Below are 144,179 nucleotides of genomic sequence, written 5' to 3'. Positions count from 1 at the left end.
GTCTATAGGATTTGCTAGCAGACTGGACTTGGAGTCCTACAGTAAAGGGAAAACCAAGGATGTCTCCCAGCCTTGGGGCCTGAACACCTGGCTGGGGTGGTGATGTTATTTTCAAAGAGGAGAAAACCTGGGGGAGGAAGAAGTTTAGCAGAGAAAATCCAGAGTCCATTTTGGCCTTGATGAGCTTGCCTGTCCTACAAGACAAGTAAGCAGACACCAAGTTGGAAATTAACATATATATTCACAATTGCACAGAGAAAAATTCGGGAGGTTATCCACCTAAGTGATAAAGGGATTCTCTTCAGGAAGTGGAATTGGGGGTGGAGGGTGGGAGAAGCGAAGCGGGAAGAGTCACTTCTACATTTGACTGTATGTACATTAACAAGGTTGGAAATTGTTACAATGAATATGTATTACCTTTGAAATTTAAATAAATGAATACAAATAAAAGAAGACTGATTTTCAAATCTTTCCACAGAGAGTTTTCTTCAAACAAAATCTTATCTAAAATGTTCATCCCACTGTCATCATTCAGGCCTTAGCTCAAATAGCACCTCCTCAGAGAGGCCATCCTTAACCATGGGACCTCGAGGGGCCCCATCCATCCTCACCCAAGTAGCTTTTTCCCACAGTCTGTTTTACTGATACCACTTACACGCCAAAATTAAATTGTCATTTATTAGTTTACCTGTCCTCCCTACTAGAATATAACAGTCAAGACAGCATAGTTGTTATATGTGTTGTCCTCCAAATATTAGGTTGGTGCAAAAGTAATGACGGTTTTGCATTGTTGAACTTTGCTGTTTGACTTTGGAATACATTCTTAAATGTGGTTATGTTATAAATCATTTGAATGCATATTTCTTGCTTTATTTTTTTTGCTAATGACATTACTTGCTGTTTATTTTATATGTATTTTAGAATACAGAAATAATGTTAGACAAAAAGCAAATTCTAGTGATTTTACTTGTGTTCAAAATGGGTTGTAAAGCAGCAGAGACAACTCACAACACCAACAACACATTTGGCCCAAGAACTTCTCATGAATGTACAGTGCAGTGGTGGTTCAAGAAGTTTTGCAAAGGAGATGAGAGCCTTGAAGATGAGGAGTGTAGTGTCCAGCCACAGAAGCTGACAACGACCAACTGAGAGCATCATTGAAACTGATCCTCCTACAGCTACACAAGAAGTTGCCAAAGAACTCACTGTCAACCATTCTATGGTCATTTGACATTTAAAGCAAATTGAAAAGGTGAAAAAGCTTAATAAGTGGGTGCCTCATAAGCTGACCGCATATCAAAAACATCATCGTTTTGAAACGGGTCATCTTCTCTTACTCTGCGCAACAACAATGAACCGTTTCTCAACTGGATTGTGACGTGCAGTGAAAAGTGGATTTTATAAGACAATCGGTGAGCCAAGCTTGTAACCAAATGAGGGTCCTGGTCACTGTTTAGTGGTCTGCTGCCAATCTGATCCACTACAGCTTTCTGAATCCCAGCAAAACCATTACATCTGAGAAGTATGCTCAGCAAATCAATGAGATGCATAAAAAAACTGCAACGCCTGCAGCTGGCATTGGTCAAGAGAAAGGACCCAATTCTTCTCCATGACAACGCCCAACCGCACGTCGCACAACCAATACTTCAAAAGTTGAACACAGTGGGCTACAGAGTTTTGCCTCATCTGCCATATTCACCTGATCTCTCACCAACTGACTACCACTTCTTCAAGCATCTGGACAACTTTTTGCAGTGAAAATGCGTTCACAACCAGCAGGAGCCAGAAAATATTTTCCAAGAGTTCACTGAATTCCAAAGCATGGATTTTTATGCTATAGGCATTAACAAACTTGTTTCTCATTGGCAAAAACGTGTTGATTGTAATGGTTCCTATTTTGATTAATAAAGATGTGTTTCAGGCTAGTTAAAATAATGTGAAATTCACCGTCCAAAACTGCAATTACTTTTTCATCAATCTAATATCTCTAGAATGTACAACAGTGAGATGCATACAGTAGGCACTCCATAAATACTCCCTTGATTAAAAATGAATTCCAATTTGTACTCAAGATTAAAAAAAATAAAAATAAACTGAGCAGCTTCAACTGAATTGAAGCCAGGGGTCCAGAGCCTTGCCAGTATCTCCCTCTCCATTTCCTTCTCACCACCACTGGGCTGCCTTAAGGTAAATCCAGGTGACCACCAGGGCCTGGCAAAAAACTGTATAAAACCCACAGGATCACCTGATGACTCCACTCTTTTCCAGTTCAGTCTGCAAGGGTCTGACCTGAGCCCTCCTTCTCAGGAAGCCCACCTCCTCCAGGTTCTAGCCAGCACAACCAGAACAGGTCTGGTCCAGACTCAGCATTGAGTTCCACCTGTGTCTCCCCATGATGCCTCCATCACCCCAACTGCTACACCCAGGTAGCATCCACTTCCACACCATGCTCCTGCTCATGAAGGCACCCACGAGTGCCAGCCTCAGCTCAGCCCTGCACTGGGCACGGCGGGTCCAGAGACAAGCAGCCCAGGGCCCTGTACTGCAGAATCAGCACCTGGGGAGATACGCCAGGCCCGAGTCAACACCAGCAGTGACCCTGGCATTCTGGTGGCTCTCGCAGGCACGTATCAAGCCCAGTGGGTCCCTAGTTCTTTGTGGAGTCTTCCTGATTGACAATTCCTGCAGTCGCACAGTCAGGCCTGGCTGTTTTTGTGGCACTCATGCTGCCTTTAAGATGATGTTACAGCCCCACCTTCAAGAAAGGGAGCCATCATCTGTTTATCTTGCCACTTCAATGCCACTTCAAGCAGGGGTTAGCAGGCATCTCTGAGCATTATCTTCTGTCCCTTCTGTGGTCCACAGGGAAGGGGCCCTTGTCCTCAGACTGCACCCCTCCCAGGCCTCGGTCCAGGCCAGGGAGTTTCGCCTATGAGCCTGTTGCCTGCCAAGGTCCAGGCCTAGCATCTCTCAGCAAGAGCCCAACAAGGAACCAAGAGGGTGGCACGTCTTCAGCAACCTACGGAAAGGTCAGTCCCCACCATTCTAGGGAACCTGCTCCAGGTCAGAGTCATCCTCCAACGCCCAATGTCTCCCTTGGCTATGGATATACCTCTGCTTCCGTGTGGGCTGAGGGCAGGAGAGAGGGCTAAAGCCAGGAGGCACTAGAACAGAGAGGAAGGACCCTGCTGTCCTCATCATGATTCAAGAAGGCAAGAGAGACGCCGCCGGCTCCCTTCCCAGGAGCCCTGCACGTGGTGCTCAGGGGCCCCCTGCTGGCCGTTGGGCGCATGTGTGACTCTGGGGGGGGCGGGGCTGTTCAGGCCCAGGGCTGCTGCTGGGACCCACAGAGACACCCCAGTCCATGACGTGCACCCACACAGAAACACACATTCCACACCTCCAAGCAAGCATGTGCACACAGACAGAGCCATGTATGCCTGGACGTGCAGATCTGCGCTCCAGCGTTCAAGCAGAGAGGGAACACAATACACGTGCTCCTTAGCACGCGCCTGCGCATCTCCACCAACAAACAGGTTCACTCACGCAGGTGCGCAAGGCCATGAGCATGGCCCCTTACGAAGCCCCGCCCTCCCAGCCACCACCTAGGGGAAGAGGGCCCCGTGGCTCCTGCCCCTCCGCACTCTTGCTCTGAGGGGGCAGGCAGAGCTCACTCTGTAATTTAGGTTCCCCCCGGGCCTCCGGCAGGACCTCAGCCCCACCTGGGCACGGGATTCCCCCGCCTGCACACGGCCTCCCCTCACCCGTGGCCTGGGGGTCTGGACTGCAAGCCCATGGTGGCAGCCGTGTGCCTCAGCAGCATGAGGACAAAGGCTGCGGGCCTTGGCTGACAGTGATCTCCCTACTGGGGCCCATCACGAAGTAAGCAACAGCAGCCAGGGGACGGGGTCAAAAAAGCTGGGAGCTGATGCTCTTGAATTCTCCGAGAAGTTGAGGCTGTAGGCAGACATCCGGAGGCTGGGACAGGGGTTGGGGGCTCCAAGGCTGACAGAACCTCAGAAACCCAGAATGGAGAAGGAGCAAGGAAACCCAGTACACTGAATGCCTGCCGTGGGCAGCTATGGTTCCCACCTCGTCTGGTTGCAGCCTTACTCCCCCAGGAGGGGAGGAGTATTACTAGTCTTCCCAGCCTCCATAACAAGCCGTCACAAGGCCCATTTTCTCCTTAAATAGCCCTCAGATTTTCCCACTGATGCACCAAGTCTAGGCTCCCCTTAGCTCTTAGTTGGGCCCTTTCCCCAGCTGTCTCATCCAACCCACCTCCATCATTCAGGATGACCAGTTTTAACAACACAAAGTTTTTTAATTCTCTTAGTGGCTTCCATGACTTCCTGTTCTAAAGACTGAGAAAACAAAATCTTCAGCTCTGCTTTGTAACCTCACCTACCTGTCCAGTCTCATTGATCCCCTCTCAACCCTGATTTCCTCCATTCCACACAGTTGTTGTCAATTTCTCCAGCGCCCTGCACTTTCTCCCATCTCAGGGAAGCAGGCTTCGCACCTGCTCTGCCTTCTCCCCCCACCCCCATTCCCTTGCCCGATAAACTCCTCCTTCACGCATCATGTCCCCCTGGAGGCCTTCCGTGCCCAGATCCTCTCTCCCTGTTAAACACTCATAACTCCCTGCAGTGTCCTACCATGACACACAGCAGTGCTTGTTATCAATAATTACCTATCTGTGCTGTTATGTGGCTTCCTTCTGTCTGCTCCATTCCCTAGGCGCCCAGCTATGTGACGATAGAGACCTGGTCGCTTGCTCACTCTCTGATGCCCAAGTTCATAGAAATCGTACATGCTAGAGACGATGACATCCAGACCGGGTGCCTCTGCCTGTAAACAACGACCCCTAATTCAGCAAGCTGCTCTGTGTTCCAGAGGGCAACGCCAGGAAGGAGGACTAGACATTTCTGGATCCCGAGACGCAAGCTTTTATGTTAGTCCCTGCTTTGAATGATCCAATCCAGCCCATCCTTTCAATAGCCCCAGCACTCAGCAGGGCAGAATGTGTAAAAGTTTCTACCTGGGCAAGCCGGAATTATTATCTTTCTTGGGCAAAATGATAGCTGTCCGATTGGCAAAAGGCAGTGCTTACCTGCAATCTCAGGTTGGCAGATAAATAAAAATAAACCCAGTAATTAAAGAAAAAGACCAGCAGATACATCATCTTGGGAAGGCAGGGAGAAGCTTTCTCACCATGAAGGCAAAAAGCATACATAATGAAGAAAAGTGATCAAGTAAGAATGTTCAACTCCTGTACATCTTTTTAGTCACCATCCAAAGGACAAATCAGGCTTTTGGAGCTCCTGAGAGCTTGTGGTCGGACAACTCTAAAGTAAACAAGCCTCCTTGGGGCCGATTCATGATTCCCAGGGGCCCTTATTCTAAAATTATTAACAGTTTCAAGACAGAGACAGCAGAGAATTAAGCCAATATAAGGGCCTAACTGGGCAACTACAGAGGTCACACACCCACAGAGCTGGCCCTGCTCTTTCACACATACAGTTCAATTCTGGAAACACTGATTCACTAAGCATCTCACCTGAGCCCAGTTCTCCCCCTCATGAAGCCCAGAGCCCAGTGGTGGAAGATCAGCCATCACACAGCTGAGAAGATAACCCGATGTGTCTCCACTCCCCTGGAGGCAAGCGAGGTGGATGGCCTCCGTTCCAGACCCCAGAATCCCAGGAACACACAGTGAGTTGTCAAGGTGCATGTGTCTCGGGGATGCTCTCACACACAGTGCCCTGTGGATTACTTTACTCACACTCTCTGCATGGGCCTGGCTGCCGTTTGGAGGAAGGAGTCAGGGAAAATCTGAACAGAGCTAGTCCTGGTACTTCAAGGAGGTTTGGGTCTTTGGAGAGACAGGGCTCCCTGCTTGAGGTCTTCTGCGGTCCAACATCAGCAAACTACACTCTAACAGGATTTATGATTGATAGCACCCAAGCCGGCTCTGCCTCTCTGTGCCAACTAGTGTGGGAAGTCTGAGGACTTCCTTTCCTGGAATCCTGAAGCTGCAGTGTTTTTGCTAAAGAAGGTCCAGAGGAGGGATCAAGGCAACCTTCACCTCCCCATGTATCATAAAAACAGTCACCGTTTGTTGGTGAACCACTGTGCTGAACCAAGCACTGCACTGGGAGCTTTTACATTTAACCTTCACATGAGTTTCCTAAAGTGTGTCTTATTCCTGTCTTGAAACTCGACTTGAAGCTTGCTGGGTTTTGCCTGTGATTTAATTTAGCACTAACAGTGTCAGACTTTATATTTTGGGGCTCCAAAATCACTGCAGATGGTGATTGCAGCCATGAAATTAAAAAACGCTTACTCCTTGGAAGGAAAGTTATGACCAACCTACAGAGCATATTCAAAAGCAGAGACATTACTTTGCCAACAAAGGTCCATCTAGTCAAGGCTACAGTTTTCCAGTGGTCATGTATGGATGTGAGAGTTGGACTGTGAAGAAAGCTGAGTGCCAAAGAATTGATGCTTTTGAACTGTGGTGTTGGAGGAGACTCTTGAGAGTCCCTTGGACTGCAAGGAGATCCAACCCGTCCATTCTAAGGGAGATCAGTCCTGGGTGTCCTTTGGAAGGAATGATGGTAAAGCTGAAACTCCAATACTTTGGCCACCTAATGCGAAGAGCTGACTCATTAGAAAAGACCCTGATGCTGGGAGGGATTGGAGGCAGGAGGAGAAGGGACGACAGGATGAGATGGCTGATGGCATCACTGACTCAATGGACACGAGTCTGAGTGAACTCCGGGAGTTGGTGATGGACAGGGAGGCCTGGCGTGCTGCGATTCATGGGGTCGCAAAGAGTCAGACACGACTGAGCAACTGAACTGAACTGAACAAACCAGGCATTGTTCTAAAACATTTACAAATAATGACTCATTAAATCCATGTAGCCACCCTATAAAATGGATACTATGACTATTACTCCTGTGTTACCTACAGGGAAGCAGACCAGAGGGTGAAGTTACTCACTCAATCTCATGTAGAAAGTAACTGGCAGAGCAAGGATGCAAACCCAGACAGACTAACTCCAGATCCCATGACCTTAATGGTTATGTTGTGCTGCTTCTCCAGACTCAAAAAGCAAACAGTATAGACTGCAAGCTGAATTCAAGGCCTGGACTGGTATTTGCATCTGGGGTTTTCTTCCATATGTATTTGCAAATATCAAGTACATCATTCTTTCTAGAAAGCAGCTAACATGGATTAAAACTTTGTGCTGGAGATTGAGACAGTTCAGTTCAATTCAGTCACTCAGTCATGTCCAACTCTTTGCAACCCCATGAATTGCAGCACGCCAGGCCTCCCTGTCCATCACCAATTCCTGGAGTTTAAACAAACTCACGTCCATTGAGTCGGTGATGCCAACCAACCTCCTCTGTCGTCCCCTTCTCCTCCTGCCTTCAATCTTTCCCAGTATCAGGGTCTTTTCTAATGAGTCAGCTCTACGCATCAGGTGGCCAAAGTATTAGAGTTTCAGCTTCAGCATCAGTCCTTCCAATGAACACTCAGGATTGATCTCCTGTAGGATGGACTGGTTGGATCTCCTTGCAGTCCATGGGACTCTCAAGAGTCTTCTCCAACACCATAGTTCAATGGCATCAATTCTTTGGTGCTCACCCTTCTTTATAGTCCAACTCTCACATCCATACATATCCCCTGGAAAAACCATAGCCTTGACTAGATGGACCTTTGTTGGCAAAGTAATGTCTCTGCTTTTTAATATGCTGTCTAGATTGGTCATAACTTTCCTTCCAATGAGTAGCGTCTTTTAATTTCATGGCTGCAGTCACCATCTGCAGTGACTTTGGAGCCCCAAAAAATAAAGTCAGCCACTGTTTGCCATGAAGTGATGGGACCAGATACCATGATCTTAGTTTTCTGAATGTTGAGCTTTAAACTGACTTTTTTACTCTCCTCTTTCACTTTCATCAAGAGGCTCTTTAGTTCTTCTTCCCTTTCTGCCATAAAGGTGGTGTCATCTGCATATCTGAGGTTATTGATATTTCTCCTGGCAATCTTGATTCCAGCTTGTGCTGCTTCCAGCCCAGCATTTCTCATGATGTACTCTGCATAAAAGTTAAATAAGCAGGGTGACAACAGACAGCCTTGACGTACTCCTTTTCCTATTTGGAACCAGTCTGTTGTTCCATGTCCAGTTCTAACTGTTGCTTCCTGACCTGCACATAGGGTTCTCAAGAGGCAGGTCAGGTGGTCTGGTATTCCCATCTCTTTCAGAATTTTCCACAGTTTCTTGTGATCCACACAGTCAAAGGCTTTGGCATAGTCAATAAAGCAGAAATAGACGTTTTTCTGGAACTCTCTTGCTTTTTTGATGATCCAACGAATGTTGGCAATTTGATCTCTGGTTCCTCTGCCTTTTCTAAAACCAGCTGGAACATCTGGAAGGTCATGGTTCACGTATTGTTGAAGCCTGGCTTGGAGAATTTTGAGCATTATTTTGCTAGTGTGTGAGATGAGTGCAATTGTGCAGTAGTTTGAGCATCCTTTGGCATTGCCTTTCTTTGGGATTGGAATGAAAACTGACCTTTCCAGTCCTGTGGACACTGCTGAGTTTTCCAAATTTGCTGGCATAATGAGTGCAGCACTTTCACAGCATCATCTTTCAGGATTTGGAACAGCTCAACTGGAATTCCATCACCTCCACTAGCTTTGTTCGCAGTGATGCTTCCTAAGGCCCACTTGACTTCACATTCCAGGATGTCTGGCTCTAGGTGAGTGATCACACCATTGTGATTATCTGGGTCATGAAGATCTTTTTTGTATAGTTCTGTGTATTCTTGCCACCTCTTCTTAATAGCTTCGGCTTCTGTTAGGTCCATAGCATTTCTGTCCTTAAATGTGCCCATCTTTGCATGAAATGTTCCCTTGGTATCTCTAATTTTCTTGAAGAAATCTCTAGTCTTTTCCACTCTATTGTTTTCCTCTATTTCTTTGCACTGATCACTGAGGAAGGCTTTCTTATATCTCCTTGCTATTCTTTGGAACTCTGCATTCAAATGGGTATATCTTTCCTTTTCTCCTTTGCTTTTCACTTCTTTTCACAGCTATTTGTAAAGCCTCCTCAGACAGCCATTTTGCTTTTTTGCATTTCTTTTTCTTGGGGATGGTCTTGATCCCTGTCTCCTGTTCAATGTCATGAACCTCCATCCATAGTTCATCTGGCACTCTGTCTATCAGATCTAGTCCTTTAAATCTATTTCTCACTTCCACTGTATAATCATAAGGGATTTAATTTAGGTCAGACCTAAATGGTCTAGTGGTATTCCTTACTTTCTTCAATTTAAGTCTGAATTTGGCAATAAGGAGTTCATGATCTGAGCCACAGTCAGCTCCCAGTCTTGTTTTTGCTGATTGTATAGAGCTTCTCCATCTTTGGCTGCAAAGAATATAATCAATCTGATTTCAGTGTTGGCCATCTGGTGATGTCCATGGGTAGAGTCTTGAGACAGACCTGGATTCAAATCCCAGCTCTGCCATTTGCCAAGCTGGGAGGCTTGGACAACTAACTTCAGATCTCTGTGCTTCAGTTTCTTTGATGTAAAATGGACATACTAAAACCAACTACCTTTTAGAGTGTGGTGAACAGGAAATGGGTTGATGCAAATAAAATTCTTTGCAAAGGGCCAGGCCCAGAGTACTAAACACAGACAGGTTCGTCGTTACTCTTTTAACACTATCATCTTCATTTCATCCATACAGAGTGAGATCCTAAGGGGCAGAGTGAGAAGAACATGGAATCTGGAGAAAGGAAATCCTGGATAAAACATAGCCACCTAATGTGTTCCCTGTATAGCCATAAGCAAGTCACTTCTAACAGCCTTTCCTCCTCTTAACTAGAGATTGTGACAAGAGCTACTCTCTCAACATTTGTCAGGATCTCATAAGCTCATATGTGTCAAAAGGGTTTCCTGCTTATCTACCAAGAAACACAAAAATTTTGTTCATCATTTATATAAAATAACCCATCAATAGCGGACTGAGGTGACCCAAAAAATATGTCTCAACCCACAGATGAGGAGAAAATATTTGTGAATGAAGCAACTGTCAGTGCATTAATCTCTGAAATATACAAATAGCTCATGCAGCTCACTATCAAAACAATAAACCCAATTAAAAAATGGGCAGATCTAAATAAACATTTCTCCAAAGAAGACACACAGATAGCCAAAAAGCACATGAAAAGATGCTCGACATTACTGAATACCAGTGAAATGCAAATCGAAACTACAGAGAGGTATCACCTCACACCTGTCAGAATGGCCATCATGAAAAAAAATATATATATATGCACACAAACAATAAACACTAGAGGGACACAGAGAAAAGGGAAACCCTCATACTTAGCGGAAATGTAAATTGGTGCAGCCACTATGGAGCACAGCATGGAGGTTCCTTTAAAACCTAAAAATAGAACTGACCCAGCAATTCCACTCCTGGCCATATATCCAGAGAAAATCATAATTTGAAAAGATACATGCACCCCAATGTTCAGTGCAGCACTATAATATTTATAACAGCCAGGACATGGAAGCACATATTTTGCACAAACGGAACTAGAGATTATCATATGATATCACTTACATGTGGAATCTAAAAACAAACCCCAAAAATGATACAAATGGACTTATTTACAATATTGAAACAGACTCACAGGCTTCAGAAAAAAACTTCTGGTTACCAAAGGGGATGGATGGCCAGGGGGATAAATTAGAAGTTCGGGATTAACATATACACTACTATACATAAAATAATCGATAAGGATCTACTGGAAAGTATATGGAACTCTGCCTAATATTCTTTTATAGCCTATATGGGAAAATAATCTGAAAAAGAGTGGATATATGTATATGTATAACTTAACCACTTTGCTGATACAGTGGAAACACAATATTGTAAATCAACTATACTACAATATAAAATAAAAATTAAATTTAAAAAACAACCAAAAAAAACACCTCATTCCTAACCCCCAAAACCTGTGAGCATGTCCTTTAATGCAAAAAGAGTCTTTGGAGATATAATTAAGTTATGGGTCTCAAAATGAGATTATCCTGGCTTATCTGAAAGTGAAAGTTGCTCAGTCATACTCAACTCTTTGCGATCCCATGGACTGTAGCCTGCCAGGCTCCTCCGTCCATGGAATTCTCCAAACAAGAATACTGGAATGGGTAGTCATTCTCTTCTCCAGGGGATCTTCCCGACCCAGGGATGGAACTCAGGTCTCCTGCATTGCAGGCAGATTCTTTATCGTCTGAGCCACCAGGGAAGCCCAGATTATCTGGGCGGACCCTGAGTCCAATGACAAGTGGCAGGAGAAGATTCAGAGAGAAGGAGAAGAGATCTGAATTCTGCTGGCACAGCCAAGGAAGGAAGCCCTAGAGCCAGCAGAAGCAGGAAGCAGCAAGGAGGATTTCACACCAGAGACTTTCAAGGGAGTGTGACCCTGCCAGCACCTTGATTGCAGACTTCTAATTCTTGCAACTCTATAAGAGAATGAATTTCCGCTGCTTTAAACCACCAAGGGTATGGTAGTCTGTTTTGGCAGCCCTAGGAAACTAAGACAATGTCCCCAAGGAGAAAGAAGAAAGAAAACCCATGAGAAGGCTGCCTCAGTTTCCTTGAGCCACCGTAACAAAGTACGCAGACTGAGAGGTACAAAAAACATTTATATCTCACAGTTTCGGAGTCTGGGAGTCCACAATCAAGGTGCCGGCAAACCTGCTTTCTGGTGAGGACTCTCTTCTTGGCCAGCAGACATCCCCTTGCCATTGAGTCCTCGCATGGCCTCTCCTCTGTGCTCACACAGGAAGAATGCTTCCTCTTGTTATAAGGACACCAGTTCCATCAGATGCCAGCCTCCCTTTCTGGCTTCATCATCTAAAGTGAAAGTGAAAGTTGCTCAATCGTGTCCACCTCTTTGCAACCCCATGCACTGTAGCCTGCCAGGCTCCTCTGTCCATGGAGTTCTCCAGGCCAGAATACTGGAGTTGGTAACTGTTCCCTTCTTCAGGAGATCTTCCCAACCCAGGGATCGAACCCATTGCAGGCAGATTCTTTAGCATCTGAGCTACCAGGGAAGCATCTAAAGGCCCTCTCTCAAAATACAGTCCCAGCAGGGGCTGGGGCTTCAACATACAAATTAGGGGAAACACAATTCGGTCCATGACAGAGGCCATGTGAACAATATGTGAAAATCCAGAGCATGCAGAAGTGGCTCCACCACGGCAAGTGGAGGCAGGCATTCTGGAACACAAGCTAACTTCCAGGAACTGGGCCCAGGACCTTCCTCAGTGATGGCCCAAGAACAGGCAGCAGCAAAGGGAGGGCCTAGAGGAAAATCTCCTACCCTCGGCCACCTCCGCAAGTCGGCCTCACGTGTAGCTTATGCCCTGCCCTATTATTGCCCTTTATTTTTATTTTTTAATTGAACCTGCAGTACATGTAGGTGTCTTTTCTTTTTTTTTTTTTTTTTTCGGCCATGCTGCTCGGTACATGGGATTTTAGTTCCCAAACCAGGGATCAAACCCAGGCCCTCTGCAGTGGATGCAAGGAGTCTTCACCACTGGGCCACCAGGGAAGTCCCTGCCCTTTCTTAGTCAATTGGCTGGTCTCCCCACAGGGAACAATCACAAAATTTCCCCACAGGGACTTAGGTAAACCTGTGGCTGATTCATGCTGATGTGTGGTAGAAAACCAACCCAATTCTGTAAAGCAGTTATCCTTCAATTAAAAATAAGTAAAATTTAAAAAAAATTTCCCCACAGGGAACAACCACAAAGTTTCATTTTCAAAAAGTGAATTCTTAGAGTGGAAGTATCTCCAAAGAGTATCTGAATCCCTTCACACCACATGAGATGGTGTGTTTATAAATAAATATCTGCGTGCATTTGGGTTTCAAACAGCAAAGATGGCTGGAGTCATTTTATCAAAGAATTATTAAAAAGGCGGTTTATCCCCAAGTGGATGGGAATACACACCAAATCCAAATGGCAGAATTGTGAACAGGATTTAGGATTATACAGCAAAAGCATCCAAGGTAACTGCTCTGAAATCTGAAGGGTTGCAGCATGTTAAATTAAGTCCTCTGGCACCTCTTAAAATCTAAGGAGATCAGTCTTAGGTTTCTCTAACAGGTTAGGTTTTGGTGAGAAACAATGCAAGCATTTTATATCATCCTGGCTTTGAAAACAAATAACTGATCACCATCCATTCCCGCAACATCCTTTACCTTGGTGTTGCTGTTTAATTGCTAAGTTGTGTCCAACTCTTTTGTGACCCCACAGGCTGCAGCCCAGCAGGCTCCTCTGTCCATGGGATTTCCCAGGCAAGAATACTGAAATAGGTTGCCATTTCCTTCTCCAGGGGATCTTCATGACTCAGGGATCAAATCCGCATCTGTTGCATTACAGGCAGATATTTTTTTTTACCACTGAAACACCTGGGGAGCCTTATTCTTTCCCTTAAATGTTTACAATTTATTTAAAAAATATGTATTCAGCTCCTACTATGTGCCAGGCATAAGGCTGGATCCTGGAGTATTAATCATAAAAAATGGACAATGCGCAACAAAAGGTGGGCCCACCATTGGCACTGCAGGTCAGGCTAAGAGGACTGGAGTTGGGAAACAGGAAGGCAGCCTTAAAGAAGGGAGTCCCCCTCCACCACACAGGGACTCAGCAGGAGAACTAGAACACAGTAGGGAATCCATCAAGATTTAGAGGAACTCAGGAGTAGTAAAATCACCACCGGAAGTGGGTGTCCTGATACAAGGGGAGGCAGGGCGAAGGGGCACATTGCAGGCAACAGCCGGGGTCACAGGGACCCATGCTGGGTGCCCCATCCCTACTCTAACAAAGAGGCTGATGCACCGCCAAGTCCACCCTCCCCGGCCGTTCCTGCCAGGAAAGCCCTCGTCTTGTTTCAGCCTGGATGGGTTGGGGGCAGAGAGGAGACAGCACGTGTTGAGGGCATCAGTGCACCCTGTGAGGCAGGAGTGGATTCAAACCCACCTGGGGAAACCCGGGTGGCCAGAGCCTCCCACACACTAGGATTTTAAAGGCCACAATCCAAATGCACGCCACAGGGTCCAAGCACACAGTGAGTCTGGCCCGCCAGCCCCTGACTTCCTGGACCTGTCACTCTCTCACTGAGGAGCCCCTCCGGTCTCTGATCACTGTCCAGGGAGTCTCCCCGCCCTGGCGCGGGGAGGGGAGGAGGAGGAAGCTGCAGGGGAGGGGAGCTGGCTGCGCACCGCTCACCACATACCCTCACAGCCCAATCCTGTTCTTCTTGCATTTGTTTCTACTTGGTCTTATCTTTTCTGGGAAGCTGCAACAGTCTCCAAATTTACACAGTGTCCCCAAATACCAAAAAAGTGAGGGGCAAAAGGACTTATTTACCTGCTCTATATTAAAGAGATCATGAAATCTGATTTTGGAAAAGCCATGGCCTCTCTAAGCTTCATTTTTCACCTCTGAAGAATACACAGAGGTTTACTCGGGTGTGATCTGAGGGATCACCACCCATGGAAGGAAGGGGAGGGAACGGGGCAGAACTGAGGAGAGAGAAGCTGGGCTGTGATGGAGCCTCAACGGAGGCCTCCTCTCTGAAGCCCTTCATAGCTGCCAGGGTTGCAGGGAGCCGGCAAGGCCTTTATTTCCCTGCTCTATCATGGAGGCGGCCAAAGAACGGGCCAGGACTTCGGCGAGGCAGCTGTCTACAGTGGAGGCGACGCTGGAGAGGGGTCTGAAGGTATCACTCCTGGCGGCTGGAGGACTGCAGCCTGCATTTCTGAGAGGGATCTGAATGGTCATCCCAGCGTCCAGCACAGCAGCATCAGTGAGAGTGCATGTGACCACAGGGGCTGGGCTGGGCTGGGCTCCCTGCGAGGGGACTGGAAACCAATACAGAGACCCAGGCAGACAGAGCCAGGCGGTGGGGGTTTTGTGGGCATGACGAACCAGAGCCCTCCTCAGGCTCTGGGGGCAGCAGGCTGAAGGCAGCAGGACTTCTTGCAGACCCTATGGAGTGTTTGAAGCCCCATTGACCACCGTTCGCAGACTGGGATGACTCAGTCCAGGCCAGGTCCCTGGCAGCCACTGTTGGCCTGTGGGCATGGGAGGGATTGCACCCAGTTGCTCTTAATCCACGATCACCTGGGAACACCTGCCTGTCCCACAGCAGGCCACAGATGAGTCAGTGTGCTTCCCCTCATAGACCTGTCTTACAGCCTTTAAAATAATTCCAGTCACTTTCAAATGACAGGAAAAATCGGATTCATTGGGCAGAGAAAAGCACATGAAATATCCACCTTTTATCGGTGTAACTATAAAAACGAGCTCTGCATATGGACAGGCGTTGGCAGCAAACCCAGCAAATGAAACCACTGATTTTTATGACTGAGGGAGCATGGATGGTTTTTAACTCCTGTTATCATGGTGTGTAATAAATACTTCTTTTCCAGCCTTGACCGTCTCCCACCAGAGGAAGCTGAGGACACATCCATGCTGGCGGGCAGCCGGCAGACGCTCTTTTGCATTTCACACGCACAGTGACAGCTGTGTGCAACCCACACTCAGGCAGACCTCCAAGCCCGCGAGGAGACTGCTCATGGGCAGCCACCAGCAAAGCCTCTGAGCAAGATGGGTTCAAAAGCTGGTGACGGGAAAATATTTTTTTGGAGGGAAGAAAAGAGGATTTTGTTCTTCCCATACCCAGCAGCTAGCAAGGGGGATGTTAAAGGAGGCAGAGTTTCGATCAATATTTAAGGAAAGTATTTGTAATAACAACTGATGGCCTATCTCCACAGCATTAAGGCCACTAGCTTCAAACGGATGCTGAAAGATCACTGGTCAAGAATGACACAGAAGCAGTTCAGTCCAGTGGCTCAGTCATGTCCGATTCTTTGCGACCCTATGGATTGCAGCACGCCAGGCTTCCCTGTCCATCACCAACTCTGGAGCTTACTCAAACTCATGCATCGAGTCAGTGATACCATCCAACCATCTCATCCTCTGTCGTCCCCTTCTCTTCCTGCCTTCAGTCTTTCCAGCATCATGATCTTTTCCAATGAGTCAGTTCTTTGCATCAGGTGGCCAATGTATTGGAGTTCCTACTTCAGCATCAGTCCTTCCAATGAATATTCAGAACTGATTTCCTTTAGGATTGGCTGGTTGGATCTCCTTGCAGTCCAAGAGACTCTCGAGAGTCTTCTCCAACACCACAGTTCAAAAGCATCAATACTTCAGCACTCAGCTTTCTTTATGGCTTAGGGAGGGTCAAAGACCTGGCTTAATTTGTTTAATCATAAGATTTTATGGATGATCATTAAAATAATTCAAAACTTAACTCAGGGAAGGTGGGATAGGGAACAGCTGGGTCAGATCTCCATGGGTTCCTGAAGGGAGAGTGGTCCCCAGTAGCCCATGGAGAAGGGGATGGCACACTCTCGCAGCCAGCGCCCTCTGGTGGTTACCGGCTCAACCTCATCTGGGCTGTACAATAGCCCAGACCTTTCAAGGCCAACTCACTGAAGAAGCCAGAAACTCCCATTTCTTCCTCACGCTCAAAAGCATTTGTAGAAGCATGGTGAAAAAAGCCCCACACTTAACCAAGTGGTCTTATTTGCATCATTTTTTCCCCTAAAAGTACTTTTTATTTTTACACTGAATTTAACACCATGGCCAAAGGCATTTGAATGCAGGCTCACAACAAATTTTTATGACAAATTGTCAAGGAGCCATAAACACCATTTACCCATCAAGCAGGCTTGGATTCTGTCCATAATTCCCAAAGAAAATACTCTATACCTTTCCTGTAGATGCTCAGCAAACGTTTCATCAACTCCTCAGGTGCCAGGAACTATGTCAGGTGCTAAGGACACAGAGATGAACTAAGCAACAACTGAGAGATGGAAACACAGACAGACAGAGAGGGAGAAAGGCACTTAAAGTAAAATTACGTATCAAATGTGAGAAGAGCCGAGAAGGGAGCACAGAGCGAAATCCGTGGGATTCCACGACCCTTCAGAAAGAGGTGATATCTCACCTGGAAAAGGAAAGTTAGTAGAATCACTCCGGATGGAGAAGATGGCACAGGATATAACAGGGGCTAATATTTGTTGGGAAAGATGAAAAAGGTGAGTTTCCTAATGTGACAGAAAGTTAAGGTGCAAAAAGAGAAGTTGCCTGGAGAGGTAAGGAGAGTTCTGATTGGGAAAGGCTGTGAGTGCCAAGCCTGAGAGTTCGGGCTCTATCCTGAGAGTCACGAGAGCCGGAGGGGTTTTCAAGCAAGGATCCAGTGGAGTTTGTACTTTTTATTTTAATCTTTCTGGCACAGTGAGAGGATGGGCCAGAGGCGAGAAGTGACGGAAAGTATAACCATCTGTTATCATTTCACCTGTCTCATTTAATCCTGATAGCCATCACCATGATTACCCGTCCCTCACCTGACAGGCAACCCACCGTGATACAGAACTGATTCTGCACTGGAAAATCTCCCTGGTGTAGTTTAAAGAGTACAAGAACCCCCAAATTAGAATTATGGCTCCTCTACTGACCAGCTGTGTAACCTTGAAAAAGCCATTTAACAACACTGATTTCTAGCTCACTTAACTATAAAGTAGGAACGCCTGCCTCCCAGGGATGTTGTGACGATTCTGAGACACTAAGTGAAAACTCTCAGGAAATCACAGAACTCTGTGAAAACGCTAATGCCACTGTCCTCTTGCTACGCTGGGATAAAGAGGTCATCATTCCCCTTGGCATTAACTTTGCAATGGGGATCTGCCCAGATCTGGATTCCTTCTTTACACTGTATTAAGAAAGTCTCAATAATGTGTCTTTTGACAAGACTGTACTACATGAAAGAAAGTGTCTGTCTCTCTATATTTACCTGTGTCCCCAAGAAGGTGAGCTTGTGCCAAACCACACTCTGCCACTAGAGGGAGCTCATTCTTTAGCATCAAAGAAGTCATTCAGTTCAAACTACAAATAAGAGATCATCTGTTAGGAGAGACAAAAACCTAGAAAGTGCTGGTTGGCGTGATGGTAGTGGTGATGGGTGTGTGTGTGTCTGTGTGGGTGGGTGTGCCTCTCTTGGTGGTGGTGATGATAGGGTGTGAGTGTGGGTGGGTGGGTGTGTTAGGGTATTCTAATTGTTATTCATCATTAGCCAAACAGTAAAATCTCTGCAGAGAGAGACTAGAGGCCTACGCCAGTGCCACCATCTCCTAGTGTATGGACTTGGAAAAGTGACTTAATTTCTCAGAGCCTAAGTTTCTTCATCATGCCTACCCGATGGGAATGATTAGACAATGAGATGTTAGACACAGTGTCCAGCGAGTACCTAGCACAGAATAGGAATTCCATAAATTTTAGCATCCTCTCCTTTTTACGTTCTGTTACAAACACCAATAATTGAGAACTATATTTAAGTGACACTGAAAGGCAAACAGGAGAAAACAAGAGTGGAGAGAGGCGTGAAGGTGCATGAGAAAGCGCCTGGTGTTGGATGAGGGTCTCCCTCATCCTCCCAGCTGCTGAGTGAAGGCATCCATGGATGTGGATACCGTTTTATAAGCCCCCTGGCTAGACCAGGCAGCCACGAACAGATGGGCCGCTAGGAGTGACTGCAAAATGAAGCAGGCATATGGGCCGCAACTATGGTTCCCTCTCCCTTCTGTTGGAGCCGTTCCCCTCAATCCTGGAGTCATTACCCTGAGGTGGGAGGGGCAAACATGATTTAATCGATTTCATGTCACCCTGTTTTACGTTTCCAAAGTCACCATATCAATCCTGCCTTGTAGTTCCACATTCTTTTGGTATTCTAGCAAGTGGCTCTGACAAAGGCTATGCTGAGACCATGCCAACACAGCTGGTGGGAAAAGAAGATTCGAGTCAGACAACCAGTTCCCTTGACTGAATTCCAAATATCAGAGGGGGTGACTTTTCCTGTCTGAATTCACGCCCCACCCCCCGTTTGTTGTGTTTTGTTTTTTAAACTAAACCAACAGAATCAAATCGATCTTTCGGTTCTTCTTAGACAGATGGGGAAAGTCACCTTTGTTAAGCACCTTTCGTGTGCCAGGCTCTGTGCTGGGCACATCACACACGCTGTCATGTAATATTCACAATCTTGTGACAAAGTCATGTTTGTTTCTGCTTTCCCAAGGTGGCACCTGAGGTTCAGAGAGGTTGAGTAACTTGCCTGAGGTCACACAGCTCAGGTGGGAGAGCCAGGTTTGGAGCTCTTAGGTGCTAGACACCAAAGTCTGTTTTTCCAACCAGTGTAAGAAAAGCTATGACCAACCTAGACAGCATATTGAAAAGCAGAGACATGACTTTGCCAACTAAGGTCTGTCTAGTCAAAGTGTATGCCTAGTAGTCATGTATGGATGTGAGAGTTGGACCATAAAGAAGGCTGAGCGCCAAAGAATTGATACTTTCTAACTGTGGTGTTGGAGAAGACTTTTGAGAGTCCCTTGGACAGCTAAGAGTCAAACTAGTCAGTTCTAAAGGAAATCAACCCTGAATATTTATTGGAAGGACTGAAGCTGAAGCCAAAGTTCCATTACTTTGCTCACCTGATGCAAAGAGCCAACTTATTAAAAGACACCCTGATGCTGGGAAAGACAGAGGGCAAGAGGAAAAGGGAACAACAGAGGATGAGATAATGGATGCCATCACTGAGTCAATGGACATAAGTTTGAGCAAACTCCAGGAGATGGTGAAGGACAGGGAAGCCTGGCATGCTGTAGTCCACGGGACCACAGAGAGTCAGACACAACTGAGCTACTGAACAACAAGAACATACCAACAAATACGATAAAAGCCTCTCTGAAAGCTTCCACTTTCAAATGTCCCTGTGTGATATGCTCCCTCTTAGATCTCAGCCTTCTCAATTCTTTCTTGAGTCTTCTCATTATAAAATTTTTCCATTTAACTCACCCTCAAAGGTGATCATGGGCTTCCCAGGTAGTGCTAGTGGTAAAGAACCTGCCTGCTAATGCAGGAGACTGAAGAGACGTGCGTTCGATCCCTGGGTCAGGAAGGGAGAAGGAAATGACAACCCACTCCAGTATTCCTGCCTGGGAAATCTCAGGGGCAGAGAAGCCTGGCCAGCTAGAGTCCACAGGGTCGCAGAGTCGGACATGACTGAATTAACTTTGCATGCAAAGGATCGCCCCCTCTTTATTCACTGTAGCAATTACCCCACAAAAGCTAAGAATAGCCTGTCTCGCAAGCAAAGAAACTGTGTGACTTGGCTGTCTCGGACCACTCAGTTGGCATGCCTGGAATCACAGAAAAGCAACTTTCTCTCGTGTAAGAAACTGCCTCTAGGCTGAGCTGAAACTGCTCCCCAGTGTCCCAGATCTCTGAATACAAAACCCAGAAGTCTAGCTCTGAAACTCAAATGTCACCCTCAATGCTCTCCTGAACTCTCATCTCAATGCCGATTAAACATCCCTTGAATTCATCTCTGTCCCCACTGTCAGTGCCCCCGTCTCTCAGCTGGATCCTTGCACAAGTCAGCCACCTGCTGACCTGACTCCAGTCCTCCCTGGTCAACTCAACTCTTCGATGTCAACAGAGGACTCTTTTTTTTTTTTTTCCTGTGTATAGTTGCTTTACAATGTTGTGCTAGTTTCTGCTGTACAGCAAAGTGAATCAGCTATATGTATACATACAGCCCGGATAAGGCAATGGCAGTCCTCTCCAGTGTTCTTGCCTGGAGAACCCCAGGGACAGCGGAGCCTGGTGGGCTGCTGTCTATGGGGTCACACAGAGTCGGACACGACTGAAGCGACTTGGCAGCAGCAGCAGCATACATATAGTCCCCTGTTTTTTGGATTTCCTTCCCATTTAGGTCACCACAAGGCATTCAGTAGAGATCTCTGTGCTAAACAGACAGTTCTCCTTAGTTATCTATCTTATACATAGTAGTGTATACAATGTCAATTCCAGTCTCCCAATCCATAAACAGAGCTGCTGCTGCTGCTGCTGAGTCGCTTCAGTCATGTCCGACTGTGTGCGACCCCATAGACGGCAGCCCACCAGGCTCCTCTGTCCCTGGGATTCCCCAGGCAAGAACACTGGAGTGGGTTGCCATTTCCTTCTCCAATGCATGAAAGTGAAAAGTGAAAGTGAAGTCTCTCAGTCGTGTCCGACTCTTAGCAACCCCATGGACTGCAGCCTACCAGGCTCCTCCGTCCACGGGATTTTCCAGGCATGAGTACTGGAGTGGGGTGCCATTGCCTTCAGAGCACTCCTTTTAAAAAATTTAACTCCATCAGGTCACAGGTCTGTTGAAAACAGTGACCCTCCCACACCATCATCTCCAGGTGAAAGTCGCTCAGTTGTGTCTGACTCTTTGCAACCCCATGGACTGTAGCCTGCAAGGCTCCTCTGGCCATGGAATTCTCCAGGCCAGAATACTGGAGTGGGTAGCCGTTCTCTTCTCCAGGAGATCTTCAAACCCAGGAATAGAACCCAGGTCTCCCGCATAGAAGGCAGATTCCTACCAGCTAAGCTACCAGGGAAGCCCTTATTTAATAGAAGTGTTTCTTCATTTATGCTGTACTTAGTCGCTCAGTTGTTTCCAACTCTGTGACCCTATGGACTGCAGCCCACCAGACTCCTCTGTCCATGGGGATTCTCCAGGCAAGAATACTGGAGTGGGTTGCCCAGCAAAGAGAGCCATAATGCCTTAACCTGCCTAACAGCTTCCTGCATATTCTCACCCAGGTTGCCTCTTTTAACCTCACCACAATCCACCTAACACCCTCATTCCCTCCCCCTCAATGAAGCAGTATAGTACAGTGTCTTTGTTATTGCTGTTTAGTTGATCGGTCGTGCTGACTCTTTTCCAACCCCACTGCAGCTTGCCAGGCTCCTCTCTCCATGGGATTTCCCAGGCAAGAATACTAGAGTGGGTTGCCATGCCCTTCTAAAGGGGATCTTCCTGACCCAAGAATGGAACCCATGTCTCCTGCATTGCCAAGCAGATTTTTTACCACTGAGCCACCGGGGAAGCCCACCTCATGCTAATCCATCTCCACTCTTTCCTTTTAGAGAGGGAACTCTGGAGTTCTCACTGAGCACAAGGACTCCCTTGCAGATAGCTATGGCTGTGTGACGAGACTGTGACCCCCGGGATATAAGGGAACGTGGTGTGCACTACTCCTGGGTTATGCCACTCAAAAGAACCTTCTGTACTAATATTTAGTCCTCACTCCCTCTCCCACCCCCTCACCTCCTCACCCTTGGCCTCTGGCATCTACCAATGCACTTTCTGATTCTATGAATTTGACCATTCTAGGGAGCACATATAAGTGAAATCAAACAGTGTGTGTCTGCACCTACTGCATTTTTAAAGTTAACAATGCATGTCCCGCAGACTGCACCTTTTCCCCCCTGTGCTATAAAGTAGGTTCTCACTAGTCATCTATCTTATACACAGTACTGTGTATGTATCAATCCTAACCTCTCAATCCATTCCCCCATCCCTTCTAATAGAGAGTTTCAGCTTAGGAAAGTGAAGATTCGAGAGATGGATGGTCGTGACAGTTGAACAACCGTGTGAATGTACTTAGTGCCCCTGAAATGTACAGTTAAATATGGTTAAAATATTATGTTCTATGTGACTTTTATCACGATAAAACATTTTTTAAAAAGAAACTTCTTGGTCTTCACTTTCTATTTGTTCTCAGGAATGAGAAAATGGACGTATTAGTAATACACCAGCTTTGATCATGTAGATGAAGATAACACCTGGTGGGGGTGGGCGGGGTGATGCAGCAACTAGACAGAAGGAACTTGGGTCCCTGAGGCTCTGCAAGGGTTTGGGCTGCCCTGTCGCAGAGTTGGACACGACTGAGCGACTGAAGTGAACTGAACTGAACTATAAGATTCCACTGCACTGATTTCAGAGGCGATTCCAGGAATCACCACTAGGGGGTGGGGAAGTGAAACAGAGAAGGGAAAGAAATCAACGAGGTGTACATTACCTACTGATTGCATATGGGCAGCTGGACCTCAGTCACAATGGGGAATACTAGGAGAGAGAAGAATGTGACTCAGATGTCCTGCCCAAGGAGCGAGGGAGCTGGGGTAGTTACGTACCAACAGCTTGCGGAAACTCACTGAGGGATACTAGAGAAGGGGGCACTCTGACTCCAGGCAGAGTGCTCTGGGGTCAGAGAGAGCCCCAGGCAGGTAAAGGTGTTAGAATGTCAATAATCTGGCTGGACAGATGTGATAAGTCTTGAGGGGTCTTGGCTATCTCATCATACATATGTGTCTGCTACACTCACCCACCTCTCCATCCCTTTGTCCTAGCTTGGAATTTTAGGAAAGAGAAATAAACCTATTTTAAGTCACACTTTTTCCTTAAGTCACTTAAAACTTATTTTTAAGTCACCATTACTTAGTATCTGTTAATGCATACATTTCTGTTAAGGATCAACCTACTTTATACACTAGCATGAGACTCCCTGCATTCAAAGCCCATCTCCACCACTTATTAGAGGCAAGGGACAGAACTTTCCTGGCCCTCAGTTTCTCCTCCTGAGAAATGGGCCTATTTATATTTCTTCATGGGGCTGGTGTTTAGCGGTACCTAGGAGAATACATGCAAAGCACACTGCCTGGCCCAGAGTGAGCCAGCTGCTGCTCCTGTTTCACACATAGGAGCCCTTTTTGAAAGCTGCTCTTGAATTTGTTTTGACAGTCCACATGGTCCCTCCAAAGACAGCACACAATGGATCATCCCAGGGCAGCGCCAGAGAACGTAACAGCACAGGCTCAGTCTGCTTAGATGCTGCTGCCCCGGAGTCAAAGAGAAACTGCGACCAGAAGCCAGAGCCAAAGAGGAAAGCCAGGAAATGACAGCCAACCTGGGAAGAAAACGACAGGAAATGAGACCAGGCCACAGGGAAGCCACGAGAGGAGGGAGGAGACTCCAGAGGTTCCCCAGGCTGCTGAGCTTCTCTGGCCCAAGCTTCCAGCCAGGCAGCAGGAAGCCAGTGCCCCATAAGGGTCTGTGAATGAGCAGGCAGGTGGCCCTGGCGGTAGCCTGGCTGATTCCCAGCTCTGCTCAATTAGCACCTCCCTCATCATGCACCCTGGACATCTCCAGATGACTGGCCCTCACCCCTTCCTGTACCCCTTCTCATTCCCCCAGCACCCACGGGAGCAGAGTACATGCCCCAAGACTGGAAGCCGCAATTCCAGCCTTGCAAAGACCAGTCAATGGGGACCAGGAATCATTAACAACTGCAGCACTGCCCAGGGTAAATGCCTCCTGATGGAGTCAAGAGAGAAATGAGTGCAAGCAAGTGCTGTGTCATTAAGATTAGTTGATACTGAACCTAGGGGGTTATTGTTTTAGCTGTTTCTCTCCACGGGTGCCATCACAGATGCAGAACTGGTCGTTAATACTAATTATTCAGTCCACTTCTATGGAGTACTTTCCTGAGCCAGGTTCTATATCAGCCCAGGGACTCAGAGACTAGGAGACAGGCTCCATGACTTTGATTAAATCATGTCCAAGTGGGGAGCAGCCAAGCAACCAACTATATGATGGGCCAGTGATTTTTTAAACACTGATTGATAGCAAGTTCGTGTGTGTGCTATGTCGCTTCAGTCGTGTCCGACTCTGTGCAGCCCACCAGCTCCTCTGTCCATGGGTTTCTCCAGGCAAGAATACCAGAGTGAATTGCCATGCTCTCCTCCAGGGGATCCTCCCAAAGCAGAGATGGAACCCACGGTTTCCTATTTCTCCTGCATTTGCAGGCAGGCTCTTTACTAGGGCTTCCCTGAAAGCTCAGTTGGTAAAGAACCCTCCTGCAATGCAGAAGTGAAGTGAAGTCTCTCAGTCATGTCCGACTCCTTGCGACCCTGTGGACTGTAGCCCACCAGGCTCCTCCATTCGTGGGATTTTCCAGGCAAGAATACTGGAGTGGATGGCCAATGCAGGAGACTCCGGTTCAATTCCTGGGTCGGGAAGATCCACCGGAGAAGGAATACACTACCCACTCCAATATTCTTGGGTTTCCCTTGTGGCTCAGCTGGTAACGCGGGAGACCTGGTTTCAATCCTGGGTTGGGGAGATCTCCTGGAGAAAAGAAAAGCTACCCACTCCAGTATTCTGGCCTGGAGAATTCCATGGACTACAGTCCACAGGGTCGCAAAGAGTGGGTCACGACTGAGCGACTTTCGCTTTCACTTTTTCTTTACTACTAGCGCCACCCGGGAAGCCTCTCGACCTGGAAATCCACAGCTTCCTGGGCCCCACCCCCAGTGACTTCATCCAGGATCTGCATTTTTTTTTTAATAGACTTTATTTTTTGGAACAGTTTTAAATTCACAGAAAAATTAGGAAGAGAGTATACAGGGAATTCCTAAACACCCTCTCACCCTTACATTCCCATAATACACGTATTAAAATTTATGAACCAACGTAGATATTTTTATTGAAGGCCATCGTTTATTCAGATTCCCTCAGTTTTCACCTAGCATGTCCTTCTGTTCCAGAATCCCATCAGGATACCATACCACGTTTAGCTATCGGGTCTCCCTAGGCCCCTCTTGGCTGTGACAATTTCCCAGATCCTCCTTGTTTTTGATGCGCTTGACCACTGTGAGGAGAGCTGCTCAGGTATTTTACGGGTCCCCTTCTACTGAAGTGTATCTGATGTTGTCCTGATGATCAGTCTGTGGCTACGGATTTGGGGAGGGAAAGAGTGAGGTAAAGCAACCCTCTCATCGCATCGTATTTCCTGGGTGCAAACAGTCAGTGAGACATTACTGTTGATACTGCCTCTAATCACTTGACGGAGGTAGTGTTTGTCAGTTTTCTCTGCTGTAATGCTATTTTCTCTCTCTTTTTTTTTTCTTTTTAGTCACTTCTCTACTTTACTCTTTGAAAGGAAATTATGTGCAGCCCACACTTTAAAAATCCGGAGTTGTTGGCCACACCACCCAAATCAATCTACAGATTTAAAGCAATCTCTGTCAAATTACCCATGACATTTCTCACAAAACTATTACCAAAAAATCCTAAAATTTACATGGAACCATAAAAGATCCAGAACTGCCAAAGCAATCCTGAGGAAAAAGAACAAAGCAGGAAGTATAACCCTCCCAGACTTTAGACAATACTACAAAGCTACAGTAATCAAAATCGTGTGGTATTGGCACAAAAACAGACATGTAGATCAATGGAACAGAACAGACAGCCATAAATAAACCAACATACCTATAGTCAATTAATCTTTTTTTCTGCCTAGCATTAGAAAGCTAAATTAATCAATATTTGTGAACATTAGTAACAGGCTAATGTCTATGAAGGATGAAGGCCTCTCAGAGAAGGTAAGTTTTGAGTGAAATCTGAAATAAAATAAGTCATGCAGAAATCTGGAAAAGAATGTTCCAACCTGAGAGAATAGTCAGTGCAAAGGTCCAAAGCTGGCTATGCTTGGCATGTTCAGAGCTATCTTAGTGGCAGAATGTTGGGACATTCAGAACCCTCAGACAGGATATCTGACCGAGGTCTTACAGGATGAATTTTTGTTGTTGTTTAGTCACTAAGTCGTGTCTGCCTCTTTTGTGACCCCAGGGACTGTAGCCCCACCAGGCTCCTCTGTCCATGGGATTTCCCAGGCAAGAATACTGGAGTGGGTTGCCATTCCTTCTCCAGGGGATCTTCCTGATCCAGGGATCAAACCAGCACATCCTGCATTGGCAGGCAGATTCTTTCCCACTGGGCCACCTGGGAACCTGAATAGGAGTCTGCCAGACCTAAAGGGGGCAGTGTGTTCCAAACAGAAGGCACAGCAAGGGCAATGCCAGTGTGGGGACAAGATTAAACTGCACAGTGCTTTACAAAGTATAAAGGGCTCCAGTCACACCAGTTGCATACAAGAAGGCATACAGTCTATGTCTGACGCAGGATACAGCATGCTTGGGGCTGGTGCATGGGGATGACCCACAGAGATGTTATGGGGAGGGAGGTGGGAGGGGGGTTCATGTTTGGGAACACATGTAAGAATTAAAGATTTTAAAAATTAAAAATAAATAAATTAATTAATTAAATAAATCTTAAAAAAAAAAAAAAGAAGGCATACAGAAGAGGGAGCAGTGGTACTAGAGCAAATGGTAAAGAAAGCTGAAGACTCCGGGATACAACCTTGTCAGGGAAAATCAACTCATGAGATTAAAAGAGATCAGTGACAAACACTGGCATTAGTGATACAGATGCAGCCTTCATCTGACAAGTCCTCTTGGTGCTCTAGAAGCACTGGAGAAAGTTGCAGAAACTGTGCATACTTGATCAAAATCACTCTTGCTGGTTCTGCTGCCACTGCTCCTACTGCTACTTAGAAAAGTTACAGGAAAACTCAGGGGAAATCATAATAGGAGATGAAGCATCACATTAGAAATTAGCCTGATTAGATGTGTGTTAGTCCAGGCTCTCCAGAGACACAGAACCAACAGGAGAGAGAAAGAAACGGAGAGACAGATAATGAGGAATTAGCTCTTGTGATTATGGAGGCTGAGAAGCCCCATGACCTGCCACCTGCAAGCTAAAGACCAACCTAGGAAAGCCAATGGTGTAAGTTTCAATCCAATTCCTAAGGTCTGAAAACCAAAAGCACTGATGGCACAAGTCCCAGCCTGTGGGAAAACCACTGATGTCCCAGCTCAAGTAGCCAGGCAGAGAGAGAGAAATCCCCCCCTTGCTCTGCCTCTTTGTTCTGTTCAGGTCCTCAATGGATTTGGATGATGTCCATCCAAATTTGGGAGGGCAATCTGCTTGATTGAGTCCCCTGATGCAAATGCTCACCAGATCCAAAAATGCTCTCAGATACACTCAGAAATTAATGTCTGAGTATCCCATGGTCTAGTTCAACTGACACATGAGATTAGTCATCACAAGATGCCAGTTCCCAAAGAAAGACATGAACAAGTCAACCCATTCTTCAGAACCAAAATTGACAGTCCTGGGCTCAAGAAAACCAGAGGACTGGTGTTGACCGCCCCCCTCCCCTCCGCATGGACCTATCTCTCCAGACTAGGAAAAATTCATAAGTGATTATCTTTCTGGAAGCAACAGAACATGGTAGTTAAGAATATAAGGCGGGGAACCTCCCTGGTGGTCCAGTGGGTAGGACACCACACTCCCAGTACAGGGGATCTGGGCTCAATCCCTGGTCAGGGAACTAGGTCCCACATGCTGCAGTGAAGACCCGTCACAGCCCAATAAATAAATACAAATATTGTTTAAAAAAATATATAAGGTGGATCTAGTCTCATCTCATATCTGCCATCACTACGTGTGTGTCCTTGGACAATCACTTCCCTCTCTTAGCCTGCTTCCTCATCTGTAAATTGAAAATGATAATTATAATACTATCTTTCTCAAAAAGCTGTGGTGAGAATTCAAAGATAACACACATAAAACACTCCATAAATGTTAGTTATTATGGACACATTTAAATATTATTCTTAAGAATCCTATTACAGTTAGAAAAGTGTTGGTAGAAAGCTTGAGAAGAAAATGCATAATGAGGGTTAAACTGCAGATATTCAAATTGTGACCAGAAGGAGGAAGGAAGAAAGAATTCAACTTTATTAAGCACTAACTGTGTGACAGACACTCTTAGACCCTTTAAATCGGAGTCTCATTCACTTCTCACAACCATCTCTGAAGAGTGAATTAGCCACTTACTGTCTTCATTTTTCACAGACCAAATTTCAGGAAAGTTCAGTAACTTGTTCAAGGTCATAAAACTCCTAAATGCCATTTTTTTCTGACTGTTCAAATCTGTTCTCTTTCTATTACAGCTAATACGTTTCTGCATGTTACCAACATCCATGCTGTTATTCTAACTTCTAAGGTTAATCATTAATCTCTCAAAAAAGCACATCCAAATTCAACTCTTCTGGCTCAAGAGCAATTCATTTCAAGATAACTGTGATTTTTGATGATGAGGTTTTCAAGAAAGTCACAGCTCTTACTAGCAGTATAACTTGGGGGTGAATTTGCTAAATTCTCAGAGCCTTTATTTGCTCACCTGAAAAATGGTGATCATATATTTGCAAAGTTGCTATGTAAATTAAATGAGATTATATATGAGAAAGCACTCAGCACAGTGCCCATGTCTTTAATCTGAGTCTTCAAATTAGTCCTACTGAAATAGTTGGAAAATCCTTTTCAGTCAGAAACCACTAAAATGATCACCTCACTGCTAACAGCCTTGATTACTTTTGTAGCTATAAAAAATTATTTCCTTGAACAAATTCTTTTGGGGAATTAAAGCAAGGGATACAGTCTATTATGCAGAGTGAAGTAAGTCAGAAAAAGAAAAACAAATATCATATATTAATGCATACATATGATCTAGAAAGATAGTACTGATGAACCTATTTGCAGGGCAGCAATGGAGACATAGAGATAGAAAAAAAACTTATGGATATGGGTGGCAGGGAGGAGGAAAGAGAGGGTGGGCCGAATGGAGAAAGTAGCATGGAAACATATATTACCATATGTAAAATAGACAGCCATTAGGAACTTGCTATAGGACTCAAGGAACTCAAATTGGAGCTCTGTAACAACCTACAGGGGCTGAGGGGAGAGGTGGGAGGAAGGTTCAAGAGGGAGGGGACGTAGGTATACCTGTGGCTGAATCATGTTAATGTATGGAAGAGACCAACAGAATATTGTAAAGCAATTATCCTTCAATTAAAATTAAATAATTTTTTTTAAATAACAACAACAACAAAAGCAAGGGAGTTCACCTTTCCATTCCCAAGTTAGATTCTTTACCACTAGTGCCACCTGGGAAGCCCAAAACAGAAAGACAATAGAAACTAAACTAACTTCATAACTCAATATTATAAATCTTTTATTTTTATAAACCGGGGAGTCTGTTTCACTTTTGCTGTATATGAGTATGTAGGGGATATGCAAAAAAAAAAAAAAAATACACACACTGGATTTGTTAAAATAATATATATGTTGAGTTTGTTAGCTTTTAAAACTAAGATTTAGGAATAAGGCAGGAATACTAAGACAAGTATAAAAAATATCTCCCAGATGTACAAAATCAGTGCTTTCCAGAGTTGCCTGATGCTAAGAATTAGCTGATTCATGCCCTCAAGGTGGGGGCGGGGGCAGGAAATGTGTGCTTTCGAGAGCACCCCAGGTTATTCCTGAAACCCAGCCAATTGGGAAAATACTATTCAAACCCAACTTGCAAATTTCAAGATGTTTCACCTCCCCATGAGTCCACTAATTTTGGCCTCAAGTATTTTTGGCAATGCAACTACCAAATCATTAAATAATTCCCTAATGTGACTGACAATTAACTTTTAATAAAGAAAAGTACTGCTATAATTAATTTCAGAAAAGAAAGTACAATATGAAAACTGTCTGTCTCCCTGAGCGGTAAAGAAAGTCTTCTGACCACGCTGGAAGGAAGAAGCCCACTTCCAGCAGAGAAAGTGATCCAGTGCGTCTCTCTGACCAGGTGATTTCAATCAGGTCCTACCCGCCACCCCAGGCAGGTGGTTGACATGTTAGTAACGCCTGTCATCCAGCCAGAAAGAAGGTATCACCAGAACAAGGCAGAAGAAGATGACTGAATGGGAAGAAATTATGAACAACTGAACTAAACAAAGTTAACCAACATTTACATAATGTCCTAGGATTTACAGAACCTTTTTATACAAACATCTTTTCATGTAACCTTTAGAACAATTCTGCAAGGTAAATGATCCTGACTCTACAGTCAAGGAGATCAAGGCTCAAGCTAATTATCAAATGGTCCCTGGGCACAGGTTTTTCAGATTCTAGATTCCAGGTTTTTCTACACTTGGAGCTGCTTTGACGGACAATACTGGGTTAGAGGGAAAGGGTTTCTTCGAAGCAATGCAATAAAGAGGGAAACTGTCATGACTCAAGCAGAATAAAATATAAAGAGAAGAAAAGCATAAGGACTCTTAAGCAGCAAACGAGAGAAGGCATTAGAGAATTCAGAACAGGGAAGTGACCAGTGACTGCAATCAACCTCATAAATCTTGAAAGCTGTGCGAGGGGTAAAGCTTGTCAAGGCAGACCCAACACTGAAAGGTCCTTACCACGATGGAGAATAGTCCATTATTCCTCACCAGGTGCCAGCCCCAAGAGCACAGGAGTGCAGCAGACTTACAGGGTCAGCAGAGGTTCACCACACTGAACGTGGTGCCCTGGGCCTGAAGACCATAAATCAGAAACAGACGTGCAGGGCTGTCGGGCTGGAGGGTGGGTGTGAGGTCGGATGTCCCCTCCAGGGTCTCCCCTCCAGCCCTCTAGCCTCTGTCCTGATCCAGACCTCCTCATCTCTGCCCTGATCTCTTATGCAGTCACCCTGCCTCCAGCCTCACGAACTGTCTGCAAAGCACCATTTCAAATTGCAGCCTGCGGACCCAACCTGATTCCTCTAGTAAAAGATATCCAGTAACTCACACGATGCCTGAGATATGGCTCAGGGTCACATTAATAACTCCAGCACTAGGGACTTCCCTGGTGGTCCACTGGCTAAGGTACTGTGCTGCAGGTGGGCCCAGGTTCAACCCCTGGTCAGGAAAATAGATTCCACATGTTGTAACTCGAGTTCGCATGCCGCAACTAAAAGATTCCACGTACACAACTAAGACCTGGTGCAGCCAAATAAATAAATAAAATATTAACGATAATAACTCCAGCACTGCAGTCAGGCTGCCTAGGTTCAAATCTCAGGTCCACTCCCACTGGCTGCAGATCCTTAAGGGTTTACTTATCCTCTCTGAGCTTCCTCTGTGAAAAGGGGGTAATGGTGATGCCAGTAGTACCTGCCTCCCAGCCGGCAACGAAGCACTCTGCACAATGCCTGGCCAGTGGCATCTGCTCAGGTAGTGGTGGCTGTGATTACTGCCGGTGAAAATAGCACTCCCGGGAAGGTACAACTGGATCGTTTGTCCAGCGCATCCTTTGCTAGGAACTGTCCCAGTTTAGGATGAACTCCTGGCCATCACAAAATGATTCTGGGCCTCCATCTACTAGTAGCTCATTCATTCAGCAGTCTTTAAGGGTCTACTAGGAACCTGAAACTATTGTAAGTGCTGGTAAACCTATTTTTTACATTTTATCATTCTATGCAAATTGTATATATTTAAAGTCTGCAACATGATGTTTTGATATACACGTTATGAAATGACTAGTACTACAGTCAAGCTAATTAACACATATATTACTTCACAGTTACCTTTTTTTAACGTAGTAAGAACATCTAAGATCTATAACATTAATATCTTAATACAGTGTTATAACCATAATCCCACCATGCTGTACCTTAGACCTCTGTAACTTACTCATCCTGCAAAACTGAGATTCTGTACCCTTTGACTAGCATTTCCTCTTCCCCTCACGCTTCCCCTGCTCTGGTTCTACGAGTTTGACCGTTTTGGATTCCACATATAAGTGAGACCATGTGGCATTTCTCTTTGAGTGCTTATTTCATTTAGCATAATGTCTTGTAGGCTCATCAGTGTTGCTGGAAATAGCAAGATTCCTTCCTTTTTAAGGTTGACTAGTATTCCATTCTGTGTGTGGGTTGTATTTATCACAATTTCATTCTCCATTCATCTATCAGCAGACAATTATGTTGCTTCCACAGCTTGACTGCTGTGAATGACGCTGCAGAAAAGTCGAGATGGTGGTTATCCCCTCAAGATTCTGATTTTTTCTTCATGCTCTCGGTGCCCTGGCCTTTCTCCCACAGGAGCAGCTGCTGAAGAACATGGCTGTTAATCTTCAGGATGAGAGCGACAGGAAGAAGAGCAGCCTGGTTCCTCAGTGCAAAGACTCGGATTCACAACCAGGACAAACACCAATAACTATAATGCCCAACGCTTAAAAAACAAGGCTTCACTTCTAATAAAATGGCAACCCACTCCACTATTCTTGCCTGGAGAATCCCATAGACAGAGCAGCCTGGTAGGCTACAGTCCACGGGGTCGCAAAGAGTTGGACACAACTGAGCGACTTCACTTCTAATAAATTATTGGCTGCATCTCTTATCACATACCCTCAACCTACATGTCTCACTCTGACCTCCTCTACTGGATTCCCAGCACCTGAGTTTTTTATAACATCACAGAGCCCGATTTCCCGAACCAGACTGCTGCCCGAATTATCTGGAATGCTTGCTAAAAGCAAGATCACCAGGCCTGTCCCCTGGAAATTCTAATTCTAGGAAGCAGCCTAGCAATCTGTATTTCTAAGCAGAGTTTCAGGTACTCTTACTTTGAGAAACACTGAAGAACTCTGATATAACACGTAAGGCCATGACAAGTAATTTCGGAAATTTTCTTAGCTAGAAAACAATCCTATGCAATTAACACCATTGCCTTAGGGCAGCGGTCCCCAACCTTTTTGCGCCAGGGACCGGTTTCGCTGAAGACAAGTTTTCCCCAGACAGGACTGGAAAATGACTCAAAGGGTAATGCGATGGATGGGGAAAGATGGGGAGTGGCAGAGGAAGCTTCTCGCTCACCCCTGCTGGCATCCTGCCCTACAGCCTGGTCCCTAACAGGCCTCGGGGCCGGGACCAGCCCACGACCCGGTTGGGGATCCCTGCCTTGTAGTTTTTGTTGTTAAACGGCTGATATTTGTGCATTACGCAGCAGATACTTCGATGGACTCTTAAACAATCACTAGGGGGGTGAAGTGGAAATTGGAAACAAAGAAGGTAAGTGACTTACTTGTCCAGGAGAAAATGATGAAGTTAGGCTTTCAGACGCCAGAGTCAGCCACACTCTTGCTGCTGCTGCTAAGTCGCTTCAGTCGTGTCCGACTCTGGGTGACCCCATAGACGGCAGCCCACCAGGCTCCCCTGTCCCTGCCTGTTCTTTATTCTGCACTCCTTCGTTCAGTGGTGTGCTGGTGGAGACTATGACTACAGAGGCCGCGAGGGTTCTCCTCTCCGCCGACACACAGTCCACCTGGGCGGGAGGAGGGGGCGGCCGGAGGCGAAGATGCGGCTCGGAAGGCAAGTCGGTTCACTCACTGTAACGGACTGTAACACTGCGGGCTAAGCTGGAGGGGGTCCAACTACACTGGGTGGCTTGGAAATTATTAAAGGTCAAAGAACGCAAGCAACCAGCCAGCCAAGGTGCTGGTGACCTCTGACCCGACCCTTGGCCTCTGTCCAGTCTACTCTCCTGCTGGGTGGGGGTCTGTGTCCTTCCTGCTGCTGCTCCCACCTCCTGAAGGCCCCCTTCCCCAGTCACCGCATCCCTGACTGTTAACACCCCCCCGGCTGGATACCTGCACCTCCAGGAAGCCCTTACTTGCATTTCCCTTGGAGTCTCTTACTTTGAACCCGTCATACTAATCCTCTCCTCCACTTGTACGAGGAGTCGCATGAGGGTGGCCAGGAGGCCAGGATACAACCCTGTAGCTCAGGCCTGCGGGGTCACGGAACCGGCAGCACGTGCTCCGCTACACCCTGGGCGAGGCGGCCAGAGCTGTGGCTTTCTTGCTCCAGGTTGCATGCTCCTTCTCTCGCTCACTCTCACTTGCCATCCCTTTTCCTACCTCCTCCTCTCTCCTCACCCTGTCCCCTCCCCTCCTGACTCAAAATTTCTTCCAGTGGGCTTTCGCTTAAGCGCACTAAATCTCAACATGCACTCTCTCCATCTCTCCTCTTCCCTCCCCAAGCTCACCACCATCACGGGCTTAGGCAGGCGCTGAGGCCAGTCCTCCGATGTCTGGTCTTCGGGAGGCACACGCGCAGCCAGTCCAGGGCCGGTTTCCTCTTTATTGCATGTTTGTGGCCCACAGCAGGTAGCAGGCATCACTTTAATCCACTTCACAATTCAATTCCGGCTCGCCAACTGGGTTCTCTCCAGATCCTGTGCCTCAAAATGTGCCGACAGAATCTCAGGATGGCGGCAGGAAGTCCCCAAGACAGCAACAGCCGCAGTTCCAGAAGTCTCCTGCGGAGTGAGGGGGCTCTCAGTTCATGAATCCAATCGGTTCAAGATCGGGTTCCTCCAGGCCTGGCCTGTTCCTGTCTGGTACATTTTCTCAAATTAAACAGTCCACACCATATCTCTTGTGAGATGGGAATATCGCTAGTATCTCAGAATTTTCTTTGAAGCCTGAAGGTCACAAGTGGCCACAAATGGGTCACGGGGCCCTCCGTTCATCACCCACCTTCAGCCTAGACATGCTTAGGAGAGTCAGAGGAAGGGTTTTGTGGACAAGTGTTGCCCATCCGGCAGGAAGTATATGACATCCCCGTCCCCTCTCCATGAAGAAAGGAAATGACAAGGGTTCCGGTGTTCAGCCCACCTCAAGCCCCAGGGAACTGCCTGTGACTGCAGAGTGGAGATAGAACCCCCTACCCAGAAGGTGAAGCATGGGGGTAGGTTTACCACAGGTTAGGTGGACTCCACTGAGAGTACTGGGCTGGAGCCAGGCAGGAGGATGGCCCGCAGGCTGACGACACGCAAGCAGGAAGAGTCCGGATCGGTTCCCTCTGAGTCAGAACTGAGGGGAGGCTGTTAGCCCGCCAGAGGCTGCATCATCCATGCCAGAAATATGCCGCCTCCCCCCCCCGACCCCGCGCCCGGGGGGACGGGGCTTCAGGGACTCACAGAATCTCTCCTTGAGCATTTGGGCATCGGCCACACTGAGAACATCAAGACCCAATTATGCCAGCAAGTGTCAAACAAGAATTACTACTTCCCTCTAATTCCTTCTCCCCAGAAGCAGGTGAATGGAGAGGAGAGGGCAGGAGTTGAAAGGCAGGGTAAAAAAACAGACCTCCCTTCCAAGGCAGGAGGCTGAGTCTGTCTGCCCTGAGCTGGGGACTGGAGGACAAAGAGAACTGGGTAAGAGAGTAAAATTTTAATTTAAATCAAACAGAACTTGTTAGTACTCTAAAAATGAGTCTGTTCTGATACAAGAAATTGCCAGAAAAGCTCATATATCTGAGATTTTAACCCACAAATAGGAAGTGGGTATTGATTTAAAGAGTCTTGGTTGGGAAAAAAAATTATTTTCAGATTTCACTCTACAACATTCAGCCCTTTCAACATATATATATAAATTATACTTGCAGTTCAGTTGTGCTCAGATGTAAGGTATGCTGGAACCTTGCAGGAGACAGGGGTTAAATGTGGACTCTGAGCTGGGAGGAGAATCCAGAATATGAGACCAAAGAGAAGGGGTCTGGGGGAGCTAACCTGGCTCAGGACAGGCTGGTGTGGACCAGTATGTGACCACCCCACCCAGCTCCTAAAGTCTGGTTCTCCACATTCCTGTCTGGTCCAGTCTGACTACACATGAAGATGCTGTAGCGATGGGAGTCCAAGGCTCAGGTATCAGAGGGGAACGGGGTACCGGTGGGAACTAGGTATGGAACTTGGGCTCTAGTCAAATTCACTTCTAGTCAAGATCTTCCAACCAAAGGTGGGACTGGAGAATTAGAAAGAGCAACCAGTAAAGTATGAGGCAGAGAACTAAGGCAGAAACAAGTCCCATGGACAGAGGCTGTGTGCATGGACAGAGGCTAAGTGCTGGCTGTGTGCAAACCCAGTTCCGTGAATTTGCTTCCAACAAAACATCTGCACAATTGCCCTTTCTGTGCTCTCTGTTCAGCCCTTGACTGGGTTGAGAATCTCTTCTTCATAGCATTCTGGGCTTCACTCTAACTTAGCCTTTATATTACTATTGTGTAATTGTCCCCTTGCATTTCTGTCTCCTTCGCAAGGCCTGGGGGAAAGTCTGTTTAAGAGCAGGGATCCAGCAAATCTTTCTTGAGTGGTTGAGTGGATGAATGAATGAAGGAAGAAAGGAAGAACTGCATGGGTACCTTGAACCAGCTCCTGGTGGTTCATAGGTCCAAAATTTGGTTACCACCAAACAGACTTTAGTAAATGGTTTAGGGGATGGGTCAAAGAAGAAACCAAGAGTGGTGGCTAGCTGCTGGAGCCTGGATCTAGGGTACAGGTGAATTCCTTGTGAGGACCATAGTGTTAGGGGAAAGGAGTACAGGAGCTTTCTTAACCATGATGAGCTCAGGACTTGAGGAAGGGAAATCCTATAGGTGGACGATGTCAGGGAACCCAGTGGGAAATTGTTGAGGAAGGCAGAGTTCAGGGAAGCAAGATGGCAGCTATAATACTGCGATCTTTCTAGTGTTTCACAAATGACCCTGAATTGTTTACAGCATAGGGGCCGTAACAACATTGTTGTTTAGTCGCTCAGTCATGTCTGACTTTTGCGACCCTATGAACCACAGCACGCCAGGCTTCCTTGTCCTTCGCCATCTCCCGGAGTTTGCTCAAACTCATGTCCATTGAGTCGGTGATGCCATCCAACTATCTCATCCTCTGTCATTCCCTTCTCCTCCTGCTCTCAATCTTTCCCATCATCAGGGTCTTTTCCAATGAGTCAGCCCTTCACATCAGGTGGCCAAAGTATTGGAGTACATCTTCTGTATTAAATATTAGTAACACAAGGACAAGCATTCATCTGTGATGCCTAACACTGTGGCACTACGTCTTATAAGTGGAGGAATCACATCCAAGGGGCAATGATCCAGCTCCTACTGAATCTAGTTCCCACTGAATTACAGCTACAGAAGAATAATGTCATTTGGGAACATATGCTAAGAACACCTTCCCAATAAAATGCTTTAAATTAAAAGGCAGTGTTTAAATCAGAGTGAGCATATCAATATCAATGAGAGGCAACTGGTTCCAACTGCCAGAGGGACACATCAAAATCCACATCACCATGCATATCCATTTCACCACGGAAAGGAAAGCCGGACAGACAAGGAGAGGATGGTCAGACATCACACCCAACATAATTTCAGATCTCTGAGCCCCATGCCAAGATTCTGCCAAACCTTATGGCATTCAAGAGAAGGGAGTTAGATAGAAAAGGCATATGGCTAGGGTGGGAGGGGGCTGGGGATAAACCGCACAAGGGACAGACTTGCTTTTCCAGAGGAGGTCTGCTTCAGCATCAGACTGTTGAGACGAAAATATGCTGTTTGAAACCCCCTCCCAAATGTCCTCGGCATTGTTTTTTAACACCAGGAATTGTGTCCTGGGGTGAGGGAGCTGCATCCAGCCCACACCTTACATACGCACAAAGTGCAGACATGTGGACGGGAACACACGGGAATGCAATTCCCAGAAATCTAGACCTTCTTGGGTGCTGTCAGAGGCATCTGGCAGAAGTAACTTGATTACTTGATTCAAGACCCACACTGTATGTTTTGCAAGTATAATTTTTTTTTATTATTTCTTAAGGGGGTAAAAAAAAAAGTACACACATAAAATTAAGGTTTGGCATATTTTTAGTGTTTTTGCCAACTGTTACATGGGGGAGGGGTGTTAGCTTCAGTTCTTTAAATTATGTATAAAAAAAAAAAAAAAACCCAAGTGGTCATAAGTAATTTGAAAAGAAACAAAAGAAAAGTAAGCTATCACAGAAAGCCAAAAGGCTACTGAGTGAGGAAAAGCTGCCATTGGAATTTCAGAAATGGATGAAAATGGTGCTCAGAGAGAACCGGGTCAAGCATAGAACACCCAAGCAACAGCCAGTCCTTCTGTATTTAACATGAGTCCAGGCCATAAATCTAACAATACTTAGACACGGTGCCCAAGGGCATTCCTTAGTTCAGTCAGATATGTGACACTGAGCAAGTCACCCTCTTTCAAAATTAATTACGAGTTTGGAGGACCTACAACATGTCTGCTACTATGCTAAATTTCATCATCATGCACTTTTTAAAATCCTCATTACAACTGGAATGTACAATTGTTATTCCCAGCTTCCAAGTGAGGACACTGAAGGAAACAAAGGTTTCATAACATTCCCAATGTCACACAGCGCCCTAACACATCCGGACTGGCTAGGGGTTGGAATGTCAGAGTTAGCCGGCAGTACCAAACCAGGAAACCAGCCAAGTGAGGAGAGGAACCAGGGCAGAACAGTAGCAAGGACACTTGATGTCCTGCCCAATCTGACCCCATTTTCTCTCATCCACCAAAGCTTCTGACCCTCAGAAAACCTGAAGGAGGACTCAGAAAACCTGAAGGAGGACTCAGAAAACCTGAAGGAGGATTCAAACACAAGTCGTGATGTTGATGATGAAGACTGATGAGGATGGGGATAATGGTAAAGATCCATGGTGAACAGTACAACAGTGATGATAAATAAAGCGGTACCATGTATCAAGCCCTTTCTATGTGCTAGGCGTTGTTAGGGATGTTAAGTCCTTTATCTCCTCTTATTGTCCCTTACTATCACCTTGTTAAGGGAGAAATGGTCATTATCCTCCATGTTACAGATGAAGAGACTGAGGCTCAGAGGGAGATGAATTCCCTAAGGCATCACAGCTAGTAGGTAGTAAAGCTGAAACCTAGACACTCCAAAGGCCATGCTCTTAACCAGCACACTTACTTGACGGCCTTCCCATAGCTCATGTTAGTCAGAAATCCACTATGGGTCTGCTAGCCTACACTGCACCCAGAGAGGAAGATGACCAAAGAATTGAGTTGGCCAGAAAGTTCGTTTGGGTTTTTCCACAACATAGTACAAAAAACCCGAATGAAGTTGTTGGCCAACCCAATAATTCCTAAGGTTCCATGTAGATATTAAATACTAGGATCATGACTTGGTCATTATCATTACCATTCAAAGTAGGTTTACCTTTTAAATTTGGTTATTTTTGTTGATGGACAGAAGTTTTTATTTTATAGACTCAAACTTGAAACTCTTTAAATGATTATTTTTCTGTGACCTCAGTACTTGGTAAGGTATTCTGCTGCAGAGGAAAAGATAACAACTCTATTTCACTTTTGTTCATTTTCTTACTATACATTCTTTAAACTCTTGAATCCATCTGGAATTCATTTTCAATATGGTAGGAATCAAATCTGAGATCCACTTGTCTAGCTAACCAGTGTTTCTGATAAAAGCCTTCTTGTTGCCTCTTCCCACAATTACTATCACAAGATAAGGCATTCTTCTCTCAAAGCTGAAATTTTCCAAGTGCTTTTCCAATTATGTGAATTCCTACCAATACATCTGTGACTCTCAATCTTCCTAAATTATGTCGAGGTAATTCAATATCAAACCTTTTAACAGATTAAAAAAAAAGGGACTGGAAGATAGAGCTGATATCTGATATCTGATATCTTACAGCAGACATTTGATATCCCCACTCACAAATTTCAGTGTAAATGGCAAACAAACTTTAGTTAACACTCCATTAGCTGTTTATAGACTGATCCCAGGGAAGACAACTAAGACTGGCATTACCCCAGGGCATGTACAACATTTAGGAAACAGCTAATTAGTGTTCATTGTGGAAGGCCAGGCAGTGCTGTCTTGGAGATGGGATGCCTCATGTGGAGAAACAGTAAAGTCACATCTACAAAATAAATAATACTGAAGGTCAGAGGGAGAGAATATCTTTTTTTAAAAGTCCTCTTATGAAAGAGATTTACTCCAAGTAGCAGGAGAAATTTTTGAAGTATTTATGTCATACTCCCAGCAAGATTCAAGGATACATTGCATCTATGAAACTAAAACAAAGAGGCATGAAGAAGTAATGATCTGACACCAAGATAGACGGGATAGAGATAAAAATGAAACTGGAATTAAAGCTGTAATGGAAGCAAATAGATACTGCAGAAAATCAGATTACTGAAGTAGAAGAGCAAAGTAGAAAAATAAACATTTTTTAAATGTAAGAAGACATACAGGATATACTGAAATTCAAACTGCGATTGACCCTAATGTCTGCAGTATTCTAAACTTCATAACAGCTTTGTGCACAATCGTCAGATTCTTTCTGACCCCATGGACAATAGCCTGCCAGGCTCCTCTGTCCATGGAATTCTCCAGGCAAGAATCCTAGAGTAGGTAGCCATTCTCTTCTCCAGGGGATCTTCCCGATCCAGGGACCAAACCCAGGTCTGCTGTCCATTGCAGAGAGATTCTTTACTGTCTGAGCCACTAAGGAAGCCCCTTTATTGAGATATAATATACATACCATATAATTTACCAGATAAAGTGCACAACTCAATGCTTTTTAGTATATGTACAGAGATATGCAACCATTATCACAAAATATTTTAAAATATTTTCACCAACCCCAAAAAAACCCATACCCCTTCAGCTGAGTTCAGTTCAGTTGCTCAATCATGTCTGACACTTTGCTACCCCATGAATCACAGCACGCCAGGCCTCTCTGTCCATCACCAACTCCTGGAGTTCACTCAGACTCGCATCCATCAAGTCAGTGATGCCATCCACCCATCTCATCCTCGGTCGTCCCCTTCTTCTCCTGCCCCCAATCCCTCCCAGCATCAAAGTCTTTTCCAATGAGTCAACTCTTCGCATGAGGGGGCCAAAGTACTGGAGCTTCAGCTTTAGCATCATTCCTTCGAAAGAAATCCCAGGGTTGATCTCCTTCAGAATGGACTGGTTGGATCTCCTTGCAGTCCAAGGGACTCTCAAGAGTCTTCTCCAACACCACAGTTCAAAAGCATCAATTCTTCTGCGCTCAGCTTTCTTCACAGTCCAACTCTCACATCCATACATGACCACAGGAAAAACCATAGCCTTGACTAAGCGGACCTTTGTCGGCAAAGTAATGTCTCTGCTTTTGAATATGCTATCTAGGTTGCTCATAACTTTTCTTCCAAGGAGTAAGCGTCTTTTAATTTCATGGTTGCAGTCACCATCTGCAGTGATTTTGGAGCCCAAAAAAATAAAGTCTGACACTGTTTCTACTGTTTCCCCATCTATTTCCCATGAAGTGATGGGACCAGATGCCATGATCTTCATTTTCTGAATGTTGAGCTTTAAGCCAACTTTTTCACTCTCCTCTTTCACTTTCATCAAGAGGCTTTTGAGCTCCTCTTCACTTTCTGCCATAAGGGTGGTGTCATCTGCATATCTGAGGTTATTGATATTTCTCCTGGCAATCTTGATTCCAGCTTGATCCAACCCAGCATTTCTCATGATGTTCTCTGCATACAAGTTAAATAAGCAGGGTGACAATATACAGCCTTGACGTACTCCTTTTCCTATTTGGAACCAGTCTACATTTTCAGGAACAGACTGGCTTTCCAAGGCAACTGCACTATTTTACATAACTACTAGCAGTATATGAGTGTTCTAATTTCTTCACACCCTTGCTAACACTTGTTATTATCTGTCTTTTGAATTATAGCCATCCTGGTAGGAATATAGCAGTGTCTCATTGTGATTTTGATTTGCATTTTCTTTAATCAGCTAATAATGTTGAGCATCTTTTCCTATGCTTATTGGCCATTGGTATGTTCTTTGGAGAAATATCTATTCAGCTCCTTTGCCCATTTTTAATTGTGTTGTCTTTTTATTATTGAACTGTAAAAATTCTTTGTTCTAGATCTAAGTCCTTTAGCAGATTTATGTTTGACAAAAATTTTCTTCCACTCTGTGGATTATTTTTCACTTTACTGATGATGTCCTTTGAAAACTTTTGAAGCAAAGGTTTTTAACTTTGATGAAGTTCAATTTGCTATTTTTTCTTTGAGGCTTATGCTTCTGTTGCCATATATAGGAAACAATTTCTACACTGAGATCATGCAGATTTGGGCCTTTTTTTTTTTTTAAAGAATCTTATAGTAGTAGTGCTTACATTAAGGTTATTAATCCAGTTTGAGTTAATTTCCCTATATTGAATGCAATAGGGGTTTGGCTTCATTATTGTGCATTTGGATATCACATTGTCCCAGCACCACTTCTAGTCTTTTAAGTCACTCTGTTAATAGCCAGGAGAAACAGCTCAAAACCTCAACCCACACAGCTGTAGGAAGTTCAGTGCCATCACCGCTATTTGTAAGGATTCCTCCATAGAGAAATGTGTCACACTTCATCATCACTCCTAAACCTCTCTCTTCTGGGCTTTTTTCTATCACAGATGCTAAATGGCTCAGAAAGTATATGCCCATGAACTGCACACATTGCAAAAGAAGTCCACAGTTTGCCTTCCAATTCACTTTCCTCCTGAGAAAAGGGATCCCAAGCAGGTCTCCCCCACAAGCATGGCCTGGCTGAAGTATATATGTCACATAAACAACCTTGCCACTCCCGCCATAGCTGATGGTACCAGGGAGCAGCTGCAAAGGTATGAAGAAAGCCAGATCTTCCTGACTCAGGGATCAAACCTGGTCTTCTGTATTGCAGGCAGATTTTTTACCATCTGACCACAAGAGAAGCCACATGAACTCTTAAGATGGCTTGATATAGACACTGCTTTAGAGGTACACACCATATGTGTGACAGCAAACTGAACCCATCAAATCCTCTATTTTGGGAAGTGTAAGTACTCCCACTAAAGTTGTGAGATTAATGGGAGCTCTTGATCACAACAACCGATTATACCAAAGATGATTTTGGCTTAGACATCTTTTTTCAGGGATCCCACTGCGACACTATGGATATGATGTTTTATTGGAATAAAGTCCTGAAAGTAATCCTTTCCTGCATGGAAAAAGCCCTATTTGGTTTTGTTATGTCATTCTCCATTCACTTTTTTTTGTAAGACTTCAGATTCTTAAGAATGATCTCCAGGTTTCCTTTTAATCCATCTCAGTTGAGAATATCTAGATTATGCTACTTTGTGATTGGCTTTAAACTCATCAGGTTCCATATTCTAAAACAGTACAAGTAGTGAAGTGAAGTGAAGTCGCTCTGTCGTGTCTGACTCTTTGCGACCCCATGGACAGTAGCCTGCACCAGGCTCCATGCGATTTTCTAGGCAAGAGTACTAAAGTGGGTTGCCATTTCCTTCTCCAGGGAATCTTCCCGACCCAGGGATCAAACCCACAAATGATATGAAAATCTCCAATTCTTATCAACTGGGGAAGAATTATCCATAATTACCTCTAGCCTAGAGTATGTTTTCTTTTTTTTTTTGAGATTTAATAATTTTATTTCTACTTTTTTCCTTGATTATCATGCCATTCAGGCTTTCTATTTCTTAGAATCAATTTTGATCATTTCCTCCCTCCCCAGGAAACCATCCATTGCTAAGTTACTCTGCTCCAGCTGTTCACATGATTGATTTTTAATTTGTTAATATTCTGTATATCTATTATTATATTACTATTCTGAGCTACATTTTTATTTACATAATTTCTCCACGTCTGTTGTGATTAAAATTTCCAGAAGTTTGTCTCTTTAAAGAACCAGTTCTGACAAATCTACAAATTCCAGTTTTCTACTTTTAAGTATATTTTTTATAACTGTCTTATTTATACTTTCTTTAAAGTTTTCATTGCTTTTCTAGCTTCTTGGTATAAAAAATTAATATATTTTTCCAAAAACTTTAATTATATATTTTTCTACCTCAATCTTTATAAATGGATTATTTATAAAGGTCTATAAAGGTACATTAATTTGTGGTTAAATCAAATACTCCATGCATCCTTGAAAGGATGTTATTTTTTATGATATTAATATAATAATATAATATGTATTACATAATAATGTTAATGTTTAGATAATTTCATCCCTTTAAAAATTACTTCTGTTTAAGAATAACGATGTGTTGAAATGTGTTATTTTCTTTCTTAATATTTCAGTGCTTTTGTTATGTATATTTTGATGTTTCCTTAGCACATGCACTTTCATTACTATTGAATCTTCACTCCCAGTTAGTGTTTCTCAGTGACTGACAGCATCAGCCTCACCTGGGAATTTCTTAGAAATGCAAATCCTCATGACCCAGCCCAGACTTAATAAATCAGAAACTCTGGGTGGGGCCCAGGGATCTGCTTATTAACAGACCCTCCAGGTGATTCCAAAGCAGCTTAACTCAAAGAACCACAGATCTATATCAGCTGTTCTAGCAGTATAAGATAATTCTAATGACTTGGTTAACAGTTACTATAAGCACTCTACTTTCTTTCTTGTTTCTGCTTTCCTGACATATTTTTACATTTTATTTTATTATTGAATATAGCAAACCACTGAATTTTATTTTGTGATCAAATTTCAGAAATTTTAACTTCTTTAAACAGTAAAGTTTAAGCTTTTTCCATTTACTCTCATACTTATTATATTTGGTCTAAAGCCATTGGAGTTTCCTTGGTGGCTCAGTGGAATCTGCCTGCCAATACTGGAGACAAGGGCTCGATCCCTGGGTTGGGAGGATCCCCTGGAGAAGGGAATGATAATCTGCTCCAGTATTCTTGCCTGGGAAATTCCATGGACAGAGGAACCTGGCAGACCCACAGGGTCGCAAAAGAGTCAGACACGATTTAGTGACTCAACAACAACAACAATGCCATTTTATGCTTTCTGGTTTTTGTTTCTTTGATATTTCCTTTCTGTTCTAGTATTCTGTAGGTTAAACTTTATTTTACTCTTCTAAAACTTTTGAAAATCTAGTAGTGAGTTGCATGTAAAACTTTCAAAAGCACTCTCAAATCTATCTTTATCTACCAAATACAAAGACTGTCATTTTTACTGTACTCTGTTAAAGACAAAACCATCAGCAGCTGTATTTTTCCCTTGCCCTCCGTTCTTTCATTTTGAATTCAAATAATATTGTTTTCTCCTTTAGATATATAAAATATGTATAATTTCTTAATATATAGTCCTGTGCCTTCTGTGCAAATACATTTATCACTAAATTAATATATTCAATGCTTACCGCAGTGTAAAATATGTCTTAATGATCTGGAACACCTTGTCACTACTTTGTTAAGCAATATTATGTGGGTGTTATGTCTCTCCAGGTACCAAACATACCTGATGGTGTATTCCTATACCCTTCATACGAGAGCCACAGCACTCTCCAGTAAGTTCTACACACACTACGACATTGTTTTGTAACATTTACTGTTGCCAAGAATTCTAAAATCAATCTACTTTTTGCTCATTTGCCAGAACTGGGTTTTTTCTTTCTTATCAGGATGCTTGTACGATCACTTCTTTTTCTTTGAAATTCAATTTTCTTAATTTTTAAAGGCTTTTAATCCACAAATCCTTTTTTCATATTTTCCTCTATGTCCTCTACTCCACTTGTTCTGGATTCTTTTCCTAGACTGCCTATTAATTATGAAGTTAATTTCTTCTTTCTGTTGCCTATAGAGGTTTCCCTGGTGGCTCAGTGGTAAAGAATCCACCTGCCAATGCAGGAGATGCAGGTTCAATCCCTGGGTGGGGAAGAGCCCCTGGAGGAGGAAATGGCAAACCAGTCTATTCTTGCCTAGGAAATCCCATGGAAAGAGGAGCCTCGCGGGCTACAGTCCGTGGGGTCGCAAAGAGTCGAACATGACAGAAGCGACTAAAAGGCAACTCCTTTCTCTTGCTTATAGACGTCATTTTGTTTGATATTGCTTTTAATATCTTTGCCCCTTTCTTCTGCATTCAAAGAACATCTAAAATTTGTCTTCCACCTCATTTAATTCCTTCTTTTAATAGTATATGGTCTCCACTTTCTTGGTTCCTATATGAACTTTATTTTAGTTACTTTGTTCCTCTGAATGCATCCTTTTGTTTTCTTATCCTTTCCCTTCCATAACAGCTTGGTCAGTTAAATAGAAGCAAGTACCTTGTCTATCTTGTTAGGAATTATATTTTTTAATGTTTTTTTGGTTTCTCATAAGAAATTTATCTCAGAATAAAGTGAATTTGCTTAGTCACAGTACATTACCATGCTTCTCTTGTGCTGAGAATTTTTCCATAAACCTTATATTGATTTTTTTCTGTTCTCATCTTTATGAAAGAGATAACATACTTATCCAGGACTGAAGCATTACCAAGAAAGAGCTGCTTAGAGACTAGTCAGTATTTGGGTGATGAGTAGTAAAAGAGGGTGTCCCCTCAACTCCTTCATATCCTATATTCCAATCCACAGGAGAAAAAAGTAGCAATGGGTTATAAATGCAGAGATTCAGCAACCTGGAGATTAAACAGGGCCACTTGTGAAATCAATATCTATAACATCAAAGAGAGGAAAATACCTCATGCTATGCCCTCATGGGGTACATTCCTGGCCTTATAGTTTTCAGAGCCAGAAGGAAATTAAGGCCCAGAGAAGTCAAGCCATCTCCCCAGCTGTAACACAGTCTAAACCTGAATCCAGGTGTCTGACCTCCAAACTCAACTTTTCTTCTTTTCCCTGAATTATCCCTGTCTTCTCTGAGATCAATTCTGTTATTGCATTATGATTTTTTGCTTCTTTTCTTCATGCGTCTGGTGATCAGTGGTTGTATTCATATTGCTGAATAAAGGACTAGGTTGATTAATGGTTAATGATGAGTGTGTGTTTGCTCTACCATTACCAGCGTTCCCCTCCCTACCCCTTAGAGAGAGGCATGAACGTGGGCTCTTCCTCTGCAGGTGGAGTGTGTTCACTGGGAAGCATCTCTTTAAGGTGTGAGGGTGGGGAACAGGCAGCAACATCTCCAGCGCCCACTGGCCCCAATGTCTAGATAAAGAAAACCGATAAGATCTGTGGGGCCTGGCCGCTTGCATGCAGATTTCCTGATTTCTTCAGAAAATATGCTTCTCTCTTCAGCCTTAGATGGAAAGGACACCCACTCTGCAGGTAGATTTAATGGGGGAAAAGAGGGAAGTTTAAAAAGTTAAACGAGCCAGCCATCCTACAGACTAGTTTTTTTTTTTTTTAATCTCTGTTGTGGCCACTCCTCCAACTCCCAGGCTGTGTTCCTCCATACTGTTGACTTTGGCAAGTGGGCAGGCTCCCCTTCCCAAAGAAACCTTCCTCCCCTCTGTTCCGCTGCTGTCTTTAGGGCAAGACTGAGCCCTGGCCCTCTCCATTCTGGCTAGCCCATGAATTTAAACTCAATCTGCTTTCTATTTTCTAGAAACCCTTCAAAATATTTGATGTTCTAACATGCCACACTACTTTCTCATTTTAGTGAATCATGTTGATGTTTTAAGGGTGAAAGGGGTTGAACGCCCGTGCTCAGTCTGCCTTCAGGAACTGAAACCTAGGCAGAGAATTTCCAACAATTAACCTAATAGAGAGCTGCAGAGAAGATTAAGAACACTATTTTGCTGTAAATTGGTGCAGCCACTATGGAAAACAGTATGGAAGGTCCTCAAAAAACCAAACATGGATTTGTCATATAATCCAGCAATCCCACTCCTGGGCATATATCCAGAGAAAACCACAATTAAGAAAGATGGATGCACCTCTATGTTCATTGCAGCACTATTTACAATAGCCAAGACACGAAAGCAACCCACATGTCCACTGACAGATGAATGGATAAAGATGTGGCGTATAAAACAATGGAATACTACTCAGCCATAAAAAAGAATGGAATAATGCCATCTGCTGCAACATGGATGGACGTAGAGATTCTTATACTAAGTGAAATAAGGCAGAAAGAAAGGCAAATGCCGTATGATATCAATTATGTGGAGTCTAAAATGACACAAATGAACTCATCTACAAAACAGACAGACTCACACAGAGATGAGACATGGTTGCCAAAGCGGTAGAGAGGTGGGGAAGGGACTGATCGAAAGTTTGGGACTAGCAGGTGCAAGCCATTACATGTAGAATGAATAAACAACAAGGTATGACTGTATGGCACAGAGAAGCATATTCAATATCCTGTAGTGAACCATAATGGAAAAGAATATGAGAAAGAATGTATGCCGCTAAGTCGCTTCAGTCATGTCTGACTCTGTGCAACCCCATAGACAGCAGCCCACCAGGCTCTGCTGTCCCTGGGATTCTCCAGGCAAGAACTCTGGAATGGGTTGCCATTTCCTTTTCCAATGCATGAAAGTGGAAAGTGAAAGTGAAGTCACTCAGTCGATACATATATATATATATATACACACATATGATTGAATCACTTTGCTGTACAGCTGAAATTAACATATTGTAAATCAACTATGCTTTGCTAAAAAATTTCTTAAAAGAATATTATTTAAGACACTTTAAGTGCCTTAAAATAATATATTTTTATTCTAAAATTTAAAATTTTATAATTATGTGTCATAATCCTGGATAGTCTATAAAATTTCTGTTCTATGAATTCTATAAATTTTATAATTTATATTTATATATGTTATATATTGATAATTTATATTTTATATAAACTATTTAAAATTCTGTATTTTTTAAACTACCCTATATTTTTCATAATGATAAAAGAATGTTTTAAGAGTGTGTTGAGAAAATACCAGAATAGTGGCTTAAAACTCTGTCCCAAAATTCTATAACTATGTCGGCGACATGTTCATTATTTATTGTAGTGATCATTTCACAATATACACAAATACTGGATCATTATGTTGTATACTTAAACTACTATAATGTATGTCAATTACACCTCAATGAAAAAATAAATCTAAGTCAGAAGAAGACAAATACTATATATCACTTACATGTAGAATCTAAAATAATACAACAAACTACCAAATACAACAAAAAAGAAGCAGACTCAAAGATGTGGAGAACAAACGAGTGCTCACCAGTGGGGAGAGGGAAGGGGGAAGGGGCAATAAAGGGGTGGGGGGACAGGGATGTTCAGTTCAGTTGCTCAGTCGTGTCCGACTCTTTGCGACCCCATGAATCACAGCACGCCAGGCCTCCCTGTCCATCACCAACTCTCGGAGTTCACTCAAACTCACGTCCATCGAGTCAGTGATGCCATCCAGCCATCTCATCCTGGGTCGTCCCCTTCTCCTCCTGCCCCGAATCCCTCCCAGCATCAGAGTCTTTTCCAATGAGTCAACTCTTCGCATGAGGTGGCCAAAGTACTGGAGTTTCAGCTTTAGCATCATTCCTTCCAAAGAACACCCAGGGCTGATCTCCTTTAGAATGGACGGGTTGGATCTTCTTGCAGTCCCAGGGACTCTCAAGAGTCTTCTCCAACACCACAGTTCAAAAGCATCAATTCTTTGGCGCTCAGCCTTCTTCACAGTCCAACTCTCACATCCATACATGACTACTGGAAACACCATAGCCTTGACTAAATGGACCTTTGTTGGCAAAGTAATGTCTCTGCTTTTCAATATGCTATCTAGGTTGCTCATAACTTTTCTTCCAAGGAGTAAGCGTCTTTTAATTTCATGGCTGCAGTCACCATCTGCCATGATTTTGGAGCCCCCAAAAATAAAGTCTGACACTGTTTCCACTGTTTCCCTATCCATTTGCCATGAAGTGATGGGACCGGATGCCATGATCTTCGTTTTCTGAATGCTGAGCTTTAAGCCAACTTTTTCACTCTCCTCTTTCACTTTCATCAAGAGGCTTTTTAGCTCCTCTTCACTTTCTGCCATAAGGGTGGTGTCATCTGCATATCTGAGGTTATTGATATTTCTCCCAGCCATCTTGATTCCAGCTTGTGCTTCTTCCAGCCCAGCGTTTCTCATGATGTACTCTGCATATAAGTTAAATAAGCAGGGTGACAATAGACAGCCTTGACGTACTTCTCTCCCTCTTTGGAACCAGTCTGTTGTTCCATGTCCAGTTCTAACTGTTGCTTCCTGACCTGCACATAGGGTTCTCAAGAGGAAGGTCAGGTGATCTGGTATTCCCATCTCTTTCAGAATTTTCCACAGTTTATTGTGATCCACACAGTCAAAGGCTATGGCATAGTCAATAAAGCAGAAATAGATGTTTTTTTGGAACTCTCTTGCTTTTTCCATGATCCAGCAGATGTTGGTAATTTGATCTCTGGTTCCTCTGCCTTTTCTAAAACCAGCTTCAACATCAGGAAGTTCACAGTTCACGTATTGCTGAAGCCTGGATTGGAGAATTTTGAGCATTACTTTACTAGCATGTGAGATGAGTACAATTGTGTGGTAGTTTGAACATTCTTTGGCATTGCCTTTCTTTGGGATTGGAATGAAAACTGACCTTTTCCAGTCCTGTGGCCACTGATGAGTTTTCCAAATTTGCTGGCATATTGAGTGCAGCACTTTCACAGCATCATCTTTCAGGATTTGAAATAGCTCAACTGGAATTCCATCACCTCCACTAGTTTTGTTCATAGTGCTGCTTTCTAAGGCCCATTGACTTCACATTCCAGGATGTCTGGCTCTAGGTGAGTGATCATACCATGATGATCATCTGGGTCATGAAGATCTTTTTTGTACAGTTCTTCTGTGTATTCTTGCCACCTCTTCCTAATATCTTCTATGAAGACCTACAAGACCTTTTAGAACTAACGCCCAAAAAGGATGTCCTGTTCATTATAGGGGACTGGAATGCGAAAGTAGGAAGTCAAGAAACACCTGGAGTAACATGCAAATTTGGCCTTGGAGTACAGAATGAAGCAGGGCAAAGGCTAAGAGAGTTTTGCCAAGAGAACACACGGTCATAGCAAACACCCTCTTCCAATAACACAAGAGAAGACTCTACACATGGACATCACCAGATGGTCAACACCGAAATAAGATTGATTGTATTCTTTACAACCAAAGATGGAGAAGCTCTATAAAGTCAACAAAAACAAGACCAGGAGCTGACTGTGGCTCAGATCATGAACTTCTTATTGCCAAATTCAGACTTAAATCGAAGCAAGTACAGAAAACCACTAGACCATTCAGGTATGACCTAAATCAAACCCGTATGATTATATAGTGGAAGTGAGAAATAGATTTAAGGGCCTAGCTCTGATAGATAGAGTGCCTGATGAACTTTGGACAGAGGTTCTTGACCTTGTACAGGAGACAGGGATCAAGACCATCCATATGGAAAAGAAATGCAAAAAAGCAACATGGCTGTCTGGGGAGGCCTTACAAATAGCTGTGAAAAGAAGAGAAGTGAAAAGCAAAGGAGAAAAGGAAAGATATAAGCATCTGAATGCAGAGTTTCAAAGAATAGCAAGAAGAGATAAGAAAGCCTTCCTCAGAGATCAATGCAAAGAAATGCAAAGAAATAGAGAAAAACAACAGAATGGGAAAGATCTCTTCAAGAAAATTAGAGATACCAAGGGAATATTTCATGCAAAGGGTCATTAGAGAATACATTTAATAGATATAACCTATAATTTATGCAATAGCCTAAGATATTGACAGATCAAGTTAGAAATGAAGCTGTTTTCTCATAAAGAACCATTTGGTAAAAGTAAAATAAAAATAAAAATTTAATAATAATAATTTAAAAATGAAACTCTGTCCCATGAAGCCCTGACGTTCAGCAAAGGTGGCTCAAGGATGAAAGAGGAGGATGAGATAACAGACCCCCAGTGTCCCTGCTCTACTTCAGAAACAGTACCACTCTTCCTGCCACTTTCATCTATTTCATCTGTATGAGATTTTGCATATGATTTTATCTGAAAAATGGTCACCATCGCCTAAAAAACTGTTTGAAACACATTGTACTAGAAGCTTTATATTTGGTTTATTTGGGGACACTGTGATTTGTAAATAGGCTTTTTTGTTTATTTAATAATCACTAAATTGGCTTCTTTTAACAAGCACAATTTATCTAATTCTAGCTTTTGGAATGTGTGTTCTCCTTGATTGCATCACAGGTTTCTCCTGCCACCTGGTGGCAACAGATGTCTATTGCAGGGGCAATGTCTAAATTTAGCGGGTATCTGCTGAAGTTGCAAATACAGCCCACAAAGCTATTCTTAGAGATTTTTTAAAACATCCAATTACAAGTTACAAGACAATTCTACATCCATTGTATCATTTTTTCCTCCCACCAGATTTCACAGTGGGTATTCGTATTCTTTCCTATTTTCAGCAGAGAAAGAAGCAGCTCAAGGGCTAAGGAACTGACCTTAGATGGTAGCCAGACAATAATGGGATTAGAACTCAGCCCCAAACTTGCAACAGCCATGAGAGTGATAGCTTCCTGACAATCTTTAAGGTCTTAAATCTAGGAAGATATTTGGGCTGGAGGTACAATATTGGTGGCCATCAGAATAGAAGAAATATTTGAAGGTTGATCAAAACTTGAAACCAAGAAAAATGACACAATGGGGTTCCAATAAACAAACCAAGATGGCCTGGCTTAGGGACAGCAGGTTAAAGAAAAGGAAGCTCATACTGCTGGCAGTCTGAAGTCACAGTCTGAAGAATGGACATCTTTGTCTATTATGTCAAAATGCATAGTAAGAAGGAGGAGGAGGAAGAAAGAGAGGAAGGGGCACAGGAGACTTAACAGCTCTACTCTCCACTCTACTCTCCACGGTCTGCTGCTGCTAAGTCGCTTCAGTCGTGTCTGACTCTGTGTGACCCCATAGACGGCAGCCCACCAGGCTCCCCCGTCCCTGGGATTCTCCAGGCAAGAACACTGGAGTGGGTTGCCATTTCCTTCTCCAATGCATGAAAATGAAAAGTGATAATGAAGCTGCTTAGTTGTGCCAACTCTTAGCGACCCCATGGACTGCAGCCCACCAAGCTCCTCCATCCATGGGATTTTCCAGGCAAGAGCACTGGAGTGGGATGCCATCGCCTTCTCCGACTCTCCACGGTCTAGGTCAAATTAAAAACTCTAGCCCGTATTTGTTATGAGAAACGCAGATGTGACAAAAAGTAACAGTGAAGTATGACTGTTCACAGCCTCTTTCCCTCCTTACCTCTCTTTCCCTAAACAATTATTTCTTGCCAATTATTCAATCAGTGCCTGGACATTTTTATAAAGAGTGGGATAATCAACAAGAGAGGGAATATAAGAGGGAGAGGATACCTCTTAAAAGGAAAAGGAGAATTAAAAGCAGAAAAGGAAATGAAGAACAAATGGAAAGAATGTATCCAGACATGGGAGACCTTACAAGCTGGGTTTAGAGTTTGGGGTGGGAGAGAAGTGAAGCTTTGATAGTGTGTGTTGTATGGGAGATTAGTAAAGAGAGAATCTAGCTGGGCATACCCTTAGACGGGTCACCAGGTAGGAGCAGTCACACAAGCAAGACAGCAAGTCACGAATCCAGGCAGATGGCCAGAGGTGCACAAAGGGCCACAGGTCAAAATTCCTGAGGAAGAGCCCAAGGCCAGTTGTGACTTTGAGGCGAAGTCTACGACAGAAACCAGCTCATCAGCAGAGATGGATCCTGAGCAATAGATGCCAAAGAGAAAGGGTCATATTCCACTGAACAAAGGAGAGAAGGAGATTGAAGAAACCTTCTGACATATTCAAGTGCAACAGGAGAGAACTCTGTCCAGGCTTAAGAGCACAGCTCTGCCGTTTTCTAACTGGTGAACTTGGAGACTTCCTCCCCTCTCTGAGCTTCCACGCATCCTCTGGATAGTGAGATGTGGCTGGTGACCTCTGAGGGCTCTTCCGGCCCTGACCCTCAGCCTCAGCACCCCACTGGGCTGCAGGCACTCTAGCTGTCTCCTTCCCCAGGGACAGGTGAGACTGAGAGAAGCTGGTCCCCTTTGACTGCTGTTGCCAAGGGGAGGCCCACCACCAACCCCAGCCTAGCAGCTTTCTCATCACCACAGCCTTCTCCGTTGTCTCCCACCTGCCTTTGGTGCATGACCACCACAAGGCTCCAACACTGCATCCCTCAGCATTCCCCGTGCTCTGGGCCTCTGCCTTTGCTCTGTCCTCGCTCTACCCAAAACAGGAATGTCACCTGCCAAACACTGTTTTATGCCTCTAAATATTGTCTATGACAGGAAGGAGCATTGCTCTCTTCTCTGATTCCGAGACTCCTAGAACTCTGGAGTTGAATGAGTTTATGATCATTATTTGTCTTCCAGTTCAGATGTAATCTGTCGGTATTCAATAAATATTTACTGATTCATTTATCAAGTGATGTATTAATAAACAAGTGGATGTGCAATGCTAACAAATGCACACACTTTTCACTATATTCACTGCCAACATCTCTATCATCTGAATTTTTCTAGTAATTCTTAACTGTTCTGCTTATATCTGCCTCCTTGTCCATCTTTCCTCCTTTTAAAACTTTAGACATAATATTTATCAGAGCTCTCTGCTCTACTCAGAGCTCTCCTGAGAGAGTTAAAGGCATTTGCAAACTCCTGTATGATCAAGGAAATCCCTTGTACCACGCTTTGCCTCCATCACTCCACTCCAGCCACACTGACTTCCTTGGTGTCCTGCAAACATGCCCTAACTCTAACTCTTCTGGGACTCTGCCCCCAAATACCTGCCTGGCTCACCCCCTCACAGCCTTCAACTCTTTGTTCTCATGACATTTTCTCATGGAGGGCTTCCCTGTCTACCATATAATTTTCAACATGGAATTCCCTACAGCTTCTCCAGCTGTACAATAGATGACATAATTTACATACTGTATTTACTGTCTATCTCTTCCAGTAAGTTCCATGAGGAGGGGCTTGGGGTCTGTTTCATCCACTGCTATATCCACAGTAGCTTGGCACTCAACATTTGAAATCCCTGGTTCTCAAGTTGTTCGACTACAGCATGGTATCTCATTAAAGTAAGCTAATCCAGCAGCCAAAATAGTTTGAACCTTTTGTTGTGGTCTTTAAAAACTCTGGAGAAGATGGCAATCGTAATCCAAGTAAGATGTCTTAAAATTTTCCCTTCTACCCTAATTCTTAGATTCCAGAGCTGCTTCCTCCAACATCTTCACGTCTCTCTCTCAACCCTCCCCAGGTACCCTGTCCATGTGAGGTCTTTATTCTCCTTCCTCGTGGAACCATTCCACCTACATCCCCAGCAGGACTTCTGCTCCTCCCGCCTCAGAGCCACACTAGGATGGCTCCCTACTGAGGGAAGGGTTGAGTCCTCTAAGGAGCAAGGTTCTCTCTGTGAGCTCTTCCCAAGGTAACTGTAATAAAGAAATTTGGGGGTAATAAATTTGTCCATTTCTTAAAAATGCAACCTCAGAGAGCAAACAGGCCAGGGACTCCAAAATGTTCCCAAGGAGTCACTATATGTGTTATTGAGACACTTGTCATTAACTTACCTATGAGCAGTGGGGTAGAAGTTAGAGACTTCCCTCCCCTCTAGACTGTTTTTTTCTGTAGAGTTTGGAGCCTGGGGGACTGGAGCAACTAGCTAGAAGAGAAACTGAGTCAAGCCCTGGCAGTCCTGTCCCCATACTCAGGTGCTCAGCTCTCTGTTTGGGAAGTCTGGCTACCTAGAGAAGCATTTTCCAGGAAACAGCCAGGCCACAAAGTTCTCAGTTCCAGAGACCTGGTTATCTCAGTTGGTGGACAAGACTCTTGAGTTAAGAGAATAGGCACTTATTCAGAGAAAAACCCAAGAGTGATAGGACACCAGAGCTTCTGTCCTTGAATCAGAGGAACTAAAGAACAGGGACCAGAATTACCACCTGAGCCATCACCAGAAGGGAGAGGGAAGAGCTGGGACCAAAGGCGAGCCAATCACTCAGGAATTCCCTTGAGAGCAAATGTCGTGCAGGAAAGGAGACCAGGAGAGTTGTGATGGGATCACTTGGTCCCAATCAGGCCTGAAGGCCTTCACTCTAAGCATGTGAGCAAAGCTGCCCTTGGTCAAAATGGACACAAGGTCTGAAGCAAATGAAGCTACAGGTGGAGCTGTCAGAGGACATAGGGTGGTCAGAAAATTCATCTATTTATTCATCCCACAAATATTTATTGAGTGCCTACTATTGCCAGGTACTCTAGGGGCTGACATCCTAGTCAAGTGACAAATCTCTATTTGGGGGACTTCCCTGGGAGATACGGGTCCGATCCCTGGTCCAGGAAGATCCCAAGTGCCAAGGGTCAACTAAGTTCATGCGTCACAACTACTGAAGCCCAGGCACCTAGAGGCCATGCTCCACAACACAAGAAGCTACCGCAGTGAGCAGCCTGCATGCCACAACTAGAGACCAGGGCCCACTCACCGCAGCTAGAGGAAGCCTGCACAGAGCAACAAAGACCCAGCCAGTGCAGCAAGAAAAAAAAAACCTCTCTCTGGGACAAGTCAGAACTAGAGAACGTCCTCAGTTCCTGCTCAGTCCACGCCCTATGGTAACTCTGCCAACAAACTGCAGGGAGTCCAGTCAGCTTGTGCTACATATTTATTTTAACCCCAGAAAAAGTTTACCAACCAAAATAAAATCATAGTGCCTTGAAAAATAAAAGAATGTCCATGACTGATTTTACTATTGTTATTTCCTAGAACTCTAGGCAGCCTACTCAGGATTCCAGGATTCCACAGAGCACAATTTAAAATCCTTTGTCCTCAGTCAGGCTGACCTTCCAAAAACCAGGTGGGCACACTCTTTATTCCCCCAGCAGCAGTAGCAGGGAGATATATCAAAGGAGAGTGAGCTAGGCTTCATTACGGGAGCTCTGAGGCTCGAACTGGGCCTCCCAGAGGGTCCATGTGGACTTATAAATAGATACAGTAAAAGAGTAAATAATGAATTTGTGCAATTGGAGGAAAAAGCTCTAAAGCAGTTCTGGCGATGTGGAGACGACCATTTAAAAAACAGTGCCTGTGCACGCATCTCACCCGGCAGATATAATGGCTTCATATACATTCATGAGCTTTGGTCTCCCAACTCTTCCTCTTTTTCAATCACAATCATAAAAGACAAAGAAAAAGTGAGAGGGGAGAGAAAGACAGATAAACTTTAAGGCTCCGAATTGCAAACACAACCTACAGTTTGTAAATTGCTTGGAGACCTTTGGAGGGAGAATCAAGGAAAGGAAAAGTAGAACATACAGGAATATTGCTGTTTAGGGGAAAGTCTCCGCTCTGGGCATAAAATCTTGTCTGGAGAATGGCTGAGAGGCACAGCCTGAACGCAAGATTGCCTTGTATAAAGGTCGTGCCTTGTTCTTCACTCTGCATTCCTGTCTGGCTCCTGTGGCTGTCTCCAAAGTCATTTACTTGTGCAAGTACCAAGGCTCTATGGTTTTACTGATATGAAAAAACAAGGGCCCAGGAGGCCTGGCTCTGCTTGTCAGCTTCTGTTATCCCAACCCTCCCAAGTAAATCTTTTTTTAAAGTGAGATATAGTTGATTTAAGGATATTACATTAGTTTCAGGTGGAGCCCGGGTAGGGCAGTGGTAAGAATCCTCCTGTCAATGTAGGAGCCACAGGTTGGATCCCTGGGTCAGGAAGATCCCCTGGAAGAGGAAATGGCAACCCACTCCAGTAGTCTTGCCTGGAAAACTCCATGGACAGAGGAGCCTGGCCGGCTACAGTTCATGGGGCTGCAAAGAGTCAGACTTGACTGAGCGACAGGACACATGGGCCAGGTCGCTCTTCTGAGAGGCCAACCTGCCACCAGGTCAGGGGGTCTCAGAGCTCGAACCACGGAGTCTGATTTCCCAAGTTTAAATCCTAGCTCAGCCACTTTTTGTTTAACCTGCACTTTCTTCCATAAAAGAGTTAAGGTCATCTGCAAAAAAAAAAAGGCTTTTCAGTTTCGTGCATTTATATACGTGTCGCCTGGTGATTTGGGTAGGGGAATTTATTGTTTTTAGAAATAAACATGCACACACACACAGTGAGGAAGTCAGCTGCCAGTAACTTGAGGTCAAGTTATTGTTATGTGCTGGGGTCTTGTGTCCTCAAAGGCAAGTGCGCGGTCTAACTTCAGCGGGAAGGAATCGAGCAGTGCGGCCGAAAGGGATGAACGAGAGATCACAGGCCAGCTTCCGTTTCCACACCAGGCTGTGTGCTTAGACCAAAGGCAGCCGAGAGGCAAGCAGCCAGCTCAGCGGGGTCACGGGGCTCGGGTGCCCCTTCCCTGTGAGTGAGACTGACCCCAGGCCCTGGAAAGCTGTTAGGGGGCTCAGGGCTGCCAGAGGAGCAGCTCTTCAGAAGAGATGTGAGATGAAGGTCGTACCCATTTGTGTTGAGCCCTGGCCTCACTGCAGCGCTGAGTAGCCTTGGCCCAGGGCCAGCTTGGATAATTACATTTCACCTGCCCAGACTCCCCCATGGCTTCCCCTGAGAGGCGTATTCCTCTTCCACAGCTGCCGTGATCCAAAACATAAATACTCTCTCAAAGGCAGTATTCTATGCCTGGGCAGCTGAGGTTTAGTTCCTTAAAAGGAAAATCCTCTTGTAACTACATACTTACTCTCATTCCTTCATTCCTTCGGCAAGTAGTTATTAAGCAGCTACTTAATAAGTGCTAAGCACAGTGCGGAGAGCCGGAGTGAGGAAATGAGTAAGACAATAAATTCTCTGGCCCTGAAGCAGCTCACAGTCTAGCAGGAAAACCATCAGGATGAATAGTGAATGTCTTTTAAAATGGAATCTACCTGGAGAACCAAAAAGAAAGATTCCAGATCTGCACAGAAGAGTTAAGGATGGTTTCCAGTGTCGACGACGTGGGAACTGAGCTGTTAACTAGAACCTCAGTAAGCAGATAATGAATAAGAACATGCAGAGCAGCGGACAAGAGGATATGCAGAGCAAGAGGGTATGAAAGAGCTTGGAATTGACAGAACGAAAGACAAGAGTGACAGGAGTATACAGTAGGAGAGGGGTAAGAAGAGGAGGAGGCTGGAAACAGAGTCCCTGGTAAGAAGTGAAGAGCCTGGAAAATTACAATAAGGATGTGTTTGCAGCACTTGAAGATTTTAAGCCTTGGAGCAACCGGTCCATCTATGTTTATAAAGTCACTCTGCAGCAGTGTGGAGAGGACAGTGGGGAAACAAGAGCAAAGATCAGAAACATCAAAAATATGGCACTCTTCTCCTATACCCAATAAGAGGCAGTGGGAGAGAGGGGCAGGCAGATATGTGTTCAGGATGGGAAATCAACAGGTTCCTAGTGCCCGGTGGGATGAAAAGTGAGAGAGTAAAAGAACCTAGAAGAGTGGGCAGCTGGGTGGATGGTGGGACTATTAACCAAGATGCCACCGGGAGGAGGCGGGGCAGGGGGCATAAAGGGCTTAGGCGGGGCCACAGAAGGCAGCCACGAACGTAGGTCTGGGCTCATGAACTCACAGAAGTTCTCCGCAAGCACCACTGCATTTTATCAACAAATTTATCTCTGGAGGTTCTACACCTGGGTCCACAAACCTGAGCTACCAATCCCTGAGAGGGCATGTTAAAACACATATTTCTGGGGCCCATCCCAGAGTTTTAGAAGGTCTAGGGTTCCCTCCCCAATAATTATATTTCTAACAAATTCCCTGTGATGTTGATGCACCTGACCTGGATGTCATGCAAGAACCTCTACTCTAGACTTTTGTATGGGCTGTTTTACCCTGCTTGATCTGAGATTATCTCTGGGTGGGTGAAGATGATCAAAAATGTTCCTTTTTACCACCAGAATTTCAAGGATTCAGTTATAACCTTTAAGAACAAGTGTTTGTATTTAGTGGTGCTTAATCTCCCATTTTTTTTTCTCAAATGACAGGGTTTTAAAATGTGTTAGCCAATAATAGGTAACGTGTTTTTTTCTTTTTTTGAAAGTCAGCTAAATGCCAGGCATCATGCTAAACATTTTTCATACACTGTCTCATTTAGTCCCATGGAAGTGAATACCATTACAATTCCCATGTCTCAGGTGAGGATAAGAGTAAGTGAAAGTCACTCTCTATGCGACCCCATGGACTATACAGTCGATGGAATTCTCCAGGCCAGAATACTGGAGTGGGTAGCCTTTCCCTTCTCCAGGGAATCTTTCCAACCCAGGGATTGAATCCAGGTCTCCCACATTGCAGGCGGATTCTTTACTAGCTGAGCCACCAGAGCAGCCCAAGAATACTGGAGTGGGTAGCCTATCCCTTCTCCAGAGGATCTTCCCGACCCAGGAATCGAACCAGGGTCGCCTGCATTGCAGGAGGATTCTTTACCATACTGATAATAGTTAAAATCAACCCAAGATCAAGTTGTTATTAAACGGCAGATTTACTAGAGTCTATGCTCCAATACTATAGCTTACCGCATCCTTTAGCATCCCGTATTTTGTTCTATAAAATAGGTTAGCTATTTCACAGAACAAGACCAGAATTTTTCCACATCCTATTATGTCATTAACCTACAGTGCTTTCGTGAATCTGTTTGCAAAAATCTGCCAGCACATAGCTGGCAGACACGATGGAGTGTAACAATCATCTTTCAGCTTCTTAATAACCCTTGTGCATTGAACAATCAAGAAAATGGAAGGGTCAAGTGGAAGGCAACGCCCTGTAGGGCTATGATTGTATTTGAGGATTTTCTGTGATGACGCCTGGGGGATATATGGGCATTCTCAGCATATTAAGAGTGTAAGAACCTCTCACAACATCTGTTCCAACAACATCTCTAGACAGTACATGCAGTATCATCCTTAAAAGACAATGTTCAGAAAGCCCTAAGCCATTGTTAAGATTTTTTTTGGCCACCTCCAAAGAGGAAAGCAAACTAAGCAAGCAATTCAAGTCCCAGCTCTCTATATGCAGGTCTATTGGTTATTTAGAATCGAGTAGTTATTTAGCCACTAGGTTACATGCCTAAACTGTGAGACAGAATGTGCCCTATGAGACTATACAATATCAGAAATCTGTGACCTAGGACTTCCCTGGTGGTCCAGTGGTTGAGCCCACTGGCCAAGTGCAGGGGACATGGGTTTGATCCCTGCTCAGGGAAGAGTCCACATTCTATGGGGCAACCAATCCCATGCGCCACAACTACTGAATCCACATACTCTAGAGCCCAGGCACCACAACAAGAGAGTAGCCCCTGCTCACCCCAACTAGAGATAAAGTCTGCGTACAGCAACAAAAACTCAGCCCCTACCCCCGAAAAAAATTGTGACCTGTACACCAGGGTTATTTTAATGTAAATTCCTAAAAGCTGGGGATTACGAGTATGGTTGCTTGAGGAAGCCACGTGGACCAGGACACCCCTCTTGTGAGGACATGAAACACTTTAAAGGGCATATGTGAGTGCCCTTCTGGAAAAGACAGCGCTAAAGAAAATTTCAGGAGGACCCCCCTCCCCAAACTGTCCCAGAACCAAGGCTGACCCACAGTCCGAGGCTCACCAGCAGGGTTCCTGGGATTAGGTTTCTTGTCATAGGCAAATTCCGAAGGTAAGCCTTCATATATAATCCTTCTCCCAAATCTGTCCATATTACCGGATTTCAGTCTCAGCACGAACCTGGACTTGACTCTCAGTCCCTGAGGCTCAGGTCTGGAAGTCTCACTCTACTTGATTCCAGGAGCCCTCCCACCCCGTATACCAGGGCCTAGGCACTAGTATCCATAACAGTCCCACCACCAAAAATTATCTCCACACCTGCTGCTGGCTAATATCTTACTTCAGACTGGGCAGAACAGCACTAACAGAATGCTGCCTCCTGTCTGAATTCCAGCAAAATCTTGGCTTTAGCTCCTGCTGCCTTGCTCCAGACACCACAACACTGCCTGTTGGACACAGCTGTGTCCAAGGCTGCTGCTGCTGCTGCTAAGTCACTTCAGTTGTGTCTGACTCTGTGCGACCCCATAGGCGGCAGCCCACCAGGCTCCCCCGTCCCTGGGATTCTCCAGGCAAGAACACTGGAGTGGGTTGCCATTTCCTTCTCCAATGCATGAAAGCAAAGTCACTCGGTCATGTCTGACTCTTCGCGACCCCATGGACTGCAGCTGACCAGGCTCCTCCACCCACGGGATTTTCCAGGCAAGAGTACTGGAGTCGGGTACCATTGCCTTCTCCAGTCCAAGGCTGCTAGTTCTCACCAAATTCATCTCCTCTTCTTGGGCTCATAGTCCAGTCTCTTAAGTTAGATGTGGCTGTATCACTCAGTTTTACCAAAGGGAAGTGAGTCATGGTATTTCAAGTTTAGCTCATAAAAAACTTGTATGTGCCTCTTTCCCCTTCCAGGACAACCTTGAAAGTCGTTTATTAAAAATGGCAAAGTTGTGCTCACTTTAGCAGTACATAAACTAAAAACTGGACTGATACAGAGATGAGCATGGCCCCTGCAGAAGGATGGCACCCAAATTCGTGACGCCTTTCACTTAACCTATAATGGAATATAATCTGAGGAAAAAAAATAACTGAGTCACTTTGCTCCTAAAACACAATATTGTAAATCAACTATACTTCATTTTTTTTTTTAACTGCAAAGCTTATCAGCCTCGCTCTCTGAATGCCTGTGCAAAGCATTGTTCTCCACCAACCTGAAATGTCTTGAACTCTTGTTGGAACTGAAAACCAACTTGAATGTATTTGAGCCATTATACTTTCTGGAAACTTCGGTTACTGCAGTTGGTGTAACCAACTAATACAAGTGGATCAACTCCCAATTCACTAAATACTCTTTATAGAGAATCATCCACGAGGACCCTCATCCTTGATGAGTTAACCTCCCTGGCCCTGCACTCAGTCTCTGCTTGCTGGCTTCTCTTACCACGCATGGCTGAGATCCCAGCTTCTTATCTGCCAGTCCCATCTAAATAAGCATGGCAGTCTATGAACTCAGGGATGAAAAAGCTGAATTTAAGGCAAGGAGATGAGGAAGCATACACACTCACAGCCCTGAGCCCGTTTCTCTCAATCTGCTCATCCAGGAGTGGCTTGCCTGGTACCCCTCAGAGAGGGCATGCAAGCCTGTAACTTTAGTTGTCACTCTGGGAAGAGATCACAGGATCCAACATAATTCCAATCAACATATTACTCACTTCCTTTGCTTTTCTAGAGTAGTTTTTGTTGTTGTGATAGAAGATGTGGAAATTGCCTTCTCTAGGGTAATCAGGAACTTCTGCAACCAGATGAACTTCTGTTAACCCAGGTTATAAACACGGTTAGCGGTGTTCTGGATCCCTACCTGAAATATACTCTTCTGGCCATGCTTGAGAGGCTTAGAACTTGAACCAGCAGAGTGCAGAGATAAGACACAAGGGAGAAGCATGGGGAACACAGTTAAGACTAGTGAATTATCATGACCATGGGCCAATTGTTGCACTTTATTTGCCATGAAGGGAATCCCTTGATCAGAAGAAATGTTATCTGGAATACTATGATGTACAGAAGGCATTCTGTAAACCCAAGGATGATAGTTTTGGCAGAAGCATTGCATTCAGGGAAATCAAATCCACGTTCAAAGTGTCTGTTCCAGTAAGAGCAAAGTGCTGCCCCTTCCATGATGGAAGCAGTCCAATGCAATCAAACTGGTGCCATGATGTAGGCTTAGTACTGTTCTCTATGGCTGGCAGATTGGGCACTCAACAGCAGCTACAGCCAGGATGGCTGTGGAGAGAAGTCTATGTTGTTGAAATCATATATAACCTCAATATAAATTGCGGATTGGCCTTTCCATTTTTTGAAAAAAAAAAAAATTATTGGAATTTTTATAGGGATTGCATTTGGGTCTGTAGAGTGCTTTGGGACATACTGTCATCTTAACAATATTAAAAGTCTTCTAATGCATGAACATGGGTTATCTTTCCATTTATTTAGGTCTCCTTCCATTTCTTTCAGTGAGGTTTTGTATCTTCTTAAATTTGCTGAAATTATTTTGTGGCCTAACATATGGACTATGGTGGAGAATGTTCCATATGCCTTTGAGAAGTATGTTCTGCTGCTGTTCAATGGAATATTCTGTATTTGTCTGTTAGGCCCATTTCGTCTATAATGTTGTCCAAACTCACTGATTTCTTATTGATTTACTATCTATACGATCTATGCGTTGTTAAAAATAGAGGACTGAAGTTCCTACTATTATTATAGTATTTCTTACTCCCTCAGATCTGTATTTGCTTCATATACTTCAGTGCTCTCGTGTTGGGTGCACATATGTTATACCCTCTTAATGAATTGAATATCCTCTTAATGAACTGATCCTTTTATCATTAGTTATTGACCTTGTTTCGTGTTACTGTTTTTGACTTACAGTCTATTTTGTCTGATGTAAATATAGTTAGCCCTGGTCTCTTGAGTTCTACTTACACGAAATATCTTTTTTCTATGTTTCCACTTTCAGCATATGTGTATCCTTAAAACTTAAGTGAATCTTTTACATGCAGCATATAGTTGGGTCTTATTTTCTTATCCATCTAGCCACTCTATGACTTTCCACTGAATAATTTAATCCACTTACAAGTTATTTTTTGATGACTTACGAATCAAGTGAGAACTTACTAATGACATCTTATTGTTTTCTGGATGTTTTTCAGTTCCCTGATTCCTTTCCTCTTCTCTTGCTGCTTTCCTTTGTGAACTGATAATTCTTCATTTTGATATGCTTTGATTCTCGAATCTTTACTGTTAGTTTATCTACTGTAGGTTCTGCTTTGTGGTTACTGTGACGCTTACATGTTATAGATATACCAGTCTATTTTACACTGATAATGATTTATCTTCAATTATATACAAAACTTATGGGGTCACAAAGAGTCAGACACGACTGAGTGACTGAACTGAACTGATATACAAAACTACTCTTACTTTCCCTTTCATGTTTTCAATATCACAATTTACCTTTTTATATTATGTATTCATAAATTACTAGTTATTTTTAATACTTTTGTTCTTTAACATTTATACTAGAGTTAAGTGGTTAACACATCACTATATTACAGTATTAGGGTATTCTGATTTTGACTACATACTTACCTTTTCATGTATATTTTCACACTACTAATTAACATATTTTCACATTTTCTTCATATTTTCATGTTATTAATTAGCATCTTTTTATTTTGGCTTCAATAAGTTCTTTCAGCATCTCTTACAAGGCAGGTCACTGGTGAGCCACTCCCTTCAGCTTTTGTGTGGGAAAGTACTTATATTACGTTAATTTTTGAGATACAACTTTGCCAGTCAGATATTACTGGCTGGCAGTTTTTTCTTTCAGTTGCATAGATTTCCTTTCAGTGGTACATATTTCATTTTGAATATATCATACTACTCTCACATAGTCTGCAAAGTTTCTGCTGTGAAATCTCCCAGTAGGCCTATAGGAGTTCCCTTGTAAGTACAACTTTCTTCCCTCTTGATGCTTTTAAGATTCTCTTGTTGTCTTTAATTTTTGACAGCTTTCTTATAACATAATGTGCCTTGGAGAATATCACTTAAGTTGAGATTGTTTGGTGACCTACAAGCTTCATGAATTTGAATATCCAAATTCTTCCCCAGATTTGGGACATTCTCTGCCATTATTTCTTTAAATAAACTTTCTTTCTTCCTCTACCTCTCTTCTTCTTCTAGGACTCCAATAGTTCATAGATTGTTTCTTTTTAATTTTGGTCAATTTCTGCTCTTAGCATAATAGTAGCTAGTCATTTCCCCACCCTAGCCCTCTCAGGCATTCATACTTGTGTTCCAGGAACAACCTGCACTCAAGTTGCAGGAGCCAGGGCTGGCAAAAAAGATTGTCTTCCAAATATCAGGAATCTATGCTTTGCTTGCTGATTGATGTTTTTGATCACAAAGGTGCAAAGTAGGCAGCCATTTTTGTTTCAGCCCTTCCCCCTGAATTAAATAACTTCTAGGGGATATGCAGGGCCAGTGCCTGTTTTCTTCTCTTCATTTTTCTCTTTTCCCCCTTTTAGGATCCAGACATTAAAGGCTAGGACATTCAAAAATAATTGCATCTATGGAAGAAATGAGAAAGTGACTGTGCATGCCCAGTAAAAGGCACAGGCTGAAAACAGACATGAGAAGACCTTATGTTTATACATCAGGCTAATTCCTAACATAAAAATAATCTGCAACAAACACAAGACAAAACAAAACAATAAACAAAAACAATTTCTTATAAACCACCAAACCCTAGGAAGGGAGAGAACCTGATTTGCATTTACAACATGATTAGATTCAAATGTCCAGCTGTCAACAAAATTCACAAAAGAAACAGAGAAGTATGGCTCATTCAAAATAAGTAATCAGAAACTGTCACTGAAACAGACTCGTAAATCTGGTGGCAGATTTACGAGATAAAGACTTTTAAAAAGTCTTAAAGATGCTCAAAGAACTAAGAGAGGATGCGGAGAAGCCAAGACAACTATGTGTTAAAAAAAAAAAAAAAGGAAATATCACTAGATGGAAAGCTTAAAAACAAAAAGAAATTCTGCAGCAGAAAAGTACAACAATTGAAATTTAATATTTGCTTGAGAGAGGCAAAGATAAATTTGGATAGGCAGAAGAAATAATCAGCAAAACTGAAGACAGGACAATGAAAATTATTAGAGGAACAGAAAGAAAAAAGACTGAAAAGTGAACAGAGCCTTCCTGACTACCATCTAGCAGAACATTATCCACACTGTAGGAGTCTCACATGGAAAAGAGAGCAAGAAAGAAGAGACAGTATTTGAAGAAAAAAATGGCTGAAAACTTTCCAAATTTGATGAAAGACATAAACATTCAAGAAGCTCAATGAACTCCAAGTAAGATTAACTCAAAGAAACTCATACCAAGACACATTATAATCAAACTTTCAAAAGACAACCTTGAAAGCACCAAGAGAGAAGTGATTCATCATATATAAGGGATACTCAATAATACTGTCAGCAGATTTCTCATCAGAAATGTTGGGAGGCCAGAGGTAGACCAACATATTCTAAATGTTAAAAGAAAAAAACGATGACCAAAAATTTTACATCCAGCATAAATATCCTTTAAAAGTGAGTGAGAAATCAAGGCATTCTGAAATAAACAAAAATTGAGTTTGTTACCACTAAATCCTCCCTAAAAGAAATACTCAAGTGAGTTGCTATATGAAATGATACTCAACAGTAACTTGAGGTGATATAAAGAAATACAGAATTAATAAAGGCAAACAGATGTACAATGATAAAACCTGATATTACTGTAATAATGGTTGACAACTCCACATTTTGTTTTCCACAATGTAAGAGACTGATATATCTTTTAAAAACAATTATTAGTTCAAAAGTAATACTGTAACTATGTAATACTAAGTAATACTGTAACTATGGTTTGTAACTCCACATTTGGTTTTCTACTTAAGAAGCTGATGCATTTATATTATTAGTTTATATTTGGGGGCACATAATGTATAAAGATGGGGCTTCCCTGGTGGCTCAGAGGTTAAACGTCTGCCTCCAATGCGGGAGATCGGGGTTCGATCCCTGGGTTGGGAAGATCCCCTGGAGAAGGAAATGGTAACCCACTCCAGTATTCTTGCCTGGAGAATCCCATGGACAGAGAAGCCTGGTAGGCTACAGTCCACGGGGTCGCAGAGTCAGACACGACTAAGCAACTTCACACAATGTATAAAGTTGTAATTTTATGACATCAACAATCAAAAGGGGTGGAAATAGAGCTATTAAAAGAGCAGAGATTTTCTGTTGTTGAAATTCAGATGGTATAAATTCAAATAAGAATGTTATACCTTCAGAATGTTAAATGGAATTTTCATGGCATCCAAAAGAAAATAGCTGTAGAATATATTCAAAAGGAAAAGGGAAATGAATTTAAACATTTCACTACAAAAAATCAACTAAATGCTAAAGAAGACAGTAATGCAGGAAATAATGAATAAAAAGTTATATGGCATAGATGAAACAAATAGAAAGTGACAAGAGAAGTCCTTCTGCATCACTAATTGCAGGCATATCTCATTTTGTTACACTTGACACATATTGTACTTTTTTTAAACTGAAGTTTGTTGGTAACTCTGCATAGCACAAGTCTGTCAGTGTATTATATTCCCAGGAGCATATGCTCATACTTTGTGTCTCAATGTCACATTTCAGTAATTCTCACAATATTTCAAACTTTTTCATTTTTATTTGTTACGGTAATCTGTGATCAGTGATCTATGATGTTACCATTGCAAAAAGATTAACTTTCCAAAAGATTCATAAGATGGTTAGCATTGTTTAACAATAAAGTAGAAACAGATTAAACTCCCCAATCAAAAGACAGAGATTGGTAGAATGGATTTTAAAAATGATCCAACCATATGCGCTCTACAATACTCACTTTAGACCCAAAGACAGAAAGACTGAAAGTAAAAGGATGGCAAAAGGCATGCAATACAAATAATAACCGAAAGAAAGCATGACAAAATAACTTTAAATCAAGAAAAGTTTTAAGAGACAAAGAAGGGCATTATGTGTTAATAATTACACATTAAGACAAGATCCAATAGAGCATGAAGATACAACAATCATTACTGTATTCACTATACTTATATAGCTAATAACAGGCCATCAAAATACATAAAGAAAAAATTGACAAAGTTAAAGGGAGAAATAGTTCTACAACAATAGTGAAAACTGCAATACCCTATACTCATAATAATATTAACAGAACAACCAAAAAGAAGTTAAGAAAATAGAGGACTTCAACAGCACAATAAACCAACTAGATCTAACAGACATATACAGAATATTCTACCCAACAAGAGCATATACATTCTTCTCAAGTGCACATGGGACACTTTCCAGGACAGAATATATCTTAAGTCACAAATTAAGTCACAAGGGAGGTAAATAGATAGTATGCAGTGTATCTTCTCCAATCACAATAGAATGAAATTAAAAAATCAGTAATAGGATTAAATTGGAATATCCACAAATTTGTGGAAATTAAACAGCACATTCTTAAACAATGGACCAAAGGTTAAATCACAAGAGAAATTAGAAAATACTTAGAGTCAAATGAAACTAAAATACAGCATATCAGAACTTACAGAACACAGTGAAAGCCAGACAAAGGGAGAATTTTATAGCCCAAAATGCTTACATTCAAAACAAGGAAGATTTCAAATCCACAATCTAACTTTACAACCTAAAACACTATAAATCTTAAGAACAAACTAAACCCAAGCTAGCAGAAGAAACAAAATAACAGAGTGCAGCAGCGACAGAGAACAGAAAAATAATAATAGAAAGTAATGAAAACAAATCAACAAACCTTTAGCTAGATGAACTGAGAAAAAAAAAAAAAAAGAGAGAGAGAAGATTCAAATTACCAAAATCAGAAAAGGAATAAAGGAATAAAAAAGGACTGTAAGAGAGTACCATAAGCAACTGTATACCAACAAATTGGATAACTTAGATGAACAAATTCCTAGAAACATAAAACCTTCAAAGACTAAATCACAAAGAAATGTAAAATCTGAGAAAATCTGTAACTAGTAAGGAGAAATTAAAAAAAAAAATCCCAACAAAGAAAGCCCCAGATCTAATGATTTCACTGGTGAATTCTATCAAACACATAAAAGAACTAATACTAACCCTTTCACACTTTTCCAAAAGATTAAAGATGAGGCAACACTTCCTAACTCATTCTATGAGAGGCCAGCATTATCCTGATACCAATGTTAAGCAACAACACTACAAGAAAAAACCAAACTATATACCAATATACCTTATGAACACTGATGCAAAAATCTTCAGCAAGACACTTCCAAACCAAATTCAACAACATACTAAAATGATCGTATACCATGACCAAGTGAGATTTATTCTTGGAATGCAAGGATGGTTGAAAATATGAAACTGATCAATGTAATATACTACATTAATCCCATGAAGGGGGGAAAAAAAAACCCACATGATCACCTCAACAAATACAGAAAAAGCATTTGACAAAACTCAACACATTTTCATGATAAAAACACTGAATAAACTAGGAGTAGGAGGAAATTACCTCAACATAATAAAAGCTATATATGAAAAACATACAGAGAACATCATGCATGATAGTGAAAGACTAAGATTGTACACCAAAGATCAGGGAAAAAACAAAGTTGTTCACTTTTGCCACTTCTTTCAAACATAGCACTGGAAGTCCTAGCGAAAGCAATTAGGAAAGAAAAGGAAATAAAAGGCATTCAAAATGGAAAGGAAGAAATAAAACTGTCTCTATCTGCTGATGGTGCTCTATGTAGAAAACTCTAAATATGATAACAGAAAAGTTAAAGATAATGAATTCATCAAAAAGGCAGGCTAAAAAGTAAACACACAAAAATTAATAGCATTTCTAAACACTAAAAAAGGAACAATCTGAAAAGGAAATCATGAAAACAATTCCATTTACAATAGCATCAAAAAAGAAAAAAATGTTTAGGAATTAGCTTAACCAAGAAGGCGAGAGATTTACACAATAAAAACTATAATAATATTGCTGAAAGAAGTTAAAGAAGACATAAATAAATGGAAACACATCTCATGTTCATGGATTAGAAGTTTTAATAGTGTCAATAATACCCATGATCTACAATAGAATTCCTGTCAATATCTTGATTTCTTTAGAAAAACTCATCCTAAAATTTATACGGAATCTCAAGCAACTCCAAATAGCCAAAACAATCTTGAAACAGAACATAGATAAAATACTTACACATTTCAAAAACCTGCTCTTTTGTGATCCCAGGGACTGTAGTCCGACAGGCTCCTCTGTTCATGGGATTTTCCAGAAAAGAATACTGGAGTGGGTTGCCATTCCCTTCACCAGGGGATCTTCCCGACCCAGGGATTGAACCCAGGTCTCCTGCATTGGAGGCAGATTCTTTACCGTCTGAGCCACCAGTTCAGCTCAGTTCAGTTGCTCAGTCACATCCGACTCTTTGCAGCCCCATGAAATGCAGCACGCCAGGCCTCCCTCTCCATCGCCAACTCCCAGAGTTCACCCAAACTCTTGTCCGAGTCAGTGATGCCATCCAGCCATCTCATCCTCTGTCGTCCCCTTCTCCTCCTGCCCCCAATCCCTCCCAGCATCAGAGTCTTTTCCAATGAGTCAACTCTTCGCATGAGGTGGCCGAAGTATTGGAGTTTCAGCTTTAGCATCTCTCCTTCCAAAGAACACCCAGGACTGATCTCCTTTAGAATGGACTGGTTGGATCTCCTTGCAGTCCAAGGGACTATCAAGAGTCTTCTCCAACACCACACTTCAAAAGCATCAATTCTTCGGCACTCAGCTTTCTTCACAGTCCAACTTTCACATCCATACATGACCACTGGAAAAACCATAGCGTTGACTAGACGGACCTTTGTTGGCAAAGTAATGTCTCTGCTTTTGAATATGCTATCTAGGTTGGTCATAACTTTCCTTCCAAGGGAAGACCCCCAAACCTGCTACAAAGCTACAGTAATCAAGAGTGTTCATAGTAGCAGACATACAGACATATACACCCAACTAGATAGACTCGAGCCCCCAGAAATTAAACACATATATGGTCAAAATTTTGACAAGAGTGCAGAGACTGTTCCGTGGGGAAGGAACAGCGTTTCTAATAAATGGGACTGAGAGAACTGAATGAACACACGCAAAAGAAAAAAGTTGGACCCTCCTAACACTGTATGCAAATATTAACTCAAAGTGGATCAAAGGCCTAAATATAACACCTAAAACTATAAAATTCTTAAAAGGAAAAATAGGATAGATCTTCATGACACTGGATTTGGCAATGATTTCTTTAATATGACACCAAAGGCAAAGGCAAAATAAAAAGTAGACAAATTGGACTTCATAAATATTTTTAAATGTGTACACAGAATATTAAGAGTAAAAAGGTAACCCACAATATAGGATAAAATATTTGTAAGTCATATATCTGATAAAGGGTTTATACAACCAATATATACAGAACTAGAACTCAGGGACAGGGGAAAAAAAAAAAAAAAAGAAACGACCAAATTATAGCATGAACAAAGGGCCTGGATAAAGATTTCTTCAAAGATTTACAAATGGCCAGTAAGTTCAGGAAAAGATCCTCAAAGTCACTAATCATTTGGGAAATGCAAATCAAAACTACAATGAGATACCACCTCACACTGATAAGGATGGCTACTATCAAAGAAAAAAAAAGTTTTGATTTGGGTATAAAAAACTAGAATATTTATGAACCTAAATGTCTAGAACCCCAAAGATTTGGTTCAGACAGGAGCTGCAACTTAAAAGATTCTGGACAGTTTGATTTCAAGTCTTTTTTACACAGAACAACGTTAATAACACTGCTCAAGATAAGGAGTCAGGACCAAACCTGAAGCCTCTTGAACACATACCTACTTTAGAGGGAGACAGAAGGATTTTAAAAGATTGTATTCAACTGAATTTAATTACCATAAAACTTTTCATAATACCTACTTGCAATCAGAAAGAAGTATAATAATGTGAGCTTCTGAGGACTTGTATTCAACTGAGAACATGAAAGATCAGACATAAGGTGAATGCAGTAATTGGCACAGTAGTGCAGTAACAGCAATGAAAGAATTACTTAAGTGCGTGAGTCAGAAGGCCATACAGAGCCAGTGAGCTCCTCCATAATACCATCATTATATCACCATAACATCATAACAGTAAAATAAAACACAGTAACAGTGCAATGAAGAGAAAAGACTTCTGAACAAATCTTACTGACCTGTGGTATTTAAATATTATACATAGGAAATGACTGCGGCACAGTATTCTGCACTCCAAACGGCAGAACTCTCGTTATATCCATAAATCAACTAGATGCCTCTCTGTGAAATAATGTTTTAAACACATTTTCATATACCTTATTTTCAAAACCATCCTTTAAGGTAAGCCGACATGGCAAAGACAGTTATGTATCCTCTAACACAAACTGTTCTCTTCCTTAGTAATATAACCCCCAAAATACCAGCTGCTCAAAATGAAGACCATAACAAGCTAATGTTTCATTAATTTGTTATTCATATTTTTATAAAATAAAATCATTTTTCCTTAGGTTTAGACCTCATGTAATCTTCCCAGCTGTATACTTCAACATTTTTAAGCTGAATCATTTCCCAAGCATACTATTAGTCCTTTGAGCTTTTCCTGTCACTTACACAGGTTTTCATAATACCAAATGTCCTCTGCAAATTTAATCAAGATGTTATGTACTTCTTCTCACATCTCATTAAGATGTCAATGTAACAATGTTGCTTATCAGCCACTGTAGCCTATTCCTTTCACTTCATATTATCCTCAAGAAAGGTTTTAGTCTACAGTCTATTTTACTGAGACAGACTGAATTTTTACATCAAACTTCATATGGTTACACAAAATATTTCTAAAAATACAAATATTCATTATCAACTTTATTCTCTTTACTAATACATTCTAGAGGGATAAAAATGCATCTAAAGTTACTTTATTCAGCAGGAGAGACCCCTTTTCTCCCCCATACCAAACCACAATCCTACCATATGAATTGCTTATTTTTATCCCAATTAAATCTTAATCCTCTTTACTAAGTGTAGTAAAAAAAAAACACAACAACAACAATAGTTTTCAACTTCAATTCAGTGTGCCATATAACTTTGTATTGTCATGGATTAATAGACAGCCATGTAAACAAAGCTGTACTGATTTTCAAACTAGATGCATTTGGATTGTGTATTTCAATATGGATCACTACCTTCCCAACTAATCCCATACCTAGACTGAGCTTAGAGGATTTTTATTGTCAGATTCTTATTCACCATCTCTTGTAAATACCAAAGTTGTGATAAACCAAGGACAAGCCTACACACAAACTCCCTAAAGAGACATACCCTGGTAGCTCAGCTGGTAAAGAATCCGCCTGCAGTGCAGGAGACCTGGGTTCTATCCCTGAGCTAGGAAGATACCCTAGAGGAAGGCATGGCAACCCACTCCAGTATTCTTGCCTGGAAAATCCCCACGGACAAAGGAGCCTGACAGGCTGCAGTCCATGGGGTCGCAAAGAGTCGAACATGACTGAGCAACTAAGCACAACACAAAAAGTCTTGTGTATTCTTTAAATAAATATATTATAGGAATTTACACATTATAAATTCCTACAGAAAAAGTGACTGCGTATATACCATGTACAGTGATTTTTGAGAAGCAGAACCAAAAATTAGGCCCAAATAACTGAATCATTACATAATAGCATAAAGTGTTCCTCTTTTAAGTGCTTTTCAGAACAAAAGCGAGGCACTCCTTTATTTGGGGTTCCTCAGATGGGCAAATGTATTTGACTTGTGTGCTCAGTTGCATCCAACTCTTTGAAGTCCCATGGACTGTAGCCCATGAGGCTCCTCTGCCAGGGCGTTTTCTAGACAAGAATACTGGAGTGGAGTGCCATTTCCTACTCCAGGGGATCTTCCCAACCCAAGGATGGAAACTGAATTTCTTGCATCTCCTGCATTGGCTGGCAGAATCTTTACCACTAGCGCCACCTGGGAAGCCCATATTTATAACTTAGAGGTAAGCAAAAGTTTCTTAAGACATAGAAAACAATAACTGTAAAACAGAATTCTGGGAAATTAGTTTTTTGAAATTTAAAATGTGTGCCCATTAAATGACATCATTATAAAAATGACATCATTATATAGGCAGTCCAGAGTCCCCACAAAAATATGTACAAAACACCTACTTAACAAAGAATGGATACCCAAGATACATGAAGAACAACTTAATAATAAAAAGATAAATTAAATAAAATATGAGCAAAACATCCAAAGGAACACTTTACAGAGCAAGATATACAAATGGCCAGTAAGTACACACAAAAAAGGGCTCTACATCACATTAATCATTAAGGGAATGAAAATTAAAACCCATAAAAACTATAAACCACTCATTGGAAATGAACAAAATTAAAATGCTTGACAACACTAATCCTGTGTAAGACTGTAGATCAACTGGAACGCTCATACATTGTTGTGAAGTGTAAAATGGTACAACTACTTTGGAAAAGACGTCCAGTAGTTGCCTTTTTTTAATAAAACATAATTCTACTCCAAGGTATTTGTTCAACAAAAATAAAAACACATGTTCCCCAAAAGATTTGTACAAAAAAAATGTTCACAGTAGCTTATTCAGAACATCCCAAACTAGAAATAGCCTTGATGGGCATCAATAGGATAAACAAACTGTGACATAGTCATATAGTACAATGCTATAAATAATTAAAGAGGAATGTACTACTGATAAATGCAACAAGATGAATGAATTTCAAAAACATTATGCTGTTTGAAAGATGTGTTATGCCAAAGAGAATATACTGCATGATTTTATTTCTATTCAGTTGTGGGGAGGGGGCTTAACTAGAAATGAACTTCCTGAGGCACTGGTAATGATAGGAGTTTAGACTGTATCAGTTGCATGCATTTGCCAACTCTTTAAATATATGCTTTCACTGTATGCGAATTTTAACTTAAAAAGGAACAAACTGTAAAAACAAGAAAAATCCTATCAAAGAAATATGTCTGTTAAAAACAAGTGTGCAATTGTACTAAACAAAAAAAATAAATTCAATAATTTTGGGGAAAAATACATTATCTCAGTTAACTAAGTGAAGAAACAGAATGACCCTTGCATTTAACACAGATGTCTGCCTGACTTATTCCCCCACTTCCTCTCCAGTAAAATACAATTTTAACAGAAAGGCCTTTCTAACTCCTACTTAACAAGTACCCCCAGCTCTCTCACTTTCTGTCCTTGGGTCCTGCTGAATATATATTCATAACCTTTAGTATTACCACAAGAACATATCTGTTTGCTATGTCTCACCACCGGTAAAATGTAAACAACAAGAAAGCAGAGGGGGGAGAGATGGTATTCTTGAACATGTTATTCCACTTCTAATGTATCACTCATTTGCGATCAACTTGTGATTTGTGGTAGATTTTAACAGAATGATGTACACCTTAAAGGAATAGACAAAAAAAAAATACACCAAACAGGGAAAGCCTCTCCCTCTTCTCTCCACATTTTGCTTTCTGCCTACAGGAAAGCTGGAATTTCCCTGAAATCCATTCACTCCACATTATCTGTGGAGTCCCTCTCCAACCATTACACCCTCACCAAGGAAGAGTGACTAATCTGATAAATCAAGAGTTTGATATTAATTTGGCCTTATTTTACTAGAGGGTGAGATCACTGAGTTAAGCCAGCCCATGTTCTTTCCAGTTTCTTGCCTCCTCTTATTTAAGAAAACCTACCAGATCTTAATTTTCTCAGTGCTACCTATCTGCCTGTGTGAAGCAGGTCCACAGGCTACATTCATGCTATATGTTGGGTAAGGAATGTAACAATCTGCTTTGCAAATCCAGTCAAGTCTCTGCAGGCAGCATGAAGAGGGAGGTTTCAGGCCTAAGCCATGTCCTCCAGTAGAGCTCTTAAAAATCTTGAATTAAAGGTTATGGATACTTGCAAAGATTAATAAAGTTTGTATATCTCATGCAGACAGTAACATCTAGATATATATCAAATCAACCAAAAGGCCACAGGAGCTATAAACTCCTATATCAAGAAAAATAGAAAAAAACATAATAATAATATAATACTTCATTGGTACAGTTAAACCCAAACTTCAAAACTAAGCCAGTAATTAGCAACATTTTAATTCTGAAAAGTTTTTAACTATAAAACTATCAAATATAATATAGAACCCCTTAAATATTTAATGACTTTTGTCAGAATATTAAAAAATTAACTTCTGATAATTCCAAAGCTATCAAAGGTCCTCCCCCCTCAAAAAAACCTTTCTTAGCAAGTAAAAGTATAGTACCTGCTAGTGTTTTTTTTTTTTTATTTTAAAAACCAAGACTTCCAAATTGAATATGATTTGAATATTTCTATGTCATCCAAAAATGCCTGATACATACTAACTCTATGCAGGCTCATGGTCTTAGCAGAAGAAATCATGTCAGTCACAGAGTTTTTAAAATTATAACTGGAATTTTAAACTATAAAATAAAGAAAGTTTAACATTATTTAATAACTTTTCTACTTATTATTATATCATTATAATTATTTTTGCCAATAAGGTACAAAATGTAACGTCATCATTCTTTACTCAAGTAGACTACCACCATACAAGATTTTAGTTTGTTTCTTCTTAATTAGCCGGTTGCTGTCAAATGCCCCAGGACAATTCGCATTAGAGCTGAGTATTTACACGTAAGGGTAACTAGTTTTAATGTAAAATAAGATTAGTAATATATGAACATGTACATTAAAACATAACAAACATAGGTAAAACTAGTAAGAGACATTCAGCTAGAAAACTGAGAAGTACTCATAAGGAAGGAAACATTAGGGTAAATTTTTTAAATTTAAATAATCCTCAAGAATATACGAAATGCTCCAAAGAATTTCTCCCAGTTAAGACAAATGTGTTTTAAGGACAGGGAAAAAAATAAGCTCCTCAAAACTTACAAAGCAAAACATGGGCTTGGTAACTTATTAAAGATTATGCCCCTGATTTTCTTTTGAGAAAAAAGAAATAGTACAAGAAACACACTTAAAATTAAGACTAATAATGTTCTAGTCTCACTGAAAAATGCTAGGAGAAAACAATTAAATTTCAGATATTTCCATTTAATGTGGGGAAAAAAATACAATGTTCATTTCTGAGATATAAACTAGTAATTTATTTTCATTCATAATATAAAGTGATTTAGTAAAGTTTACTCTTCCCAGTACTCAAAATTAAACAAGAACTGTTTTTCATATCTAGGAATTATAATGGTAATGTGAAATAAAAGTTTAATTTTGCTGAACTAAAGCTCAAATAGATTCAAATAAAAATTTATGAAAATATTTAAACAATAAGAATTTAATTTTTGTTATTTTGCAATGACAATAGGTTTACTTTTTCTAACATTTTTTAAAAATCCAGCCTTGTTTTATCCATATAAAACTTTTAAAAATCACAATAGAATCTTTTATATATAACTTAGAAAAACAATTTCACATGATATACTCATAACACTCAGGAAATTACAATCCAGGAAGGGACAGTCTCCCTGAAACAGAAAGTTCTTTCTTTTTGTCACCTCCAATCCTTATAATCTTTATTTACATCATTTACAAGAAATATTTATCACAATCTCACAGGTAGATAAGAAAAAGAAAATTTTTTGCTTTCTAAAGCTCATCGAGTGAATTTACTCAGTCTTCTTACTATGTTTCTTTTTAACTTTATCTGAAGCGTTAGCTACAGGTTTTGAGGTAGATGAACCAGTACCATTGAAAGATGATTTTGTTTCACTTTTCTTTTCAAATGGTGAAAACTGCTGCTGCCAGCCAAACAGCATCCGACTCAATGTATCTTCAAAACAAGCAAAAGGCATAAGAGCAGTCTCTGTAATCATCATGGTTACCTGAAAAAAAAAAGTTCAATTTTGAATTTAAATACAAATGTTTTCTGTTCCCCAAAACTGAGAGGAGAAAGTGAAAAGAGGGAAAGAGTCAAAACACATTTTTTTATTGAGGTATAACTGACATATAACAATATACTAGTTTCAAGAATACAACACAGTGGTTCAATATTTATATATAAAGTGAAATCACCACCACAGCAAGTCTAGTTAACATTCCTCATCATGCAGTTATATAACAATTTTTTTATGTGATGAGAACTTTTAAGAGCTACTCTCTTAATGACTTTCAAATATTACAACAGTTACCATGCTATACATTACACACTTCATGACTTATTTGTTTATAACTGAAAGTTTGGCCCTTTTGACTCCCTTTAACCTATTTCACCAAGCCTCACCACCCCTACCCCCCACCTTTTGCCAACAACCAATGGCAATCCACTCCAGTACCATTGCCTGGAAAATCCCATGGACAGAGGAGCCTGGTAGGCTACAGTCCATGGGGTCGCAAAGAGTCGGACACGACTGTGCAACTTCACTCACTCACTCAATCTGTTGTCTGTATCTATGAGCTTGGATTTTTTAAAATTTTAGATTCCACATGTAAATGAAATCATAGTGTATTTGTCTTTGTCTCATTTTTTCACCTGGCATAATGCCCACTTATGATGTTAGCTGTGGGCTTGCCATATATAACCTCTATTATGCTGAGGTACATTCCCTCTATACCCAGTTTCTTATTGTAAGTGGATGTTGAATTATGTCAAATGCTTTTACTGCCTCTATTGAAATAATTATATGATTTTTATCCTTCATTTTGTTAATGTGATATATCGATTCATTTGCAGATGATGAACCATTCTTGCATCCCTGGAATTAATCCCACTTGATCACAGTGTATAATTTTTTTAATGTATTGTTCAACCTGGTCTGCTAATATTTTGTTGGTTTTTGCATCTATGCTCATCAGGGATATCGCCCTGTAATTTTCTTTTCTTGTGGCATCCTTGTCTGATTTTGGTTTCAGGGTACTGTTGACCTTCTAAAATGAGTTTGGACGCATTCCATATTTTTTTTTTTTGGAAGAGTTTGAGAAGGATTGGTATTAATTTTAAAGTCTGGTAGAATTCACCAGCAAAACTCTCTGGTCCTGGACTTTTGTGGGGAGATTTCTGATTTCTGATACAATCTCCTTACTCGTAATTGGTCTGTTCAGATTTCCTTTTTTTGTGTGATTCAGTCTCGGTAGATCACATGTTTCTAGAAATATATCCATTTCTTCCAGCTTGTCTACTTTGCTGGCATGCAAGTGCACACAGTAGTTTTTTACAATCCCTTGTATTTTTGTGGTATCAGTTGTAATGTCCTCTTTCGTTTCTGACTGAGTCCGTTTGAGTTCTCTCTTCTGCTTTCTTGGTGAGTCTAACTAAAAGTTTGTTCATCTTGTTTATCTTTTCAAAGAACCGTCTCTTACTCTGATCTCTTCTATTGTCCTCTTAGCTTGTATTTCATTTATTTCCACTCTATGTTACTTCCTTGCTTCCATCACCTTTGGGCTTCATCTGTTCTTCTTTTTCTACTTCCTTTAGGTATAGTTAGGTTATTTGAGATTTTTCTCATTTCTTGAGGTAGGCATTTATCACTATGAACTTTCCTCCTAAAACTGCTTTTGCTACATCCTGTAAGGTTCGTATGTTGTATTTCTACTTTTGTTTCAAGGTACTTAAAAAAAAAAAATTTCTTCACTGATTTCTTCATTGACTCACTGGTTGTTCTATAGTATTATGTTTAATTCCCACATGTCTGTGATTTTTCCAGTTTTCTTCTTGTAAATGATTTCTAGTTTCATACTATTCTGGTAGAAAAAGATTATTGGTATGATTTTCATCTTTTTAAATTTATTGACTTGTTTTATGATCTAACATATGATGAACCCTGGATAATATGCCATGTGTGCATGAGAATAAAATGTATTCTGTTGCTTTTGGATGGAATGTCCTATCTAATCTGCAGTCTATCTGAGCAATGTTAAGTCCTTTGAGGCAACATTTCCTTCTTGATTTTGACTAGTAATCTATCCATTATTGTAAGTGAAGAGACTTTAACAAGTCCCTTACTATCACTGTTTTGCTGTCTATTTCTCTTTACAAAGTGTCAGTTGCTCAGTTCTGTCTGACTGCAACCCCATGGACTGAAGCCCACCAGGCTCCTCTGTCCATGGAATTCTCCAGGCAAGAATACTGGAGTGGATAGCTACTTTTTTCTCCAGGGAGTTTTCCTGACTCAGGGATCAAGCCCGAGTCTCCCATATTGCAGGCGGATTCTTTACTGTCTGAGCCACCAGGGAAGCCTCCTATTTCTCTTTAGGTCTGTTATTATTTGCTTTATATATTTATGTAGACAGACATAAATATCTGCAACCAATGGATATGAATTTGAGTAAACTCTGGGAGATAGTGAAGCACATGGAAGTCTGGCATGCTGCAGTCCATGGGATCTCAAAAGAATTGGACAGACTTAGTGACTGAACGTCAACAAAATATTTGCAAATGTTATATATCATGTTAGACTGACCCCTTTATCATTACTTACTACCCTTCTTTCTAATTAGTCTTTTTTTTAAGTCTATTTTATCTGATTTAAGCAGAGCTACCCCAACCTTCTTTGGGCTTTCTTTAGCAGAAAATATATTTTTCCATCCCTTCACTTTCAGTCTGTTTCTCTCCTTACATCTGAAGTGAATCTCTTGCAGGCAGCACAGAAATGTGACTTTTTTTTTATCCATTCAGTTACTGTATGTATTCTAAATAGAGAATTCAGTCAATTTACATTTAAAGTAATTAATAAGTATGTGAATGCTTGTGTGCTAAGGCTTCAGTTGTGTCCTACTCTTTGCAACCCTACTTACTGTCATTTAGTTAATTGTCTTCTGTCTGTTTTGTAGTTCCTCTCTGGTATTTTCATTCCTTGCTCTCTTCTCTTACGGCTTGGTGACTTTCTTTAGAATGCTTACTTTCTCATCATCCTTTGTGTATTTATCATGAGACTTTCATATAGCAACTTACATAAATAAGTCTACTTTAAGTTGACAACAACTTAAATGCATTTTAAAGCTTTATATTGTTACTCTTCCCCTCAATGTTTTTATGTTTTTGATATTATATTTTACATCTTTTTATCTTGTATGTATTTCCTCATTGTTGTAGTTATGGTTCTACTACTTTTATTTTTTAAGATTCATGCTAGCTTTATAAGTGATTAAGCTACTACCTTTCCTATATATTTATTATTTTTTACCAGTGAGATTCATATTTTCATGTTTTGTTCTTACTAATTAGCATCCTTTTCTTTCAGCTTAGGGAAGTCCCTTTAACATTTCTTGTAAGGCCAATGCAGTGGTGATGTACTCCTTTAGCTTTTGCTTGTCTGGAAAAAATCTTTAACTCTCCCCTAATTTTTAATGTAACTCTGCCAGGTAGAGTCATCTAGACTGGAATTTTTTTCCCCTCAGTATATATCATGCTATCCCCTTCTGGCCTGCAAAGTTTCTGCTGGAAAAAATCTGCTCATAGTCTTATGGGGGTTTATTTACACATAACACATTGTTTTTCTCTTGCTGCTTTTAAGAATCTCTCTTTTGCCTTAAACTGTTGACATTTTAATTATAATGTTCACTTCCCTGGTGGTCCACTGGAAGTGGTGGTCCACTGCAGAATCTGCCTGCAAATGCAGGGGACACAGTTTTCAATCCGTGGTCCAGGAAGATCCCACATGCAAGCTAAGAACAACCAAGATTGGTCCACAGGTGGTCCACAGAACAACTAAGCCCATGTGTCACAAAATACTGAAGCCAGCATGCTCTAGGGCCCGTGCTCCACAACAAGAGAAGCCATCTCAAAGAGAAGCCCACACACTGCAATCAAGAGCAGCCCACTCTCGCCACAACCAGAGAAGGCCTGCGCACAGCAATGAAGACCCAGTGCAACCATAAATCAAGTAATATTTTTAAAAAGAATCATTAATGTGTCTTGGTGTAGGTCTCTTTGGGGTCCTCTTGTGTGGAACTCTCTGGGCTTCCTGGTTCTGTTTTCTTCCCCAAATTAGGGAAGTTTTCAGGCATTATTTCTTCAAATAATTTTTCTGCCCCTTCCTCTCTCCTATCTCCTTCTGGGAGCCCTGTTACGTGAATGAGATTGTTCCATAAATTCCCTAAGTTATCTTCACTCTTTTTGTTCTCCTTCCTTTCTGCAGCTCTCAATGGGTGAGGTCTACTGCCTGGTCCTTAAGTTCACTGATCCTTTTTGCTTCCATCTGGTCTGCTGTTGTACCCCTGTAGTAAATGTCTTAGTTCAGTTATTATAGTCTTCAGCTCTGTAACTCTAGTACTTTCTTGAATTTCCTATTTTCTACATTGAAGTTCTGTGTTCAAAATGCATTCTTAATTTAATCTTCAGGAGAAGCAAATTAAGCTCGATACTAGGGGGGAAAAAAATCTGTTCTCTGTAACTTTACACTTAACTAATGGAAAAGAACACAACTCCTTAACAATAATAAAAGATACCACATTGTGAGTGCCAATGAGCAGCGTAAACAAACAAACAAAATACATTTAGTAACAAAAGGAAATAAGACAAAATATCATGTACAACCTACACCAAATGACCAATAACAGCTATTACTACTATGCACTTAACATGTGCTAGAGCTGTGTGATAATGTGTTTGTGTTACTTTATTCTCTTTAAATGTAATCCAAAAACTACTCTATCATTACTCTCATCATAAAGATGTAGAACTCAGGTTCTGACATGTTAAGTAACTTGTTCAAAGTCACAGAGCTAATAAGTGGTAAAGCAGTTTGGAACACTCAGATTTTGACTTCAATCACTAAATATCCTGCAGTCTACCACTATCTAAAGTATAGAATAGTGCCAGTAGGAGGGAATGTACTAAGTCTTTACTGAAGTGAAGTCACTCAGTCGTGTCCGACTCTTTGTGGTCCAGGCAAGAGTGTTGGAGTGGATTGCCATTTCCTTCTCCAGGGGAAATTCCCGACCCAGGAATTGAACCCGGGTCTTCGGCATTGCAGGCAGATGCTTTACCATCTGAGCCACCAGGGAGCCATCCAAAATTTCCCATATATAAACTGAGATAGTGGGAGGTAGAATGAAGAGAGGTACCAACCTATTATCTGGCAAAATATACAATGTTCAGAGATATTTAGATTTGCTCAAGAAATTATCCTGGTACCAAAATGAATCTGGGAGAACTTTACAATTCAGAAAGGTTCCCAAAAGTCTATGAATTTTCAAGAGTCAATTCCTCCAGCAGATCGCAGATAATGAATCAAACTAGGTATTTTTTTAAATACTAAAAATAAATATTTTTAAATATTCACAAGAGGTACCTACATAATCAGCTTTCTTAAGGACAATGGAATCAAGAGTAAATTTCTAGTATCTGCAATATAGTTTAGGTAGTGGGGAGCTGGAGACAAAGTAGGTGTCCATTACAAGAAGAATGTATCAGTAAAATAAACACCGTATAATTGTTAAAAGTAATAAATTATAAAGTCATATGGAAAAATTCTTGATATATTATTAGATGAAAATGCGACAAAACAAAAGCTCTAATGTACTATCATTGATATTAATTTAAAAATGCACACACATAGCATTGTGAATGTACTAAATGCCACTGCATTGTATAATTTTAAATAACTGAATCTGCTATGCCACTTTGACCTCAGTAAAAATAAACAAATAAAAAATGAACACTTTTACTGCATATACATAAACTACAGACCAACCATGACTAAAAAGCTTATATCAGACTAGTATCCCAACAGAATCAATATGAAAGACACAAATACATAAAACAACTGTTAAAAGGCACTGGAGTACAACCAGTACAGGTATAACCTGGTGGGATTATGATCCCTAAAAGGAAGGAAGTTCAACAAAATCAACTTCACATTTATCTTGGCATTTTCTTTAAAGGGGAGAACAACAGCTGGGAGGCCAAAGAGCTGAGCAGCCTGCTGCTTGATGCTAGGAAGACAGGCTGGAGTTCAAAATCAGGCCAGATGGAGCTCCCCAGGGGTACAACTCAGGCTTAAGCTGAGACCCCCAAAAGGATCCCATTCTAGAAAGGCAAATCTGAACTACAATAGCACTAACAAAGCCTAAAACCAACAGGCTTTGTGCATTAAACTTGGCTGCCAAAAGAATGTTGAGTGTAATCCCTGACCTCAAAGATCTTACAGACTAGTCAGACAGGTAAGCAAATCAGTAATAATACAATGGCAATGGAGTAAGTCCAATAATAGACACTTGGCCAGAAATGTTAAGAAATGAATTTGGAAGTCATTACGGTACAAGTAAAAGGTAAGGGCATAAATATGAACGTGATCACCTAGAGAGAATATTGAATGAGAAGAGTCCAAACACAATGTTAATATCTGAGTTTATGTCATTACTGGTTAAGATCCAAGAAGAATTTCTTTAGATAAAATTATTCTTTAGAATAAACAGTTACAATGACATGTACTACCATAATTATTCTGGTCATAGCTTGACTTCATGGACTGTCAACAAAATACAAAAGAATTCAGCTCAAACAATGGTCCACTGTCTGGAAAACAGCAATGTATTTAAAATCCAGTAAAGAAGAGTGTCAGGAACTAAAGTAATTCCTGAGAATGTGAACTATAGTTAAGTATTTTTCAAAGTCAAGTTTTAATAGAATTTCCACTCCCAGTAGACTCATCACTCAGCTGAGGAATACTGTTGACATCAGAAATTACTGCTGAGATAGACTTATGAGGTTCATGGACAGATTTCTGTGAATTCAGCCTCTTCTTAGGGCTTGATTCAGCAAGGTGACACAAATAAAATGGTGACAAATGAAATGAACCCTTATTCTTCTACAAATAAAACATAAAACTCTCCCTACTCAGCAAGTTATTAAAAGAAAAAGCATATTACCTAAATTAAATAGCATTTGACTTCAGTCTCTAACTTTAAAAGGGAAGGAAATGAAAGAGTCTAAAAACTTTAAAGATACTCTGGTATTTAAACACATTCTAAAACATAACTTAATTCCAAAGAAACTGTGTGAAGCTCTTCCACAATCTTTATATCTCATATTGTATCATTTCAAAATATGCCCAGAAAAATGTGATCTAAAATATAAGTTCCTCAAAGGCACAAATAGGACTCATATACTTTTATATCCTCTATAGTGCATAGCAATAAGAATAGAATACAATGAATAAACACAATTTCTACATCACATGAATAATTCAAGGTGAAGGTGAAGGTGAAGTCGCTCAGTCGTGTCCAACTCTTTGCGACCCCGTGGACTGTAACCTACTAGGCTTCTCCATCCATAGGATTCTCCAGGCAAGAATACTGGAGTGGATTGCCATTTCCTTCTCCAGGGGATCTTCCCAACCCAGGGACTGAACCCAGGTCTCCTGGATTGGAGGCAGACGCTTTAACCTCTGAGCCACCAGGGAAGCCAAGACTATTATAATACATCTGTATAAGCAAAATTAATCTTTCTCTCCACCCAGAACATACTTCTTCCTGTCTCCATCTGCCCAAATTCAAACATCTTTTGCAGTATAACTGCAAGGTGTCTATTCCATTAAACGTTCTCCAACACCCTCTAATGAAAATCACGTTGCCCTATAATAAGCTTCTAGAATATGGTACATTCAACCAGGTTTTCTGGTCACTCTATACTTCTTCTTTGGTGGTATCATTCACTCAGACACTAGTAATTATTAACCTGAACAACTGTCAAATCTTCAGATCCTCATTTTTATAAATCTCTTCAGTAAGCTGGGCAAGCAAACTGTTCATATGGTAGTATTAGCCCTAGATAAATAAGTGACTATGCCAAAGTCTCTGACTGTATGGGTCACAATAAACTGTGGAAAATTCTAAAAGAGATGGGAATACCAGACCACCTGATCTGCCTCTTGAGAAACCTATATGCAGGTCAGGAAGCAACAGTTAGAACTGGACATGGAACAACAGACTGGTTCCAAATGGGAAAAGGAGTATGTCAATGCTGTATATTGTCACCCTGCTTATTTAACTTATATGCAGAGTACATCATGAGAAATGCTGGGCTGAAAGAAGCACAAGCTGGAATCAAGACTGCCGGGAGAAATATCAATAACCTCTGATATCCAGATGACACCACCCTTATGGCAGAAAGTGAAGAGGAACTAAAAAGCCTCTTGATGAAAGTGAAAGAGGAGAGCGAAAAAGTTGGCTTAAAGCTCAACATTCAGAAAACGAAGATCATGGCATCTGGTCCCATCACTTCATGGGAAATAGATGGGGAAACAGTGGAAACAGTGTCAGACTTTATTTTGGGGGGCTCCAAAATCACTGCAGATGGTGACTGCAGCTATGAAATTAAAAGACGCTTACTTCTTGGAAGGAAAGTTATGACCAACCTAGACAGCATATTAAAAAACAGAGACATTACTTTGCCAACAAAGGTCCATCTAGTCAAGGCTACGGTTTTTCCAATTGTCATGTATGGATGTGAGAGTTGGACTGTGAAGAAAGCTGAGCGCCGAAGAATTGATGCTTTTGAAGTGTGGTGTTGGAGAAGACTCTTGAGAGTCCCTTGGTCTGCAAAGAGATCAGTCCTGGGTGTTCATTGGAAGGACTGAGGTTGAAGCTGAAACTCCAATACTTCAGCTACCTCATGCAAAGAGTTGACTCATTGGAAAAGACCTTGATGCTGGGAGGGATTGGGGGCAGGAGGAGAAGGAGACCACAGAGGATGAGATGGCTCATGGCATCACCGACTCGATGGACATGAGTTTGGGTAAACTCCATCAGTTGGTGACGGACAGGGAGACCTGGTGTGCTGTGATTCATGGGGTCGCAGAGAGTCGGACACGACTGAGTGACTGAACTGAATTAAATAGAGAGAGACCACCTATGAAAGAACATTTTGGCCATTTATCAGTCAGTCAACAAATATATATTAAAAATCTACTATAGGCACCAGACACAATGCTAGGGATACAGTTATGAATAAAACAAACTTGGTCCCTATTCTCATGAAGTTTAAAAGCACAGTGCTTTGTACTTCTTTTTAGACAAAAACATCTTGAAGAAAGAGTCTTTGTCTTAGTCAAAGTTTAAGTGTCCATTTGTATCCCCCAAAGAGCTTAATACCACTGTCCCTCATTCATATATTCGACAATACTATACTATCTCAATATTAAGTAATTAAGTGTTAGTCACACAGCCATGTCCAATTCTTTGTGACCCCATGGACTATAGCCTACCAGTCTTCTCTGTCCATGGAATTCTTCAGGCAAGAATACTGGAATGGGTTGCCATTTCCTTCACCAGGGGGTGTGACTGACCTGAAGAAACCTCTCAAAAGCATTGAGCATAACTGACCATCCCTTTAATACCATCTCCTGGTTTTCAGCAGCTTCTTTCTAATTTCTCACTCTGGATCTTCTTTCTCTAAATATTAGAAAATCTCATGACTCTGTCCTTTCTCCTGTCTCTAGCCTTTGTCCATATGTAATGTAACTGCCTTCCTAAGATAATTTATAAACCAAATACAATCTTAGTAAAAACACCAATAAATTCCATTACGGTATTAGACAAACTACCATTAAAAGTTCATATCAATATGCCAAAAAGCTGGGGAAAAAAAAACTGAAAATAAATAAACATGCCAGAATATCCAGAAAAGATTGAAAAAGTGCCCGGTTCTCTTTGTAAATAGGATACGTAGAGATGATATCACCCTTATGGCAGAAAACAAAGAAGAACTAAAGAGCCTCTTGATGAAAGTGAAAGAGGAGAGTGAAAAAGTTGGCTTAAAGGTCAACATTCAGAAAACTAAGATCATGGCATTTGGTCCCATCACTTCATGGGAAATAAATGGGGAAGCAGCAGAAACAGTGACAGACTTCATTTTGGGGGGCTCCAAGATCCCTGCAGATGGTGATTGCAGCCATGAAATTAAAAGACACTTACTCCTTGGAAGGAAAGTTATGACCAACCTAGATAGCATATTAAAAAGCAGAGACACTACTTTGCCAACAAAGGTCCATCTAGTCAAGGCTATGGTTTTTCCAGTAGTCATGTATGGATGTGAGAGTTGGCTATAAAGAAAGCTGAGCACAGAAGAATTGATGCTTTTGAACTATGGTGTTTGAGAAGACTCTTTGAGAGTCCCTTGGACTGCAAGGAGATCCAACCAGTCCATTCTAAAGGAGATCAGTCCTGGGTGTTCAGTGGAAGGACTGCTGTTGAAGCTGAAACTCCAATACTTTGGCCACCTGATGCGAAGAGCTGACTCATTTGAAAAGACCCTGATGCTGGGAAAGATTGAGGGCAGGAGGAGAAGGGGACGACAGAAGATGAGATGGTTGGATGGCATCACTGACTCAATGGACATCAGTTTGGGTAGACTCCAGCAGTTGGTGATGGACAGGGAGGCCTGGTGGGCTGCGGTTCATAGGGTCGCAGAGAGTTAAACACGACTGAGCGACTGAACTGAACTGAATAACCTATAAGGGAAAAGAATCTGAAAAAGAATAATATATGTGTATGTGTATATATATATATAAATCACTCTGGTGTACATCTAAAAAATGAAGACAACACTGTAAGTCAATTATACGTCAATAAAACTTAAAAAAGCAGAAAACAAGAAAGCAAAGGCCAGATTTTTCAAACATACTGATGAAACTAATAAACCTCTAGTTAGACCAATTTGAAATGAGAGATAAAGATACAAATGATCAATACCAGAAATGAAACTGGAGACATCACTTAGACACGAAAAAGACAACAAAGAACTACTATTAACAATTTCACATTAACAAAATCAAAAGTTTAAATGGCACTTTATGTTAATGTATGGCAAAACCAATACAGTATTGTAAAGTAAAAAAAAAAAATTCTTTCTCAACAATTAATATTCTTAATACAAACATCCAATAAACACAATAAATATTTTCAAAATGTAAAAAAAAGAAAAACATGAGTGAAAAGTACAACTTACCAAAATGAACACAAATAAAATAGATAATGTAAACTGTCCTATATCAAATGCCTAAAATAATGCCAAATCTACCTAAACTCTTTCAGAGAGTAAAGAATTGAACATTTCTCAACCTATTTAATAAGCTTAGTCTTATGATGATACAAAACCATACAGATTACAAAGAAAATATATTTCATGAACACAATGGAAAAAAAATATACTTGAAAAATATTAACAAATTGTATCTGGCAATGCACAAAAAAGATACATCATGACAAAGTGGGGTTTATGACAGAAATGAAAGGTTTATACAACATTAAAAAAAATAAATCAGTATAATCCACTCTATTAACAGAACCAAACAGAAATTCTGGAGCTGAAGAACACACTAAACGAGACAGAAGAATGCATTAGAAAGCACTGGAAATAGAGCGAATCATGAGGAAGAGAGAATTAGTGAGCGTGAAGATAAAAACCTAGAAATGACAGAAGTAGAAGACGAAAGAGACTCAAGGTATTTTAAAAGTAGGAAAATTCTATGAGAGAGATCTAACTCTTAGGAAGGGCAACATTAGGGTAATTGGTAATCCAGAAAGAAAAGAGAGGAAGAAGGGAGCAACTTATCTTTTTAAAAAAAATTAACAGTTGAGAACTTCCAAAAGTTGGAGAAAGAGGTGAATATTTAAATCCATGAAAAAAAATCCAACTACCTCAATGCTAAAACACCTTCTCAAAGACATGTTATATTAAAATTGTCAAAAGTCAGTCAAAGAAAGAATTTTTTAAAAAGAATAGTAACCTACAAAGGAACCCTCATTAGGCTATCAGTAGATTTCTCAGCAGAAACTATAGTCCAGGAGGAAGTAAACTGACATTCTCAAAATACTGAAAAGTATAAACTGTCAGCCAAGAATACTCTATCTAGCAAAGTTATTTGGTTTTGTTTGTTCCCAGGGAAAAACTTGGAAGAGTTTAACACTAGAGCTGCTTTACAAGAAATTTAAGAAATAAAAAGGTAAAAGCACACAATATTTTCAGTAAGGTAAGAAACAGAATCAGAAAATTGCAACTCAATACCAAAATACTTTTTTTTTTAATTTAATATAGCATTGAGGTTAAAGGGCAGAGGGAGAAGAAAAATAACTACAGCTATTACAATATGGTAACAAATTCACAACATAAAATGGAAATCTGAGATGACAAAAACACAATAGGAGAAGAAAAAAGAATAGAACTTACGTAAGTAAATGAAGATAAAATGCTATCCATGGAAAAGGATTATTTTACCTATGACGTGGTATTATCTATGATTTCATGTTAACCACAAAACATAAATCTAGAGCAAGACATGAAATAGAGAAAAAGAATAAACTGACAAGAACATCACAGAAAACCACCAAACAAAATGGTAGATAGAAACACAAGGAAAAGAAACAATGGAGATATAGAGCAATCAAAAAACAAAAGATACAACAGCAGTACTAAGTCCTCATCTATCCACAATCACCCTAAACATAAGTGAATTGAATTTACCAATCAAAAGACAAAGCAGCTGGATGAATTAAATAACTCCAGAAGACTTAGCTCAACTCTAAAGACAAATGTAGGCTTCAGGTGAAGGAATGAAAGATGATACTTCAGAAACAGCAGCCAAAAGAAAAACAAGTGTAGCCATACTCATATCAGACAAAACAGACTTCAAGTCAAAAAATTTAACAAGACAAAGATGAACAGTATTTGATGATAAAGATGACAATGCATCAAGAAGACATTAGCAGTTATTAATATTATATATGCACCTAACATAGGAACACCAAAATATATAAAGCAATTAACAGACCTAAAGGGAGAAACTGATAGCAACACAATAATAGTAGGGGACTCTAATACACCACTTACATCACTGGATAGATCCTCTAGACAGAAAGTCAATAAGGAAACAGCAGCCTTAAATGAAACATTAAATCAGATAGATTTGATAGATTTGCATAGAGCAGTGCATCCAAACACAGCAGAATTCATATTCTTCTCAACTGCATGCAGAATTTTCTCAGGGATAGACCATATGTTGGGACACAAGTCTCAGTAAATTTAAGAAGGCTGAAATCAGATCAAGAATCTTTTTCAATCATAATGGTATAAAACTAGAAATCAACTACCAGAAGAAAATGGACTGAGTCACAAATATGTGGAGACTAAACAACAAGTTATTTAACAACTATGGGTCAATGAAGAAATCAAAGGAGAAATCAAAAACTACCTGAAGATAAATGAATATAAATATGCAATACACCAAAATCTATGGGATGACACAAAAGTGGTACTAAGAATGAAGTTTATAGCACTGAAGGCCTACTTCAAGAAACAAGAAAAATCTCAAATATACAATCTAATCTTACACCAAAAGAAACTTGAAAAAGAACATGAAGTAGAAAGAAGGAAATAATAAAGATCAGAATGGAAACAAAACACGCAAAAGACAATAGAAAAGATCAAACTAAGAGCTGTTTCTTTGAAAAGATAGGCAAAGCTGACAAACCAAAGTAGGAAGGAAAAATGAGTAAAGGAGATCAACTGTATGGTGACAGATGCAAAATTTATTTTTTTAATTAAAAAAAATTTGGGGGGGCTATCCTGCACAGCTGGTAAACTCTTAGTTCCCCCACCAGGGATTGAACTCAGGCCCCAGCAGTGGAAGCACAGAGTCCTAACCACTGAACCACCGGGAATTCCCTAAAGTAAACTTTTGATGGTGAGCATACAGCTGTAGAATCACAATGTACACATGAAACTTGTGTGTTATAAACCAAAATTACTTCAATTAAAGATAAATTTTTTAAAAAGTTAAACAAGCTTTCCATATGACCTAATAATTCTACTATCTACCCGAGAGAAACGAAAAAATATCTCCACACAAAGTAAACATGTTCATAGCAGCTTTATTCATAACTTAGTCAAATAATCAAAAGTTGGAAATAATCCAAGATCCATTAACAGGTAATTCAGTTCAGTTCAGTCACACAGTCGTGTCTGACTCTTTGCGAACCCATGAACTGCAGCATGCCAGGCATCCCTGTCCATCACCAACTCCTGGAGTTTACTCAAACTCAGGTCCATTGAGTCAATGATGCCATCCAACCATTTCACCCTCTATCATCCCCTTCTCCTCCCACCTTCCATCTTTCCCAGCATCAGGGTCTTTCCAAATGAGTCAGCTCTTCACATCAGGTGGCCAAGAGTTTCAGCTTCAGCATCAGTCCTTTCAATGAACATTCAAGACTGATTTCCTTTAGGATGGACCACTGATCTACTTGCTGTCCAAGGGACTCTCAAGAGTCTTCTCCAACACCACAGTTCAAAAGCATCAATTCTTCAGCGCTCTGCTTTCTTTATAGTCCAACTCTCACATTCATACATGACTACTGGAAAAATCATAGCCTTGACCAGACAGACCTTTGTTGGCAAAGTAATGTCTCTGCTTTTTAATTTGCTGTCTAGGTTGGTCATAACTTTTCTTCCAAAGAGTAAGTGTCTTTTAATTTCATGGCTGCAGTCACCATCTGCAGTGATTCTGGAGCCCAAAAAAATAAAGTCTGACACTGTTTCCACTGTTTCCCCATCTATTTCCCATGAAGTGATGGGACCAGATGCCATGATCTTCGTTTTCTGAATGTTGAGCTTTAAGCCAATTTTTTTACTCTCCTTAGATAAACAACTTGTGGAATATAATGCTACTTTGCAATAAAAAGGAATATGCAACAACATGGGTAAATCTCAAAAACCTTCTGCTGAGCAAAAGAAGCCAGACACCAAAGATGCATACTGTATGATTTCATCATCGGTGGTGGTTGGGATTTACTTGAGTAGAGCACAAGCAACTATTCAAGTAATGGAAACATTTCATATCTTGGTTGTGGTGGTGGTTACAAAGGTATACAAATTTACTGAAAGTCTAGAATGAGTGTATTTTATTATGCAAATTATACTTCAGTAAAGTTGATTTTTTTTTATTTTTAAAGGAGCTCATTCCTAAGTTTTTTGTAAATTATTCTTTGCTAAAACATTTTTTAAGAGATCCTGATAAAGCTGGGCTCTGTACTGTATACCTTGCAAGACTCACATAGGTTACAACCAGAAATAGAGTAAACTAGTAAATTACTAATTTACAAGGTACATAAATCTCCAACTTCGTCAGATATTGCCAAACTGTTCTCCCAAGTTGTTTTTGTTTCGACTCTAAATCCCTTTAAAGTAGTTCATACTCTTCGCCTTTACTTCCTCTTATTCACCTAGTCTAGTAAAAACATTTTTCTATTCTCTAATGGTCCATTCAAACTACTTTTACCAAGGTTACCAAATACCTCTTATTTTCAAAATTCATCAGCCTCTTTCCAGTTTTAATCATTCTTGACCACTCCAGTCTCCTTTTGCTTTATTTCACAATTACACTATTTCACATGATGTCTTACACAGAGAAACCAAAAGATATTTCATGCTTCTGAAACTTTTCTCAAGTTGTCTCTGGTGGGAGAAAGTAAACTTGGCCAAAATAACCAAGTGAAGTGAAAGTTGCTCAGTTGTCTCCAACTCTTTGCAACCCCACAAATATACAGTCCATGGAATTCTCCAGACCAGAATACTGGAGTAGGTAGCCTTTCCCTTCTCCAGGGGATCTTCCCAACCCACGGATCAAACCCAGGTCTCCTGCATTGCAGGTGGATTCTTTACCAGCTGAGCCACAATGGAAGCCCAAGAATACTGGAGTGGGTAGCCTACCCCTTCTCCAGCAGATCGTCCCAATCCAGGAATTGAACCGGGGTCTCCTGCATTGAAGAGGATTCTTTACCAACTGAGCTATCAGGGAATCCCAACAGCCAAATATATCCCAATATACAAATATCCCAATAGCCAAAAAAACAATCAAAGACAAGCCAAATATGTCATTTTTTATCTTAAAAATGTATGTGAATTTTGAATTCTGTAATATATTCATATTCAACTTTAAAACACTTAAAATAAATTAACATTGAGACTAATCAATGATACATAATATATCATATTTATAGTATGACTGTACATAATGTCAAAATATATCCCCTGGGTTATGTATAATTCTAGTCTGAGAAACATAAATGACTTACTCAAAATTGTGAAGCCTAGACATATGTCTGTCTAGTTCCAAAGCCCATGTGCCTTCCCCATACCAAGAGTCTCAGCTGGCACAAGTTTCCTTCCTCTGAGACTTGAGTTTTAACAATCACAAAGGACTTTTGAAAGTGGGAAAAGTAGAACTAAGTCCTCCTTGAAAGAAACTGGGACCCCCCCCCCCAACGAGGAAAGAACATTCAAAGAATGTTCAGCTTGTTTGAGCTAGGGAAGAAAGGAAAGGAGGATAAAAAGGAGGGTGGGAAAGAACTGAAGAAAAAAAAAAACAAGAGAAGAAAGGATAAATTAAACATACTTCTCTCTGAAAGGAAAAAAACTAATAGATGCGACAGGGAAAATGTAACTACATATCTGAAACATAACGAACAAGTATATATGTCAATTAAAGTAGACTCCCTATGCCTTCACAATAAAGAATATATTTACTTTTCACACATACAAATAATTACAAAATCTCATCAATAACAGAAAGAAAATGAAGTCTCAACAAATATCAAACAATAACATACAGTTATATAATAACCACATATACTGTCCACAATGCAGTTCTAAGAGAAATCATTCTCTAAAAAGGTTTTTTTGGGGAGAACTTCCCCACTAGTCCAACACTTAAGACTTCACTTACATGAAATATTAGAATAGACAAATTTATAGGCATAAAGTAGATCACTGGTTGCCTACAGTTGAGTGGAATGAGGAAAAACATGAAGGGAATGCTAATGGGTATGAGGTTTATTTTGGGTGATAAAAACGTTCTAATATCGATTGTGGTAACAGCAGCACATCTCTGTGCTAAAAACCACTGAACTGAACACTTTAAATGTATGAATTGTATAGTGTGTAAAATATACTTCAGTAAAGCTATTACCAAAAAAAAACCAGCTCAAAATTTAATGACCGGAAGAAAAAGACACATATGAAGAGATTTTGCCTTAGACATCTGAAGTACAACCACCACAGATCACCTCTACTGCAGAGAATACTGGGGAAAAAAATTCTCTCTACAGTGATTTGGTTCTTTCTAAGGTATAAATTTATATAACATATTCTGTTTTCCTTCTAAGCATCTCATAGGTATGTTTTTAGCCAAAAATATCTAGGCTGACAGAGTTATCTGCAAGATTTCTCTAGGCCTAAATAATACTTTAAAAATCAACTGTATACCACTGAACAATATATAATAACTTTAAGAATAATAATTAGTCTCATCATAAAGCTGCAAGTAAAATGCATAAGATGTGCAGACATAGTCACAGAATAAGACATGTCATCTCCAATCCTGTCAACAATCGGTACAGTGAAGATGAGGAAATCAGGGTTCAGAGATATTAAGTAACTTGCCTATTCAGTGATTAAACAAAGCTAGGATTTGAATTTAAGACTGCCTGTCTCTAAAACCTATGATATCATACTATTTCCTATCTTAAAGAAGGGATAAAACATCCAATCAGGCAATAGTAATTAGAGAGATTAACCACAAATATGTACTAATATAAAAATATTAAAAGTTTAAAAGAACTTTAGAGAACATCTACGCTAAGTACCTCATTTTACAAATAACACAATACTTTGCAGTCTCTGATTAGCCTTGGCTATTTCCGCTACTCTCTATCCTCCAACGTATTACAAAGTCAAAGGGTTAGTCAGTCACGTCTGACTCCTTGTGACCCCATGGACTGTAGCCTGCCAGGCTCCACTATCCATGGAGTTCTCAAGGCAAGAATAATGGAGTGGGTTGCCATTCCCTTCTCCAGGGGGTCTTTCTGACCCAGTGATCAAACCTGGGTCTCCTGCATTGCAGGCAGATGTATTAAAAGGCTATCTGCAAATCCTTCATGATAGCATCAGCATAAATCAAATGAGGAATCATAGAAGAGCTATGTTTCACTAAGTCATGGATGTGCTGAATAAACTCCCCAAAACTGATATTTTTAGACTATCATACAAAGTAATTATTTCTGTTACTTGCCTTATGCAGAATTCTGGTTACACAAAATCTATAATACTGATTTGTTGCTACTTTTAACACCTACCTTCGTGGCCACAAGAAACACAGTAAAGAGGAACATAAGATTATGCTTTGATATTGCCAAATGCTTGGTTTGCTGGAATGTGAAGATAACTGATCCCAGCAGGGTTACCTTGGCAGGGCTGAAAATAAAACACATTTTAACTCAGTAAGTATTAAGCATGATTTATCTCTATATTTCTCAGAGTATTCTCAAATTATTAATTAAATGAGTTATTAATAGATGTAACACAAAAATGAATTCTATAAACTTTTGGAAATGCTGAGTTATATGAAGTTAAACACCCTTCTTCTCAGCATAAAGTATCAGATTTTAGAATGTTCATACATACTGTGACTTTCTGATAAAGACAGTGCTTTTCTATATGCAATATTTCTGAATTGGCCATATAACATTGTTTCAAAAGGATTCGAAAGTCCCACGTTCTATAGCATGATTTGAGAAAAGCATATTAATTCTGAAAAATCTTACAGTGCTAACCAAGCTCCTTGGGTGGGATGGGGAAAGGAAAAGAAAGTCTTGATTTGTAGCAGTTCCTCATTTTCCATGGTGTAAATACCTTGTGGTATTCGCAGGCAATTTGATCCAGGACCCCCCACAAATACCTAACTCACTGATGCTCAAGTCCCTCATATAAACTGATATAGTTGCACATAATCTATGCACATCATCCCACAAACTGTAAATAATCTCCAGAATATTTATAATACCAACATATTATAAACACCATGTAAACAGCTGTAAATACAATATAAATACTATGTAAACAGCTCTCAGCATGTGAAAAATTCAGTTTGCTTTCAGAAACTTTCTGGAATTTTTAAAAAATATTTTTGGTCCACAGCTGGTTAATACACAAAGGCAGAAACCTTGGATATACAGGGCCAACTGTACTCCCACAGCCCACTTCAGGCTGCTGTGCATAATCACTCTCATAAAACAGCATGAGCCAGCACCAGCACATTACTTAGCTAACTCCGGTACAAAACATTAGCATTAGCCAATATCTTTAAAATTTAAAGTCTATAATAAGATATTAATCTACAAATAAGAAGTACTATTTTCATGTCATATATTTGCCACACACTTAAAGTATATCTCAGTAACATCTTTTTCTAGCTATTTATGCTTACAACTAGAAAAAGACAAATAATAAACTCTCAGAAAGCCATACTGCAAAATATGACAAATGTAAAAGTCCCTATAAGTAACTCTGTGAAAAATAAGTTCCTTCTTTAATTAGTACAAACTAAGGATTGAGTTCAAAACCGAATTAAGCTGGGGTAACAGGATTTGGGTCTTGCTTACCAATAACAGGGCAGCGTTCCTGTTTTAGGACAGTGGTCCACAAGCTTTTTGACTGTGCGTCTCTAATGGTAAAAGTGTTTAAGACACTTCTTAATATATATCAATTATTTTTTAATTATGTACATATACAATTATATCATAAAATGTACACCAAACTGACTTTTTTAAAAGGATGAGATTTAAAAATTGTCTTAATGTCATTTTGCTACTCTAATAGTTCAGTTTCTGTAACAGAGTGTCTCATCAAAGGCATCTCAGCATACACACACTATATTTTGGATTGTGTTCTCTTAAAGCATAAATTCACAAGCAATGAATCGGTGGAGCAAGGATTGTGTAAACAATAAATTGGAGCAGGTGGTTGAAGCAGCGTTAGGATTTAGAAGACAGTGAGATTGGTTAGGAAGATCAGAATGCATTTAGAAAATTCTTACGCTTATTAATTTCCTGTGAATCTAGTAAATAGCTATCTGCTTCCAAAATACAACAGTGAAACAGGCAACGGATAACAGCTATACACACTGCCATTCCAGAAGGGGGAAAATGTAAAGAAAGTGATCACAGACCTATGCAATTTCAAAATTCAGCAGGTCAAATTCCATTAGATTTCAAGGCTCAGGACTAACTCTCCGTGGCTTAAGGGAGTCCATCCTCTGAGTCTGCAGCTCTAATCTCTGCACTCATGACTCTGGCTTATTCACCTCTGACTCCAGCCTATGGGTCTAGCCTCGGTTTCTAAGACCACAATTCCCACCTTAAAGCCATACTTCCTTTTCCCTGAATGGCAGCATATGTCTACAGCTAAGAAGTTTTATCATTCTGTTAACCACAGAATTTTTAGAGTCTGAATTCTTTTATTTCATCTTATCTCTGTCCTTTTCAGTCCAACCTGAAGTGATTCTGTCGATATAACATCTTCAAAAATCTTTAGGGCTTCCTATGTGTGACACATGGAGAAGGCAATGGCAAGCCACTCCAGTGTTCTTGCCTGGAGAATCTCAGGGACGGGGGAGCATGGTGGGCTGCCGTCTATGAGTCCACAGAGAGTCAGACATGACTGAAGCGACTTAGCAGCAGCAGCAGCAGCAGCATGTGTGACACGTGGGCTTCCCAGGTGGTAGAGTTGGTAAAGAATCTGCCTGCCATTGCAGGAGACACAAGAGACACAGGTTCAATCCCTGTGTCAGGAAGATCCCCTGGAGTAGGAAATCGCAACCCACGCCAGTATTCTTGCTGGGGAAATCCCATGGACAGAAGAGCCTGGCAGGCTACAATCCATGGAGTCACAAAGAGTCAGACACAACTTAGTGACTAAACAACACATATATATATATATATATTCATATATTTATGACCAAATACTTTTGCATAGTAGAGAGAGCCTTTATGGTCTTAGAGAATATGTATGTTAGAATAAACAGAATGTTGGTAGAAACAAGAACATTAGAGTCACCAGTGAGGTCTCAGAAGGAAATAAGGAACATGATACTGGAAACTGAAAGAAATGTAGTTATATGTGCTACAGTTTTGTGGTAAGCAGTGAACTTGGATATTTAGTTGAGATTTGGAAGCAAACTGCTGATGGTCTGAGTTGGTTTCTTCTTGCTTCTTACAATGAAGTGTGAGAGGAAAGCTTTGAATTGAGGAAATAACTGCTAAACAAAAAAACCAAGACTTGATGATTTGGGAAATTATCAGCCTATCCAGTCTGTAAAAAATTACAAAATTAGGAGAGTTATTCTTAGGAAGAGCTAGCTGTGGAGAGAAAGTTAAGGACGTGGCTGGGCAACTTTTGCTAGTGTTAAGAGATTAGGCGTATAATTCATGGATCCATTCAGCTCTCACAGCAGAAGCCAGGAATAAAAATGAGATTATCCAGGAAAGGTCTGTGGAGGATCATCTTGACTAATGGCATGGATCCCCTGTGTCATATTTGTGTGCGTGCGTGCACAGTTGCTCAGTCATGTCCAACTCTTTGTGATCCCATGGACTGTATACATAAATACACACATGGCCTTCCCTGGTGGCTCAGTGGTAAAAGAATCCACCTGCCAATGCAAGAGACACGGGTTCGATCCGTTAGGAAGATCCCCTGGAGAAGGGAATGGCAACCCAGTTAAGTATTCTTGCCTGGGGAATTCCATGGGCAGAGAAGCCTGGCGGGCTACTGTCTATGGGAGTAGCAAGAGTCGGACACGACTGACCAGCTAACACTTCCACTTTCTCACACACACACACACACACAGAACTACTATTTCCCAAGTTTCACACATATACATACATGCATACACAAAATATCATAATGGACCCCATGATTTCACTTGACAAACTATTAATCACTCAATCATTCACATAGTATTTAATGACTATCTACTATGTGGTAGTTGCTCCAGATATAAAAGCAATCAAAAGAGAGAAAAATCCCTGTACTTGGCCACTGGTATTCTTTGAAGCATGAGGGGAAGCCAAGGGGAGAGAAAAACAAACATAATGGATAAGTAAATTATAAAATATGATAAATGTTGGGTGGGGGGAAATAGAGGGAAGTGTTTCAATTTTAAGTAAGGTAGTCCTCATTGAGAAGTTAAGCTCTGAAGAACTACTTTGAGCAAAGTAGATAAGGGAGCTAGCCACCTAAGGAAAAAGATTCTAGACAGAGAGACAAGTTAGTTTTAAAACAGACAACACCTGGCTTGTTCAAGGATACAGTGCAGTGAGCAAAGGAGAGAACAGTGAGAGCTGAAGTCAAAGCATATTGGGTGTGGTGGAGACACGTATCTTAGGGAGTCTCGGAAGCCAGTTGGGCAGACACTACAAGGTCTTAAACACAGGAGAATCACAACTTGATTTCAGTTTTACAGCCCTGAGAAATGTTTCACGGAAGAAATTTCAAGGCATATACTCAAAATGAGAAAAATGTCCCCTTTCACTAATGTCTTATTTATAACATTTACGTATTTATCAATCAAAGCTTCCTTTGTTCCATTTCTAAACTACCTCATTCAAGCTTTAAGGGATACATTCTAAGTTAAACATCTGACATCTACTGGTTCATTCAAACACATACTTCATCATTCATACTACTTCTCAACCCTCACTTTTAATCCATTCTAATGAGTTTATTTTACATTAAGTGTTCCTCACCTTGCTTATTATGGCCACTAAAGCCTAAGTCTTTCCTTACTGAATTGTGCAAATGGTAACTATATTTCTTTATTTCATTTTCAGTTGCATCAGGAATACATTTGTGACTTATTTGATTGGGTCAATGTCTGTAGAGAAATCTAACAATTAGATTCTCCTAAATGGGTGCAAAAGGTAGTTTGAATTGTACAAGCACAGAATGGGTTATTTCCTCTTTTTCTTATTTTTTGTATGTAGTTACTCAACTCTCATTTTTAAACTAACAGAGCTTTATGATAATGTATTGACTATTCACGTAAGTTTGACATTTTACCACCAGAACTATGAATAATTTGGAATCTGGGTGATGATGTAGCCATTAATGAAAATGCCAAAAGCCTGCCACTGATTCCAGAGAAGTCTGCTCCTGTTCTCAGTTCATAAATACACTCTCTTCCCACAATTCTATAACAATCCAAGAGCTTTTGCTTGGTTTTATTTTCTAAGAGGAGGAACCCACAGAAAAAGTAATCAATATTTATTTTTAAAGCTACATTTAAGACAGTAGACTTTCTGGAAAAAAAAAAAAGGTTTCCTGGTTTTATCCCCATTATCATTTTATTTGTCTTTCTGTTTGTTTGTTTCATTCATGTTTAGAGTCCAAAATGTTTTAAAAATAAATTTGGTAAAATCTAAAGATAAAAGACCACATCTCAGTATAGTCTATGCAAACTCACTAGGACATCTTCAGCCATTCCTCAGCTTCTGGTTTCCAACATCCTTTTACCAGCTGCTCAAAATTCGTGATAATGCTACCACCTGCACCTAAAAAGACCAAGATAAGATAGGAATGTGTCAGTTGTTTAGTCATGGCAAACTCTTTGCGAGCCCATGGACTACAGCCCACTAGTTTCCTCTGTCAGTGGACTTCTCCAGGAAAGGATACTAGAGTGGGTAGCCATTCCCTTTTCCAGGGGATCTTCCCGAGCCAGGAATCCAACCCAGGTCTCCTGCACTGCAGACTGATACTTTACCGTCCGAACCACCGAAACAAGAATACTTAACCAAATATTCTTGAGAAAAAATATGAAATGAAGCCATAATTGTCTCCTGACTTAAAATTCCAAGCTATAATTCTTAGGAGGAAGAAGAATGTTGCTTTCTACATTTATGGTACCGAGACAACTGCAGTTCTTTCATGGCAGCTGTTTATTGTACTACAATTAAGGTTAAAACTAGGGTCTCAGACAGAGATGTAAATTGAGGTTTGTTTCTGACCTGAAAAAATAAACTTCTCTGCTTTATCATTTCCTTCCCTGATTTTAGTTTTAGGTGCATAACTGTAACAACAGATTGAAAATTTAATTTCAACTTACAAAAGAACAATAAAGGTAGGTAATATAGAGTGAACATAAACCCATAATCTATCACATTTACTATTTCAGAGTATGCAAGATGGAAAAAAAATCCAGAAAAAACAAAGAGCAAAATTTGTTTAATTAGGTAAACAACATAATTTCTTATGTAAACTTGTTTTATTTATGATGACAACTACACCTTAATTAACTATGAATCTCTCTGGTTACAGCTATTAATCAAACCAATAATAAATATTGTATATTTTAAGACAATCAGCTGTAAAATAATGGCTGATGACTAGTACTAGTTAAGAGTGCCAGTTTTGGATTAAATTAACCAGTCAACAGAAACAATGCTTTCATCTTCCATAGAAGTCTCTGTTATTAAAGTATGTGGTCCCCATTAATGCAACTAAAGAACTATTCAGTATTTGTAGTATACCAACAACAGAATATTTATGAACACATGTTGTTAATATTACCTCGGGCCCATCCAATAGCTATCATGACTATCCAGCCATTTTTGTAATAGCTATTAGCATGTGTGACTCCACCTACTATTTTCCAAGTTCTGGTCACTTCCTTCATTCCCGCAGCCAATAGTTGAACAGGTAGGAATGAGTATCCCTGGGAAATTAGGTCATATGGGCAAAAAAATGCAATATACCTGAAATTAAAATTTAAATATTTTAATATGACTGTATCAGAACAAAAAAATCTAGCGTTTATCAGCAATAACAATCTGATAAAACACAACAAATGAAATTATCCAAATAAACATGGAATTTGACTGCAAAAAGACCACAGATAATCTGAATCAAGTCAGTTTTTTTTTTTTTTGGCTGCTCCATGAGGCATGTGGGATCTTAGTTCCCCAACCAGGGAACAATCCATGCTCCCTGCAGGAAAGCACAAATTGTTAACCACTGGACTGCCAGAGAAGTTCCAACGTGTATTTTTTAAATCACATGAAGCACATAAAAAAAATATGTCAAAGAGTCATAATGAAAGAGGAATATAAATTTTGTACTCCTGAGTACTCTATATATGCAGTAAGTTCCTAACCTGTGTCTGTACTACTCTAGAAGCTAAGTACTGAATGCACCAACAATATAAAGCAAGTGTATAATCACCCTTATGGCAGAAAGCGAAGAAAAACTAAACAGCCTCTTGATGAAAGTGAAAGAGGAGACTGAAAAAGTTGGCTTAAAGCTCAACATTCAGAAAATGAAGATCATGACATCTGGTCCCATCACTTCATGGGAAATAGATGGGGAAACAGTGGAAACAGTGAGAGGCTTTATTTTTATGGGCTCCAAAATCACGGCAGATGGTGAGACTGCAGCCATGAAATTAAAAGACGCTTACTCCTTGGAAGAAAAGTTATGACCAACCTAGACAGCATATTAAAAAGCAGAGACATTACTTTGTCAACAAAGGTCCGTCTGGTCAAGGCTATGGTGTTTCCAGTAGTCATGTATGGATGTGAGAGTTGGACTGTGAAGAAAGCTGAGCGCCAAAGAATTGATGCTTTTGAACTGTGGTGCTGGAGAAGACTCTTGAGAGTCCCTTGGACTGCAAGAAGATCCAACCAGTCCATTCTGAAGGAGATCAGCCCTGGGATTTCTTTGGAAGGAATGATGCTAAAGCTGAAACTCCAGTACTTTGGGCACCTCATGCGAAGAGCTGACTCACTGGAAAAGACTCTGATGCTGGGAGGGATTGGGGGCAGGAGGAGAAAGGGATGACAGAAGATGAGATGGTTTGACGGCATCACTGACTCAATGGACATGAGTCTGAGTAGACTCCGGGAGTTGGTGATGGACAGGGAGGCCTGGCATGGGGCAGTCCATGGGGTCACAAAGAGTCAGACATGACTGAGCAACTGAACTTGAACTTGATAATCACTTCTGCTTTCAGGTTTCTCTAGGTAGAAAATGAAAGGCGCTCAGTTGTGTCCGACTCTTTGTGACTCCATGGACTATACAGTCCATGGAATCCTGCAGGCCAGAATACTGGAGTGGGCAGCCTATCCCTTCTCCAGGGGATCTTCCCAACCCAGGGATTGAATCCAGGTCTCCCACATTGCAGGCGGATTCTTTACCAGCTGAGCCACAAGGGAAGCCCTCTCTAGGTAGAGTGTCTTTCGAATTAGAAACGAGCCTTTGGTAACTGAGCAAGGAGCAGCATTTCAACCCCACTTACATCTTTTACCTGTGCCCCTTTGTGTATAAACTGCAACCTATTCAGAGAAAGGTCATAGCTCTCAATGAGACAGATTCATTCATGTTAAGGGAAAACACATTTTCATACAGTTAAAAGAATATGAAGCTTGTTCTTCAACTCAGTTGAGTAAGTTTAAATTTCAACCAATTAAATTGTGATATTAGTTTAACAATAATTCACTCCTCAGGTGAATTATTTTCTGCAGCTTCATCTGTTCTAAGCATCTGTTCAACAATTCAACAGTAGTACTGATAGGAAGACATAGCACTCCCCCACCCCCATATTCCTAACACTCTCTGGCAGACAATTTTGTGCTTAAAGCAGAATATTTATCTTGAAGCAATGAGGAATATACTGCTTAAAAGAGGTACTCTATCTTTTCTAAAAGACGCTGTTAATCTTACTGTAATTCATGGTTCATAAATCCAAATTCCCAATAGTATTCATGGAATATGAAACCTGTTCACCAAAACATTACTTCAGAGACCAAATATAAGATGCAATGATTTGTCAGGCCTGAAGCACCCTCTCTTCTTCAACTCCACTTACCAATTCTTCCTTTTCTTCAAGATTTCACTCAAATACTACCATATACATTGACTTTGGGAGTTTCATTTAATAGTCTCAGTTCAGACTAAATTCTGATGGTTCCTATATTCAACATAGCTCTTCTATACCTTTTCTTTATGATAAATTATAACAGTCCTTAATGGCAGGAATCATTCATTGTGTTACCCCCTCACCTAAAACTCAGCATAATAAAAAGTAGCCCTGAATTAAATCATTTATTAACAGCTAATAAATTAGTAGGAGGCAAAACAGAAAACATATCAAAGAACCATCTGATAATTAAAGAGCTTTAAAGAAAAAAATAAATTACCTAAAATAGTTAAAAGCTTTTTGAAAATGACTGGTATGATATAAAAACTTTACATGTTTATATAATATTTTGAAAGCCTCTCTTTAAATTCTCTCTTTAAAAGTAGAACAAATTTCCAGGAAGTAGGTTAGGTGCCAGGAAAAGAAAAGAGTTACACTTAAGCAATTTTTTAAAGTATTATTTTAAATAAAATAAAAATAGTGTATGCTCAAAATACTCAAACAAAAACACAACAAATAAAAATAATACAAATGACCCCATTTTCATTCTCCACACAGAAATTATCTTCAACATGAGTTGAAAGCCTAAACTACAAGAGCAATCTTGGCATTTTTTCCCCCCTAACTAGGGATCAAACCCATGCCCCCTGCAGTGAAAGCACTGAATCTTGACCACTGGACCACCAAGGAAGTCTCAATCTTGGAGTTTTTATATCCAGCTATGTGGCATTTTCCAGTTTATTGTGATCCACACAGTCAAAGGCTTTGGCATAGTCAATAAAGCAGGAATTGATGTTTTTCTGGAACTCTCTTGCTTTTTCCATGATCCAGCGGATGTTGGCAATTTGATCCCTGGTTCCTCTGCCTTTTCTAAAACTAGCTTGAATATCTGGAAGTTCACGGTTCACATGTTGATGAAGTTTGGCTTGGAGACCACCTGACCTGCCTCTTCAAAAACCTGTATGCAGGTCAGGAAGCAACAGTTAGAACTGGACATGGAACCACAGACTGGTTCCAAATAGGAAAAGGTGTACGTCAAGGCTGTTTATTGTCACCCTGCTTATTTAACTTATATGCAGAGAACATCGTGAGAAACGCTGGACTGGAAGAAGCACAAGCTGGAATCAAGATTGCTGGGAGAAATAGCAATAACTTCAGATATGCAGATGACAACACCCTTATGGCAGAAAGTGAAGGGGAACTAAAAAGCCTCTTGATGAAAGTGAAAGAGGAGAGTGAAAAAGTTGGCTTAAAGCTCAACATTCAGAAAACTAAGATCATGACATCTGGTCAACCACTTCATGGGAAATAGATGCGGAAACAGTGGAAACAGTGTCAGACATTATTTTTTCAGGCTCCAAAATCACTGCAGATGGTGAGACTGCAGCCATGAAATTAAAAGACGCTTACTCCTTGGAAGAAAAGTTATGACCAACCTAGATAGCATATTAAAAAGCAGAGACATTACTTTGTCAACAAAGGTCCCTCTAGTCAAGGCTATGGTTTTTCCAGTAGTCATGTATGGATGTGAGAGTTGGACTGTGAAGAAAGCTGAGCGCCGAAGAATTGATGCTTTTGAACTGTGGTGCTGGAGAAGACTCTTGAGAGTCCCTTGGACTGCAAGGAGATCCAACCAGTCCATTCTGAAGGAGATCAGCCCTGGGATTTCTTTGGAAGGAATGATGCTAAAGCTGAAACTCCAGTAATTTGGCCACCTCATGTGAAGAGTTGACTCATTGGAAAAGACTGATGCTGGGAGGGATTGGGGGCAGGAGGAGAAGGGGACAACCCAGGATGAGATGGCTGGATGGCACCAATGACTTGATGGACGTGAGTCTGGGTGAACTCCGGGAGTTGGTGATGGACAGGGAGGCCTGGCGTGCTGCGATTCATGGGGTCACAGAGAGTTGGACACGACTGAGCGACTGAACTGAACTGAACTGACAGCTGACTTACTGGAAAAGACCCTGATGCTGGGAGGGATTAGGGGCAGGAGACGGGGACGACAGAGGATGAGATGGCTGGATGGCATCACCGACTTGATGCACATGAGTTTGGGTAGACTCTGGGAGCTGGTGATGGACAGGGAGGCCTGGTGTGCTGTAATTCATGTGGTCGCAAAGAGTCGGACACAACTGAGCGACTGAATTGAACTGATGTGACATTTTGGCATATGGTCTAATAATCTGTAATTACTGCTATTTCTAATAAATAAGTCTTTATTGCATTTCAGATATTTCTAAAGTATACCTATAACACACTAATATTTGACAAAAATAGTTCTCATTTCAAGTGTTAATAGCCACAGGGCAAAAGAACTGTTTATTGTACTCCATAGACTTACAAGTAAGCAAATCAGACCAGTGGCTCCCTAAACAGCCATTCCCGCTCTATTACACATTAGCTTTTTAAAATTCCGTTGATGACTCACTCAACCAACACTCATTAAGGAATCATGTTCTTCCTTCTGTAAAGATTATGATTTCACCTTTAATTAAAATTGTCGCATCTAAGGAACTTTTAACTTTAAAGCGCTTAAAGAAAACATATCAGAAAAGAAGGACTGCAACATAACATGAAATGGAACAAGAAGGCAATTTATTTCTCATATATTTTTAAGTCACTTAGATTAACAGAGAGAAAAAAAAGACAAGGAACAGTGCTAAATAACGAAAGTTAGTCTAAAATAGGATACAAACAGGATGCAAGGCCACTGACAAATGAAAGTTGAAACAGTTAAAATAGGAAGATGAAATGAGAATTTAGGTTAATACCAAGAGTTGAGCTTCCACAGTTAATCACTGAGAACTCTGCCTTCATTCCCCCTTAATTCCCCTCCTCTGACTACCAAAAACAGGATAACTTAACCAAGCCAAAAGAGCAATAAACTAAACGCAGTTCATATTAGTCCAATAAGATAGCTTTTCTCTTGCTCTCAATCTCTAACAAATTAATAACTTTACATATATTCTCTGAAAAAGACTATTACAGATGACAGGCTTATATAACTATACTTTTTTTTTTAAGTTAATGGTCTTTTTATTGGGGGAAAAAAAAAGACTAGCATTTACAACTTGGAATGGATGTAAATTGTAAATTTCTTGAACAGCAATGTTGATGGTTGTGCTGAAGTCCATAGCCACAGCCTACTCTGCCGGCTTCAAGTCATGGTTCGGAAGGTTTTAAAAACAGAGAGTCCAAAGATGCTCCCTTGATAAAAGTTTCTTTTTAAAAATTTGTATGAATGGTGATAGCCTGACACCCATTCCACTCAGCACAACGCGGACAACGCTGCAGACAGACAGGCATGCCGCCAGCGTGCGTCAGGGTCGCCAGGGGCGTTAGAGAGGCCCGCCCTGCAGCAGGGGAGCTCCGCTTGGACAGTTACCCACACAGCATCCTGAGGCGAACCAATTTTAAATGCCTCTTCTCAGTAAACCAGCTACGACAATTTACACTAACAATTTGAACTAGAACCCCTCTGAGCAGGTTTTGAATTTGTTTTTTTCACTTTTTCATTTTTAATACAAACGCCTGACTGTGCTCAATTGTCAAGCCACATGCATGAAAAACTGGCCAGCCCAAACAGTGTTATTAATCATGAGCAGATGGACCTGCCAGGAGTCCACGAAGTGCTTCCTTATTGTTAAGGTAGGACAAGTATTTATATCGGAAAACTGATGTGTAGCTTGATCTTTAGGGGACAGGACCACCAACCAATACATGCAAATTTTTGGTGTGTGGACAGAAGGTACTTTTGACATTCAGTTTTGCTATATAGAAACAGAACGAGTAAATCAGAACTTTTTTTTTTTGCAAGAGGTAAGTAAAAGATTCAATTTGATTCTTCTGGGGTGGGGGGAAAGGAGTTGAAAGTAGGTCTTCATTTTGCAGTCATCATCTGTACGAATTTTTCGTAGTTGACTTGTCCGTCTCCATCGATGTCAGCTTCTCTGATCGTCTCCTTTATTTCCTCATCTGTCAGTTTCTCTCCCAGGTTTGTCATGATGTGGCAGAGCTTTGCGGCACTGATGTAACCGTTGCCATCCTTATCAAAGACTCGGAATGCCTCGCGGATTTCTTCTTCACTGTCGGTGTCTTTCTTTTTTCTAGCCATCGTAGTCAAAAATTCTGGGAAGTCAATGGTGCCATTACCATCGGCGTCCACCTCGTTGATCATGTCCTGCAATTAGGCTTCTGTTGGGTTCTGGCCCAACGACCTCATGATGGTTCCAAGTTCCTTGGTTGTGATGGTGCCATCACCATCTTTGTCAAATAGGGAGAAAGCTCCCTTGAATTCAGCAATCTGCTCTTCGGTCAGCTGATCAGCCATGGTGCAAGCGAGGCAGGGAGGCCGAGAGAGCGAGGGTGGCCACGCCGGGGCCGGGACCGCAGGGCACATCCACTACAGCTGCTGCGGGGGCCCAGTGTGCGACCGCCGCCGCCGCCAACTGCGCTAACGGTTCCACGCCTGCCAGGCTCCCAGCATCGCCGCCCATAACTATACTTTTTGTTGTATTTCTCCTCATAAAAATGCAGTATCAGTTATGTAAATGTGCAATATATAATAACTGATACTTAGAAGTTAAAGGAAAATAAACTGGGGCATAAAAATCAATACATAGACGAATTATAAAATATTTACTTTCTCCCAGAAACAGTTTTCAAAAGGAAAAATCCTATGAAAGGCTATACTGTCTTCCAAACGACACTGAACCTACCATGACACACCAAGTTACTGTTTCCCTTTGCCAGCAGATGGTGCTAATTTCCAGACGTGAGCACTAAGAGCTATTATACTAAAGATGACTTTCCCAATAAGTGTATTCACATACTCCCTTAGTTTAGCTTGCTAGAATTAAAAGTATACCACAAACATTTCAATCTCTCAAATTAAAATCAAATGAAGCTAGAATTAGAAACTTGTTCTCAACATTAAAACCTGAAAAAAGAAAACATTAAAATACAATGTGTCTATAAGCAAGCACCATTTTTTTGTATTTAAGGGTCTGTGAACACAAAGACAATGTATTTCCCAAATCCAAAACAAAAAGCTGTGCAAGGGCAGACTAAAGGACTAGGTAGCTTAGGTTTGAATCCTGGCTCCAGCTACTAGACACCTGTGATTCCTTGGGCAAGTTATTTAAGCCTTCTTGTCTCAGATCCCTTATCTACCAAATGAAAATAAAACGGAACTTGCCTCACTGGTTTCCTGTGAGGTTAAATGAGAGGACAAATGTAGAGCACTTAGAAAAGTGCCTGAAACAGTAAGTACTGCATCAGTGGGTGCTATTGTTGTTGTTTAGTAGTACCCAACAAAACAACTAGAACCAATAAAAAAGGTCATCAGAAGAAGAATGAATATCGATATTAATATAATAGATTATACCACAATGAGGAGGAATGTATCACAGCTACAAACAAAACACAGATGAATCTAAGTAACATAATGCTGAGTGAAAAAAGCCATAGAGAACTATATAATACTCCACTTTAAAACAGGGCAAAAAACAAATAAAACTAAAAAGATGTGCTGTTTAGATATTCATGTGTAAGATATACACCTTTTTCTAAAAAGTAAGATAAACACAAACAAGGCAGAAATTATCTGTATGAAAAGTGCAGGGAGATGGGATGAGAGAAAATTAGCATAATCATTTGAGAAATGATTTGTCATTATCTAGTAGAGCTTAAAAATCACTTTCCCTATAACTCAAAAAATATATTCTTAAATTATACCAAAAGAAAAATCTCTTGTCATATCATGTGTATCATGTTCTTAGCAACATTGTAATAGAAAAAAAAACTGGATGCAATTCTATGTCAACAAAGAAATGGATGAAATATGACCACAATTCATTCTGATAAGCTATACAGGAGAGAAAATTAGTAAATTATAACCATACGCCATAAGGCTGAATCTCAGGAACAAAGGCTGAACAAAAAAAGCAAGTCAATGAAAAATACATATATATGATTTCATATATAAAACTGTCATGAAATATACTGTTTAGAAATATATATACCAGAACTACACAGAAAAGTAAAGAAATGATAGGTACAACATTTAAACTGTGGTGTTGGAGAAGACTCTTGAGAGTCCCTTGGACTGCAAGGAGATCCAACCAGTCCATTCTGAAGGAGATCAGTCCTGGGTGTTCACTGGAAGGACTGATGCTAAAGCTGAAACTCCAATACTTTGGCCACCTCATAGAAATAGTTTACTCATTGGAAAAGACTCTGATGCTGGGATGGATTGGGGGCAGAAGAAGGGGACGACAGAGGATGAGATGGCTGGATGGCATCACCGACTCGATGGATGTGAGTCTGAGTGAACTCCAGGAGTTGGTGATGGACAGGGAGGCCTGGCGTGCTGGGATTCATGGGGTCGCAGAGTCACACACAACTGAGCGACTGAACTGAAGGAAGAAAGGAGATGGGATTGGGCTGAGCATGGAAGGTCACACAAGGGACATCAAAACTAATGACAAGTAATCTGAGAAGGTGGTGGCAGCAGTAGTCGCACAGATTTAGATCTCTTCCAATCCCCACATAAAAACAGACATGGCAACTAGAGAGCAAAGCCAAAATCCCATCCACAGCACTTACAACAGAACTATGTGACAAGGTATCCCTTCAAATCCCAAAGTGTAAACAGAGAGGCAAATCACCAGCACCCACAGACCTAAACTGCTTGACAGGAAGAAGAAAGTAAGCGGCAACTAATGGACCTAAGAACAAAACAGCTTCAAAATAACTAACGGGTATTCACTAGAAAACACAGCAGGCCAACTTGGAAAACAACAGCTGAAACTGGAAGGATTCTGACATTTCCAATACTAGGTAAGACAAAGGGTCCATGATAAGAAGGTCCATAGGGGTTCGACCAACGTAGTCCCCATGAACTCTGAAAACTGATCCACCTAGGCTCCCTTCTAGAACAAGTCCCATAATGAGAATCAAAACTGAGCATGGACTCCCCTGGTGGCCCAGTGGTTAAGACTCTGAGCTTCCACTGCAGAGGCCTCAGGTTTGACACCTGGTCAAGGAAGTTAAACACGTCACGGGGTGTGGTGAAAAAAAAAAAAAAAAAACTGAGCAGGACAGAACAACAAAAGCAGGGAAAAGTACAGACCAAACCGGGGAAGAGGAAAAGACTGGTGAAATCTCAGAAAGCAAGTCATCATCTTTTGAATACTATATAACAACCGATGCAGGAGCTCTATGAAGTCAGAGAATCTTTCATGAGTTTTACTTTATCTTAAAAGTTCAAGAAACTTGACTCCACATAAAAATGACCAACAGAAAATTATCAGGTCAAACCCTATATAAATTTATTATTATAAGAGAAAAAAATTCCCTATAATGAAAGTACTCAGGTAAATGTGTTCACAAAACAGATCAAAACTGCAACCTATTTCAAAACAAGGTAAAGACATTAAGAAAGTGATACAACACATAAAACAATGCACATCAAAAACAGAAAAACAGAGAACCAGAGATAAAATGCTCACAAAGAGTAAGAAAAAAGATTTTAAAAATTATTTCAGTAATGAAGACCAAACTAGAAGGAAAACAAAGAGAAATAAAATAATAGTGCCTTCTAAAAAAAGACTAGGTAAAAAAGAAAAATTTTAAAAAAGATTGAAGACATAAAAAGGTTCATTGAAGAAAGGCAAAAAAGAGCCAATAAGAGTTCCTAGAGAAAATCAAAGCAAGAGAAGAGTACATATTATAAAAGTTTTCTCAATTTAAAACACACACACACATAGCTACTAAAAAGGACAGACCACATACCTAAAAATGAGCCCCAAATGACCAACACCTAGTAATATTTAATTTAAATTATTAGACTTTCATGCCAGAAAAAAAAAAGCTTTGGAGCATTTAGAAAAGAAGAACATGTGACTTATAAGAGAAAGAAAATTAAATGATCAGTTTTTCACAGAATGCTTCATAAACAAGAAAACTGAGTAACATATTTAAAATACTCTGAGCTGGAAAGTATGATCCCATGATCCTATATCCAATAAAACTGACTTTCAAGTCCAAAAAACACAAACTTACCAACACATGAGAATTTAGGGACTACTATTCCAGATGAATGAATTAGAGAAAAAACCTTCAGAAAACCAAAATTACAACAGACACAGACTTAAGGACTGATAAAAAAACATTAAATATACAGTTAGCTATAAAACAAACACTGAAAAGGAATTTAGAAGGGAAGAATATAGTACACAATAACTATTACTATGACAGTGTAGAATAGTTCGTCTATTTTAAAAATAGGAAGACAATGAAAACAGTATGTGCAAGAAAATATTTTCAGTAATCATATCAGTGGTGGTATTCATATGATTACTCCAAAACTATTATGTATTGTGTGAATGATACAAAATAAATGGGCAGTGTTGAAATATCCTAATTCTATCATATCTTGTGCCCTTAAGAATCAAAATTTTTCATTTCAGTTCAGTTCAGTGGCTCAGTGGTGTCTGACTCTTTGCGACCCCACGAAGTGCAGCACGCCAGGCCTCCCTGTCCATCACCAACTCCCGGAGTTTACTCAAATTCAGGTCCATTGAGTCGGTGACGCCATCCAACCATTTCATCCTCTGTTGTCCCCTTTTCCTCCCACCTTCCATCTTTCCCAGCATCAGGATCTTTTCAAATGAGTCAATTCTTCGCATCAGGTGGCCAAAGTATTTGAGTTTCACCTTTAGCATCAGTCCTTCCAATGAATTTTCAGGACTGATCTCCTTTGGAATGGACTGCTTGGATCTCCTTGCTGTCCAAGGGACTATTAAGAGTCTTCTCCAACACCACAGTTCAAATGCATCAATTCTCTGGCACTCAGTTTTCTTCACAGTCCAACTCTCACATCCGTACATGACTACTGGAAAAACCATAGCTTTGACTAGACAGACATTTGTTGACAAAGTAATATCTCTGCTTTTTAATATGCTGTCTAGGTTGATCATAGCTTTTCTTCCAAGGAGCAAGCGTCTTTTAATTTCATGGCTGCAGTCACCATCTGCAGTGATTTTGGAGCCCAAAAATATAAAGTCTCTTACTGTTTCCACTATTTCCCCATCTATTTGCCATGAAGTAATGGGACCAGATGCCATGATCTTAGTTTCTGAATGTTGAGCTTTAAGCCAACTTTTTCACTCTTCTCTTTCATTTTCATCAAGAGGCTCTTTAGTTCTTCACTTTCTGCCATAAGGGTGGTGTCATCTGCATATCTGAGGTTATTGATATTTCTCCTGAAAATCTTGATTCCAGCTTGCGCTTCCTCCATCCCAGTGTTTCTCATGATGGACTCTGCATAGAAGTTAATAAGCAGGGTGACAATATACAGCCTTGACGTACTCCTTTCCCTCGTTGGAACCAGTCTGTTGTTCCATGTCCAGTTCTAACTGTTGCTTCCTGACCTGCATACAGATTTCTCAAGAGGCAGGTCAGGTGATCTGGTATTCCCATCTCTTTCAAGAATTTTCCACAATTTGTGGCGATAGAAACAGTCAAAGGCTTTGGCACAGTCAATTAAGCAGAAATAGATGTTTTTCTGGAACTCTCTCGCTTTTTCCATGATCCAGCGAATGTTGGCAATTTGATCTCTGGTTCCTCTGCCTTTTCTAAAACCAGCTTGAACATCTGGAAGTTCACAGTTCAAGTACTGTTGAAGCTTGCCTTGGAGAATTTTGAACATTGCTTTACTAGCGTGTGAGATGAGTGCAATTGTGCAGTAGTTTGAGCATTCTTTGGCATTGCCTTTCTTAGGGATTGGAATGAAAACTGACCTTTTCCAGTCCTGTGGACACTGCTGAGTTTTCCAAATTTGCTGGCATATTGAGTGCAGCACTTTCACAGCATCATCTTTCAGGATTTGAAATAGCTCAACTGGAATTCCATCACCTCCACTAGCTTTGTTCATAGTGATGCTTCCAAAGGCCCGCTTGACTTCACATTCCAGGATGTCTGGATCTAGGTGAATGATCATACCATCGTGATTATCTGGGTCTTGAAGATCTTTTTTGTATAGTTCTTCTGTGTATTCTTGCCACCTCTTCTTAATATCTTCTGCTTCTCTTAGGTCCATACCATTTCTGTTCTTTATTGAGCCCATCTTTGCGTGAAATGTTCCCTTGGTATCTCTAATTTTCTTAAAGAAATCTCCAGTCTTTCCCATTCTGTTGTTTTCCTCTATTTCTTTGCACTGATCACTGATGAAGGCTTTCTTACCTCTCCTTGGTATTCTCTGGAACTCTACATTCAGATGCTTATATCTTTCCTTTTCTCCTTTTTTGCTTCTCTTCGCTTCACAGCTATTTGTAAGGCCTCCTCAGATAGCCATTCTGCCTTTTTGCATTTCTTTTCTTGGGGATGGTCTTGATCCCTGTCTCCTGTACAATGTCACCAACCTCTGTCCATAGTTCGTTCATCAGGCACTCTATCAGATCTAATCTCTTGAATCTATTTGTCACTTTCATTGTATAATCGTTAAGGGGTTTGATTTAGGTCATACCTGAATGGTCTAGTGGTTTTCCCTACTTTCTTCAATTTAAGTCTGAATTTGGCAATAAGGAGTTCAGGACCTGAGCCTCAGTCAGCTCCCAGTCTTGTGTTTGCTGACTGTACAGAGCTTCTCCATCTTTGACTGCAAAGAATATAATCAGTCTGATTTGGTGTTGACTATCTGGTGATGTCCATGTGTAGAGTCTTCTCTTCTGTTGTTGGAAGAGGGTATTTGCTATGACCAGCGCATTCGCTTGGCAAAACTCTATCAGCCTTTGCCCTGCTTCATTCTGTACTCTAAGGCCAAATCTGCCTGTTACTCCAGGTGTTTCTTGACTTCCTACTTCTGCATTCCACTCCCCTATAATGAACGAACAGGACATCTTTTTTGTGTGTTAGTTCTAGAAGGTCTTATAGATCTTCACAGAATTGTTCAACTTCAGCTTCTTCAGCATTACTGGTCAGGGCATAGACTTGTATTACCATGATACTGAATTCTTAATTCAAAATTCTTAAGTGTGGAAGAAAGAAGACACATAGGTAACAGAGAAAAGTTACATAAATTCTATGATTCTGAATTTCAGTTAGAAATATCAATGAACTCATGAGTTATTTTATCTTTATTTTTCCTAGCTCTGTCCACTGAAAAGACCTAGAATACATAAGTAGTTAAGAATAATGAACATGTCTAGTATTCAGACTGTGACCCTGAAATGCCTTTTCTCCTATAAGGAACCAGAGTTTACTACAGAAATCAGTAATTCCAGAAGAAAGTACAAGATGAATCTCGTATTGATTAAGTAGCAAGGAAGCTAATCAAAATCTTACAAGCCCATCTGAAGAAATCCCATTGGTCAACAAAGGGTCAATTTGAGCTTTAATAATAGGAAAATTCCAATTTATTGAAACCAATAAAATACTCTTAATCCATGAGCTCATACTTACTTAAAATTATTTTTTTTAATTACAACAGCAACAACAAAAAAATACTGGTCACTTCTGAAGAACAGCAGGGGACCAATTCATAATCCTGAAAACTGTAAATAAAAAGCAAGAATCAAGTATTTATCCTTCCTTTCCTTTATGAACTATATAACTTGGGTAACCAAATAATGGATGATTTGTGGGAAGTATTTATTTATAATACTACTTCAATTAATATACAGAAGAAAAGACGGACTATTGCCATTTTGAAATTCTCAATTAGTTATCAGATGAAAGCCAATAAAAGAGTACTAACATCAATCAAAAAAAAGCTAATCACACATTCTGGTCTCTTATGGTCTTGCTAATCAAAGGGATCTAGGAGGAGAAGGGGACGACAGAGGATGAGATGGTGGGATGGCATCACCAACACAATGGACATGGGTTTGGGTGGACTCCAGGAGTTGGTGGAGTTGGACAGGGAGGCCTGGCGTGCTGCAGTTGATGGGGTCTCAAAGAGTCGGACACAACTGAGCGACTGAACTGAACTGAATATGAATCTGCTCTGGATTCTGGATCAATCTGCCAATTATCAGGAAACAGAGAATAGAGGAATATAATGATCTGCACCATGAGTATGCAATCAGCAAACTCACGAGTAAAGAAAAGTCTACATGTCAAATAGCTCTGGTTCTTCATGAGATAACTATAAGGAAAAACAGAATGGAAGGGAAACTGATAAAATCAAAGAGACTTAAGAGACATTAAAATTTTTAATGGGTGTAACTAAATTATAGTGTCTTGGAATGAACATCTGGATGATAAAATTTTGTATGCAAAGAAGTCATGAACATAAAAGTCAGGATAATGGTGTGCTATCATCTATCATTTGGTTTCCTAGTTGTATAGTTCATACAGGAAAGGAAGGATCTGTACTTGATTCTTGCTCTTTGTTTACAGTTTTCAGGATATGAACTGGTCCCCTGCTGTTCTCCAAAAGTTTCCAGTTCTTTTTGTTCCTGTTATTTAAAAAAAAAATTTTTAAGTAAGTATAAGCCCATGGATTAAGCATATTTTATGGGTTTCAATAAATTGGAATTTTATTATTAAAGCTCAAATTGTCCCTTCATTGACCAGAGGGAATTTCTTCAGATTGGCTCTTGAGACTGATTAGCTTCCTTGATAGTTACTATAAGATTCATCTTGTACTTTCTTCTGGAAGAAAGAATCCAAATCAAATTCAGGTTAGATCCTTTTATTTAGCAAGACCATAAGAGACCCAAAATGTCTGATAAGCTTTTTTTTGGCTGATGTTAATAGTCTTAATGACTTTTGTCTGATAACGAATTGAGAATTTCAAAATGGCAATACTCAGTCTTTTCTTCTTTTATTATTTAAGGTGGAAAGGGAGTTGTGATTGGAATGTGACACCCGGAAGGAACTTCTGGGACAGATGACAAAGCTTTATTTCTTGACTTGGGTCATGGTTTCAAGGATATACCTAGCAATAATTCATTGGGCGATATACTTGGTTTTCTGAATTTTTACTTTATAATAAAATATTTTTGGAAGACGACAGAGGATGAGATGACTGGATGGCATCACCGACTCAATGGACATGAGTCTGAGTAAACTCTAGACGGTCAGGGAGGCCTGGCACACTGCAGCCCATGGGGTCAAAAAGAGTTGGACATGACTGAGCAACTGAACTGAACTGAATTTTTTTTTAATGTAAATGATGGATATAAAAGTTTTTATTGTGTCATAATTCTTTGTCTTCTGCATATATTATAAATATTCCTTTGCACCTACTCAATATTAATTGAAACTTTAAAATTAAAAAACATATATTGTTTATAATGAAAGTTCATCTTGGTTAAGATCATGCTAATTTGAAATTGAGACCCTGTCATTTACCAATATATCAAGCATCAATTTCCTCTTATATTAAATGGGAATAATAAAAGATTTCAAGTTAACAACTAAATACTATATTATTAGTTAACTACATAAAAATGCATTTATTTTCCATTTCTAACATATCTTAGTTTCAGCCAAGAAAGTATATATTTATAGACAAGCAATTTTATTTCATTTAATGAACCACTAATCAAGATCTGTAATTTCTTGCCACTCAATTACAGAACTCCCATGTAACACAAGCAGTCCATTCCTTTAGCAATGTACTTACTCAGCCTAGAACAGTAGTACTTGGCACACAATCAACACAACGAAGTCCCTGCTCTGATAGGCTGCTATTCTAGTGGAGTGAGACAAACCATCATAAAAAGAAATAAACAGACAACACACCAGACAGTAATAACCCTAGGAAGAAAAAAAAAGAAGTATGATGAGATAGTCATGGGAGAGAAGGTATGTTTTTTAAAGACCTCTCCAAAGAAAGAAACTACGAGCCTCCTGGGAAAAGAACGTCACAGAGAAAAGAGAGCAAGCACAAGGGCACTGAGATAGAACAATATCTTTGTGTTTAAAAAAATGGCAAAACCAAGGTGATTAAAGCAGACAGCAGGAATAGACTAGAAAGACATTACAACACAGAGTGGAAAGGAAGATTTTACAGTCTTACAGGGTACACTAAGAGTTCTGAATTTTCCTCTTAATAAGATAAGAATATACTGATTATAGAAGTAATATGTTCTAACAACTTATTTTTAAATAATCACTTTTTATCTACTATGTTGAAAAGAGCTGGATACGACAGCAACTAAACAGCAGCAAAAATAAAGACAAGACTCAGGGGGGATAATGAAAGAAGCAGCTAGACCACTTAGGAAGCTACTGAAACTGTCCAGGCAATAGTGGTAGTATATAGGAGTAGAAGTGAAAGTGATGAAAAGTGTCAGAGTCTGGATGTCCTACTTTCATATAGTTTCAGCATCTAGACACATTAAAAAAAAGATTCTCCAAAGTGTTAATATCCTTTTAAAATATTGCTATAGAAATAAAGTCCTTGAGAAAGTGTTTTAAAACACATAGTAACTGGAAGGTAATAGTTTAAGAAACAGTTAAGCAAATAAATGAGAGACAGTGGTTATTAAGCTCTACAGTCAAGCTTCCTGGTTTTGATCCTAGCTCAATCACTTACTAAATATGAAAGTAACCACGAAGTTTCTCTATGCCTCAGTTTTCTCATTTTTCAAATGGAAATAATAGGACGTACTTCATTAGACCCTTGTGATATGACAATGAATATAAAGAATTTTAGCTGACACATGGTAACAGCTCAATACGTATTTGCTATCAAACTTATTGTTCTACTCCAAACGGTTTCTATGGCTACAGGTTCCCACTATTTTTCCCATTGCTACCACTATTTATAATATCCCCTTATATAACTGGTTACATATTTAAATGGAGAAGGAAATGGCAATCCACTCCGGTATGCTTGCCTAGGAAATCCCATGGACAAAGTCTGAGCCTAGTGGGCTACAGTCCATGGGGTCACAAAGAGTCAGGCACGACTTAGCAACTGAGCACATATTTAAAATTATCACAGTAGGGACTTCCCTGGTGGTCCAGTGGTTAAAAATCTGCCTTGCAATACAGGTGAGGTAGTTCTAGCCCTGGTCAGGGAACGAAGATCCCACAAGCTGTGGAGTAACTGAAGCCCCTGTGTCAAAACTACAGAAGACCGACCGCCACAACTAGGGGATCCATGTGCCACAACGAAAAGCTCCCACAGGATGCAACGAAGATCTCTCATGCTGCAACTAAGACCCGACTCAGCCAAATAAATAGAGCTTTTAAAAATTAAAAAAAAAGTATCACAATAAAAATTAACTTCTAATGTTCCTAATGTTACATATTTCATTGATTTGATTTTTTTTTATTTTTTTTATTTAATTTTAATCAAAAGTTTCCACTTTAGGTTTAACAAAGCTCTCCTACTGGTATAATACTTTTTTTTTTTAACTTGGAGGATCACTCCTCTTAAAGATAACTGAAGCTGAATTTGCAAGAATCCAAAGCAATTCCTATTAACAATTTTTTCTTCACTTCAAAACAAAAATAATGTTAAATTTCATAAGGCTCTGAAAAATCAAGCAGAGTATGACATGAACAATTATCCGAAATATCATAATCACTTGGACTTTTTGTATAGTTGGTCACACTCTTGATTATTAAGTTGTATAACTATGAGCATAGGTTAGGTTCACAAGATCAACTGTTGGGGGTCAAATATTTGATGTCCTTTCATATTTGAAATGCTTCCACTAAAGACACATAAGAAAATGGTATTCCTACCTCTGAGAGAGAAGAGGGGAGAAAGGTGAGAAAGAGACATACTTAGCATTTAAAACCTTTGGCATTATTTGGGTGCCTTCCTTTGCAAATGCATTAACTTCTAAGAACATAAAATATTTTTTAAAGAAAAAAATACCATTTACTAACAATTTACAGAACAATTTTTAAATAGTTCACCACAATGGCAGCTTACCAGATTGAAGATGCCAGTAATATATTAGTGTTGTTTGCAAGAAACCTAAGTGGAGGCTCTGCAAGCAGTACACAGGATAAAATTCCTCCACCAAAGCAGTGGAGCATAGCAGTAAACCAGCTTGACAGAGGATTCTTCCATGCCAGCGCTGCTGCTCCTGAAATGATAAAGTAAATGTTTGTGATACTGTACACTAAACAAGTCCGGAGGTACCAGTGGCACTAAAGAAACACACTTCTTAATTTCATAATCTTCTGGAACTTACTATTACTTATGACAATCATGATCATCATAAACTGTATCTCCTGTTCTTTAAATCAACACTGGAAACATTTTGTTAAGACATGGCTGACTTGGGGCATCTTTAAAATACCCTCTTTAGGATCTTACTGGACTTCCATGGTGGCTCAGACGGTAAAGTGACTGTTTACAATGAGGGAGACCCGGTTCAATTCCTGGGTTGGGAAGATCTCCAGGAAAAGGAAATGGCAACCCACTCCAGTATTCTTGCCTGGAAAATCCCATGGACAGAGAAGCCTGGTGGTCTACAGTCCATGGGGTCGCAAAGAGTCGGACACGACTGAGCGACTTCACGTCACTTCAGGATCTTATTGCCAGTTGCCCAATAGTACATTATTATATAGACAATCTCCCCATCGCCTGTCTCCTTTCATTTCCAACCTACTGTAAGTACATCAGTTAATATGTCCAAGTGATATATTAAGAAAAATTTATAATCTTAAGTACTTTAGAAAATAAAGCTGAAAAACTAAAGTTTCAATATGACAGACTTGAAACAGAATGACAAAATAAACTCAGAGGTGAAAGGCTGATGAGAAATAGGTATTTACATCATCTCAAATGTCTCCTAACAGATTATTTATTACAGAGAGAAACAGTAACTTTAGATTGGGCAAACCTTGCAGACATCACTATAAACACACAATATCAGGTGATCTCTGATACTATGCACTAAGGACACATCATTGCTACTGTAGTATTTCTACTATGCCAAAAATGTATAACCTCAACTAGTTTAATTACACAAACTCAAACTGAGGGTTTTTCTAAAAAAAAAACCTAACAACAAACACTTGGCCTATATTTTAAGAACATAAAGGTCAAAGAACACACACAAAAAAAGGCTGATGAAATGTTTCAGATTAAATGACATTAAAGAGACAACCAAATGCAATGCATTTCCCTAGATCATATTTCAGAATGAGAAAGAACATTTATAAAAGAACTTTACAGACAAAAAACTGATAAAATTTAAACATACACTGTGTCTTTAATAATAGTATTGTATCACTGTTAAACTTCCTGATTTTGATAACTGTAATATGACTCTTAAAATCAACACACTTAAGTAGTCAGAAGTAACTGGGCAAAATGTCTCCAATTTACACTCAAGTGGTTCTGCAAAAATACTCTACAGAGATAAAAACATTCAGAGAAATGGTAAGGTACAAACTTTTAGTCATACATGGATAAGTTCTTGGGATCTAATGTACAGCATAATGACTATAGTTAAATATACTATATAATACTATATTATATCCTTGAAATTTGCTAAAAGAGTAGATTTTAAGTGTTGTCACCACACACACACACACACACACACTCAAAAGGTAACTATGTGAGATGATAAACATGTTAATCACTTCACTGTGGTAATCACTTCACAATGTACTATGTATATCAAATCATCACACTGTACACTTTAAATATATATAATTTTGTCAATTATAGGTCAATAAAGCTGGGGGAAAAATTAAATAAATGGGGCAAAATGTCAGTTGGTAATTCTGGGTAAAGTACATAGGACTTCCTTGACCTAGTCCAGCAACTTTCTATAAGCAAAATTATTACAGGAAACAGTACAAAAAAATTTTTTTAACCTGGCCAGAAAACTAGAAGCAAATTATAAAAATGAAAGTAGAAATCAAACAGATGATACAGGTAATCAATAAAGCCAACCCAAAGCTTTTCTTGGAAAAGACCAATAAAACAGAATATTGTTGAGTAAGTCTGAAAAATGGGTGTGGAAAGGGGAAGGAATGAAAATAATGTATAATATTATAAGCAAAAAATGGAAATAATTTGAGATTTTTTATAAGAAAACATTTATCATTATCAGAGAAATGCAAATCAAGACCACAATGAGGTACCATTTCACACCAGTCAGAATGGCTGCAATCCAAAAGTCTACAAGCAATAAATGCTGGAGAGGGTGTGGAGAAAAGGGAACCCTCTTGCACTGTTGGTGGGAATGCAAACTAGTACAGCCACTATGGAGAAGAGTGTGGAGATTCCTTAAAAAACTGGAAATAGAACTGCCTTATGACCCAGCAATCCCACTGCTGGGCATACACACCAAGGAAACCAGAATTGAAAGAGACACATGTACCTCAATGTTCATCGCAGCACTGTTTATAATAGCCAGGACATGGAAGCAACCTAGATGTCCATCAGCAGGTGAATGGATAAGAAAGCTATGGTACATATACACAATGGAGTATTATTCAGCCATTAAAAATAATACATTTGAATCAGTTCTAATGAGGTGGATGAAACTGCAGCCGATTATACAGAGTGAAGTAAGCCAGAAAGAAAAACACCAATACAGTATATTAACACATATATATGAAATTTAGAAAGATGGTAACGACAACCCTATATGCAAGACAGCAAAAGAGATACAGATGTATAGAACAGACTTTTGGACTCTGTAGGAGAGGGAGAGGGTGGGATGATTTGGGAGAATGGCACTGAAACATGTATAATATCATGTAAGAAACGAATCGCCAGTCTAGGTTCGATGCAGGATACAGGATGTTTGGGGCTGGTGCACGGGGATGACCCAGAGAGATGATATGGGGAGGGAGGTGGGAGGGGAGTTCAGGATTGGGAACTCATGCACACCCGTGGCAGATTCATGTTGATATATGGCAAAACCAATACAGTATTGTAAAGTAAAATAAAGTAAAATTTAAAAAAAAGAAAACATTTAATCTAATAAAGGTGAACATATAGTTGAAATGGAAATTGAAATGGACAATTTTCCTAAAAAAACTATATATTGCAAAATTCCCTTAAGGATAGGTAGAAACTTGAACACACAAATAACTATGAAAAAAAATTACAGGGTAGTCCCAAGATCTATCCTAAGAAAGGTGTTAGACCCAGACAGACTAGTGGACAAATACTAAATAATTTCTTATTACTCATTTTTATATTATATAACCATTACAGAGTTTAGAAAAACTTATTCTGTGAAACAACTCCAACAGAAAAAACTGTAAAGAAAAATAAAGAAGAGAGACAGAATGAGAGAGGAAGGAGGATGGGAGTCAGGAAAAAGGGAGGAGGGAAAGGCAGGAGGGAAGGAAAAAAAGAGGGAGAAAACACTGTAAGTCACACTATAATTTTAACTTATACAGTACACAAATACATCCATAACAAATTGAAATCAGTAGTTTTTCAAAAGGATCACAAAATCATAACCAGGTAGATTTTTGTCCAAAGAATTTAAGGAAGGTTCAATACAAATTCATTAAAATCATTCACTATACTAACAAGTTAATATGATCACTCCTTTAGACATTAAAAAAATCACTTGATAAAAATTTTAAATTCATTTTTTTTTAATCTATTAATCTAAGAATGGGGCGGGGGGAAGCCATGAAGAAAAGGATTTGTAAGTTTGACACCATCAAAATTTAAAACTTCTGAACTTCCCTGGTGGTTCAGTGGTTAAGACTCCACCTGCCAATGCACGGGACATGGGTTCAATCCCTGGCCCACAAAGATTCCACATGTCACAGGGCAACTAAGCCCGTGTGCCACAACTACTGGGCCGATGAGACCTAGAGCCCATGCTCTGCAAAAAGCAAAGCCACCTCAATGAGAAGCTCGTGCATCACACCTAGAGAATAGCCCCCACTCACTGCAACGACAGAAAACCCACACCCACCAAGGAAGACCCAGCAGAGTCATAAATAAATAAAGACAAGTTGTTAAAAAATTTTTTAACCTCTATATAACAAAAGACTAGGATAAAATATTTTTTAACCAATCTTTGCCTTTTCCCAATAAGGCAAATTCCAGAGTCCCCACAGAGACTGAGACAGAACTGTGAGTGTCTCCTGTGGAGGTACAGGTCAGCAGTGGACTGCCCAGGGGCAGGGGCTCTGAGTGCAGTAGACCTGGGTATGCCATAAGCCCTCTTGGAGGAGGTCGCCATGAACGCCACCACAGAGCCGCCAGAACTTACACAGGACTGGGAAACAAACTCTTGGTGGGCACAAACAGAACCTCATGTGCACCAGGACCCAGGAGAAAGGATCAGTGGCCCCACAAGAGACTGACCCAGCTCTTTCCCTTTGGCACGCCAATGAAGATCCTGGTGTCACCATGGGCTGCCGCCCCGGCCGGCATTACTGGTATTTTAAGAACAAGCCATACCCAAAGTCCCGCTTCTGCCGAGGTGTCCCTGATGCTAACATTCGCATCTTTGACTTGGGTGTAAGAAGGCCAAAGTGGATGAGTTCCCACTCTGTGGCCACATGGTATCAGATGAGTATGAGCAGCTCTCTATGAGCAGCTCTCCTCTGAAACCCTGGAGGCTGCCCATATTTGTGCCAACAAGTACATGGTGAAAGCTGTGGCAAAGATGGTTTTCACATCCTAGTGCAGCTCCACCCCTTCCATGTCATCCGCATCAACAAGATGTTGTCTTGCACTGGAGCTGCTAGACTCCAGACAGGTATGCCTGGTGCCTTTAGAAAGCCCCAGGGCACAGTGGCCAGGGCCCACACTGCCCAGGTCATAATGTCCATCTGTACCAAGCTGCAGACCAAGGAACATGTGATTGAAAGCCCTCCGCCAGGCCAAGTTCAAGTTCCCTGGCCACCAGAAGATCCACATCTCTAAGAACTGAGCATTTACCAACTTCAATGCAGATGGATTTGAGAACATGGTGGCAGAAAACCAACTCATCCCAGACGGCTATGGGGTCAAATACATCCCTAATCGTGGTCCCCTGGACAAATGGCGGGCCCTGCACTCATGAGCATCAGCAATGTCCCCTCCTTAATCATGCTCACCAATAAACGCTATTTCCTGTTAAAAAAAAAAAAAAAAAAAAACAGAGAGAGAGAGAGAGATTGACCCAGACTTGCCTGTAAGTGTCCAAGAGTCCCCAGCAGAGGCGTGGGTTGATGGTGGCCTGCTGCAGGGCTGAGGGCACTGAGTGCAGCAGTGCATGCACGGGATCTTTTGAAAGAGATCACCATTATCTTCATTATCTCCACCAGTTTCAGTTCAGTTCAGTCGCTCAGTCGTGTCCAACTCTTTGTGACGCCATGAATCACAGGACGCCAGGCCTCCCTGTCCATCACCAACTCCCGGAGTTTACTCAAACTCACATGCATCGAGTTGGTGATGCCATCCAGCCATCTCATCCTCTGTTGTCCCCTTCTCCTCCTGCCCCCATTCCCTCCCAGCATCAGGGTCTTTTCCAATGAGTCAACTCTTCGCATGAGGTGGCCAAAGTACTGGAGTTTCAGCTCTAGCATCAGTCCTTCCAATGAACACCCAGGACTGATCTCCTTTAGGATGGACTGGTTGGATCTCCTTGCAGTCCAAGGGACTCTCAAGAGTCTTCTCCAACACCACAGTTCAAAAGCATCAATTCTTCGGCGCTCAGCTTTCTTCACAGTCCAACTCTCACATCCATACATGACCACTGGAAAAATCACAGCCTTGACTAGGATGGACCTTTGTTGGCAAAGTAATCTCTCTGCTTTTCAATATGCTATCTAGTTTCGTCATAACTTTCCTTCCAAGGAGCAAGCGTCTTTTAATTTCATGGCTGCAATCCCTATCTGCACTGATTTTGGAGCCAAAAAAAACAAACTCTGACACTATTTCCACTGTTTCCCCATCTATTTTTCATGAAATGATGGGACCAGATGCCATGATCTTCGTTTTCTGAATGTTGAGCTTTAAGCCAACTTTTTCACTCTCCTCTTTCACTTTCATCAAGAGGCTCTTTAGTTCTTCTTCACTTTCTGCCATAAGGGTGGTGTCATCTGCATATCTGAGGTTATTGAGATTTCTCCCAGCAATCTTGATTCCAGCTTGTGCTTCCTCCAGCCCAGCGTTTCTCATGACGTGCTCGGCATATAAGTTTAATAAGCAGGGTGACAATATACAACCTTGACATATTCCTTTTCCTATTTGGAACCAGTCTGTTATTCCATGTTCAGTTCTAACTGATGCTTCCTGACCTGCATATAGGTTTCTCAAGAGGCAGGTCAGGTGCTCTGGTAGTCCCATCTCTTTCAGAATTTTCCACAGTTTATTGTGATCCACATAGTCAGAGGCTTTGGCATAGTCAATAAAGCAGAAATAGATGTCTTTCTGGAACTCTCTTGCTTTTTCCATGATCCAGCAGATGTTGGCAATTTGATCTCTGCTTCCTCTGCCTTTTCTAAAACCAGCTTGAACATCTGCAAGTTCACAGTTGGAGAATTTTGAGCATTACTTTACTACCATGTGAGATGAGTGCAATCGTGTGTTCTCTGGCATTGCCTTTCTTTGGGATTGGAATGAAAACTGACCTTTTCCAGTCCTGTGGACACTGCTGAGTTTTCCAAATTTGCTGGCATATTGAGTGCAGCACTTTCACAGCATCATCTTTCAGGATTTGAAATAGCTCAACTGGAATTCCATCACCTCCACTAGCTTTGTTCATAGTGATGCTTTCCAAGGCCCACTTGACTTCACATTCCAGGATGTCTGGCTCTAGGTGAGTGATCACACCATCGTGATTATCTGGGTCATGAAGATCTTTTTTGTATAGTTCTTCCGTGTATTCTTGCCACCTCTTCTTAATATCTTCTGCTTCTCTTAGGTCCATACCATTTCTGTCCTTTATCGAGCCCATCTTTGCATGAAATGTTCCCTTGGTATCTCTAATTTTCGTGAAGAGATCTCTAGTCTTTCCCATTCTGTTGTTTTCCTCTCTTTCTTCGCATTGATCACTGAGGAAGGCTTTCTTATGTCTCCTTGCTATTCTTTGGAACTCTGCATTCAGATGCTTATATCTTTCCTTTTCTCCTCTGCTTTTCACTTCTGTTCGTTTCACAGCTATTTGTAAGGCCTTCTCAGACAGCCATTTTGCTTTTTCACATTTCATTTCTTGGGGATGGTCTTGATTCCTGTCTCCTGTACAATGTCACCAACCTCCGTCCATAGTTCATCAGGCACTCTGTCTATCAGATCTAGTCCCTTAAATCTATTTCTCGCTTCCACTGTATAATCATAAGGGATTTGATTTAGGTCCTACCTGAATGGTCTAGTGGTTTTCCCTACATTCTTCAATTTCAGTCTGAATTTGGCAATAAGTTCAGGATCTGAGCCACAGTCAGCTCCTGGTCTTGTTTTTGCTGACTCTATAGAGCTTCTCCATCTTTAGTTACAAAGAATGTAATCAATCTGATTTCGGTGTTGACCATCTGGTGATGTCCATGTGTAGAGTCTTCTCTTGTGTTGTTGGAAGAGGGTGTTTGCTATGACCAGTGCGTTCTCTTGGCAAAACTCTATTAGCCTTTGCCCTGCTTCATTCCATACTCCAAGGCCAAATTTTCCTGTTACTCCAGGTGTTCTTGACTTCCCACTTTTGCATTCCAGTCCCCTATAATGAAAAGGACATCTTTTTTGGGTGTTAGTCTAAAAGGTCTTGGATGTCTTCATAAAACCGTTAAACTTTAGCTTCTTCAGCATTACTGGTTGGGGCATAGGCTTGGCCCCACCATACTTTGGCCCCAGGTAAATACCAGGGAGGGAAAACAGCCCCACCCATCAACAGAAAATTGGATTCAAGATTTACTGAACATGGCCCCACCCATCAGAACAAGACCCAGTTTCCCCCTCAGTCAGTCTCTCCCATCAGGAAGCTTTCATAAGCCTCTTATCCTTCTTCATCAGAGGGCAGACAGACTTAAAACCACAATCACAGGAAACTGTCCAATCTCAACACATGGACCACAGCCTTTTCTAATTCAATGAAACTATGAGCCGTGCCATGTAGGGCCACCCAAGACGGACGGGTCATGATGGAGAGTTCTGACAAAATGTGGTCCGCTGGAGAAGGGAATGGCAAACCACTTCAGTATTCTTGACTTGAGAACCCCATGAATGGTATGAAAAGGCAAAAAGATACGACACTGAAAGATAAACTCTCCAGGTAGGTAGATGCCAAATTGCTACTGGAAATCAGTGGAGAAATAACTCCAGAAAGAATGAAGAGATGGAGCCAAAGCTGAACTCTAGCATCTTACTGTCTATAGCTTTTAGTTTTCACTAGTTATTTTTCAGTCGCTAAGTCGTGTCCAACTCTTTGCGACCCCATGGACTGCAGCACACCAGTCCTCCCTGTCCATCACCAACTCCTGGAGTTTACTCAAACTCAGGTCCATTGAGTCGATGATGCCATCCAACCATCTCATCTGTCATGGCCTTCTCCTCCCGCCCTAAATCTTTCCCAGCATCAGGGTCTCTTCTAATGAGTCGATTCTTCACATCATGTGGCCAAACTATTGGAGCTTCAGCTTCAACATCAGTCCTTCCAATGAACACTCAGGACTGATTTCCTTTAGGATGGACTGGCTGGATCTCCTTGCAGTCCAAGGGACTCTCCAGTCTTCTCCAACACCACAGATCCAAAGCATCAATTCTTTGGCACTCAGCTTTCTTTATAGTCCAACTCTCACATCCATACATGACTACTGGAAAACCCATAGCTTTGACTAAACGGACCTTTGTTAGCAAAGTAATGTCTCTGGCTTTTAATATGCTGTCTAGTTTGGTCACAACTTTTCTTCCAAGGAGTAAGCATCTTTTAATTTCATGGCAGCAGTCACCATCTGCAGTGATTTTCAGTTCAGTTCAGTTCAGTTCAGTTCAGTCACTCAGTCGTGTCCGACTCTTTGCGACCCCATGAATCGCAGCACGCCAGGACCCCCTGTCCATCACCAACTCCCAGAGCTCACCCAGACTCACATCCATCGAATCCATGATGCCATCCAGCCATCTCATCCTCTGTCATCTCCTTCTCCTCCTGCCCCCAATCCCTCCCAGCATCAGAGTCTTTTCCAATGAGTCAACTCTTCACATGAGGTGGCCAAAGTACTGGAGTTTCAGCTTTAGCATCATTCCTTCCAAAGAAATCCCAGGGCTGATCTCCTTTAGAATGGACTGGTTGGATCTCCTTGCAATCCAAGGGACTCTCAAGAGTCTTCTCCAACACCACAGTTCACAGTGATTTTGGAGCCCCCCAAAATAAAGTCTCTCACTGTTTCCACTATTTCCCCATCTACTGACTACGAGTGAATACATTTTAAAAACTTAGAATGGGGACCTAGCAGATAGTAAGCAACAAGTATAGCTATCACTATCATAGAAGTATGTGTGTTAAGTCTCTTCAGTCATGTCTGACTCTTTCTGACTCCACCGACCACAGCCTGCCAGACTCCTCTGTCCATGGGATTCTCCAGACAAGAATACTGGATTGGGATGCCATTTCCTACTGCAGGGGTTCCTCCCAACCCAGGGATTGAACCCAAGTCTCTTACAACTCCTGCATTGGCAGGCAGGTTCTTTACTACTAGCATCACTTCGGTAGAGATATTATGGAAGTAAACAGAAATAAAATTACCCTTTCCTCTGTACTTCTACCCTTTAATCACACTCATTTTCTATAGAGTGACAACTTCGAGTCTTTTTTCCTATGCTTATTTACACATATACACTCCTTCTCCCCCTCAAGACCTTCTTCTCCCTCAATCTTGCCTTGTGCGTGTCTTCCTCTCTGATATACCCAGATTAGCTCTGCAGACACATTCTGGAAATGGGAGCTCTTAACTGAATGAGAGCTATTAATACAAAGGGTCCATCACTGCACAGTACTATGAAGGCACACTCCAAAATAATTGGTTACTTTTGGTAAATATACTATTAGGGAATATGTCTCTATCCCCATTACTATCATCCATTTGACACTAACAATTTGGCTTAGACCAGAGGTCTCCAACCTTCAGGATCTAATTAATGTCTGAGATCTGAGGTGGAGTTAAATAAGAAATAATAGAAAAAAGTGCACAGTAAATGCAATTTGCTTGAATCATCTGGAAATCATCCCCCTGCACCCCAATCCAAGGAAAAATTGTCATCCGTGAAACCAGTCCCTGGTGCCAAAATGTTTTCCTTTGACTGTTAAAACAATCCAAATCAAGTTAACTAAATTTGATGCTTTCACATAAATTATTCACTCATGTAATATGTATTTCCAGTTTAGTCTGTCAAAATAACTTTCCTTTTCCCTCAACTTACCAGTATTTTATCCTTTCCTCCTGAGACGTATCATTTTCTAGATTTGTTCACAAGTGTTAGTTCCACTATAAGACTGTCATTCCTTGAGACACTTATGAAACTTTGTATAAAGTAGATGCTCTATAAATATGCAATATATCAAAAATATAAGTATGACAATTTTACTACCATTAGTGTCCCTTAGTTTTATCATAAGTCACCAAGAGAGACAGCTATCATTACATCCCAGTTCTGTGACTCTTTGTAGGACCTTTAACCTGTCTTTGCTTAAACTTCAAGTTTCATAAAGTGAAAATAATACATAACTTATAAGAATTTAAAATGAGAGAATATACATAAAAACACATATATACTACCCAGTACATGTCAGACACCGTGTTGACTTAAGTGCTGAATTGGTTGATTACTGACAACAGAGAAAAGAGGTTAGGAAAATGCAACTCTTGGGCTGCTTCTGAAAATTCTCTGAGCCCAAGATGTAATTCTTTTGAGTTCCTACTGCAAGGCTGGGATGAGAGTGACACATTAGGGCACTGAAAAGGTACCTGTAACCCCAACAGTCTTAAATTAATGAAACTAAGGTTTTATTAGACCAAAAAGAAAAGAAAAAAGAGCTGAAGGGAGGGTCTTTCTCATACCAGTCTTTTATGCCTAATTTTCAAAATTATGTCAGCCAGAAATATTTCTCTAACTCAAACAGGTTTTTCTTTAAATCTTTCTTCAGTACACACATTGTGGTAATACATTTTTCACCATGAGACAATCTTACAATAAAGTATCTGGGTATTATGTTCCTTTGTATATATCCTACCAGCACTAGAGTTAGTTTAATGTGGTCCAGTGGCTAACACTGTGCTTCCACTGCAGGGGTTGCAGGTTTGATCAATGGTCAGGGGATCCTGCAAGCCACATGACATGGCCAAAATAAAAATATAATGCTTTCAAAATTTAGCTCAAAGAAAAGAAAAAGAAAATACAGGAAAAAAAAAAAAGCTGTATATCTTTAAGGCATATAATTTTCAGAAGAAAAAATGTTAATATAGCGCTAATTTTTCCTCAGTTTTAAACAAAGGTGTTTCCCTTTAGATAAGAAATAAGCTATGTTAATTTAGACACATTATTTTTAACATACTGGCTTTAAAAGAGAAAATAAAATTATCTGTCCTACCTTAAGATATTTGTGATACATTATCAGTAGAATTATTTCCCCGAACTCTTAGCAAAATTTGTCACGCTGAAACCTGAATCTAATTCAAAGTTCAGTTCAGTTCAGTTCAGTCGCTCAGTCGTGTCCAACTCTTTGAGACTCCATGAATCGCAGCACACCAGGCCTCCCTGTCCATCACCAACTCCCGGAGTTCACTCAGACTCACGTCCATCGAGTCCGTGATGCCATCCAGCCATCTCATCCTGGGTCGTCCCCCTCTCCTCCTGCCCCCAATCCCTCCCACCATCAAAGTCTTTTCCAATGAGTCAACTCTTCGCATGAAGTGGCTAAAGTACTGGAGCTTCAGCTTTAGCATCATTCCTTCCAAAGAAATCCCAGGGTTGATCTCCCTCAGAATGGACTGGTTGGATCTCCTTGCAGTCCAAGGGCCTCTCAAGAGTCTTCTCCAACACCACAGTTCAAAAGCATCAATTCTTCAGCGCTCAGCCTTCTTCACAGTCCAACTCTCACATCCATACACGACCACAGGAAAAACCATAGCCTTGACTAGACGGACCTTAGTCGGCAAAGTAATGTCTCTGCTTTTGAATATACTATCTAGGTTGGTCATAACTTTTCTTCCAAGGAGTAAGCGTCTCTTAATTTCATGGCTGCAGTCACCATCTGCAGTGATTTTGGAGCCCAAAAAAACAAACTCTGACACTATTTCCACTGTTTCCCCATCTATTTCCCATGAAGTGATGGGACCGGATGCCATGATCTTCATTTTCTGAATGTTGAGCTTTAAGCCAACTTTTTCGCTCTCCTCTTTCACTTTATCAAGAGGCTTTTAGCTCCTCTTCACTTTCTGCCATAAGGGTGGTGTCATCTTCATATTGAGATTTCTCCCGGCAATCTTGATTCCAGCTTGTGTTTCTTCCAGTCCAGCGTTTCTCATGATGTACTCTGCATAGAAGTTAAATAAGCAGGGTGACAATATACAGCCTTGACGTACTCCTTTTCCTATTTGGAACCAGTCTGTTGTTCCATGTTCAGTTCTAACTGTTGCTTCCTGACCTGCATACAGATTTCTCAAGAGGCAGGTCAGGTGGTCTGGTATTCCCATCTCTTTCAGAATTTTCCACAGTTTATTGTGATCCACACAGTCAAAGGCTTTGGCATAGTCAATGAAGCAGAAATAGATGTTTTTCTGGAACTCTCTTGCTTTTTCCATGATCCAGCGGATGTTGGCAATTTGATCTCTGGTATAAGACTTTTAAACATACAACCACCAGGGGACTTTAACATCAAAATAGTTTCATTATGAAATGAAAGCTGAGAAATAAAGTCACATTTTATTCTGTTTAATTCACTTAAAATCACATCCACAAAATAATCCCATTCTCTGGCCAAATGAATTATTAGACTATGTTTAAAATAGTTTTATTAACTTAGTTAAAACAAAGCTTAGAAGGGCATTTTTTAATGTACTGCACACATGACTTCTTTATTTTGATATTCTCAGTCTAATTTTACTCCAGTAAAATACTCAGTCTAAAGCATCTCTATTTTTAAGAACTACTTGCACTGTAGCTATTTTCAAACAGCATTAGGCTTGCTGGTGGTTGATGTGACTTCCAGAAAGAAGCAGGGGAATGTTCTAGCCATCTTAAAGCCTTATTGCCAGATATTAAGTATTTTTAAATTGCATATTAAACTATCCTAGTCTTTCCCATTTATAGATTTATCACTTTTAAAAAAAGAAAAAGTAACATAATATATCTTATATGCCTCAAGTACATTTTTTCATCAAAATTATTTAAAAATAATCATGTAGACAACAGAGGTTTACAGATTATCTGTGACACAATTTAAGGAGTTTCAGATCAAATCACAGTGGGCCAAGTAAATCCAGATTCACCCTGTCCCCCAGTTCCCCACTGTGTAACCAGAACCGACATACTTAGCAACTGGCACACTTACCATATTGATTCTCTGATCCATAGAGTAAGAATCATTATGGGAGGAATGATCAAGCAGAGGGCTTCGCTGGTGGCTCAGTGGTAAAGGATCCACTACCCTGATAGCTCAGTTGGTAAAGAATCCACCTGCAATGCAGGAGACCCCAGTTTGATTCCTGGGTGAGAAAGATCCCCTGAAGAAGGGAAAGGTTACCCACTCCAGTATTCTTGGGCTTCCCTTGTGGCTCATCTGATAAAGAATCTGCCTGCAATGTGGGAGACCTGAGTTCGATCCCAGGGTTGGGAAGATCCCCTGGAGAAAGGAAAGGTTACCCACTCTAGTATTCTGGCCTGGAGAATTCCATGGACTGTATAGTCCATGGGGTCCCAAAGAGTTAGACATGACTAAGTGACTTTCAAGTATATGTAAGTATACATCAATGCAGGAGACATAAGCTCAACCCCAGGGGAAGATCCCTTGGAGGAGGAAATTACAACCCACTCCAGTACTGTTGCCTGGAAAATTCCATGGACAGAGAGGAGTCTGGCGGGCTAGAGTCCACAGAGTTGCAAAGACTAGGATGCAACTGAGCACACACACACAATCAAGTAGAAGCCACTAGAGTTTCTTCTCCTTCTCACCAAGATATTTTTAAAATGAAGTATTAGAGATGAGTGCCATGATCAAAAAACATGAACGAGGATGATATCTATCACATCCCATTAACAACTTGCCTGTTTAGACTATGTGTAAAGCAGATGGGTGTTGAAAAATAACTGAATTATAAATAAATGCAGACAGGTAGTAACTCCAACTGCAGCTGGTATTCAAAATATAGTATTTTTACTGGAACAAATTAGTATTAATCCCTGTAACCTGGTAAAGAAACGCTTTTTTCTCCATATTAATTTGCAAAGAATCCCAAAAGCACTTTGCTTTTACCTGGCAAGTTTAACAGTACACTATCACACTCTTTCCTCAGATCTGTCAACGCTCCTGCTCTCCAAAAAAAGTCCACAGAGACTTTGATCTTATTGGAGTACACAGAACGTCACAACTGCCTGCTACACTGAAGGCATTATGCTGACTGGATCTACAAACAAGTAGTAGCCAGCACTTTAGCTATTTTAACACAACATAATGAAAACCAGCAAGCATGAAGTTAAACCTTACCCTTAAGTTTCTGCACCAGTCAGAGTCCAGTCAGGAAACAGAAAATATAAAGTTTGCTTAACAAAGAGAACTTAATATAAAAAAGTGGGCATAAAATCATAAGATCTGAAAAGGTAAAAAGTAAATACTGTGGTGTCATAAAGGTATAAATACAGAAAGTTATTACCACTCCTGGGGGAACAAAGGATAGGCTCAAATTATTATAACTTAGAAGCCGGGACAAAGTGCTCCTTAGAGTCAAAACTGAGATTCCTGAGGAGGACACACTGCTCAGCTGGTGTTCTGGTCCAGCTCACTCACTGAATAAGCAATTGAGTTTTAAGTTCTCATCCCAAGCTACCTTGAAAGTGGTAGAGTTTGAACTAAACACTGGTCTTCTGATTCTGACTTTATGAACTCTTTCTACTACAGAACACTTCTTGATTAATATTTGGTCAGGTCACTCAAATACTCTAACTTTCCTTTAGATTAAAAAATATTAAAGATATTTAAGTAAGATTCTCTGAACTCAAAGAAGTAAATTATGGACTATCACTTCTGAGACACCCTTTTCCACCCCACACCGAGCAGAATCTGCTCTGGCTTTATAAAGCATGGTATCACAAAGGGGGCACGGATGTTTTATTGAGGATATCATAGATGTTCTATTTTCTCTGGATATTGCTTAACTTAGTTGTGCGTATTCTGAAAATTCACTAAGCTGTACTTTCACTATTATTTTTGCACTTTTCTGTATGTTTTTACATGGGAATTCATAAAGATAGCAAAATTATGCTGCCACCTTCCCAGAATCCTAAAAACTGATAAATTTATATCTTATTTGTCTTTTCATCTCTCACAGATTATAGAAGGAACAACGACAAACTTTATTTCTGGATTTAATTCCCAAAAGCAAATGAGAAACTGATTGGTGATGTAAAAACGACCAAAACCATGGGAAAAAATAACCATGTCAAATGACAACTTACTGAGAAATTGTTAAATGTTGAGAAACCAGAATCTGCAAAGAGAGAGCTAGAGAAAAGTTCAGAACTTTGAAATTAGCCCAAGAAATAGCTCTATAATTAACTAAACTATGTAACTTATGTATTTTATTCCTATAAAAGTATTCCTCATCTGTAAAATAAGTTCAATACTACCTACCTAAAGAGATATATGAGGATTAGAATTAACATATTGAAATGTTTTCCATGTTATCTGAAATGAATATTGTTACTGTGTAAGAAAAGCAGTTGTAGGGGCTTCCCTGGGAGTCCAGCGGTTAAGAATCCACCTGCCAATGCAAAGGACATGGGTTCAACCCCTGGTTTGGGAAGATCTCACATGCTGTGGGGCAACTAAGCCTTTGCACCACAATGTAGCCCGTGTGCTGCAATTACTAAAGTCCACAGGCCTAGAGCCTCTGCTCTAAAACAAGAGAAGCCATTGCAAGGAGAAGCCTGCACACTGCTACTAGACAGTAGCCCCCACTCTCTGCAACTAGAGAAAGTCAGCACACAGTAACAGAGATCCAGTGCAGCCAAAAATAAAATAAATATTAAAAAAAAAAGAAAGGTAGTACAATCTTATGTGACACTGTAAGGAAAGAGTAGGAAAAGGAGGATGAGCAGGGGAAGGGGAAAAGATGACAATGACAACAGCACAATCAAGTTCTTCTAGGGATATAAGAATATCTTTCATTCTAGTATCCTCAACATCTAATATAGTACCTAATAAACTGAATAGCTACTTAATGAACTACATATGATCTGAGGGAAGTTAGCAAAATAGTGGTCAGAGAATTTAAAAAAAAATAATAGATTTTGTGTGAAAAATCAAGTAAAAATCATTGTAGATTAAATTTTCAGGATGTCTAACAGAAAATAGCCATCTGAGTAATTTCAGATTGATATCAGTGCAGGACTGAAGAAATGTGCTTATTTTAATGAAAATTTACATAAGAAAAAAAAGAGCACAGATTAAAAGCATAAGAAATTAAAATTAGTGACAAAAATATTCTGCAAAAATGGTTTTTAACCAACAGCTCCTAAAACAGCATTTTCCAACTTCCTAATAAAATACAAGACTCTTTGCAACCCCATGGACTAAACATTCCATGTAATTCTCCAGGCGAGAACACTGGAATGGGTTCAGTTCAGTTGCTCAGTCATGTCCAGCTCTTTGCAACCCATGAACTGCACCACCCCCGGCATCCCTGTTCATCACCAACTCCCGGAGTGCATGTAAACCCATGTCCATTGTGTCAGTGATGCCATCGAACCATCTCATCCTCTGTCGTCCCCTTCTCCTCCTGCCCTCAATCTTTCCCAGAATCAGGGTCTTTTCAAATGAGTCAGCTCTCCGCATCAGGTGGCCAAAGTATTGGAGCTTCAGCTTCAACAGCAGTCCTTCCAATGAACACCCAGGACTGATCTCCTTTAGGATGGACTGGCTGGATCTCCTTGCAGTCCAAGGGACTCTCAAGAGTCTTCAACACCACAGTTCAAAAGCATCAATTCTTTAGTGCTCAGCTTTCTTTATAGTCCAACTCTCACATCCATACATGGCTACTGGAAAAACCATAGCCTCGACTAGACGGACCTTTGTTGACTAAGTAATGTCTCTGCTTTTCAATATGCTATCTAGGTTGGTCATAACTTTCCTTCCAAGCAGCAAGTGTCTTTTAATTTCATGGCTGCACTCACCATCTGCAGTGATTTTGGAGCCCAAAAAATAAAGTCAGCCACTGTTTCCCCATCTATTTCCCATGAAGTGATGAGACCAGATGCCATGATCTTCGTTTTCTGAATGTTGAGCTTTAAGTCAACTTTTTCACTCTCCTCTTTCACTTTCATCAAGAGGCTCTTTAGTTCTTCTTCACTTTCTGCCATAAGGGTGGTGTCATCTGCATACCGGAGGTTATTGAGATTTCTCCTGGCAATCTTGATTCCAGCTTGTGCTTCCTCCAGCCCAGCATTTCTCATGATATACCCTGCATATAAGTTAAATAAGCAGGTTGAGAATATATAGCCTTGACATACTCCTTTTCCTATTTGGAACCAGTCTGTTGTCCCATGTCCAGTTCTAACTGTTGCTTCCTGACTTGCATACAGGTTTCCCAAGAAGGCGATCAGGCTGTCTGATATTCCCATCTCTTTCAGAATTTTCCACAGTTTATTGGGATCCACACAAAGGTTTGGCATAGTCAATAAAGCAGAAATAGATGTTCTTCTGGAACTGTGTTGCTTTTTTGATGATCCAGCAGATGTTGGTAATTTGATCTCTGGTTCCTCCGTCTTTTCTAAAACCAGCTTGAACATCTGAAGTTCACGGTTCACATATTGCTGAAGCCTGGCTTAGAGAATTTTGAGCATTACTTTACTAGCATGTGAGATGAGTGCAATTGTGCGGTAGTGTGAGCATTCTTTGGCATTACCTTTCTTTAGGATTGGAATGAAAATTGACCTTTTCTAGTCCTGTGGCCACTGCTGAGTTTTCCAGATTTGCTGACATACTGAGTGTAGCACTTTCACAGCATCATCGTTTTCCAGGGGATCTTCCCAACCCAGGGAGTGAACCCAGGTCTCCCTCATTGCAGGCAGATTCTTTACCAGGTGAGTCACCAGGGAAGCCCAATAAGATATCCAGAAAAATAGAAAAAATAAATGGAAAAAAACCCTGTACTATTAGTCAAAACTAAAGGAGTAATCGATGGACGTGGGTCTGGGTGAACTCCGGGAGATGGTGATGGACAGGGAGGCCTGGCGTGCTGCGATTCATGGGGTCGCAAACAGTCGGACATGACTGAGCGATTGAACTGAACTGAACTGAACTGAAAGGGGTTATACCGACCTTCTCCAAAACGACTTATGGCAGCATGCTGCACCTCCCAGGACTGCTGCTGCCAATGCCTCTGACTTCGCAACAGGCCGCTATCAACCCAAGCCTCTGCCAGACACTCCCAAATACTCACAGCAGAAGATGAGTGCATGTCCTTCTACATCGCCCTCATGCTAACCAAAATGATCGCATGGATCACAGTTTTGTGTAACCCAGTGAAACTATGACACGGGAATATTTCATGTAAAGATGGACACACTGAAGGACAGAAACAGTATGGACCTAACAGAAGCAAAAGATATTAAGAAGAGGTGGCAAGAACACACAGAAGAACTGTACAGAAAAGGTCTTAATGACCCAGATAACCACAATGGTGTGATCACTCACCTAGAGCCAGACATCGTGGAGTGTGAAGTCAAGTGGGCCTCAGGAAGCATTACTGAAACAAAGCTAGCGGAGGTGATGGAATTCCAGGTGAGCTATTTCTAATCCTAAAAGATAATGTTGTTAAAGTGCTGCACTCAATTTGTCAGCAAATTTGGAAAATTTAGCAGAGGCCACAGGACTGGAAAAGGTCAGTTTTTATTCCAATCCCAAAGAAAGACAATGCCAAAGAATGTTCAAACTACGACACAATTGCACTCATCTCACACGCTAGTGTGAATTCTATACTTTTTATATGTTCACAAGTACTAGTTCTGGAATATAACATTTTTACACCAGGTGGAATACTGTATCAGTGTCCAGTTAGTCCAGTGGTCCTCAAAGATTTTGGTTTCAGGACTCCTCTGCTGCTGCTGCTAAGTTGCTTCAGTCGTGTCCAACCCTGTGCAACCCCATAGACGGCAGCCCACCAGGCTCCCCTGTCCCTGGGATTCTCCAGGCAGGAACACTGGAGTGGACTGCCATTTCCTTCTCCAATGCATGAAAGTGAAAAGCGAAAGTGAAGTGGCTCAGTCGTGTCTGATTCTTAGCGACCCCATGGACTGCAGCCCACCAGGCTCCTCCGTCCATGGGATTTTCCAGGCAAGAGGGGGCAAGATTTTCTGCCAAATATTGGTGAGTTTTGTGGCCCCCAAAAGGGTAGGAAGGAATCTGGGATGGATGATGAAACTGTTCTATATCTTGACTGTGGTGGTACGTACATGACTGTATGTTTGTCCAAAATAACAGAATTTTACATTTAAAGGAGTGAATATATGTAAATTAAACTTTCCAAAAGTCTGACTCAAAAAAAAAAAAATTCTTGAAGATCCCAAAGAGCTTCTGTTTATTCACGCTATAATATCTAGCATATTATAAATTATAAATGAGAAAAATCAGGGATTCCCTGGTTGCTCAGTGGTGAAGAATTTGCTTGCCAATCCAGGAAACATAGGTTGATCCCTGACTGGGGAAGATCCCACATGCTGCAGAGCATCTAAGCCCATCTGTCGCAACTATTGAAACTGTGCTCTAGAGCCTGGGAGCCACAGCTACTGGAGCCCTTGTGCGCTACAGCCTGTGCTCGGCAACAAGAGCAGTAACTGCAGAGAAACCCACACCGCACTGGACAGTAGCCCGGGTCGCTGCAACTGGAGAAAGCTCGTGCAGCAACAAGACCAAGCATATCCAAAAATAAATAAAACTATAAAAAAAATTTTAATGAGAAAATCTTTAAAATAATAAATGCACTGAATGTTAATAATGTATTCTTCATGAAAAATATTTTCCAAAGCAAAAAATATTTAGTGAGAAAAGTCACATTTTTTGAGTCAATCTCTTTAATGTCTGCCTTCAAATAGGGAACAGCTGGATTCTCATATCTGCTTCTGCTTTCAACCTGTTACAGTATGACAGGTCATTTGGCCTCTGGAAAATTCCACTGTACACTTGTAAGAAAATAAGTGTGAAAAAGACAACACCTGCATATTATTACAAAAATAATTTTGAGTTGGAAATGTCAGGAACCCCAGGGCTCCTGGACCATACTTGGAGACTCTTTGATCTAACCTATACAAGAAAATATCAAGTATTAAATACAGTAAAGTAATAAAATATACTTATTTTCAAATCAGGGAAAGTGTCTCTTATGATTATCCATTCAATTTAATACACTAATATTCCCTCTATCCAGGTCAAAACTTCTATCAAACAATGATTTAGACTGAGCTACCAATCTCAATTTAAATTAAAAACATTTCAGAGGTCCATGAGTTAAAAAAAAAAAAAAAAACCACCAGAGACTTCCCTAGTGGTCCAATGGTTAGGACTCCAGGCTTTAAAATGCAAGGGGTGCGGGTTCCATCCCTGGTTGGGGGACTAAGATCCCACATGCCATGCTGGTTCGGCCAAAAAATTAAAAATTAATTTTAAAATGTTTTAAAAGGAAAAATCAGACAGTAAGAGGCACAGCACCATCGTCGAGCCTTCACTCACTGACTGTAGGACAAGGCATATCAAAGGCAGCAAGAACATGGAGAAAGTAAGGCAAAGAAAATACCTGACCTCAGGAAAAAAGAGAGCACAAAATGAAAAAGCAGGCAGAACTGCAAAAGTCAAGCAATACAGGAGCAAACATATCCTGAATGAAAAATACGAGAAAAAACAAACATTGCTCCCTGTATGCACACTTAGAGGAACTCAAACTCTGTTTTAAGACCGCATCCCCTCTACTGGCAATGAAACTACACCAAACGGCTCTTCGTGTGCAATAGCATTCATACGATCCCCAGTGGGAATCCACTCTCCTCTCAGCAATCACTGTGTCTAACATGCTAAGCAAGGTGGGAGACCTGTGCGTTATGGGGAATGTAGGGGGTGCCTACTTGAGGCTTTTTATTTCAGTGTTTACACAACTTTCACAACCGGAGAGCAGTCCAGAACCAGTTACTAGTCCAAGCGACGAAGTCAGACCTGCTCTGCGGGAGCTCGGTTCCCAGGTCTTTTAAAAATATTTCCCAAGGAAGAGGGGGCACGGCCGGGAGACGGCGCCACCCCAGGGCGAACGAGGGCAGTCCTGGACTGCCCAAAGTGGCTGCGGCCGCCCGGTCACCTGTCTCGGCAGTCCCGCCCGCGGCAGTGGGACCGCCCCGCACTCCCCCCCGTGACTCCTTTGGCGGGGTCCGGGGCCACCTTCCTCCTCGGCCTCAGTTTCCCCTTCTATACGGCGGTAGGACGGGCCCCCTCTCCCCTGCCCCCTCTAGCCTGACAACAGGACTGCCGGCGCGAGGCAGCTCGGCCGCTCACCCAGCTCAGGCCGTCCCCGCGGTGAGTGGTCCCTGAGCGGGACGATCCTCGGCGCCCAACACTCACCCGGCTGATGCTTCAACGCCATCACCGACACCAGGTAGTGGGCGATATCAAAAAAGGGGAACATGGAAGTGCGAGAAAAGGCAAGGGTCAGCTCATTCCACGGAGAGTCCATCGCGACTACCGACCGCCGCAGCCGAAGCAGCCGCGGAGACGGGTTCCCGGCGTGCGCGGCGAGGGGTGGGGGGAGGGGACGGCCGCGGCCGCGCGCTCCTCGACGCGGCCTCCGGGAGCCCTGCGCGTGCGCCCTGGCTCGAGAGGCTGGCGCGCGGAGGGGCGGGGCCGCGTGTCCCGGGAGCCTCGGGCGCGCTAGCGGTTGGCGGGTGAGCGGGATGAGCCGGCTGCCCCGCCACAGCCGAACCTCGTTCTCCTAATAAGGGTCCAGCATCTTCTCGGTGCAGGGGGTTGTGCCAGATCTGGAGAATGGGCAAATGAATGCAATATACGTAATGAATAAAAAGTGCTTTATTTCAGTTAACATTTAGTTCATTTCTTATTTTTAAAACGAATAAAGAACTATTTTAAATGTTTCTTGCTGCTACTGCTGCTGCTAAGTCACTTCAGTCGCGTCCGACTCTATGCGACCCCATA

The 144,179-nt window shown here is 40.9% G+C and overlaps 2 protein-coding genes, 1 non-coding gene and 1 pseudogene across 3 annotated transcripts; 2 read left to right on the top strand and 2 right to left on the bottom strand.

Annotated features, from left to right (window-relative positions):
- The first annotated feature begins 62,901 nt into the window (after positions 1–62,901).
- Positions 62,902–63,006, top strand: LOC138081560 (U6 spliceosomal RNA). Its single transcript, XR_011145020.1, has one exon. It is a non-coding gene; the product is annotated as a U6 spliceosomal RNA (small nuclear RNA).
- A 15,024-nt stretch (positions 63,007–78,030) lies between these two features.
- TMEM38B (transmembrane protein 38B) lies at positions 78,031–143,739 on the bottom strand. The gene is made up of 6 exons (XM_068974491.1): positions 143,592–143,739; positions 121,799–121,955; positions 103,551–103,735; positions 102,448–102,535; positions 97,283–97,400; positions 78,031–79,038 (listed from the first exon to the last, which is right to left on the bottom strand). Exons 1-6 carry the CDS (start codon positions 143,701–143,703, stop codon positions 78,823–78,825), a joined length of 876 nt encoding a protein of 291 aa, XP_068830592.1. The 5' UTR covers positions 143,704–143,739; the 3' UTR covers positions 78,031–78,822.
- Positions 109,764–110,321, bottom strand: LOC138081167 (calmodulin-1-like). The gene has a single exon (XM_068974280.1). It carries the CDS (start codon positions 110,072–110,074, stop codon positions 109,778–109,780), a length of 297 nt encoding a protein of 98 aa, XP_068830381.1. The 5' UTR covers positions 110,075–110,321; the 3' UTR covers positions 109,764–109,777.
- Positions 126,215–126,872, top strand: LOC138081293 (large ribosomal subunit protein uL16-like; annotated as a pseudogene).
- Positions 143,740–144,179: the final 440 nt, after the last annotated feature.

This window comes from Capricornis sumatraensis, chromosome 6 (genome assembly GCF_032405125.1).
Source record: "Capricornis sumatraensis isolate serow.1 chromosome 6, serow.2, whole genome shotgun sequence".
Taxonomy (NCBI): domain Eukaryota; kingdom Metazoa; phylum Chordata; class Mammalia; order Artiodactyla; family Bovidae; genus Capricornis; species Capricornis sumatraensis.
The sequence above is the reverse complement of the archived record's forward strand: the minus strand, read 5'-3'. Positions and strand labels throughout refer to the sequence as shown.

What these genes read in the sequence shown, in the direction of transcription:
- TMEM38B (XM_068974491.1), bottom strand. Translation starts at nt 143,703, where the DNA reads ATGGACTCTCCGTGGAATGAGCTGACCCTTGCCTTTTCTCGCACTTCC. An exon ending in GAATGGCTGAAGATGTCCTA is followed by an intron (nt 97,401 to 102,447) that starts GTGAGTTTGCAT and finishes TTTTATTTTCAG; the next exon opens with CCCTGCCAAGGTAACCCTGC. An exon ending in TGTTTCTTGTGGCCACGAAG is followed by an intron (nt 79,039 to 97,282) that starts GTAGGTGTTAAA and finishes TTTTTTTTTCAG; the next exon opens with GTAACCATGATGATTACAGA.
- LOC138081167 (XM_068974280.1), bottom strand. Translation starts at nt 110,074, where the DNA reads ATGATCAACGAGGTGGACGCCGATGGTAATGGCACCATTGACTTCCCA.